The sequence below is a fragment of the Tachypleus tridentatus genome, chromosome 10 (assembly GCF_004210375.1).
Source record: "Tachypleus tridentatus isolate NWPU-2018 chromosome 10, ASM421037v1, whole genome shotgun sequence".
Taxonomy (NCBI): Eukaryota; Metazoa; Arthropoda; class Merostomata; order Xiphosura; family Limulidae; genus Tachypleus; species Tachypleus tridentatus.
In genome coordinates, this window is record NC_134834.1 from 73880266 (window position 1) to 74024444 (window position 144179).

The following is a 144179-nucleotide window of genomic DNA, read 5'->3' on the forward strand; positions in this document are numbered from 1 at the left end:
CAGTAACGTTTTATTGAAATAAATAAAAACACTCGATTTAAATCTACCGTTCTTCGATGCTCTAATCTCAGGATACTGTTCTATTAATTTAGGGTTACTGCAGATTAAATATTTAGTAAAAAACAATCCAAAGTTCAGTACATGTAACAATAATGAATTAATTTTCCTTTTGTCTGTAATGTTTATACAAGTTTCAGTGATGATGACAAAATTGTAGGCGTGTGTTCACAAATAACATTTCACTAGGAATTCATCTGTTACCACGTCTAAATTATAAAAATAAACTTGTTTGTTTAATTTCACGGCTATTCAATCGAGCAACTGAATATACGTGATAGAAAGATTTTCTGAGCTATATTTTTAATGCTTTAATTTAAATGTTTACTAGAGGACGGGCGATTTTCAGCTCAAAAAGTTTATAAAAGTAAGCTAAGTCAAGCATCTAATAAATTAGCGGAGTATCTAGAGTCGAAAATAGCTTATAAATACAATAATCACTGAAGCATTACGTCAGTTTTGCTTTCAACTGATATTGTGCTAACCATTCAATGAAGATTTAGTTTCAGTGAAGTATTTGTTTGCTCGTAATTAAGCATAAAGCTACACAGTGGGGTATCTGTGTTCTGCCTATGACTGGTATCGAAAAACCGGTTTTTAACAGTGTAAGTCTGTATACATACCGCTCTGCAACTGTGAGGTATTAACGAAGTATTTGGACCCGTGTTATTTACTGAATATATTCATTTACTTGATCGATTAGATATAGGTACGAAACAGCACAAGCAAGTTTATTTTTTGCATTAGTCAAGTACAATCAACGTTGAATATCAGTTTGAACGTTAAATCTCTCTCTTGTAAAATATGAAAAAATTAGGTCTTTTTACATGACGTTTTATTTTTATTTTTTTAAATGATCAAACAATTTGATCTATGAAAACGTATTTTAATATTATTCAACTGTATTTGAAGCATGCGAAATATTTATATACAAGACACTTACTAATTACAGTTTTTATGATATTTAGACCAATTTGGATAGAGCCCGGCATAGCCAGGTCGTAATCTGAGGGTCAAGGGTTCGAATCTCCATCACACCAGCCGTCGGAGCGTTATAATATCACAGTCAATCCCATTTTCGTTGGTTAAAAGTTGGCAGTGGGTAGTGATGACTAACTGCCTTCCTTCTAGTCTTACATTGCTAAATTAGGGACAGCTAGCACTGATATCCCTCGTGTAGCTTTGCGCGATATTCATAAAACAAATAAACCCATTGGATATTGGCAGGCTTACGGACTTACAATGCTAAAACTGGAGTTCGATTTCTTGTTGTGAACACAACATATAACTTTATTTAGCTTTGTTCTAAAAAACAAACAAACAAATCCTGACATTTAATGATTTTATTATATTTTTTAGAATGTGTATGTATCTTCTACGTGATGGGTTCTCTGTGCGTACTCACCGTGGATATCGAAACCATATTATTTGCGTTAAGCCTTCAGATCTATCGGTGGGACTTTGGGAGTTTTATTCTTTGAAATGATACGTACATATTTAAAGCATGAAGCCCCCACGGCTCAGGTTTAAGGAATTTTTCTGAAACAATATCCTGATTTCTTTTTAAAGTACTGTTATAAGAGTTCATATTGTTCCGACAGGTTCCATAGAATTATTTGACGAAAAAGAATACAATATCCAGACCATTTAATTATAACATGTAATTTTATCTCTTATTTAATTGTCAATTTCTTTGTATGTACTCCAAATTATGCCACCCAGTAAAGAGTTCTTTACATTAGCTACCCTCTGGTAGCACAATAGTATATCTGCGGTTTTACAACACTAAAAACCGGGTTTCGATACCCATGGTGGTCAAAGCACAGATAGCCTATTGTGTAGCTTTGTGCGTAATTCAAAACAACAACAACTCCAAATTATAATGTTACCTGTTTTTAAATGTTACTTTATTTGTACAAACTTCAACTTATAATTTCATCTATTATTATTGTTACTTTACTTGCATTTGTTAACCTTCAATGTGTCCGCCGCTGCGACAGCGGCAAGTCTACAGATTTACAGCGCTAAACTCAAGGTTTCGACTTCCCTCGATGGACACAGCAGATAGCCCCATGTCACTTTTGAACTAATTCAATAATCAACACCTCAGTGATTCAGTAGCAGAGCCTTCCAATGGCACAGCGGTATGTCTTTGGACATACAACGCTAGAAATTGAGTGTCTATACCCGCGGTGGTCAGAGCATTGATAGCCCATTGTGGAGCTTTGTACTTAACTTGAAACAAATCAAACTCAGTAATAGGTCTGTAGGATTACGACACTAAAACTGCGTTTTGATATCGATGGTGGACACAGCATGAATAGCTCATCGTATAGAATCATGCTTAACAATGAACAAACAGTCATCCTTTGAAACAAAACATTCTACTTCTTTAAATCCTAGCAATGCGTATAAAAATCAAAGAAAATTAATAAGTAACCCTGAAATAAGTCTCGGATTACACCTTAACATGCTAGGCCTTTTTCATATGAGCATTCAGCACATGAGTACAGTTGATATATATATATATATATACCGCATATATCATAATATATGATATAGAAAATATTCATATATATCTGTATTTTCTTTCTAATACAAAACGACACTGGAAGGTTGCTTATAATGCTGAATTTGTTAATCTCTTTCATTTATCCGTTATTGATTCTTTCATAATGCTGAACATGCGTCCAGCCATCGTGTTTGGTAATAGAAGAGAAAATAACATTCATACTAGTTTTAGTAAATTGAGGAATGAAGTATAAGTAGCAAGACGTAATGAGAGGATTTATTGACAGTATTCAAGCAACCAGTACAAAAAGACTTTGAGTTTTTCCCTTGTTATCAATCACATCAACTGGCCAGTCTGTGAGACTTCGGGCTTTTATAAATCATATCGACTGACCAGTCTGGATGACCTGGCTCTTACAAAATGTTGTTTGAGCTTCTTGACCAATCACAGATTCCGTAATCTTGGCATACTCGAAGACTGGTTCGAGAAGTCAGAATATTAGTTTTACATTTCACTCTCTGTATAACTTTATGTTTGATGAATAAGCCGCAGTTTCTTCACAGATCATACTCGCATGATCTGTTTACAGATCTGTCTATCTTGTTTCTGCTAAGATACCTTAATATTTTGCTAATCATAATGCCATTAACCGATTAACTCGCGTCACATCCGTGAGATTGATAACAAACATTTTGAGAAGTGTCTCTAGTCCCGGCATGGCCAGGTAGTTAAGGCACTCGACTCGTAATCTGAGGGTCGCGGTTTCGAATCCCCATCACATCAAACATGATCGCCCTTTCAGCCGTGAAAACGTTATAATGTCACTGTCAATCCCACTATTCGTTGGTAAAAGAGTAGCTCACAAGTTAGTGGTAGGTAGTGATGACTTAGTTACTTTCCTTCTAGTCGTACACTGCTCAGTTAGGGACGACTAGCGCATATAGGCCTTGTGTAGCATTGCGCGAAATTAAAAACAAACAAACATCTCTATTTCTACAACTAGCTCGTAGGAAAGTTGAATATTATTTTAAAAGAGAATGAACTGAGAACGATAATGTGTAATGCATAAATTCAAGCGAAAAAAAAAACATTCATTTATGGATTCTGTTAACTAAAATGGCCCGGCATGGCCAAGCGCGTAAGGCGCGCGACTCGTAATCCGAGGGTCGCGGGTTCGCGCCCGCGTCGCGCCAAACATGCTCGCCCTCCCAGCCGTGGGGGCGTTATAATGTTACGGTCAATCCCACTATTCGTTGGTAAAAGAGTAGCCCAAGAGTTGGCGGTGGGTGGTGATGACTAGCTGCCTTCCCTCTAGTCTTACACTGCTAAATTAGGGACGGCTAGCACAGATAGCCCTCGAGTAGCGTTGTGCGAAATTCCAAACAAACAAACAAACAAAAAAAGTTAACTAAAAAAAGTTTCTTGATATATGTAGGATCTTCAAAGAGAAGTGACGTGTAATATAACTGGAGTGTAACCCACTGCTCAAGTAATTAATTCACATATTGCTTCGACGACAAACATCTGGTCTCACCAAATACCTGAATGTTACACTCTGAAAATGGCAAAAATTCCTTTGAAAATTTTTATTCTTTACTACCAGAATAAAAATGATTATACAAATATTTTTTGGTGGTTAGTGGCGCTTGACTCGCAATTTGCAGGTCGTGGGTTTAAGTCCCGTTACCAAAAAGTGCTTGCATTTTCAGCTGAAAAGGTGTTATACTATTACAGTCAATTCCACTATTCGATGATAAAAGAGCAGCACAAGAGTTCGCGGTGGGTGAAGAATATGTAGCATTGATGGTACTAATTATTAATTACTAATAATAATTCACGCACGTAATCACGTTGGATTCAATGGAATCCATTTTTTGGTGATGTATTAAGATTATACTTGTATAGGTACAGCACAGCTGTTTATAGAATTAACGATTTCGACATAGTGTATATTCTTATGATGAAGCACTTTTTGGCTTTAAATCGTCGCATGCCCCTAGGCCCCCGTAACATAACACACTTTACATGCTGATTGTTTTTCGCACAATATCGTATGCTGTTGGTCTTACAAATAAGAATCCTCCCTTTTAAACATTCTACGTACGGACCTGATATTAGTATTTTCTGTTAATATGTTTAACAGTACGTGATTTGTAATTAAATAAGGTTTTCTGAAGATATTATTATTAGAAATTATTATTTAACTACAACAGTTTGGTTTGTTTTGAATTTCGCGCAAAGCTACACGAAGGCTATCTGCGCTAGCCGTCCCTCATTTAGTAGTGTAAGACTAGAGGGAAGGCAGCTAGTCATCACCAACCACCGCCGGCTCTTTGGCTAGTCTTTTACCAACGAATAGTGGGGTTAACCGTAACATATAACGTCCCCACGGCTGAAAGGGCGAGTATGTTTGGTGTGACGGAGATTCGGACCTGCGACCCTCCGATTACGAGTCGAGGTCCTTAATCACCTGATCACGCTGGCCCAAACTACAACAGACATGCCTAGAATATATACTTTCCACGTTTTCTTGAAATAACATATGCTTAAATGTAGCTTATCCAGTATATCAGATATTTTGCAACAAACTACATGCAATGTGCACGTGTACAGCGCTTTAAAGATTGCGTACGCATTTTGAATAAACTTTCTTTTTTATTGAAGTAATTCATGGAAATCGTTTTGCTATAAGAGGGGAGTCATGAAACTGATTTTTAAGGGATCGTATGATAATTTTATTGGTTAATTCAACGTCAGTATAATTTTTCGTAACGGAAAGTAGTAGGTCATAGCCCTTGTGTGTGTTGTTGGTTTGGGTTATGCGTTGTCTTGAGCTCGATCGTGGGATGTTAAGTGTTTTGAATCACTGATGACTTCATGAAAGATAAGTGGCTGGTGTTATTTAAATGTTGTTGGTCGGTCGAACTTTCCAGTTGGACTGAGTTAATATTGACCGTAGAATTTGTGCAATTTTAGCTTTTAAAGATATAACATAAAGAAACGAAACATAACAATATGGTCTTGAACACAAACAATCTAGTTCATGAATAAAACGCTAGGGTTTCAAACGTGGTACATACTATAAACTATGCTCACTCCTGTCTCCCGCCCAAACTGTTAAATAAAATAGATTTTCAAATTATATTAAAATTAATGACTGTTGTTTTTGGAATTTCGCACAAAGCTACTCGAGGGCTATCTGTGCTAGCCGTTCCTAATTCAGCAGTGTAAGACTAGAGAGAAGGCAGCTAGTCATCACCACCCACCGCCAATTCTTGGGCTACTCTTTTACCAACGAATAGTGGGATTGACCGTCACATTATAACGCCCCCACGGCTGGGAGGGCGAGCATGTTTGGCGCGACTCGGGCGCGAACCCGCGACCCTCAGATTACGCCTTAACGCGCTAAGCCATGCCGGGCCCTAAAATTAATGACATTCCATTATTTTATAAAATGCCTAAAGACAATTTTCAGACTTAGGGCTGCGTTTTACTCCTCTTAACACTACGAAAAATATTTGTAACGGAGAAATATAAAAACAAACAAAGAAAATTGAGAAGCCTACTCTTGCTTTTCGCCGTGATAAGAATATGGAAATATGTTTATTATTTTCGACTTATTATTTTCCAAGAGAGATTACATATAATTTATTACGAACATCAACCAAGCGCTTTTCCTCGAATGTGACTGAAAACGCTTTTTCATAATCTTTAATTTGCCATCATAATTCAAAGCACGTGTTACCACACATACAAAAAACTACATGTAATCAAGGTTGTATGGTAACATGAGAATCTAAGAGGTTCTTTCAGTATATGCCTCACGTTCACAACCATAGTTTGGAGAACATTCTCTATATGGTACTGTTGTGCAGAATTCTTCACATTTCATCTCGCCTTTCTCTAGTAAACGGTCCAGCTAATTGGAATTAACTAGTGTACAAAACAAAACCAAAACAGTAAATAGAATGACTTACGTAATGAATTTTACAAGAAAGATTTTAACATTAATTATTTTTGATTACAGGAGATGCGGGTAGTGAAACACAATAATATACTATAACAGGTACTTTTCTGGATGTTAGCCGTTAGTTAGTTTGTTTTTTTGACTTTCGCACAAAGCTACTTGAGGGCTATCTGTGCTAGCCGTCCCTAATTTAGCAGTGTAAGACTAGAGGGAAGGCAACTAGTCATCACCACCCACCGCCAACTCTTGGGCTACTCTTTTACCAACGAAAAGTGGGATTGACCGTAACATTATAACGCCCCCACGGCTGAAAGGGCGAGCATGTTTGGCGCGACGGGGATGCGAACCCACGACCCTCAGATTACGAGTCGCACGCCATAACACGCTTGGCCATGCCGGGCCGTTAGCCGTTAGAACGTGCAGCCATTAAACACAACAATATACTATAACAGGTTATCTTTCTGGATGTTAGCCGTTAGAACTTACAGACATCAAACAGAATACACTATAAAATATACATTTCTGAGTGTTAGCCGTTAGAATTTACAGATGTCAAACAAAATAACATTACAAAAATCAAAACAAAAAATTTTACAGTGGTATGGATTGAATCAATTTGAAAGTTAACCGTTTGTTGTTAAACATATCAAAACAGAATGTAAGATACTGTTTGGTATATTATTTATATACTTGGATTATAGAAATTATATGTATACAAATATGAGAATATAGTGTATTTAGCATAGGTCGGTTGTTAACCGGCTTGTGTTATGAATATCAAAATATAATAATGTAATGTATATAGCATCAGTTCGGATGTTAACCGTTTGCGATTAAAGATATCAAAGCATAATAACATAATAAATATAAATTCACTTTGGATGCTAACAGTTTGGAATTAAAGATGTGTGAATACAATAACGTACTGCACGTACAACATCAGTTGGATGTTGGCTGTCTGTAATCATATATATCAAAGCATAAAAATATACTATACTGGGCTTCTGTTTATCCAAACAACTCCCCAAGCAACCTTACTGCTACGTTAAATACTGACAGCATTAGATGTGTTTATTCACAAACGCTTGTTCAAGTTATTTTGCGATTACATTAAATACTTACACTCTAACAGCATTAGGTAAATGTTTTTATCCATCTAACAGCTGTTCAAGTAATCGCGCAGCTAAGTTGTATACTGAGAGCGTTGGGTGTGTTTACCTAACCAATAGTTGTTCGTGTAACCTTACAATTAAGTTGAAACTGGCAGCATTATGTACGTTTATTCCACTGACAGTTAACAAATGTAAATCCAGTGCCACCTATCTTCTTATTACTTTCTAAACAGGATTTCAGTGATTTCTAACTTTTCATTCGAACGCTTTTATTTGAATAGGTAGTTCTGTTGTTTGATTTTTATTTTCTGAATTTAAATGATTTTGCTACTATTAGGGCAAAATATTAACAAGCATATCAAATGTTGAAAAACTATGTAAAAATTAATACTGCCTACAGGCATTTAAAACCATTATTTAAAATCAGCTGTAGGTTTAGGATGAGGCCCGTCACAACAAACATGCTCGCCCTTTCAGCTGTGGGGGCGTTATATGTGACGGTCAATCCCATTATTAGTTGGTAAAAGAGTAGTCCAAGAGTTGGCGGTGGGTGGTGATGGCTGGCTGCCTTCTCTTTAGTCTTACACTGCTAAATTAGGGATGGCTAGCGCAGATAGCCTTCGTGTAGCTTTGTGCGAAATTCAAAAACAAAAAGTTTTAGGTTGTACTGATCTGCTTAATATTTTAACGAAAATTATTCTATCAAAACATTTTAAAACAAAATCCCAATGTCAAGGTACTTAACATTTAGATAATAGTAAATATTCCCCTAAAACGATTTTAAGTCTAAAAGTCTGCAAAACCTAGTTTAAACAATCTCACGATGTAAAAAAGTAAAAATCAAGCGCCTAGCATCAAGAAACGAATCGCTGGACTACTTATTAATGCGGATGTGTAAATAACGTACACATATTCTTATACGACAAGTTAGTCGACTAAGGGGCTGGTTCAGTGGTACGAAGTAGTACAAGAGAAAGATCATGCGGCTAGGTAGAGAAGAACAGAGCACGTTTACATCGACCGATTCTTTTGGGTCGTTCTCGTACCATGTCCAGGGACTACAGGAGGAAAGATTTCGTGTTGACCGACGGAAGCTTGAACAAATGTTGCAAGGTAGGGATCACGACATTTTAAGTTGCATTTCTCTTATTATTTAAAAAAATATAACTGACTTTTACTGAACAGTAAAGTGTAATTTGAAAATGAAGTGACGATGGTAAACGTCATGTTGCTATCGTGTTTATCCATTTTAATATTTTTGCCAGATAGCATTAATAACAATTTTTAAGCTATCTGGCAAAAAAACAACAACAACAACAACAAACAGTTCACAAATGGTTGGTGAAATTTATAAAATAAGTGAAGTTTAAGAGTTATAGTAATTTAATATCACTTGTAGGTGTAATGACGAAATGACTTTACTGGCCACTGGCTATATAAATATGTTGACCAATTATTTTATTCATTTTGTTTCGGGTGTTGACGCTTCATTTAATATTTGCGTACATATATATTTCAGGGTTATAACTTATAAAATGTCCATTTCTTGGTAGGGCTTCTTGTTCGACTTGTTTGTTCAACTGGTGTAGGATTACGAACTAACACCATGACCCAAACTGATATACAAAATAATTCTGTTTCTCATTCAGTGTGATTTTAATGTTTGTCTGTAATTATAAAACACTACACCACGTTCGGAACCGTGACTTCCCTCTTTAAAAACTTTGTAAAAACTGAAGTCGTTTACTTTTTAACCTCGTATAGAAAACCATAATCAGAGTAAATTATGTTGTCACCAACAACGAGCTGTTTTGTTCAACTTTTTAATCTTCCAGTAAAACTAAAAGTTAGCTTATGCTCTGGTATTGTTTACCTTGAAGTTGAAAAGATATTATTACCGTGAAATTTCACTTCAACCTATTTATGTATAGATTTTACAGAGGTTACCATGAAAGATGAATGAATAAAGACTGTCACTAAAATACGTGTTTTAAACGTTGCTAAGTTAAATTTTGCACATACACGTCACAATATTTAAAGTTAAGATGTATGCGCTTGTTCGGCGATTAATTATTAAGGGTTGATGGGTAGGTGTTAAATACGCGGGCTATTTAATAGGAAGAGAAAGTTTTTCTTTAAATTTCAGGAAGAAGCTTTGAAAGATAAATGTTTGCACGTGGAACTTTAAATTATGACGGTTTGAAGATGAGGCAACTGTTTTCAGGTAGAAATTACATGTACAACGATTGGTTGCTAAGTGAAGGAAAGCTTTCAGGTATAAGTTATATTAAATTTTACACCTATTTGCAACTTTGATAGAAACTAGATTACCCGTTTCTTTTTCTCCCCTCTCCAAGAAAATTATTGACAGAGTTGTATTTACATATGGAATTAATATTACGTAAGATAGCGAAAGTTATTTGAAAGTGAAAGAGTCGTATGAATTTATAAAATAAATAATTGGTCTTAGATAACGCTGAAAACTTTAAGATATTCAGATACAACTTTAAACTTTCATATTTAAGGAATTTCAGTTTGAGACCTGCTGCAATGGAAGAACTATGTATGGATCTATAAACATCCACGGTGAACATCTTCTCTAAAAGTGTTAAACCTTGTTTTGAACCGACCATTTACGTGATTTAGTTATTTTTTAAGAAAAACAACACAGATCATCGTAATAATCACAAACATTCTATTTCCCCCTGACCCGGCATGTCTAGATGGTTAAGGCACTCGATTCGTACTCTGAGGGTCGCGGGTTCGAATCCCCGTCACAACAAACATGCTCGCCCTTTCAGCCGTGGGAGTGTTATAATGTAACGGTCAGTCCTACTATTCAGTCCTGGTAAAAGAGTAGCCCAAGAGTTGGCGGTGGGTGGTCATGACTAGCTACCTTTCATCTAATCGTACACTGCTAAATTAGGGACGGCTAGCGCAAATACCCTCAAGTAGCTTTGCGCGAAATTCAAACCCAAACGGTCCCCCCATTAATGGGTTGGAATCTGAGACGATCAAACATCTCGTGACTCCCAGTTTTTGATATTTACCTTATGACTATTTCAAACTTTTTTTCTTTGTTTTATTCTGTGAGGAGTCCAAAACCTAAATACGGAAATTAAAGTCATTTTGCCAAATATTATTGGAAAGAATAAAAAATACAAGTAAACGTCAAACACGTGCAAAGGTAGGTATAATTGAAAAATTGTATGCAAGTGTTACAATAAATTAATCGCTACTCTGGTTGCTGTTTTTGTCTTGTTGTGTAACCCAATAAATTACACTTCCCCTCTCCGACACACACACACACTGCCCTTTACAACTGTTGGGCTTTTTTTTTTCTCAGAAAAACTCGTCTTTTAATATTTGTGAACATTAAATAAGTTTATATTTTTAACACGCCAGATTTTCGTTACAGAAAGTCTTATTATCACTGTGGTATCGAAACTAAACACTAAACTACGTGTTACTGCGATAACGGTTTTTCCGAGCGTAAAAGTATTTCGTCACATTCATGGATAGTTGTTATTTCTAATGCCCCGTAATAAACCATTAAAGTCATGTGACATGCAACTGGTTTAGTGTTTTAGGGAGAAGTTGTAAGAATTTCTGAAAGGTTGTCATTACAGGCGTTTCGTTGTAGCTTTTCTTAAGTCAGTTTACATGGCTGTTATTTGTAGATTTATCTGTATTTTCTGATTCGTAAAGTTTTCAGAAACTGAAAGTTCAGTTTACACGGCTACTCTCTTAGATCAATACTTACCATGCGTATTGTATAAACACTGAAAACACTTTTTTACCATTTTTGTATTGGTACTTATCTGTATTGTATTATTGTCACAGGACTTATATGCAAGATTATATACTCGGTTGATTTTGATAATTTTCACTGCTTTTACCCGTTGTACTGTTTACTTCTCAGAAATTTGGCACACATACTATTGGTATAGTAGTTTACTTTGGTCATTTTACACTGGTTTTTATTAATACCATCTGTATTGTTTACTTTTCAGAAACTACTCAAACATTTTTACTTATTTAGTGAGTTTACATAAGTTTTTAAACCACTTTCCATCTGTATTGTCTACTTTTCAGAAACTGCTCAAACACTTGTACTTATTTAGTGAGTTTACAAAACTTTTTAAACTTTCTATCTCTATTGTTTACTTTTCTGAAACTACCCGAAGAATTGATGTTACACTTGTTTACTTTAGTCGGTTTACTTGGTCTCTCTTTTCTTAATGGCACTTGCCATATGTCTCTCGTGCAGACGAAGCGTGATTCCCAGCTCTGTAGTTTAGGTTATATTACGTCATTACCTCGGTGACTGAGCGGTAAATCGGGGGGCTTAACAACGCTCAAATTTGGGTTTTGATACATGCGGTGGATAGAGCACAGATTGTTAATTGTATAGCTTTATGTTTAACAATAAACAAGTAAAATAAACAAATTTACTTCAGGACAAGAATTATAATAATTTTAACAAATTTCTTAGTATAAGCAGTATACTCTTTCCCAGAAAGTAGAGTATAATAGCATTGAACTATACATAAACAACTGCTCCGCCAACATCACCCACCATACTTACATAAATGATTTTGTTTTCTACAAACAGCGTTTCGACAGAGATTTCTTAATGAGAAATCGTGTACAGCTTGCTTTTATTACTAGTTCTTGTTGAAAGTACTTTCTGTATTGTCTAATAAACATATGACGGTATACGCGTTTGTTGTAGTTGGTGCTGCTATAAAACCCATCTAACATTAATTAAAGTTCTGTATATTGGTGTTTACTAAGTTCCAAATAAATAACATTCAGAACGTTTTACTCTTAAAATGTCAAAATTATAGGTTTTGCAACTTGGTAAATAGACAACGAAGGGAAGCAAAATTTCTTTTATTTAAGAGTAGTTCTTTGCTGTGGCTTTAATTTGTTTGTAGGGGGTGGACTAGCATAACAGACATTACAGCTTAGTCAATATAGGGCAAAACAGATATTTTGCCATGAGAATCATGCTTTAGAATGAAAACGAATTTTTGTTTTCAATTATAAACTGTAGTTACAAGTGTTGCATCTTAATTAGACAAGTAAGCACAGTGACTGCTACAACAGCCATTTTTTCACATGAAAATTGAAAAGTTGCGGTTATTGATTTATGGAATAACTGACTCATAGCGATGTGAAAACATGAGTTAATTTATATTTGTATATAATATTTAAACACCTGCCACACGATCCAGCCCAACATCTATTATCATTGAACCTCGGATGGTCATTCCGGAAACTGGTGGCTTAGGCTGACTTCAAAGATCTTTGTGAATGAAGCTCGTCACAATTTCTAAAACGAAAAATATGTATGAAATGTGTGACATGTTGACGTCTGTATGGATTACACAGCGGTGGTTCCATACTGAGCAATCAATCTTCTTATATGTACTCTTCATTAAAAAAATGACATTTCTAATTTGGGAAGTGTTACGTAAATCATGTTGTAATATATGAAGCATCAGCTGTAACTTGAACGCTACATCTTTGAGCTTCACTGTGTCGTTAGTTTCATAAAATACTGAAACTAATCGTTTCTTATATATGTTTCCAATCCTCCTTTATGAAGACAACAGTATTATACGAGTTTTCTACGTTTCACTCTCAATGCAGTAATCAGTTGATGAATCTCCACTCAGCTGGTGCCCTGCATGGCCAGGTGGTTAAGGCACTCGACTCGTAATTTGAGAGTCGCGGGTTCGAATCCCTGTCGCACCAAACATGCTCGCCCTTTCAGTCGTGGGGGCGTTTTAAGTGCGAACAATCCCGCTATTCGTTGGTAAAAGAGTAGTCTAAACGTTGACCCTCATTTTGGACCCTCATTAAGATGCATGGCTGGTGTTCTTTTAAAATGAACATTGTGAATTCTAGTTCTTGTGGATACCTAAACAAATTAACTTTATTATGTGTTGTTTTTGTTCCAGAAAAAGTTATGCTTCACTTAAGTAAGAGTGGGAAATGACTGTCTTATCTTTTGTAAAAAAAACAAAACAAACAAACAAAAAACTTGTGTTACACTTTCAAGTGTGTGTGTTTTAAGTAGTCATATGACACCACCCACACCCCATTTTCACCCTGACGCCACAGATACAGATAACAAGGTCATATATGGGGATTTCTGCAAGATGGTGAGAGGTTGAAATAGCTGGTGTAATGTATAACTTGTATTTAAAGACAGGAAATAGCTGGATGAAAGTGTTTTAAAAACTCGGAGAATCAAGAATTGGTTTGAAATAAATAAACAAGTAAATCTACAAAACAGATTTCTCCTCGTTTTTATTGTTATCAGTGCCAATAGGTGTACTGATTTGCTATCAGACTGATTTGTCTGTCAGTGGGTATATTGTCCCATTGTATGTTATCCATTTTGTTAATTGACTGTCATCGGTGACACTGCGCGTATTGTTTTATTTCTGGTAGTATATGTTATTAGGTATGCTGTTCCATTTCCTTATTTTGCCACTAATTATGTTTCAAACGACCGTTTTTGTTGGGGAGGGAAAAGAAATCGGGGCGTTTCTGCTTGCAAACGTGTACATTTGGACAAATTAGAACAAAAACAACTGGTTATTTTGCTAAATTCAACGACAGCGTAAAACTGGTATAGACGACTTTAGGAAAGCGTGATAGACTAGTAGTTTAATAGTAGAGATTTCATTTAGTGTAATCGTTGTTTTTTAAGGTAGCACACATATAAAAGCGGGAAGGTTAGATCTTCGGTATAACTTTCAAATTTTTCGAAACGCATCAATAACAACAAAAAAGTGGAATAGCTACCTTATTGTTGTAAGTCGTAAAATTGTTATTTTTGTCAAGAAGTATAATGTTTGATTTTGTTAACTGACTGTTATCTGTATTAGCAAAATAATGTCCTAGCTTATTTGAATATTGTTGGAGTGTAAGAATGTTTTTCTACTTTATTAATTGATTGCTGTCAGCGGTAATATTCTTCTAGATTGTTGAACTATTATTGTATATGTCAGTGTTGATATTGTAGCTTATTAACAGATTGTTGTATCTGTGTGTAATATTTTTCGGGATTGTTAATTACTGCATATGTCAGTGATGTTACTCTAGATTGAGTGTGGTGACAATGACAATCTTCTTCTAGATTAATTGTTTGTTTGTCTTTGAATTTTGCACAAAGCTACTCGAGGGCTATCTGTGCTAGTCGTCCCTAATTTAGCAGTGTAAAACTAGAGGGAAGGCAGCTAGTCATCACCACCCACCGCCAACTCTTGGGCTACTCTTTTATCAATGAATAGTGGGGTTGACCGTCACATTTTAACGCCCCCACAGCTGGGAGGACGAGCATGTTTGGCGCGACGGGGATGCGAACCCGTGACCCTCAGATTACGAGTTTCACGCCTTAATACTCTTGGCCATGCCGGGCCTCTAGATCAATAATTAATTCCTATGCGTATCTGTACTAATAACATTCGTCTATTTTGTTAATTCGTTTTTTATACGAGTAAGACTATTCTTAAGGTTATCATAAGAGTGTACTTTGTGGACAATGTTCATCCAGTTTGTTAATTAACAATCTTTAGCAGTGAGAATATTATTCCAGTTCATTACTTGATTGTCTTGATCAGTGAAAATATTTTGATCTCTTTCATTAGTTTTATCTCTCTGATAATATAATGCTAATTTAATTGTAGAGTTTGAACTACAATGTTCTTTCCAGTACTACGATTGACTTGTTTGAGTAACAATATTGTTTCTTTTCGATAACAGCTTTTTCGGTTTAACTATCGTGAATTTATATATAATTTTGCGGTAATTTTAGAGATGCAACTAACACCTAATACACATTCGTTTGATTTCCACAACGTTTAAGAGATTCGAGGACCTAGTGTGTAGAAGATTAGTTTTTAATTTCGAGCAAACCTACACGAAGGCTATCTGCGCTAGCCGTCCCTAATTTAGTATTTAAATATTAAAGTGATGGCGGGCAGTCAACACCACTTACCACCAACTCATGGGCTACTCTTTTTTATTAATGAATATTGGGATTGATAGATACATTATAACGCACCCACGGCTGAAAGGGCGAACATATTTTGGTAGAACTGAATATGCAGAATGACAAGTGTAGTGATTTGTTACAGGTTGAATGTATGAAGTGAGACAGGTGTTAAATTGGAGTAACGGTAAAACTCTATTTAAATTAACGATAACCAGAGTGAAGGATGTTGAATTACTCCGGTAAAATTTCCATCTTTAAAGTTCGTACGAATCTGATTTGGCAAAACACGCACACTGCAGTAGACCAATCAGAAAACTGAATCACAAGAATCTGGAAATATTTTTGCTACATGCGCGCACGCACACACACACACACGGTAAAGTAAGATGTTACTAGTTATCTAATAAAACAGTTGATAAGTTCATTGACAAAAAATCCTACAAAGAACACTATCTCCGTTTGACTTTAGCACATAACCTCAAGTGGAATTGGTGTTTAATGAACCAGTACTTAGAAATATTCAAGTGTTTTGATGATATAAATTAAATACTATAGAAGATTAAGGTATTTAGTATTCACATAAACACTCCTTTTCTCCCTTACCTTGCACTTGTCTTCTTCGATTCGACATGAATGTAGAGGTTACGATGCAATCCGGTGAAATTGTATTCGATCAAACTATAGGCAAACATCGTGGGACGAACATGGTAACATAATATCAAACTTTTATTTAAATTAAATGTGATTATAAAAACAAAAACTATATTACAAAATCCTGATTTATGAAAGGGTTAAAGCACGAAGAAAAAAAGTAAATCGACAGAATTTATGGATAAAAAAATTGAAACCCACAGATGGAACCAAGGCATAAGAATTCATATCATAGAATACAAAAACAACACTTGAAATCCACAGTTACAAAAAAAAGGGACAAAAGTGAATGTACCAAAATTATATGCAGAAGTTGAGTGCATTATGTTAAATCAACTTTGAAACCTCACCACATGGATGTAGTCCATAATCAAATCGTTATGTTTCTTGACAACCATGCATCTGTCATAGTTCTGCAGTATAGTCACATTTTAAATATGAAAGTTATGGAGGAGTCTTTTTGAAATCAAGATGTTGTATGGTTATGACTGTTTCCAAGCGCCATTCGCAATAGTAAAAATCCATAGACATCGGGTACCCTTTTATAGAATAGCACGAACACATGTTTCATTATCCAACTGCTTTAGATATTCGACAGCTGAATTGTGGAAGAAAAACAGGATTTATTTTTCCAGATGGAGATTCTTCTTGATTTTATTGTTTATTGTTACAGTTTGAAGTAATCTCGCAAACATAGAAAGCATACATTTTTTTTTTGGATAAATCACTGATTTTGGTCAACAAGTTCATATATATTTCTTTGTTTTCTAAATGCCATTAAGCACAGTGGACATCCTCACCTTGAAAATTCTAAATTTCCAATGTTAACACATCTTTATGATATGAATATTTTTCATCAGAAAAGGCTGCTATATACCGTTTCATAAAGAAATGATTTTGATGACACCATACTGCCTATATTGTGTCATACAATGCAAAATTATATTTTTAATACACGGCATTCCACTCCTGCTTTATATTAACTGTATGTCTTTTTCTTCAAAAGACTTGTTTTCTGTATTAAAGATAATTTTAATGTAATGTATTTAACCATATGTACATATTTACAACTAGGAGCTCTGATGATGTAACTTGACGCTGGATAGTAAGTATATCATCCAGCGCTACTGTTTATTTTGTTCATTCGCTTGCCTTCTTTTGAATAATCTTGGTGGTTCATGCTAGTTTCTGATGTGGTTCTACAAGTGCTTTAAGATTCTTGCATAATTCCTCTGTTTCCCGGAAGCCAACTTGCTCCTTCTCATTTTGCCAATATTTTTCGCGGAGGTTGAACTGCAAGGTATTAATCCACTGCGTAATATTTGCTTGGTAATGATGCTGCCATTGCAAATTCCATAGCTCTCCAGTCATATTCCGGCCTGGCATGGCCTAGCGCGTTAAGGCGTGCGCTTCGTAATCTGAGGGTCGCGGGTTCGCGCCCGAGTCGCGCCAAACATGCTCGCCCTCCCAGCCGTGGGGGCGTTATAATGTGACGATCAATCCCACTTTTCGTTGGTAAAAGAGTAGCCCAAGAGTTGGCGGTGGGTGGTGATGACTAGCTGCCTTCCCTCTAGTCTTACACTGCTAAATTAGGGACGGCTAGCACAGATAGCCCTCGAGTAGCTTTGTGCGAAATTCCAAAAAAAACAAACAAAACAAAAAACCAGTCATATTCCTCTAAGGGGACAGCAAGACTCTGGGCTTATCTGGTAATTTTTGAGATAGCCATTTTTCAGCAACCTCTTGTTCAGATACTTTTCAGTTGCACAGTAAGTGGGTCTTTTCAAGAAGTACTCATTTGTCCTTTCTTGCTGGGTAAGACTTCTTTTACATACTTCTGTGAGTCCGAGCTTATCCTCCCATTCAGTTTCTTTGCAAACTAGGTTTTTGGTCACTTCAACCCCCTTCGGTGTGGATTCCTGTACATGGTGAGGGGACCTCCCAGGGAAAGTTCTATTCTTTCAGTTTACCTCCTCTGGGATCTAAACATCAACCCACGTGTTTACTGTGCGTGGTGGTCTGTGAAGGGGATGAGAGAATCCTGGTGGTTGAGGGGTTCAACCCTAACATACCACTTTGGCCTTGAATATCTCTAGACGGACGGCCTTGGGGTAGCCCCTCCAGGGTCATTCGGCCGGTCCACTTGGGATAGGGAAAACTAAGTGCCAGTGTTGGATGTTCTCAACAGATATTGTGGACATTATATCTGACGCTAGTGTTTGGGTACAGTGTTTACGAAACCCTGGCGTTGCTTTAGTATCCTTGTTTGGCATTGTAGTGCGTCCTCTCGTAGGTTTCCAAGGTGCATGGGGTCAGTGGGTGTCAAAACATTCTTTTTTATTAAGGATTCTCCAAATAAAACCTTGAATAAAATAGTGAAAAACAGTCCATAGGTAAACGACCATGTCTTGAAAATTCTGAGCAGCAATCTTCAACATCTGTGATGCATGTACCTCATTTTCTTATATTACATTCTCTTTCAGACAAACCTTTAGGCCAAATATTCCCCTTTTTATTCAGAAAAGACTAGAGGGATTTGCTGACTCTCCAGAGTCAATCAAAAAGCTTCGTTTTGATGATATATTGGTGAAAACATCCACATTTCAGCACAGTGAACTCCTCTTACATTTAAAGGCGATTGGGGATATGCCCATTGAGGTTATGCCCCATGCTACTTTGAATTCGTCACGAGGAGTATTTGTTGAGAGGGATTCGAAGAACATCTCCGAGATCCTCGCTGGTTTCTCCACCCAAGGAGTTTCTGCAGTGAGGCATATCTCCACTTGCAAAGATGGAATTATGATACCAACCAATGTCCTCATTTTAACACATCACTGCGTTCACCTGCCACCATCAAAGCAGGTTATCTTAATTGCAAGGTACAGTTATACATTCCAAACCCTCTCAGATGTTTCCAATGTCAGCAGTTTGGTCATTCGAAGACATCAGATCGTGATTCCTTGACGTGTGCTTGTTGCAGTGGCAAGGACCACGATGTCTACGAGTGTGAAACTGACCCTCATTGCGTTAATTGTGATGGCCCTCAACCATCCTACTTTCGTTCTTGCCCTAAATGGTTGGAAGAAAGAGAGGTGCAACGTTTAAAGATGATTCAAAACATCATTTATCCCGAGGCTCAAAATTTGTTGTCTACCACTTCATCTTGGGTGTATACTGCCGCACTTCGTTCCACTACTATAGTGGGAATGCAGACGGATATCTCTGTGCCTTTAAAAGAATCTTTCTCAAACCATATGAAAAGTCTTTTGATCTCCATGATTAAAAAAGTCGATGAATCAACGTCAACACCCATCTCTGTCCCTAACATTTATTCCAGCAAACCTCAGAATCCACTTCCTTTAGTTCTGGATACAGGAATTTTCTCGGGTACATCTCCCGCCCCAAGATGCAAAACGGTCATCTGTTCACGTTCTCAGTCGCTGGGATCCGCTTCCAACGACAAAGACCTGCCCAATCGACCCAGGACAGGATCCATGGAGGTCGACAGATCTTCCTCGAATAAAGACAGTAAAGAAAAAAGACGTGGTCGAAAACAGAAGAGTTCTCCACCCAATTCGCCGACACATAAATAAAAATGCCTACCTTGATACAATGGAACTATCGAAGTTTACGTTCTAATGTGGATGACGTCAAAGCTCTGATTGCTTCCTACCATCTTATATATCTTTCCTTTCTGAAACCTGCCGATACACTCACCTTTCGGCGGTTTTCTTTATACAGAAATGACAGGCTGTGTGGTGGATGAGTGCATGGAAGAGTGGCACTGTTGGTTGATCAGCATGTGCTCACGCTGTCTTTGTCACTCGAAACACCTTTGGAGGGCTGAGCCATCCGTGTTTCCTTTGGTCATATTATCACTGTTTGTTCTCTCTTCCTGTATCCTGAAGAGACCTATGATAAATCAGACTTTGACGCTCTCGTTGAACAGTTGCTATCTCCATTTTTAATCCTGGGAGACATTAATGGACATAATTCCCTTTGGGGAGGTACTGATATTGATGGGAAGGGTCATTCTGTAGAATGTACGCTGTCAGATCACAGCCTTTCTCTTTTCAATACTACTTCTTATACTTATTTTCATGTACCTAGTCAGCCCTTTACTGCTACTGGTTTCTTAGTTTGCTCCCTTTCACTGTATTTTCACTTTTCAAGGAGGGTTGACAATAACCTTTTAGTCAGTAATCATTTTCCTATAATTTTGAGAGAGACTAGCCATGGTCGATGTCAACTGACCCACTTGCTCTGGTAGAAACTGGATCAAGCTAACTGGCCCTGTTTCACTGCTGTTGCAGAACTTGATCCTGCCAATGTCTGTGAGCCGTCAGTAGACGACTGTGTGGCAGCAGTGACTAACTGTATTAACCATGCAGCTGTTCAATGTATTTCCAAAACCTCGACACGTTTTCCACGATATCCTCGTCTGTGGTGGAATCTTGTCTGCCACATGATATAGAAGGCTCAGAAACGGACCTGGGGTACTTTTCATAGGTATCCCACACTATAAAACTGCATCACTTTCCAGCAGGCCTGTACACATGCTCGACGGGTAAGATGTCAAAGCTAGAAGGAATCTTGGATTAAGTTCACAACCAGCATATACCAGCATATCTTCTACCACCAGTTTCAAACTCATATGAGACAAGATTCGAAAGGTCAGTGGGAAATATAATTCTGTCCCCTTTTCAATATTGCTCTCTGATGGCCAGGAAATAGCTGATACTGGAGCCTCGCCGATACTCTGGGTGAAAGATTTTGCCGGGTATCTAGCACTTTTGCTTCCTCCTCCACCTTCTCAGCCATCAAGACTCTGGCAGAGCAATCGTCTCTTTCCTTTCGAGCTGATTGTTTCTATGACTATAATTGCTCCCTTCATAACTCAAACTGGCACTTCATCAGTCTGGCAGTACATCAGTTGGACCTGATGAGGTGCACTACAAGATATGCCATCTCTCTCCTGCTTCTCATGCTGTTATTCTGATTGTTTTTACCGGATATGGTAGCAGAATGTTTTACCTGATGCCTAGCACTAGGCTATTGTCCTACCTTTCTCTAAGCCTGGGAAGGGTCTCAAGATTCCTTCAAACTACCGTCTAACTGCTTTGACGAGCTGTCTCTGTAAGACCGTAGAGAGGATGCTTAATGCTCGTCTTTTCTGGTTCCTCGAATCAAACAACTTCCTCTCGTCCACCCAGTGTGGGTTCCGACAACAGCACTCCACCACGGACCACCTAATTCGACTTGAAACATCAATCAGAGAAGCCTTTCTCAAATGCCAACATCTTGTATCAATATTCTTTGACAGTGAGAAGTCTTACAGTGGAATGGGATTTTTCGAGACCTCCATTTATATTGGTTACGTGGTCATTTGCCCATTTTTATTAAAATTTTGTTAATGGACAGGAGATTTCAAATTCGTGTGGGTTTGACACTTTCACATTCTTTTCTACAGGAACTTGGAGTCTCTCAGGGCTGTGTTTTGAGTGTCACACTTTTCAGTATAAAGATTAATACCATCACAAAACATTTTCCTCTTACTGTTGCAAACGGGCTCTATGTCGATGACTTTCACGTCTCATGTCAGTCGTTGAACATGAGGTATATTGAGCAGCAGCTACAGACTGCCCTCAATCGTTTACTGAAGTGAACCACAGCAAACAGTTTTAACTTTTCTCTCTCTCAAACTGTTTGCATGCACTTTTGCTGCTAATGGGGTATTCACCCTGATCGTGAACTCCATATCAGTGAAGTTATGCTATATATGACCCCTGAGGGCTTATCTGTGACTTTATACCACACATCAAGCAGCTACGAGTCAAATGTACATGAGCACTAAACATCATCTGTGTCCTCTCTTCCACCACTTGGGGAGTAGGTTGATGTTTTATGTTAAAGATGTATTGTGCTCTTATTTGATCAAAACTAGACTATGGGTCACTGGTCTATGGCTCTACCAGGACCTTGACCTTGAAGATGTTGGAACCCATTCATCATCAGGCACTTCAGCTCTGCATTGGGGCTTTCAGCATTTCACCAGTCCAGAGCTTGTACACAGTGTCATGAATCTCCTCTACACCTCTGCCATTAGCAACTGTCTTTACTGTATGCTTTTAAACTTCGTTCCTTACCACAACATCCTACCTGGGGTTGTGTTTTCTTTCCTCAGTGGGACATACTTTTTCATAACAGATGATCTACCATTGTTCATTTTGGACTTCTTATCCAGGTGCAGTTGGATGAACTGGGCCTGTCCTTGGATAACATTGATGTTTCTACTAGTCAGCCCATCTCACCATGGCTTATTACATTTTGCAAATGTGACCCTTCTGTAAGTCATCTGAGAAAAGCAGATACTCCTGATTGGAAGTACTGTCTGTTATTTGTTGAATATCTTTCGACCATCCGTATAAATAAGAACGAAAGGATGGTTTGTTGTGGTTTAGTGGCTACACACAGAATCACCTTTACAGTTTCTGTGTTCACTACTGAACTGTATGCCATTTCTTTTGCCTTGGATCATATAGAAGCTAAGCGGTACTCAAATTGCACTATTTATACTGATTTGGTTAGTTCTCTACTGGCCCTGGAATCACTTCACATTATTTCTCACCCTATTCTTGCAGATATTCAAAACCAACTGATCCATTTCTCTTTAACATCTACTTCTATCCAATTTTTCTTGATACCAGACCACGTTGGTATTCGTGGGAACGGGCTCGTTGACACCGCAGCTAAACCTGTCTGCTCTGGCACTTTCACTGCTGTGCCTGTTCCATACATGGATTATGGTCCTGTATACAAGGCTCGGCTCCGTGCCAGTTGGCAGTCGACTATGAGTGGGCAACGTGAAAACAAGGTTTTCCAAATAAAATCTTCTGTTGGACTTTGGTCGTCTTGCTTCCGTAAGAATTGGAAAGAGGAAGTTGTTCTAGTCAGACGATGCGTTGGTCACAGTTTTTTAACTTATCGTTTTCTTTTTTCTGGGATTGATGCACCAATATGTTGTCTGTGTGACACTCATGTCACAATAAGCCACATTTTATTGTCTTGCTGTCGTTACGACTCTCAACGACGGCACATTTTAGACGTGTTTTGTCTCAAAGTTTATCCATAACATTAGACAGTGTTATTGGTGATGGTGACCCTGTCCACCTTAGAAATGTTTTTAGTTTTTTAAAGGCCATTAATCTTTTTAGTACTATTCAATTTATAAATTAGATCTTTTTTATTATGATTCCTTTTCAAGAATTAAAGTACAACTAGTCCAATTTGAAATTAGAAAATGGCCGTAACGTCAAATAACTCGAAACCAGGACTGGAAAGTACAACATCAGGTGACTAACACTGATGTTTGAATTACCCGTTAGTCATGCTGGCGAGTTATACTAATTACAATTATGCTACGGAAAGTGTTTTACAACTAGTGGTGTCTGTTAATGTCATCCTTTTGACGGACAAGTATCATACCTTTTAATTTTTTTTCGTTTTGATGTTTTTTAGCTGAAATAGCTAATTTGGACAGCATTGGATATGTGAGTGATAGAAAGACACTTGAATAGCTGAACGATGAAGCTGAAAGCATGAGCTTCTTTGTTGTAACTTTGGACAATTTGGGAAGATAGGAATTTATGTACAAAATACATACACCCTGCTAAACCTAGTGAATGTCAAAGTGTTTGAGTGTAGCTACATATATACTGCATAAATTCTTCATTCTTTTACAAAGTTTCTTGAAAAGTAAACGTTGACATCCTTCCAATCATTAATTTCTTGACTGACTAATTATGTAACTTATGGCTTATGTCACTGATACATCTTGTGTATGCAAATGTTAATCAGGTAATGGTTACATTCTTTTTTATGCTTTGTGAAAAATTAAGAGGTAGTTCAGTGTTGCTCACTTTCTCTTCTGTCAATAATCATGCTCGACGTTTCTCTCAACTCTGTCTGCAACTTCATTTTGTTCACTCTCCACTTCCTAGTTAAATCAGTATTGTAGAATCGTGTGATCATTGAATTTCTTAGTTTCGTGGATAATGTTACCACAGATCGAGGTAGTCCATTCCTATTGGATCTGAGTGTTTTCACGTGCAGTTGGATTATACTAGGCCCGCAGTTGGATTCCACATTTGAAATACAATGCTCTTCCTGTATTTTTCATATTATCTTCTGTCTCTCGGCAACCCTGGTGGTTTAGTGGTACATCTGAGGACTTATAAATGCTCAAAATTTCGTTTCCACTTTTGGGCAATTGCTCATCTGTTGGTGTGTAAATTCATGTATCAGATAGTGTGGATTATAACCACTTATTATTCTACATATTCTGACAAATCTGCACTTTGTAGATGCTGTATGGAAAATAAAAGTTTGGTCAACAGTATGCCGTAATAAGATATAGCAAGTGATCATCCCAGTCAATTTGATATAATCTCGCAAATACAGAAAGCAAACATTTTATTATGAACCACTTTATATAAGTCTTCGATACAAAATGCCTTACACTTACGACAAACAGCTCATATTGAAGTTTCGGTTTCTTGCTTGATATTTCTGGATCTCCTCTGGCACGCCAGGCATGGCGAGGTAGTTAGGACGCTCAGCTCGTGATCTGAGGGTCGCGGGTTCAAATCCCCGTCACACCAAAGATGCTCGTCCTTTCAGCCGTGGGAATATTATAATGTGATGGTAAATACCCATATTCGTTGGTAAAATAGTCCAAGAATTGGTGATGGATGTAGTTGACTAGTTTTCTCTAATCTATGACTAATCAATTATGGACAGCTAGCGCAGATAGCCTTTATGTAGCTTTACGCAAAATTTAAAAACAAACAAATTCCTATGACACTGAAATAGTATCTAGCTAATAGATAAATGAGTTGGCGACTGTTTGAATCAACATGTAAGCTAGCGAATGTGCTTCAGCCTAGATATTAATTTATTACTATTAAGATATTTTTATTAACAAGCTAAGATTTGAGAAGGATCCTGGTGATAAGTCTGCTAAATGAGTTGGAACACTGAATAGATTTTCTTTTCCTGTCTTCTAATGTTGGAATTGTTTTTGGTATTTGTAACTTTACCTATTTCTTTATTAAACCGTTTCATTAGCCTGGTCAAGTGTCCATTTTGTAATTGTTTTTGCATAATTTATTCAATTTCTTAATGGTTTACGCTCATTCGTGTTCTGCCAACACGAATGACAAAAAATGACTTTCGTATTTTATATACAAGTAATAGGTTTTTTTAAAAATGTGTATTATTAAATTCAGAATATTATTGGAAAATGTATTTTATTATGTCTTCTAATACCGCATTTGTACATCTCAGTAACCACGTGACATATGACAAAACATTCATCATTTTAACGCTCTGATCTCTTCCCTTGAGCCAAGAGTGGTCGGATAGTGCCTGATACCAGTCTCTGAGGGAAAGTGACAGTGTGTATACTTGGCGGTCTGAGAGAGCTCTAGTAGTTGAAATTGGAGAACACAAATGGCCAGGAAAGACATTGTAAACTGAATAACTTATTTTTTACATACCTATTTTTATTTTTCGATGTATTGGGACTCTTCTCCAGCTTTTGGTGTTTCAGAAATGCTCCACTGCACTCAGGGGGCACTTGCACCACTGAGTTTTACACTAGTTGAGTTGTATTGTCTTGGCCACTTGCTAGTTTAGTGCTTTTAACAGTATTCAATTTTGTGTGATTTAATTGTTTAATCTCAGTATTATACTCGTCAGCTGTATTGATTTGGTAACTTGCTCTCTTCAACAGTGTTCGAGATTTCATGATATAATGATGTCTAGCCATGATTCAATTATATATTAGCATCTGCTACAGAAAACTTGGAACATTTACGTAAAAATAAGTTTCTCGTGTCAAAATGAGAAGTGAATTACTTGGATGCTTCGGTGTAGGAAAGCTTCATTTTCAAACATTTCAACGATAAGCTGACAGTATGAAAACTTTTTGTGTTTTGATAATCAGAAGTAGTTTCTGTTCTTTTGGTGTATTTATTATAGCATTGAATAACCTAGTTAAGTGGTAACTCTGAACGTTTTTCACTGCCTAAACATAAAAGCACATAAGTATAAAAACTACGTTCAGGAAAACCTTATTATAAAGATGATCCACTACGAGAAGAGAGATTAAATAACTCTTGAAATAGGTGACTTCTGGCTTGCATCACCCTGAGTTGACTGGTTCGATTATCATAATTTTTATATTAAAACTGGAAATTGTTCAATGGCATACGTGGAAGTTGAATACATAAGACTGTTTAATTTAAGAATTATTATTTAGTTTATTTAGTGATATAATGGTTAATGATCATTAATTTTTGAAAGCGATAATGATAACAAATTTCGTTACATAATTCAGTACTAGCTGTATGCTGTGTATGCAGCTTAATTGTACTATTCTTTTGTAATGCTGATAACGTTATCTTACTCGAATGGGCAATCTCTAAAGTGAGTTTTACAGTGGTCTTATATTAACAGAGATAAAGAATAATAATTTGTCTTGTCGAAAGGTGCCCTAAAATAATTGACCTGCTTTTGTGGACTTTGAAAGGGAGACAATTATTTAAAGCTCTGGGTACAACTACGATAACCAATGATGTAACGAATCTTTGTGCATACGTTTGACTTGTTTTGGACATATTTTAAAATAAGTGGGTTGTGTACTGTCCGTTTATCGTTAAGATTTATTGCCAACGATTCACAGACACCTACTGTGAAGAATTCCAGCCATATAAAAACCTAACAATGGATTATTTTAATATTTTTCTCATTGAAAGGGGGATAAAAATTTCCTTAAATAGGACACATTTTTACTTTCTTTTAAACATTTTGCCTTAAATTTAAAATAATAAATGCTTAATCAGCTAAATGAGACAGTCTCCCCCGGGTTATCGATAATTCTGCAGGCTTATAACGATAAATATCTAGTTTCGATACTTGCGGTGGGTACAGCAAAGATAATTCATTTGTATAGTCTTGTGCATAATAACAAGCAAATATACGTCGTTAGAGACCTTGTAACAAGAGAAGGGTATATTATCTAACATTGCAATTTATACAATTTACACTTTCTCAACGGGCACCCTTCGTTAGTATAAAATTAAACCTATAGAAAGTTTGTAACTCATCACTCTGTGAATAATATTTAAGAGCCTATAACTTCTTATACTCGTTTTTATACACATTGGTCTCAAAAACGTATGGTCGAGATTCTATCCGAAGTTCTTCCCCTTAACTCCAAGACAGTTGTGTTTATGATGCCCAGAGTACATGTTAAAAAAGAAAGTAAATAATAATAAAAACGTGGACAGTTTCGAGGAATAGTAACACATTGCCAACCCTTATTTATATGAAATCAATTGTGCTAGATTTCGAAAATTAACTAGGTGCAAAAGTTAATTAATGTCTACTTTAAGCAGCAGCAGTTTAGACCAGAGAACAAAGAATGAGATCGGACGATAAAACCAAAAACGTTCTGCACTTCTTCAAGAGCTATCTGAAGCTTTACTAGTCAAACTTTTTCTTGCTGATTGCGCAGTGACTGTTATTATATGAGAAAACACTTGATTTTTTTTTTAATGAGATATTTGCATGAAACTGTAGTGTTGTATTTCGAACATGGCCAGAGCTTTTAAGGCGAGAAGGGATCAGTGACACACAGCTAGACCCCAAGGGCATCTGGTTCCTTCAGTTCTTGCGAAAAGGAAATAACACTGACATAGCAACTGAATGAATCCTTTATTAGAAACGGGAAGAAGGCTTAAGTGAACAAATGCCTTTATGAACGAGTTAAACGTATGGGGTTTCAGAAAGATGTGACTGGATAGTTTACGTTATGGTCTGAAGACAGAAATAAGTCCATGCAGCCTGACATGTTTTGTTCTATCTGATTACGTCGGCTAATCATCAGAAGAGAAATCTAAAACCACAAGGATGTTAGGCGCATTACTGCTCGAAATTTGGTTGTGTGTGTTCAAACTGTATACGAGTGTCTTTCAACGAGTGTAATAACAACAGTTCATTTATTAGATTTCTGCAACATTTTTTTTTGTATATAACACACATGCATGCCTCTGGTCATGTTTGATATTTCATTCGTGATGGGTGTATAACGTAAAAAAACAAACAAACCAAAAAACAATCATTGTATGAATTCGTCTTTTTTATCCACTTTCGAATATGAACTTTTACCAATTCGTAGGGAAAAAACGTGTTGTATAAGTTCCTTGTGATATTGTATTGAGAAGCGAGAACAGTTTTTGATTTGAAACTGTAGGTCTGTTTATCGTTATCGATTACTAAACCCATTATATTTCATGCCAGAAAAAAAAAAATGACGCTAGTTAAAACTATAAGTCTGTTTGTAGAATCTGATAGTTTTGTCTTAATGTATGCTGGATCCTTCGTTATATAATGTTTAAGTATGTTTGTATTTATATGTACGTATGTACAGTGTTATAAATACTTCAAAACAAATGTGGAAAACGGGCACAAAATATTACTTGTATCTTTCGTTTGGTGTGGTTAGAACGTTCCTTAAAAACGTCATGTTAAACAAAAAAATTTCTCATGCAGTAGGGGAGGGGATGTGTTCCTGAGCAAATATTTTCTGGACACAAAAGCTGTTAATCATGTATAACAGTATTAATTAGATATTCAAACATCAAATGAACCTGTAAGTATGATCGTGCTGATATATGTAGTCTAAGCCTACCTGTATAACCTTATACAAGGTTTCAGGAATTGTTGATGCTTCAGACTTTACACTAGTTGTTTTATACAACGTCAGTTTTTCTTTCTGAGCAATGATATAATGCGCTGTTATCACAAAGCATTAGATAAAATGTATTAAATGAAGATGATATTTTTTGATACACGAGCACAGGTTTCAATCTAAATCTCCTTCAGCATTGACCCTAAATATTTTGCTGCTTTAAACCCAGATGCATGTGTTTGTTTAGAAGGAACGAAGGTACTGTCAAGTATTTTTTCCTTGATAAAAAAAAGGCTGGTTCTGAGCTCTGAAAACGTTATGTGGTAAATAGCCTCCTTCTTCAGTAACAGCTTCCAAAGATAAACTGAGCATGTGGCAAATCTCGCTCGTGGAGAGCTGCATTTGAGAGTTCCATTTTCTATTTCAAAACCGCGCTAAATTGAAAATTGCTATCGCAACTGGCTGCGCTAATCGAAAAGTTTTTCTGCTGTGAAAACGCGCTAAATGCCGATTTCGTTTAACTTCAAGGTTGGTTATGTTTTCTAAACTTGCTGTTAAATTTCAGTTTTCAGATGTTATGTTACTGAAATAACTGTCTCGCATATCAGCATCATTATTTGAAACGTTATTTTTCGACTGAACGGAAACGAATTATTTTGATTCTGTTTTAGTGTGTTTTTAAAAGTTCCATTCAAAATTAGTTGTCATAAATTTTACTTACGTGGAAAGTGATTTGATGAAACATGACATACGTAGCTTCAATGACTAGAAGGTTAGGAGGCAGTTTAATATTTTTGTAATTGCACGTACAAACGTGTAGAAATTACGTGTACACTCCAAGTTTACCTCCAAGTACTCTCTGGCACCCATTATACTGCAAGGCAATTTGAAGTAGATGGGGTAAAGAGCCATACACAAAAGCATGTCCCTGGACAAGACTCGAACCTACAACCTTTCGACTGCTAGTCCAAAGCATAAACCACTAGAATAAAAAAAAAAAATCCGTATACGAATTAGTCAGATTTATTATTGTTTCATTCAGTTGCTTTGTTCAGTACGATAAATGAGCTTGTGTTACAAAATAAAAAAAGTTATGAACTTCCGAAGTAAGTGGACTTTGTTAAACGTAGTTTATTTGCAATGTTACCCGTTTGGTGAACTTTGGTTACCCTTACTTAAGAAATATAACTTTCAACAAATAAAGCGTTTTCATCATCATTAACTGGTTGCCCTAATAATCCACTTACTCTAGTTTTGATTTTATATTGTTCAAGCTTTTCTAAAACTTAGAAAATTCGAGGCTTCAAACCCACACATTGATCACTGATTTCAAACTTCCATCATGCTAAACAACAGTAAAAGAAAGAATAAAGCGTTAAAACAACAGACTTCAATAATATATTTTTCTGTAAATGTATTTGTATTTCTTTCTTATAGTAATAAACGTACAAAATTTTACTTTTTTCAAGGAACAGCATCTGAAGGTGGGTCAAGAACTGCAGAATACTTTTTCCAAAAAGTGAGTAAACCGATTGCAAAAGAAATATTTTGTGTTAATATTTAAATGTGTTGACATTAGAAATCAGACCAAAATGCACATCTTCTCGTACTTCCATGCACGAGCTTGCTTGTGTGGAAACTAAAAGATAATTTTTTTTGCGTTTTTTATAAAAAGCTTGAGGATTGAATGCTCGTCCGAGAAAATTATAATACGTAACATAATACGTAGTTTTAACGCTACAAAATGTTTTGAAACAAGAAAATGGAAAGTAGAAACCGAGTTACTTAAAACAACAACAACAACAACAAAATCCTACTTTAGCTCAAACTCGCATAATTATAGTGATTTGCCTAGGAAAGGATAATTTTCTTTTAATTTTAAGTAACCCAGACTTGTTTTAGTCCTTTTTTGTAGCATAAAAATATATATATATTAATATAGTTTGCTAAGTTACGTATATATTTATCCTTACTTGTCTTTATAAAATTTAATATTTTAATATACTTGTTTACCTATTTTAGCTATATTTTTTGTGAACTCGCGATACCAAGCGTGGGGCTCGCGTAGACGCGAATCTATTTCATTACTCATTAGGATTTATACTTATCAACTATCAAATCTAACGTGCTTAAATTAATGTATTGCCCATTTGATAAAAAAACTAGTGTCCTTTTCGGTACAAGAAAGAAATAATTGGGATCCTAAAAAGGAAAATACCATGAAAGATTTAAATCGATAAGGTTCGTCATTCGTCTGGAAGTGTCAGTTACTGAGATGAAAATTCGTTGAAGTAGCTACATTTTTACTCAATACACAAACATGTATATAGCGATTTAGGCGGTTCTGTAAGTACAACAAGAGCAGTCTGGGAGATTGCATGCCCTCGTCCCAATCTAAGCTGAAACTCTATCAAATATATGGCTTTCCACACTTATTGATTCCTTAAGAAGACATGATGAACCATGAAGAAACGTTGTGTAGGCAAGAAATTTAAGAAAATTGGAATTTTTTACATTTTGTAGTTTTGTGCTGTTATAAAGATAAAGGAAAATTTGCATTCGAAAATTATTCGCAAGATATAAGAAGGTAAGATCAATAGCAGTATGAGTTTGAATTGTATGTTTAAAGTGGTTTATCTGTAAGGTAGTCAATCCTGCAAAAACTTTTTCCAGAAATAAAACGTTATGTACAGGTACTCTACAAGTGGTTTTGCACATTTTAAACGATGTACTTTTTAAACAAAGAAAGATAAAAGACACAGCGATATGCGTTAATCTGGAAAATCGATGGTTTATTTCAGATTACATCTTTTTACAAAAAATTTCCCAACAAGATTCGAGACTTTGCCAACTGTAGAGGGTGTCCCGTAAGTCCCTACCCATCCATATATTTTATGTATCTAGTGTATCTGTGTGCTGTCCCTCATTCTCGCTGCATAATATTATGCGACGCCATGTTCTGTGAGACATTTTCCTTAACATCGCTTACATCGGCCATATTTCTCTGAAAAAAAAAAACAAATTTATAACACATGCGTAATTGAATATAACATAATAACATATGGATGGGTAGGCACTTACGGGCCACCCTGTAGTTACTGCTGACTGCTGGGGAAAAAGAACTGACCATTATGTTGCGTAGGAAATTACAGTTGTTATTTTTCTGGAATGACAATTCTTTCGTACGTGGACATAATCCAACAGTTTGAAGGACACACAATATTTGTGTCGAGAGTACTGTTGGATGAGCTATAAGTAACCACAAATAAATCCTTTAATTTAAGTAGTTGTGGAAAGCCTAAGGAAGGTCGTTGGTTGTGCTTGGTTTACAAAAGCTTATGGTGGCAAGTATGGAAGCTTATAATTCTAAAAGTTGGGTTTTGATACCTTTGATGACAGCGGTTATAGATAGTCCATTGTATAGCTTCGTGCCTAACATCAAACAAACAACTTGTTTGAATATGATAGTTCGTATGTAACAAACAAACAATATTGAGAAACAAATAGATGGAAAACTTGAATGGACATATTTTGCCTTCTTACGTGATAATATTGCGATATGAAAATTTTATTTAACCTTTTCTATGGAAAATAGCTAAACTTTTTCTCGTGTGTAATGATTATTGTGCATCAGTTTGTTTGGTTTGATATCTTAATAACATTAGTGTAGTGATCATATTGTATCGTTCGAAAGTTCGTTTTCTATACGGTTGTCAAAATATAATAATATTCAGTATTTTTTATTTATGATGCATTAATATACGATTAGCAAGTCTCAACTGCAAATAAATATCTAAGTACGAGTTGTTATTGTTTTTTCATAAACATATTGATACTTTGATATGGGATGATTTATGCGCATGAATTTCTCTTCATCTAGTCAATTTTTTGAGTGTGTTGTTTAGAAGTCATTTGGAGATACAAACTAGCGTGAAATCTATGAAATTATTAAACAACAGTATTATTGTAAAATTCGGGTTTCTTGGTACGTGAGAGAATACCACAAAACTAATTGGTTAACTTCTCAACGGCTGAGTCTGTTCAAGAAAAACAGTGAACTAACCATTTTACTCGTATGGCTTTTCAGAGACCCAAAGTAGTTGTGCTGCAATGACGTCAGAGCACTTGTTGAAGGCTGATTAAGGAATATTATTATCCTAAAATATACAGATCGTATGTTTTAATCTCAGGCCTAAAGATTCATGCAGAGGCACTGAAATGGCATTCTTTAATCTCATTTTACTTAATGCTAAACATTTGTGTTTTGATGGTTTCCCACTTGTTATTTTCTTTCAAATATTTTTTTTTTATTATTATATCAGATTATGGAAGAAACGAACACACAAGTCTCCTGGCCAACAAAATTGAAAATAGGGGCTAAATCTAAAAAAGGTAATTTTTAGTACGTATTTATGAACGTGTATTTTTAAATAATTATATAATTTAACATAAACGTTGCTATATACTTTTGCAGATATAAAGAGATAACAGCACCACATAACTGAATCTAAACCGTACCAGTCCGCAGTGTTTCTGCATGCTTTCTGTGTAAGTTAGCAGAATGAACGTTCGCTCTTTTTTATTTCGTCATGGTCCTTACCTTTACACTGATATAATACCAACTTGTGAACAGATTTTGAATTTATATTCCCAATTAACAGTACGTATAATTGACATATATGTAACGAAATAAAACAGTACGAAGGATCTAACTATTCAATGATTAATAAGCAAAGAGAGCAATTATTAGAAGGCTTGAAAACAAACACGTATAAAAAAAATCGAAAATGCTCATGTTAGAAACTTCTTGCCCCCCGCTAGTGCAGCGGTATGTCTCCGGATTTACAACACTAAAATCAGGGGTTCGATTCCCCTCGGTGGGCTGAGCAGATAGCCCTTTGTGGCTTTGCTATAAGAAAAACACACAACACACACAGAAACTTCTCTTTTCTTAGAAATCGCAGAATGTTTCACTACGTGGTAACGTTCTGGCTAAACACATTTTAACGTTAATAGGGATTATTCATAAATGTAATTAATGCCGTAACTAGAAGATATATGAACAAGATATGAGTATTTGTTATAACTTGGAAGACGAACATATCACCGGCTGTAAATATTTTTGCAAAAGACCGAAGTGGCTCAGCGGGTAAGTCTTAGGACTTATCACGCTAAAATGGGGTGTCAATATCTGTAGGGGACACATGCAACACAGAATGCTCAGTGTGTAATTTGGCTCTTAACAACAAAAAGCAAACTTATGAAAATACATTTGGTAACATTAGACATCCAATATTCTGTTTTTATGGCTTTATTTATTTAATTTGAAATTATGAAATAAGGTTACTTCCTTGGTAAGAGTAAAATCAAAACTTGGAAGAGGTGTTTGCGTGTTGTAGTTTATCTCAACATTTTCTCTGAGTTGCTCAGAATTGTGTCATGTTTGTAATATATATTGTGCAGTTTTTGAAGTAAAAAATATTGAAACTTTATTTGAAAAGTTAATTCCACTTTACTCAGACTCCTACATGACTTAAAGCAAACATAATCTCTTTAGACTCGTTCGTTTCTTGGATGAAATAATCTATAATCACTTGAAAAAGGGCAGTTGCCTTTTATAAGGCTAAATATTTCACTCTGTCATTACGGCGTGGAGCTCTAGTGATTTCGGAAAGCACGCGATAGAGTGTAATGCCGTGGGAATCGGGTGGGTGAAAACAACTTTGAGCTTCTGTTTTGGGGGAGTATTAACAAAGTATTTTGCTGATTAAATGAAATAACAATTTAATGGAATGTATTTCTGAAACTAAAATTGGGAGTGATACAGAATTTACAACTTGTAAGTGCACACACACACACACACGTGCGCGAGCGCACACACGAGAGAGAGAGAGGGGGGGAAAACAAATTAACAGTGAGTTGTAATGTTTTCGTATTGTATTTTAGCTTTTCATTTAAATGGGCCTTTTTGAAAATGAAGTATATATATATATATAGTCACAAGCTGATTTTTCTGTTTGAACAGCGATTTTTTAAAACTAATTATAATTAACCCAGTTAAGATGCCAAGGGTTGTGCATTCGTTGCAATGAAAGTGCAGATAGCCCTCGTGTAGCTTTGCGCAAAATTCAAAACAAACAAAGAGGTCAATGAACTTGACCCTCCATCGTCTTTAGACCTAAATCCCGATAAAAGAAAGAAAGAAAACAACAAATCCTTTACTTGCACGTAATTACAGCATTAGCCTCTGAGAATTTTAAAAATACATTGACGTGGCTGAATTAGGAGTGAAGTAAGTTAGGAAAAGAAACGTAACAGAGAGCAGAGTAAAATCAATATATTGGTTAATGTAATAGAAAGTGGTGAGCCAGAACTTGCAGTAAAATAGCTTTAGAAGGTTGATGAATGCCAGACCGATGTAGGAATCTATGGACCTGAAACGAGTTGTATGTTTCAGCTTGAACGTCCTCATCATTAAATCTGACACCGCTTTGTATCCAGTCCACATCCCAATGGAGGGGAGAATGTTCTCTAAGTACTACGTAAAAGAAGAGTCGTGTGGGGATGTTAGTTTGTTACAGATAAGATTTATGAGTGGAAGTGGTTAACCAGTAGATTGTGTTATGTTTAAATTCTTATTGGTTATGAACTATAGTTTCCGTTTTATGTCTCATTCAACACCTACACGAAGTTTGTATAGGAGTTCCCCTTGTTTAAAACAGCTTGCAAAGCCACTTCATTCATTTATAATAGTAGCTAGATTAAGTGATGGCACTCAAGTGCTACTGTATAGCATTACTTAAATTGTATAAACTTGCACCATGTTTTTAAAAGTTCTAGTTAAGCTCTGTTCTGGGAATGAAATAAAACACTAAAATGTCAAGGGGATGCAAGTGGGTTATTTATATTATTATAAATAAATTTAGTTAGTCATAGAATAATCTGGTAACGGAAGTTTAACCTGTGTGCAATTTAAAAAAAGGCAGTTCTATTAAGTTTAAATAAAACTAATAACTTTTTTTACCAAAGCTATTTTAATAATGCTATAATGGCCTAAGGGTGTGCATTGGGATTTGCAAAGTAAAATAATACACTGACACATGCGTAATCCCCACCATTAATATACAGATAAATTTTTAACAGAAAAAGGAACTGACAGATGTATAATTGCTATTATGTGCTTTATTGCATATATTCAAATCCCAACTAATCTAATAAACTCATGCCAGTCAGATTATAAAGAAGGTAATAAATTATTCAACTTGTGTTTTTTTCTTGAAAATTGAACTCTTAACTAGTTATTAACCATCAGTTATAGAAGGATTATTTTGAAGGCAAGTTAGATGACTTGATTATGTTCAATAACTTGTACATTCAGATAGGGGAATAGCAATAGGTTAATTATTAGTTGTTATTTAGGAAGACCATTGTTTATTATTGTGTCAGTATGTTATTGCATTAACAATAATAATGTTTGTTTTTATGGATGGTAGATCCTCATATTAAAATATGTGGAAGACCAGAAGGAGTTACATTAGCTCGAGAAAGAATTCTTGAAGTTTTGGATACAAAGGTAAATATCTATTTAGTATAATTAAACTATTTTAGTGTTCACTGGAAAACAAATGTCAAAAAGAAAATAATAATAATAATAACTAGGATATTTTCAAAAGTTCTTCCATTGAGAGTAATGTTTTAAATAATCATTTGTGAAAAATTCTAGTAATTTTTTCAATATTTTCATTAATATTTATTTCTTCATTGTTATGGTAAAGTTATTGAAGTTAATCAAAAACTAACAGGTATAAAATTGTTACTCAGGTAACATAACTTGTTGTTTTGTTTAAAAATAAAGCAACTGTGATACTAGCATGTTGATGGAAAATGTTCATTACGATCAGTGAGGATGTTATTGAATATAAGTATGTAATATTAGTAACTAACTTGTCACTTTAATCATTATACTTTTTAAAAAGTGTGTGACAGGTTTATGGTCATATATCTATTTTAATATTGATGTTTGTTTAAGTTAAATCTATATTTAAAAATCTACATAACTTGTACTGTTAAATCTGTATTATGAAATTTCTGCCTACCCACAAAAATAGTAGAAACTTCTATGGTGTAAAAATCAACAATATATGTATCTATGTAAACAGTGGTTATTGTCCATTGTTGTGTAAGCTGAAATTTTGAAAAAAACTCCTCATGCCCATAAATATAATCAATGTGTTGCACCAAAAAACAGTGTATTTTATTGGTTTACTCTAGATTTCAGAAGCTCTAACTGTGAATTTCAGATATTTGACCAAGAATGTTTGTAGAATTCAAACATTACAAACCATTTAACTTCAGTGGATTCACCTGGAATTAGTATTTTTTCAATATAATATATAACTTGAGTATTGGAAAACTTGGCAGATGAAGAACAAAGAACACAGAGTTAGCTGGCTAGCCCCCTGTTAAGTGAATTGTATGTACATTAACTCAAAACTAATCTGCTCATTGTGAACCCTCAATAAGATATCCAGTTCCACACCAGATAAAGACTTAATATTGTTTGTAAAATTATAAAACTTTTGTACATAGATCATTATTTGTAATAACCATTAATAATTATAAATTGTATTATTGTTTGTGTATTGAAATATATTTGTATTAAAAAAAGCATATCAGTTTCATTGACATGTATCATAAACTGGATATGTATCAACATTTATTTAACTTTTAAATCTAAATTATTATTTAGCTCAGTTTCAGGCTGTTTGTAACTATAATACATTATGTAATAAATTGGAGGCTTGTCCAGGATAAATTATAATACACTATGTAATAAATTAAGGGTTCATCTGGGGTCTGATTCAGAGACAAAATTCAACCTAAATTAAAACTCAAATCATAGATCAATTTATATTTATCAATGCCAACGAGAGCTGCTTATGTCTGATTATCAAACTTCTTGTATCATTTTCTCTCAAACAACTAAAAATATAAAAAGTGAATTGCTCAAAATTGTTGAAGTTTTAGAAAAAAAAGATTTAAAAAAAATCAGAGCAAAAATTAATTAAAGAAGCATATTATTGAAATATTAGTCTGATTTGTTGCCTGAGGGATTATGAGAGGAATATTCTAGTGTCCCTACTAACCAATCAGAATTGAGTGATAAGGTTAAATCAGAGATTCAACTAAAACTCAAAGAAATTGAACTTGAATGAGCTCATATTGAAAATGTAAGAAAAAGAGAACAAGCTTGTATCAAAATTGAAAGAGAAAATAAACATTTTGAGGCTGTAAAAGCTTGCTCTTAGGAAATTAAGCTGAAAGAATTGGAACTTAGACTCATCTTTGGTTGGCTAAGGTTAAATGACAACTTTGGACTTGTTGGTATGTTAAAGTACTATTAGTCAACGGAAATGAAGTTGATAAATATTTCTAGTATTTTGAGAAGGTTGCCCAAACCATAGAATGGCCCACTAAAAAATGGTCATTATTATTATTACAAAGTGTTTTAACTGTTAAAGTTGGAGAAGCTTATAGAAGGTTGGATGAATTTTAAGGTTAAAGAAGCTTTTCTTAAAATATTTAATTTAGTATCAGAAGCTTGTATCTAAAAGATTTGAGGTTGTTACAAGCAAGGTAATTAAACTTTGCCCACAAAAAAGAGGTTTATTTTGGCCAGTGGTGTAATTTTATGCAAGTTGGTAACAGTTTTAACAGACTAAGACAATTATGTTTAATTGAGGAATTTAAACATTGTGCACAAGACAATCAAAAACTATATTCAAATGAAAAGAAAGTCAAAACATTACAGGAAGCAGCTGCTCTTTCAGCTAATTACACTTAACGTGCAAAATCACTTTTCATAACAAAAAATTCCTGCCAAATCAGTGGAAACCTGTATCTGTTCAATCCACTAAAGTTGAGGAGCCTTCTAAAAAATCTAGCTTTTCTAGTTCAAAATCTTCTGATAATCAGGATGAAAATTCATCATAACCATTAAGTCTTGTGTGATATTTTTGTTAAAAAACAAACAAAAAAAACAACAACTGGTCATGTGATCTTCAATTGTTGGTGTTTGTAAAAGGAAAAAAAAGGGGTCAACACCTGGTGCGTTGTATCCACAGATCACCCAATGTTGTTGAGGAGTAATTTAGACCCTCTGTGTTTGTTGGTTCTCTGTCTTTTATAAATAACATTGTCAATCCTGTGCCTGTACACATTGTATGTAATATTGGTGCAACTTGGTTATTTTTGTTAGAAGGTATATTGCCTTTGGATTCAAGTTCTGGCATTGGTGAGTCTGTTATTGCTCAGAGTATAGTCCAAAACAAATGATAGACATATATTCAGAGGACAATGTCTTTCACATTTCTTGGGTTTGACAGGGATGTTATGGATGAGTGTGAGGGGTCTGGTTCACTTGGTGAACCAGAGAACCAGCACTTATGAGAACATGGAAACTGCTGGATGTGCCAGCTTCAGAGGACTATAGCTTACCAAGTGATTGTTCCAAAAACATATTGTTCTAAAATATTAAAAGTTGCCCATGAACTCCCAGTGGGAGGTTCTGTTGATGTCAACAAGACATGACAAAATTGAGACATTTCTTTTTGACAAAAGTTAAGCAATGTGTTTCTTAGTTTTGAAAAACTTGTTATACTTGTTAGTTGGTCAGAAAACATATTCAGAAAATTCCTGTTGCTCCTTTGCAACCTTATCTCAACTTTCAAAGAGCCCTTCAGTTGTGTAATTGTTGATTGTGTTGGACCTTTACCAAAATCTTGATCAGGGATTCAATAATTGACTACCACATGCATGTCCACTTGATTCTTTGAAGCTATCCCTTTGAGAAACATTTTACTCAAAAATAATATTTAAGGCTTTGATTAATATCTTCACATTTGTTGGCATTCCAAAAGAAATTCAGTCTGATCAGGGATCAAATTTAATGTCTTTGTTGTTTCAACAAGTTGCTTATCACCTTGGTGCTAAAGAGATTAAAGCTAATGAACATCATCCAGAATCACAAGGTGCTTTTGAGCAATTCCATTCTATCTTGAAAAATGTTGTGGACTTACTGTCTTGATAACAAGAAGGTTTGGGATAAATGAATTAATTTATTATTATTTCCTGTTTGTGAGTCACTTCAAGAGTCATTAAGATTTAGCCCATTGAGTTGCTGTTTGTCCATTCTTTGCAAGATCATTTGAAGTTGCTGAAGGAGCAATGGCTGGAAGATGACCTGAAAGAAATGCACTTATTGAATGTTTCCAAGTTTTAGTCCAGACTCTCATATGTTTGTGAATTGGCTGGGGAAAACATGAAGTCATCCCATCTAAAATTAAAAATGTTTATGATCACAAGGTTGAAGAGTGCAAGACCTGCCCTGGTGACATGACTTTAGTATTGTTTCTCACTATGGGAGATTCACTCACAGCTAGATATAATGGGCCAGTTGAGGTTGTTCAGAAAGTTGATGATACTGAATAAGTTGTAAAAACACCTGATTGTTTAAAAGCTATCCATCTGTGTGATGTCTGTTTTTGTCATTGAATGTTCTCTATGATATTGATGACAGTTGCTTTGACTCATGACACCCTGTAAATTGGAAAATGTTTGAAATGAATGTGGCATCAAACCAAGTAATTTTGATGTTTGGGCCAATTTTGAAAGAGAAAAATTAAGTTGTTACTTTATTGATTTAATACAAATTTATATATCTGAATGTTTTTAATCAAACCAATATTGCTGTTCATGAGGTAAGTGAAGGAGGTGCTTCTGTGAAACATCTCTATCATGGAAATCCAATTAAGGCTATTAAAATATCTTGTATGTTGGTAAATGGCATTATATAGCCCAGTAAAAGTGATTGGCTATTCTAAGAATGGAATAGGATAGGAATATTGTATTGATAAAACTGGGAAATCTAGATATATCAGATGTGACCTAATAAAGAAATACTAATCTCTTCTTTTAACTGACAAGGTAATCTAAATCTCTATTTTTGTTACTCCTGATGGATTACATCGGTACAATGTAATGCCTTTTGGGATGAAAAAATTCTCAAGCAACTTTCTGGTAAATGATGAATCAATGAATAAATCTGTCAGATGTTGGAATTTATGTTGATGATATTTTGATTTACAGTGACACCTGGGAAGCATATTTATGTCAATTATGTGATGTTTTTTGGCAGGCTAAGAAAAGCTAGTCTCGTTGTAAATTTGGCAAAAGTGACTTTTATAAGATCAAAATTGTGTATTTTAGTCATGTAGCAGGCTATGACCAAGGTTCTCCAATTCAAACCAAAGTTGATAGTATTGTGAATTATCCAGCTCTTACCAGCAAGAAATAGCTGGTTATTACAAGAAGTCTTGTAAAAGTAAATGTTGCTGACATAACTGTACTATTAGCAAATGTATTAAAAAACCAAAAGTTCAAGAGGGCTGAAACATGTCAGTCTGCTTTTGAAAACATCCAGTTTTCATTGTAAACTTACCCTGTATTGATAAGCCTTATTGCATTAACTGCTGATAATCAGTGATTTTAATGCTCTTCTATTACAGTCAAATTACTGTTTGTTGTTTTTCTAAAATGTTTGTAACTGAAACAGTTGTTTTACTGTGAAAAAAGAAACATTGACATTAGTGTTAGCTTTAAAAGTTACAATGTGTAAATATATTTATATATAAACTTTTGGCTTCCATCTCTGACATCTGGTTATTTTGATTACCATAAGTTGTTGTATGCTAACTGGAAACTATCCAACAATGTGCATGGAATACCTTGTTTTAATACTTCTTCTGAAGAAGAGGGATAAACAAATGAAATAAGGTACCTTTCCAAATTTTATAGACTTTTGGCTGTGAATTTGAAGGCACAAATTTTTAATCAATTAAATAAGTCAATTATTACCTTCTACACAACAGGGTATGCAATGAAGTCATAAATGAGGATTTAATAACAAAGAAGTAAAGGGAACATTATGTACCATTGCTTCCTTAAATGGTAACTTCAGTTAGTTACTTATTACATAACATATTACAATTTTGAATAGTCTGAAACTGAGTTAAATGATAATTTAGGTTTAGTTAAATAAATCTTTATGTATCCACTTTGACACTTGCAACAAGTTTTACACACAGTTTTTTAATGCTGTGTTATATGATGATAAAATTTACAAGAATCTTTAGTCTATGCCAATTGGCTTGTGAATATCAAAATTTCTTTGTGGAAATAGTAAGAGTTCATTTATAATTCTATATTATGAAATCTTATGAAGAAGTAAAAGTTAAAACTATACAGAATTTGCACCTGTAGATGCCAGTTTACTGAGCAAATGATTTAACCGATTAAGTTACTTCAGGTTAGTTGTTATCCATGCTTCTTGATGATAAGTTTTAGTGAGTGTATTAGTTTGAATTCTATCAGAGTATGTTTCTATTGTATGTTTCTGAAATTACTAAAATTCTTCTACATTTACAACATGATCATTCAAAGACAGATATTGGCTGTGAAAAGATAATTTCTACAAGGTAATTATTTTCCTTCTAGTGGTTTCCTGAAAGATTAATCTACTTAAAATCTTAAAACTCGTAAGAATAAGATGTTTATATTAAGAGAAACTTCATTTTTTTTTGTCTGGTAACTCTTCTGAAATGAATAGAAAAATTCATTAGAATATAATTTGGTAGTGAAAACGTACAAAAGTGAACAGTGTAATATTTTTTACTTGTACTGTGGGAATCTTTTTTTTTTTTTCCCATTAGAGAGAATTTCAATTTTTCTGAGTAATGCTTATTTTTGGTAAGGAGTGTGTTTGAATTTTTTAGCAGAAAAACAGAGTGACACTGAAGATGGATGTTTCATACACAGACCATTCTCATGTCATTGGAAAAGGAGGGAACAACATTCAGCAGGTAATGGATGAAACTGGATGCCACATTCACTTCCCAGATTCAAACCGTAATGGCCAAGCGGAGAAGAGCAATCAGGTATGTTAAAGTGTGTGTCAATTATGGCTAGTACAAAAAAAGTGTATTTTCAGACATAAGTGCTAGTCTTAAAGAAGAATATTTTCTTAGATAGTTAGGTACATTTGAAATAATTTTGAGATAGATTCTGATATGAATTAAAATCACTATCAAATTGGATTTGAAGAAGCATATGTGTGTTAGCAATAATTTTAAGATTTTGATTTTCAATCTTTAAAACAGGTATCAATAGCTGGACAAGCCACAGAAGCAGAAAAAGCTCGTTGTAGAATACGAGTAAGTTTTGATTTTCAGTTTATCAGGTGGTAAATGAAAGATTTACAGATGTGTATGTTTTTTTTTTTTTTTTACAGAATTTTGGAATTCGGTAAGAATGTCCTTGGTAATTGTTTCTTAACATTTTTGAATGTTTTCATGAAATTAGAAGATTTTACAACAAGAAAGACAAATATTTAATAGAGAAGTAATTTCAACATGAGAAAGAACTATTGTAGCTTGAAGATTTTAGAGCAGAAGTATTCTCTGACACTTTAATTTTAGTTATTTTATTATTGTTATATAAGTGTTGGTGGTGGTTTTTTTTCCAGTTTCTTAAGAGACTATGAATAATATTTTTTAACCATGACCTTTAAGTGCAGAAAGTTATCACTTTTACATTTACATCTTTTAAAATGTTCTTGAGATGAATTTTCAGAACTTGACTTAACTATTTAGGTGTCTGTAATTTTGGTCAGATTTCTTTGTTATAATGCGTACTTGAGTGACTAATTAATGACATTGGTACATGAGTAAATACATTTCATTTTATTCAGTTGTGTGTTTTGTTTTAAACTTGATATAATAAGTGAGGACTTTGGTGTATTCATGTAAAACATTTTAACTTGAATGCACTTTAGACTCAAAGTGGTATAAAACTAAATTTAAGAGGCTGTTAGACCCTGTCACATTTTTGTTTTTATTCTGTGTAATTATTACAGTCAACAACATTGGATAAATTTCAAAATATTAACCAAGCAACAGTACAAGTAATAAATTGGTATAATCTTGGTATAAATGGAAATTAAACTTTTTATTTAGAAACAAACAAACCCACTTTTATATGTATATATACTCCAATACAAATATGCATGGTAAGTCTACATACATTCATACATATGCATCATATTAGAACTGTTGTATCATTTTGCTTTCTGAGGTACTTTATAACTGATATTGGCTTTATTTTGTATAATAAAGAAAGCTTAAAGCTATTAATAAAATTTGTCCAGTACTTTGTCCATGGTTGTTGGTTTTCAACATAACATATTCATTTATCCTCTTTTACTTGGTTCTTCGTCTAAAAGTTTGAAATCCGTAGTCTTTTTGACTTCTTAGTTTTAGCTATTAATTTATTTTCAAGAAGGTATCTGTAATGGTAAAGTTGTATGAAATTGTGAGTTAATGATCTAAAAGTCTGAATTATTTTGCAGTGTGCTAATATTTCTGCACAGAATTAATATTTTCCTAATAGTATTGCTTTGATTTTTAATATAATTGAAAGTTAAATGAATTTTTTCATTATTTTTAAGTTTTAAAACACTACAGTTAAAAATTTCAAGACAGGTTGATATTTGTATGTAATTATTTTGCTTAATTTTATAGAATTTTATCAACTGCTTCATAGACTTAAAATTAAATACTAAAGATACTGATCTAATGACACAAGATAGGAAAAGGAGTTTCTACTCTAATATTTGCCTGATTAAAAATTTTTTTCCCTAAAATTATTTAAACCAGTTCTATATTTTCTTTTTTTTATTTAATTCAAGTATGTAATCTCTGTATTTCTAGGAGCTGCTTCCTCTTGTGTTTTCCTTCCAATTACCACCAGTAGGGCTCCAAGCACCACCTGATCCTGGTTCTCAAGGATTGCTTATTCTTCAGCAGAAGTATGGGTTTACAATGTCTGTTCGCCAGTGGTCTCGGAGTAACAGCATTACTATTGTACTTCGAGGTTGCCGTAAGGACTTCAATCGAATCAGACAAGGTTTTGCTGAGCTCGTGGAATATCTTGCAGGAAATAACATGGTGAGAAACTTGCTTCATTTGTCAGATATTCTTTTAAATTTCTGCTAGGAAATAAACATGAAGACTTTGTTATTTTAAAAGTACAGTTGTTATTTTTTCTTTAACTATACAAGCTTATGGCTTCTTGGCTATAAAGGATTGTATGTATCAATTGTTTCAGTTTAATCACTGTATATGATCAACTGTATGGTCTGCAATCTAGGAACTGAATGCATGTAGTTCAAAATATTAACTATGTAAAAATTACTTGTTAGTGTTATTAGTTGTAGCTAATAACACTAGGTAATAAACAATTGTAAACTTGTCCGTCACTCGAATATTTATTTTTAATTATCTGTCCCCTTCTTAAATTTCTGAGAATTTTTAAATTGCAATAAATGTGGTGTAAAGTAAAAAGCAATATAATTTTTCTTATCATTAAACTGACATAGTTTATGCTTAATGAAAAATGTTTTTGGGTTTTCTTAACCTCAGATGTGTTAGTAATAAAGTATTCTTGGAAATGTAATTCAACCTATTTTCTATATTTTTGATTTTTTAAGAAATTAATCAACTACAAGTGTGTTTCAATAAACCAAAGTTTGTGATGTATATTTTGAGACTTTATTTTTTTTATCTTAGCCTGGACTGCTGGTCACTTTCAGTCTAGAGATTTCCTCTCATCATCATAGTTTTATCATGGGACATAATGGTTGTAATGTTCACTCAATTGTCCAGTTTACTGGAGTTTCAATTACGTTTCCTGATGCTAGTTCATCTACTGGTGGAGGTGGATTAACCCCTACTCAATCCAATAAATCTACTGTAACAATTACTGGCCAACTGGATTATGTCTATGCTGCATGGCAAGAACTCATGGTAACCAAACATATGGTGACAGTAGTGTAAAATATAGTAAGATAATTGATGTATAACATTGCTCTAAAACACATAAATAACAACTTCTTCATTTCTATGCTTCTATGAAGCTTTTTTTTTGTTATTTCTGAACTTTTATAGACCACTGTAAAAAATAGTTTTTGATCTATATTTTTAATTCTTAGCATATTACAATACTCTTATTCACCTAAATTTGTTTGATCTAAATAAATATATCCAAGAAAAAACAAAACAATCATCGAATAACTGTATGATTCATGTGCAGGAAACCATCTGCTATTTTTATGTATAGATCAAGGTAAATCACATAATTATACTTGTTACAAGATGTTATGTAAGCCTATTGTATTTTCAATGGTACATTCTCAATGTAGTTTTGTAAAGATTTTCAAGAATTAGGAGATTATATGATAATTGTACTTCAAATAAACCGTATTTATCATTATTCACATATAGGTCTTATGACAAGTATAATTTATTACAATCATGCTTCATCAGCTTGTAAAAGATTCACACCACAAATAATTTATTTCTCTATATTAACTACAAATGTATCATACTTCTCTGTTGTTTAAGGGAAGTAATAGAAACAAAATAGTTAATGTTTTAGAAATTTCTTAATGTTGTAGTTTGATAGGAAGAAATTGGAAGTAAGTAATTCATAAGGAGAGATGTTGCTATTTCATATGAATTTCATCTGAGATGCTAATTGAAAGACATACAGTCAGATGTACTTTACAGCTGCATTTTCTGCTCTGTACTTTATGCAGAAATAATTATTTTTCTGCAAGAGATCTTAAACTTCAGAAGCATCCATAATCAAATAAATTGTTCCTTAATCAGATTGGACAATTGGACAATGTTTTATGTAGCCATGTAGATGGAAAACGTACAACTCTGTATCAATGACAAAATCTAGTTATGAGCTAATTGCCAAAACTGCAATATATCAATTGATTCTTGTGTTTAGTGGAAATATTAATGTAGGAGATGATGATTCATCCAATTGCCTTTGCATCCTTTTGCTTATTAAGAGATGATTAGTGATAGTGTTTTTTAACCAAATGATTAGGAAGTCACTAATGTTTGTGTGAATAGACTCTTAATTGTAGGAGGTAATAAAGTGAAAATGTTTAGTTTACTAGAACATCCAAGAACTTATTCTATTATATACCTTTCTCTGCTTTGACAGAGTTGACTCCATCATATCCTTCAAAGAATCTCTATGATTGTATGGACTTTATGAAATTTTAGCATCATCACAGTAGTGTAGTTATAACAGCTTGTTCATTGAAGGTCTAATAGCTGTTTCCATTCATGACTTGTGGATGTAGTGAGTTTTGAGAATAATGCTGTTTCATATGATGTTTTAGTATTATCTGCAGAAAGATGGTAATTGGTTAAGCTCAGTGCTGTGCTGAAGATTTAACTTTCTTTTTCATGAGCTAACACACTTAATACTCTTGTTCACAGTTCTGCAAGTGTTTCAGTTTTATCCATTATCAGTTGGAGCTAGGAATGTTTCTGTACAGGTGTGCTGACTTGCCTCTCGGAAGACAAGACATCTGAATGTTGATCAATCTCAAATGGGTTGGACATGTTGACAGAAAACATCCTATTTAACCAAATGTGTGTGGGGTTGAACTAATTGGAAAAGGAATATTGGCTGTAATTCCAAATTTCCCATGTATATTTACATGAAAGGTAGCATGCTTTGCTTTTAAAGATCTGATGTACACAAAAATTCAAATGTCTTGCAAAAGTGTTTATACACAAATATGTCTGTGAATTGCTGATGTCAGCCTGACTAAGATAATGTTCATCTTAAAATTAAAATTACCTATTTCCACCATACATTTTCCATATTGTATTTGCCTAGCCTCTAGAACCTTTGAAATGCATGTGTATAGTTTTTTTTATTTCAGTATTCCTGTATATTGTATCTGGTATTTACTCCTGTCTGTCATCTACCATGAACTCTCACCTAATCAGGAATGTAAGGTAAAATGAATACTTGATAACTGTGACATTCAAATGCATAATGCCATGTTGAACATCATTCTGTAAAAGGTTGTGAATGTACATTTTCACTTCTTCACGTGTACATATGGTTAATATTTGACATGACTAATCCCCCATATGTTTCAGTTGGTTTTCATTTTAAGTTTTCTTTTTGTATAACAGTGGCATACTTTTTGTTAATGTGTATGTGTAATGCTGGTGTTTTGTAACACCAATGGTGCATTATATTTTTTAGAAACTGTATCATAGCTGATGCCATGAAGTGAATCACCATTTTGATGGAAAAAGGAATTTTTGTTTTAAATTCTTCATGAATGCTTTCAGCAGTATTGAAAGGTTCAGGAAGTCTTATCAAGTAACTTTTGCTACAGGTATATGCTTCCAGATATGTTGAATGGTTTGCAGGTGACCATTCTATTCAAAACATGTAAAGGATTGATATATGTAGTTCTCATCAAGACTTCAAAGACAAACAGGAGCCCTCTGACCCTGTATGTTATATTTTAACAAGCATCTTATCCATTATTATAGCTGTACACATTCCAGATTCAATAAATATGTTGTGCATGCTACCATCACCTTTCAAACATTGTATTACTGTGAGAAAATAGCACCAAGTTTTGCAAAACACGTATTCTGGACTTGTTTGCTAAGAACACATAGTTGCTAACAGATGTCTTTGGATCAAAAATGGTATCTCGGTATACTTTGGTTTATACACAATTGGTATATCAGAGGTAATTGGTTTTAATAACTTGAACATATGCTGCTGCATAATATGTAATATACTTTTCCAAAATAATGAAATTTGAAATCCTATCTAAAATTGGACTGCATGATTGATGTTGGGAGAAGCTTCATAATGTGAAAGTATAGCCTTGTCATGAGGTGTCAAGTAGAGGGCAACTACAAGGTTATGTGAACTGCATTATTCTTTTTTAAAAGCATTTGGTTAATTGACAGCATTACTCTTCCTTAGTGGTTTAGATTGTCTATGAGGTTTGTCTAACATTGGTATTTGTGAAGAAATATATATTGATTTCTTTAGGAAATAGTGTTCTGTGAGATTCTACTTGTTGTCATTAAAATCAGAAATGGGGACCATAACAAGAAAGGTGATTCTTCTGTCAATGGTTTGGCAGTTCACATCAACATTGTCATCATTTTCATGCTCCATACAGACATTCCTGGTGCTTGGATTGTTACTAATATAGACACTATTGCTTGTTTTGTTTAATTCACACTAAGAAGCACTAGTCATGAAACATCTAATACCATCATAACAGACCTTTGTTTGATGGATTTGGACACTAAGGTCAAAATACAAGGATACAGTAATGTTTTTAGTATTTAAGATAACATGCTAGCCAAATAAAGTGTGACCATTGTTTAAGTTCCTGTTTCTCATCAAATTTAGACTGCTTCATGTAGCTATATGGATCACAATGCCAACCAAGCTAGGGATTGCAAATCATTTTACACTCTATCCAACTACTATTACTTTATTTGTTTATGTACTTTTGAGCATTTATTTTCTTTTGAATACTTCTTATCGCAATTCTAGAAATAACCAGTGATCACTGCTTTCCATTAAAATATTAATTTTTTCCCTGTTTATTTTTTTAACATATTTACAAAAAACTTCTTGTCTTTAAGTACCAAAGAGGCTCATTTGTCTAAAACATTGCATAATTACAGTTTTAGTCATTTATTCTCATCTTAAGATTGTGTTATTAATTCTCAGTCTTACTTGATTTATTTTTAACCTTGATTTCAATTATTTACACATTTTAAATAATTGCTGTAAACTACTCAATAGTTAAGTTATATTTTTAATGATGTGTAATTTGTTTGTCAGCTAGAAGGTGTAAAATATTTAGAAAATTTTAAGTTTTTCTCCTACATTCATATCTAGAATACAAATAAGAGATAGTTGTGAAGATTGCAGAGTTATTTTAAGGGAGAGAGCTGAATCAGTCATTGTGTATTTTGTGAGGTATTTGGATCTCTGTTTGGTATTCTGTTTTCTGAGTTACTTTGTGTAAGTTTATTTGTGTTACATTAGTTAACATTTTACAGTAGAAATTGCATAAACTGGTTTTCTAATCATGTAATGTGTCAAGAGTTAGGTTACTCTATAAAAAAAAAACAAAAAACAACAAATCTTCTAAATTTGGCATCCATTATAAGGACCACAAAACACAGAGGAAGAAGTTTTGTACTTAAGTCAATGATTTACTAACGTAAACCATTTCTCTACTAACTTAGTTACAGAAACTATTAACAAATGTTAATATCTTTACAGCTAACAGATACTTAATAAAGTCTGTAAATCCTCAACAAAACCAAAGGAACCTAATTCACTTGTACTATACCAGATATAGAAAATATTAGCATAACTCTATGAGAAAATTTAAAAACTAACACATAAATATAACCTTAACATAATGCTTAGATATTTGAATATGAAAGACATGCTAAGAAAGTTTTATAACAAACTCGCCTCACCAGGAAACCTTTACAAAATAAAGTATAAGAATTGCCCAACATTTTGTATAGATGAAACAAGTTGTAACATGAAGATCATCAAAAACCCCTTCCCAAGTCTAGGAGGATATGAACAAAAATAACCACAATTTTTCTGGACAAAATGTTGCTGTACTAAAACATGAACCTGACATTGACAAAAGAAAAATCAGAAAAGCCTTGTTAATAAAATCAAACAGTCTCATGGTTAACAAATTCTCATCACACCTGCATGCTTGCTTGTCATTTCTCTAAATATTCCTCATCTTATGTAGATATTTCACATGTTCCAAATTTTTTTAATATTCATTTTTTATTTGTTTGTGTTCAATCATGAATGAATAATCTGTCAATTCACATAGATTGGTATAGGTATGTATATACATAAATAACCACTATTAATTCTAAAATGTAAATACATTGTTAGATTGTTGAATACTATACTAAAAGTTTCTTAATCCTAAACACTTGTGCACTGGAGACTCATCTCACCAGTGATCAAAACATTGTACCTCTTTTAAAACATAATCTTCCAAACTGTAAAAGTGGTAACTTTAAATAAAATAATACTTAGTAAGAAAACTCAAAACTGTTAATTAGGTAACATCATTTATAACACAGGCCTACAACAACTTAAAGCTGTGTACAAGTGTTCAAGGTTGTAGAAAGATTAAAAGAGGAAATAAGGTAATTTGTTATCATTGTGTAAATTGGACATTGAATTATTTTCACCAGATAATTTAAAACAACGAGAATATGAAGCACTAAATTTGAATTGTTTCATAGGGTTGCCTTCCATTGGTTCTGATGTTTGACTTGAAGGATAACCCAAATATTGAACCAGGTAATTTGAGAAAGTTTAAAGTTAATATCTTAACTCTGTACTTTGTTTATTATGAAATAATTCATGTAAAGTGATTCAGAAATTAGCTTGTATTATGTTGAAAGTCATGTTAAGAGAATTTTTTACTTTGTCAAACCTAAAGTTAAGTGCTTGTTTGGCATTAAGCATTTATTTCTCTCCAGATGAAGGTGGTAATTTTTGCTCTTTGTGGTGAAAAATAAAGATAGCTAGAGTAAATAATTTATTATAACACATTATCTGTCAAAAAAATGTTAATTCTAACTAACAGTATGCAACATTATTAAGGAGGTAGGAGTTCTCTACTAAATTACAATAAAATAAACAGGTAATGTAAGTACTAAATCTCAGACACAAACATGAATTTAATGGCTTTAGTGTTTTCAGCAGCATAGGTTAATGAATGAAAGTTGCAATGTGTTTAAATAATATTGTTAGCTAATGGGCACAGTAGTTCACTGCTGTTTTAAAAACAAAACAAGAGTGTGACAAAAACTTGTTATAACCTTTTTGTATTGATATGTTTATCTTTTCAGCTGTGATTCAACAATTAATGGAGCAGCTCAAAGTTAATATCACTTTAAGACCTAAACCTAAACAAAACTGGAAGGTGAGACTATAAATTTCTCTCTCCATTTCATACAAAGTAAAGCAAAAAGTAGTATGTTGCATCAGATAGTTAGTTTCTGTTGTCAATACTTATATAAGTTGGTGCAGTTGTTATTTGCTGGGTGAATATATTTTGTAAAAAATTGAAAAGTAGTTAATATTGCCAGATATGTATGAATAGGTGGTGAAATGTATACAATCAACTTTTTGAACACCACAAAATAGAAACTGTCCCTATTTGTCTATCCTTTATTTGAAAATATCCCTATACATTGTTATCAGTAGATAGTTTAATAGCAGAGAGTTTTAACCTGGGAAAAAAAAATTGTACACGTCCTAAAAGGTTATAATTCTAATTGAAAATGAAATTGCACAAGTTACTAAACAGATCTAACTTAACAATAAAATGATACAAAGTGCCAAGACAGTTATAACACTAACACTAGTTGAGAATGAAATTGTGTAAATTACTGAAAAAGTTCTAATGCTAGCTGAAAATGAAACTGGACAAATTACTAGACTCACAGTGGTTTGGTGCTTAGGGTGCTTTACATGCTATCTGTGAGTGTTTGGATGCTCTTCCTTTCAGTCACATTGACATTATAATAAAATGGTCAATCCTGCTATTTGTTGATAAAAAAAAAAAATAAAGAGTTATTGAGGTTGACTAATGCCTCCATTTGGCTATCACTTCAAAATTAAGGATAGTTAGTTCAGATAGACTTCAAGAAAGCTTTGCACAAAATTCAACAAGCACAAAACAATTACCAAGAAAGTTCTAACTAGTTGAAAATATAAATTTTCAAATGATCTGTACTTTGAGATGTCACTTCAGGCTGAAGTTCTTCAAATAATTTTTGTTTTAAATGCATTATTAATACACTCATCAGAAAACTGTGATAAGTGCATGTAATACATCTTCAAATGTAAAGTAACAAGATTAGCTACAATAGTATGTAAATTTTGGAACTTTGTTTTAGCATTAAATATTTAAACTAAGAATAACATGATTAATATAAATGATTGTATCAGATATCAAAATTGATCTTGTTAATAAATGATTAAGAGAGAATCTTGATATTTTATCATGTACATCTATAAAACAGGTTTGCTTATTCTGTTTTTCTGATTCTAACACAGAGGAACTAATAGTAATATTGTGCCTAAGTATTTTTGTTTTTGTTGCAGTATTAGAAAACTTTTAATAACTTTAGTGCTAAAAGTTTGTTTGAATCTTAATTACAATATTGTTAACCATTAAGTTGAAAATCTACTGTTATTTTTGTATTGCAATATATTGTCTACAAATTTCTGCTGAGATAGAAGTAGGTTAATGCAAGTTGTAATTTGGCTTTTGTAGTCTGTGGTTGTTCGTGGAGCAGAGAGAGACTCTAGAGTTCTGTTTGAGGTGAGGAGACAGCTTCTAGGGCTTGACAGATCAGATGTACCATTATGCTGTGAGAAACATGCTATATCTTTATTTTTGTCATCATTATCATTAAACAGAAGAAATGTGCCTCAGGATCAGCTTGTACAGGAACTCAGTAAGATGGCATCAGGTAAATGTAGTTTAAGTTCTGGTTTAGAATGATATAAGTGGATATTTTATTTGAAGTGTTAATTGTCAGATACAAACTCTATGGCATTCCATGTATTATACCTTCTGACATGTCTTTTAGTAATATGAAACTCTGACTTCATAATAAGTTCAGTAGAAACTTCAGTACTGTGTCAGTATACTGAAATTTGTTCTGTTATTGTAGTAATGTGAAGGTTACTGAATTTTGTTTCAATTTTTTAAACTAAATTTTTCTTCTGATAACTTAGAAAATTGAAAATGGTTTTTGTATCAAGTAGTTCTTTATTACCTTCTTTTACTATAATTGAATGCTAAAAGGTTACTTGGAAAAACTTTTTTTTTATAATACAGATAAATCTATTTATGTGAAGGACTTAAACATACCAAGAAGTATAAATTTGTTAAGTGTTCATTGTAGAAGTGCTGATTACATTTTGTAGGTCAATGAACATGTGGAAGGATACTAGTAACAAACCTTCTGTTAACTAGTAAAGCATATAGCTTGTTTTATGTTAGTTATTTTTATTTGGTTTTAATGGTATTAATACATTGTAAGAAGGTTATTTTAGAAAAACTGCCTAATATGTAAGTTATTTTTGATTATTGCTGATCAAACATAAATAGATACACATACAATGTATATAATGATAAACTCAGCAGTTTTGGATTTTCATGTTTTCGGTTGAAAGGTTTAACTTTCCACAGTATTTTATTGGCTAATTATTTGTTCATGGATTTTATTTTAGGTTCTATTGGAGATGTCATGCCACCAACAAGAAACTCTGTTTTATTGTTGAATAATTCTCATCTTCCTCTTTCTTGTGCTTCATCCAGTGCTCTACCTAACACAACACCCCATTTCAATACATTATTATCCTTATTTACTCACCTGGTTCAAAACATCAGTACACCGACCTTGACATACAATCATCTTCTTCCTCCTGCTTCCCAGCCTTACCCTAACTCCACTGAGATGACCAAAAGAAGCAGCTGGTCCTTTGTAATTGATCCCAAACCACCATTCTCTACAGATACAGGTACTTGCTAGTTAAATATATCAAAATGCACTTGTTGCATTTGTGTAATATTAAATAATAAAGTAAAACAACATTATATAGTTGGGCAGCTTTAGAAACAGACTATTTTAATGGTATTCTATGCCATCATCACACTGTTCTTCTCGCAAAAGAAAAAATGATATAAAAACAAAATAACTAATTGTCCAATGGGCAAAGTAGAATGGTAAAAACGTGATCTGGCCATTAAGCAGCCTGAATTCCACAGCCTTGTGAAGTTTTAGCAGCAGCAACGTACTGACAAAAGGTAGACAGTAATTTAAAGATAGACTTGATTAAACATTTATGATTCTCATATAAATGTTGAGCCTCCAAGAAGTGTGAAAGTAATGCTTGTTTATTAATAGTGTGAATAAGCTAAGGTGATAAATAGTAATATATGGTTATTATAAATCTTTAAAATCAACCAATATTGGATATAGTATTCAGTAAAGCTTCCTCAAGTAGAACCTCAATCTAATGAAAACTGGCTTTCTGACCAAGTTGTTATAAGAACCACACACATAAGATAATTTTTGTCTGTAGTGTTTATCTGTGATGTCATTAAGTTGTTATATACATTTGATCTTTCATGCTCTGATGAAATTGTACATGGTTTTTCCAAGAAGATAATTCCTGTTGAACTAATTTTGGATGCATTTCTGTGGGAAAATGTGTTGGAATAGAACAAAACAATTAGTGGTGATCCTTAAGATGGATTGCACAGTTCATGGCTCAGAAAGCTTGTGTGTTGCATGCCCTAAAAGCATTTTCATAATGCTTCTGGTCAGATTTTGGTTTCACCAGAGCCCTAGCTTCATAAATCATAACGATTTTAATTATTAATTACAGCTAAGACCCGAGTCCATCATTATGTATCTGGTCATATTGTGATAACACTTGAAACGTGAGCTCATCAGTCATGATGTTACTAGCCATATTTTATATGCAGTTGAAGAAGGATTTTTTTAATTCCTCCTAAGAAATTTCAGCTTGCCAAGTTTCTAGCATCTTTTGGATTATTCTTGTGAAAAGTTTTTCCAGTTTGGTTTATAGAAAGTTTGTCTTTTAGTCGAGCACATAAGGAAATTTCTGGTTGAGTTTAACCCAGTTATCAAGCCTTGATTTTTATTTCTATTTTTAGTAAGTTAACTAAGGAAGGAAAAGAAGCATGTAAAAAACAAACAAAAAAAAACTTTAGTAACCAAATTTTTATCCTACAAAATTATACAAGCATTTATGAGAAATAAAGTGCTTTCACAAACAAGAATCTGTCATACCATTGTTCCTACTTCCTCTTAGTGCTATCCTTAGTCATGATGACACTGACCTCATCCATTGTTCAGGTTAAGATGAAGGCTTTGACTGGGATATTTAATATCATTCTGTTTCTTTTTCATCATAATTTCAGTTCTAATATGATCTGACTACAAATTATTTTTATTGAGGAGTATAATTATGTATCTTAAATATTTTTTTCTAGAAATTCAGATATTGCAGTGATGCATGTTTATTTCAAACGATAATGAATCTCTCAGTTAAGTATGTTAAATATTTTTTATGAGGAATTTTGTGCTATATTTTTATGCATTCGTATTGGAAGTCTGCCTGTTATTGTGTGATATATGTCAAGTATTTCTTTGATGGGAGATTCTGTAAATCATTGAGAATCAGATATTTCTCTAATGGAGAGATTTTTTTCCGTTATAGTGATGTATGATACCTTTTTATGGCAATCCTGTCAGTTGCATTCTTTCACTTTTTTAAAATATCTTACAGGTTTCTAGTAACTGTGTACTTGCTGCTTTCTTCTTGTAGAGTTTTCTGGGAGCAATAGCAGTAGGAGCAGTAGTATATCTAGTCCAAACATCAGTCCAAGACAAAGTCCAATCCACTCCATATGTTCAGAATTTTCCAACAAACTTGGGACTGCAGATGATCAGAATGTTTTAGTCTTGGATAAGGGTTAGTATAGATATGTTTTCTAATTTTAAAGTTAAAGGATTAGGGATTAAGGTGGAACTTACTTAACATTTGATTTGAAAAAGTTTACTTACTGTTACTTGAATAGGTGTACTATGAAAATTCTTGTTTTTCAAAGATGGTAATTTTTCACCAGTGAATGTGTAGCTCTTCAGTAAAACATGTATGTTAAAGAAGCATGACTAGTGTATTCATGTTAAAAGAATAAAGAAAATGGGAGGTGTTCTTATTTATTCATTTTCATGGGATTCAGGTAAAGTAGTTTTCTTCCTGTGTTATCCTCTGGAAAAAAATCTGTATTTGTGATATTTTGAATGAAGGAAAAACTTTTTACACAGGTTGAAATCTAAATAATTAAGAGCATGCTACAGACAAATACATATACTTGGAGAGAAACCTCTGTTTTCTTTGCTTTTAATGTACAGATTTTTTTATTTATTAGTTGAAACCTAAATTGATGGAACTGTAAAGGACCTTCTTACTTGAAATCTAAACTGATGGAACTAATAAGGGATGATCTTTTTATTTGCTGATTAACAACACCCAGAGGGAGGGTTGAAAGAGACTGAAGACTAAATTCATTCTTATTAAAGAAAGCATACCTACTCAGTTAAGTCCAAACAGAATGTTGTTTAAGAAAGATCAGGTTTTTCAATAAATCTTGTGTCTTTTAAGTCCTTTGTGTCAAAATTTAAACTTCACACCAGTAGAGGACTGTATGTTTTTAAAAGTGAAATAAAATTAAAACAAAAATCTTCATTTGGTAATCTCCTCGAGTAATTTTTATGCATGTTTGTGTTAAATTACTAGGCAAGCCATATAGGTGGGATAAGCAGCCATGCTTTCCAGGAGCTTCAGGTGGTCCACGGGCCATTTCAGGTAGAGGTTTATCCATTAACAAGGGAGGCAATCTTGGACTATCAATGGAAGGTGCAACAGGAGGATCACCTTTATCGAGAACAGTCTCCACATCTTTACTAGCAAAGTAACATGAATTTTTATACAATGATTAAAAACTTTTTATTATCAGGACATACTTTTAAACTTTTATGATTTTATTCTACTTGAATTAGTTTTTTGTTGAGAAGATAGATATTTTTTATCAGAAGTACTACAGCAAGAGTATGCTCCACTCACACTGTTTTCTGGAACCAAGTTTGTATTATATGTGAACTGTGAAGGTAAAAGCTGTTCAAAACCTGAAATGTTGTGTTTTGTTAAAAACCAAGTAGTCTTACTAGTTAGTGTGGTAGCTGGTACATTATTGATAGTTATTTTTAAGAATGAGAGCTCAATTATTAAATATTTAAGTTTCTGAATATATTTCACACTTGAAGTTCATAGTTTTATTGATGTAGCAATCCTTATATTTTGAAATTTCTTCTGTTTAGTGGGCCATTTGATCATTGCAGAAGTGTTTCAGACCATAAGAATGAGTGTGATCCCAAAGCTGTTGGCTTTGAGAGAATGCATAAAAACGACTTTCCATTTGGTTATGAAGAAGGGATGTTCTTAGCTACTAAGGGTAAAACATGTTATTTTTCAATAACCCAACTTCTTCAAAATCATTAAAGAATTATTTTAAATATTGAGGTTTGGAAATAAACTTGTGGATTTTAAGAACCTAGAATATTTGACTATGAATTTGAAGGGCACTGGAGTAACAAGATGCAAATTTGGAACAATTTCAAAATAAAATAAAATAAATCCAAAGCTTCATAGGTAGATTTTGTGATAATAATGAAAGCATAGTATAACTTATGTTTAAAACTCACCTGAACTATTCTACTTCAGGCCTATTCATGTACTTTACAAATAGTGGACATGTTTTGTATTGATGAAAATTATTAAAATAAAATGGACAACCATTATATTTAATTTGTTTAACATAATGCATTCTAGTAAAGGTTTTCAATATGTCATGTGGTTGTATGTATTTCTTAACTGTATGTTTGTAATTAGTTCAAGTTAAGGAAAGTAACTCAATATTTTACAGAATTCTGTGATATTTTTTTCTTTATGAATTTTAAAAGTTGTGCTAAAGATGTTAAAATTTAATGATCATTGTAATAATGAATTTAATGAAAAATAAAAATCATTGTAACCAAAATATGTGTTTGACCAATTTCTCCACATATTTTTTTTCAAATTAAATAGCAATGCAGCGTCCTGTCAGTGCAGAGGCTAGGGTTCCTACAAGTGTCTGGTCTGGACAGGGATTTTCAAAATCAACACCAGAGTATTTATTTAGAAACAAATTGCGAGAATGTCGAAAGCAAGATAATTTTGAAACACTTAAGGTAAGACTAAAGTTTATACCAGTGTGAAATACTTTCATTTCATCTCTGGATTACACCCATGAATGATTGCAAAAGGCCAGTGTTAATAAATTTATTTTGTAAGCAAACTAAATAATTTAATTTAGTCTGTTATACATCTCAAATTTACATGATCTATTAATGCCATTAGAGTTTGCTGTTGTTAATTGTTTTGATATTAAATGTCAAATTTTCATACTGGGTTCACATTTGTGAGTGATTTGTGTTACTAGCATTGTTATTTACAAATGTTTTATTTTGTTCAATGATGCAGGAGGAACAGTGTGACTTTAGTTCAGAATGGGGGTTTAATCATACAGATTTTACAAGTGCTCAAAATTTCAAGTTAATGGAGCAGAATCATCACATCCAAGATGGTAGGTATCATCTCTCTGTAATCTACGCTTAAAATAAACAATGATTACAGCAAATAAAGCACCTGAAGTATTGTATCTTTCCTCTGTGATTGTATTAGGTCATAAAAAAACATCTAATTAACATAAAATAAGACAACTGATTAAAGTAATGGAAGAAAAAATTATGGCATTATTTAACATAAAAATGGTATATTGAAATGTGTGGAATTAAAGTTACTAAAATGAAACTTGGTAGTTGATTGCATCTTTATGTGTTCTTATGAAATTTTATTTTTTAAAGTCTTTATCCTTTCAACTTCCTTCAGGTTTTGCCAGTTCATGGGCCATTGACTTACAATGAAGTTTCTAGAGGAATATCCTTAGTTTTGGCTGTGTACTTGTATTGACAAATTACATGAGAATAACTTGTATCTATATAATAGACTCCTAATAAAGCATGCTTAACATTAATGCTATTTCTATTAAATAATTTTCGAGTTACAATGTGATGAAGATGTGTAGATCTAAACAGTGGGTTTTAGTATGGATTTAGTTATTGAAGATACAAGTTGAGAAAGAGATAAACAGTTATGATGATTTACTGGTTACTAATTTACGGCTTATAGTTAGAACAACGTCATTTGTTACTGAGATATTACCTTTTTTTGTTGTTATTTACTAGAAGACAGTCTTTTCTGCAACAGTAATTACTTTGACAGTGTGTACCCAAAAGAGCCAGTATCATTGTTGGAAGAGGTGAAAGACTTGACAGAACTCTTTTGTAAGTTAGGACTGATGAAGTACACTGATTTATTTTTACAAAATGAGGTAAGTTTATATCCCAGTTAAACATATGTCTGAGCTCTGCAATTGTAATGCATAGCAATGATTTAAGCTACAATTTTAAAATATACATGTTGCCAAAAAATTTTATATTGCCTAAATTTCTATTCTAATATAAAACAAGGATCATGGGATGGTGTGATAATAAAAGTTAAGACCAAAATTTCATTAAAATTTTTTACTTTATTTAGATTGACCTAGGAACTTTCTTAAGATTGACAGACAAAGATTTGCAAAATTTAGGCATTCCTTACAGTCCAAAGCTGAAAATGCTTAAAGCTATATCAGGTAAACAACATTTTACTGTATGTTAAATGTTCTTAATGGATTTTTTTTTTATCTTCAAAGAAAATTCAAAACTTGAAAGGTTATATAACTTACATTCAATTCAGTATTGTCTTTGTCTACTTTTTCTTCTCTCTAATAGGAAGGAGAAAATTTAGCTTGATGGTTGTTCTTCATTGCTTGTCACTCTTGTGTTTAGTTTTTTATAACATTCAAGCTAATACATCTTCTCAGTCTTTTCTAAAGAACTTTTTCCTCCTTAAAAAAACTGAGTTTTGCCTTTAACAAAAAATTAGGTTTCTGCTACTTCACTGTCTCTCTGAGTTTTCTTGCTTTTTTGTAAAGGAGGTCACTTTCTCTACTACAAAGATGCACATCATATGATTCATGAGCCACATTTGGTCTACCAGCTTATTTTGTGTCACAAAATTATAGTGCACAAAGTTAAATTTCTATTTTTAATTTGATGAAAATATTTTTTAACTCTCAAAGCATTACCCATTCCATTGATTAGGTTTGTTTGAGCACTACAGCTTTATAGAATACTGTTGTATGTGATAATAAATTTAATGTAATTTGTTTGTTTACATCTTGCACTGTAGTCAGTGTTGTGTACATTTTACTATTATTTACAGAACTGTTAATGACACCAATTTTTGTCTGTTAGTAAAAGTTTCTGCATCAAAATTTAATAGAAATGTGTTTTTAATCCTTTTTAGAGTTGTTAAGAAGTTCTTGAAGAAATAAATAATTACAGCTTGCTTTGGCTCAATTGCATTCCACATTGGCCCTGACCAAAAAATGAGTTGTGAACCACTATTCTACTGCTTTGTAGAGTGGTTATACTCATTTGTCAAAGTTAGGTTTTTTGTATTTTTTTAAATAGCAAGTTCTTTTCCTCCACAAGAAATATGGTCATGTTCTAAGGTTTATTTTTTGTTGATCATCCTTTCCTTGTTCTTTTTCTTTGCTTAATTTTTCCTTCATCAAGGCGCACAGGTTTTTCTCCCATTTTATGTTGATTCATCTTTCATTAAAATATAGAATGTACCCTGTCTTTAACAAGGTTTAAGTTTCCTTATTGCTTTGTTTGAGGCCTTTTCAACAAGAGAAAAAATCTCTGCTGCTCTGTGTAGAGGAGTGTTCTTGAAATTTTTTGTCCCACAATCCAGTTCAAGAAAATGGCATCCCCCTAAAAAAAAGCAAAAAAGTTGTCTAACAAGAATGTTTCTGAAATTATATTAATAGGGAGCCTCATTTCAATCCTTTAACTTCATGTAAACATTAGACATTACTTAAAATGAACTTACTCCAGTAACAGGAAAGCCTAGTTGTCACTCAGTATTTCACTTGTTTTCTTGTTCAACTGTCAGTTTTAAGTCTTACAATAAATTTTTAGTTTTCAAAAGAATCTTTCATGCAATGCTTTTCTTTCAAAACTTTGCAATTCTCTTGAGAAACATTAACTAAAATTGTCGGACAAAGCAGCAATATTTTGTTCAGCTTTTCTTCCTTGACAGTATTCTTTTGAAGGTGTTGCATGTGATCACCTTGAAATCTGGCTTGTGACAATGTTATTGATATTTGAAATATTTGGATTTTTTCATAATGTAATGTAGAAGTGAAAAGATTTCAAATATCACAACTTCATTATCCAATTGTAATTACAAAAACCAATCTGCTAAATAGTACTTCTTTTCAAGTAGAAAAATGTGAATCTCTTCTCTTATGTTGTTCATCCTTGTAAGAACCCTGAACTTCAGTGTAATACAGAAATTGAGAACAATGGGATCCCAGTTCTGAGCACAACACTTCAAAGAATCGACTGTCAATTGAACTTCCCTTAATCATAGTAACCACTTTCCCTGCTTCTTATAGAACTACACCTAGATTATATTTTAAATACACTTGACAGCCAAGGTTTACAGTGAATTGAACAGTGATTCCAAGTAACATTATTAGCAGTAATATTTGCTGCACCCTCACTTGCTTTGCAATTATCCATTCCAGTTTGTATTTTTCAAATATGCAGTCATGCATTAAATATGTTTGATCTGGTTGTGTTTTTGCTAAGGATAGACACCACAATGAAATAATCTTTCCATACATATCTCCCTTGAACTATTAATGTCAATAATCTCATCAAGTTAGATTACAATATCCATAGCAGAGTGCAGGTGTGTAAAGAGCTTGGTTTCTAAATGCTCTGTAATGGTAAATATTCTCAGATATTGCAATAGCAGTGAGAGGTATAGATTTCAATTTTTCAGCAAACTTGTCATCAAAAATTGTATGCACTATATTCAGAGAGGCTGTGAGAATAAATTTTTCTGCAGCTGTGTAATTAAATATGACACCAGCCGTGCTTTATCATTCAGAATGGTTGACTTGTGCTGATACATTTAATTCATAATTTTACCTTTTGGAAGTATTCAAGGAGCTTATTACTGAGAACCTCTTTACAAATAATGGACTGTGGCTTAAAATCTTTGTTCCATACTTCAAAAGAGCATCACTATACTCCCATGTTTTTGTTTTTGGTAGGAGGTTTAGAATCAAATGAGTATGGCATGGAGTTAAATATTACTGACTGCAGCTGATTCTGTACTTAAGCACACATTTTTCAAGCTCTTGTATTTAATTGCTGTCATAATACCATAGCTGTGTTCCCAAAATGTAAATTTATTAAAAGTTAAGTAAATTATTATACTACTTGTAGAAATGGTGAATCGGACTACAACCACAGAAAAGCAGAGAAGTTTTAGCATTACTCAAGGAGTAGAACTGAATTCTCTTCTCTCGAGACTAAACCGACAGCGACCTTCCCCAAAAGTGGGTGACTAGCATCAGTGAAGCAGGTTAATTAGGTTTTATCTGAAATAATGTAATATGGTGTTTTGTGGAACACATGATCCTGGTTTCAAGTTAAAGCATTTTTCATGTAGTTTGTTTAGCCAAAATGTGTATATTCATTTATTCAATTAGGTAAGGAAAAATACTTTACAAATACAAGATCTTCAAACAACCTTCTATTAACAGTTTAAGAGATTTAAATTTGAACATGACCTATTTCTGCTTGCAGTGGATAAATGGTCTTTAAGACTAGTTTCTGCAGCTAAAATTATTGGAGTTTACTAAGTAAATGTGTGATAATATAATGACTAGGGCTGTTGTTTTCTGTGTTGGAACAAAAGTTTAAACCCCATAACTGGTATGGGGAATCTTTAATAGATTTTCTGTATATTGAAGTGACTTTAGTCTATAACCTAAGCTGTTTCTGTGGAGTTCTACATTGCTCTTACTTAGGGTTAATATAAAACTGGGTTGGGTTATATAAATCCCAAACTTACAATGATTTGACCACTATATTTTTGTATATAGACATATCTATCACTCCCTTATCCAAATCTCAGTGACAGGAATGCCAAGTTTCATGATGAAAATGACAGTAATGGAGTAATGCTATTTATAACTTTCTCTGTAATACACATCAAAGTGATGTAAAATGTTTAACATTTTTCTTTTAATACTAGAGTTGTACATACTACACTGTCCTTTACCCAAAATGTTTACCCATCAACCAATGATTTTAACACTTACTAAACTTGTGATATAAGTGTACTGGTGTAATTCATCACTTTCCATCATCCTCATAGTAGAAGTAACACTTATTTTCACCATTTTAGATGTGCAGATGTAGTAGAGAGTGTATTGTAAAACAAAAGATTGTTTCATATGAAACAAGTAAACATAAAAGATTATAACGTTTTCATCACTAATACTCCCCCATTCAGTATTAGGAAGAAAGCTACTATTTTTTTGTTTCCCATTGTTGAATTTCAGTACTTCCAATTGTGCCATAAAACTACAACATTTATGTACTAGTCTAGTAACAGAATAAGATACTCCAAAACTTTTAAAACTCTATATTTTCATATTTTTTATACAAGAAATAAATAAATGGATTTTATTTTGCTGTAGTGTAAGGCATTTATTATTTAGTTACTAATTTATACATGACTGTTAAAACTATTACTTATAACAATGAAACTGAGTTTTATTAACCACCAAGTAATTTCTAAACACTGAGATGATAAAAAAAATTTGTCCACTCAGCCGATGGTGTTAATTTTTAAAAATGGTGATTTTTTCTTTCATTCAACAAACTAAAATGAGGTAAATTCTTTATTAGATGCATAACCTCTAATTACTCAAGACAATCAAGTTTATCTTTTATAAAATGTTTCTCTAACCTCTATATTTCTAAATAACTTAGCAAGTTATCACAAAACAGTTCTAGAATAACATTTGATTCAGTCTACAGGAATTGAGTGTAGGGCTGCTAGCGAGTGAACTTTTGAGTATTTCATTTTCTCTAGGGCACAATTAAAATCTTCCATGCTGATTGGTCGAAGAGCATCATAGTAATTTTCTTCATCTTTACTATATAAATTTAAAGATATAGTTTTAAAATCATTATGTACTTTGTTTTTTAAATCATTTTACACATTAAAAGTGATACTAAAGACCAAAGAAAACCAATATTATACAAAGTTCCTGAATTATCTTGCCCTTTAACAACAATAGCAGTATTACTGGTCTGGGTGCATACAAAGCTGGGAAAAGGTTTGTTTTTTGGTCTCCATTCATAGGTTAAAGAAATAAATATAATTTCAGTGGAATCTGCATGTGCATGAAACAAGCCACAAACGAAATAGTACCTTGATTCATTACAATAGGTAACAAAATTGTTACTTTTTTTGTTCCTGGGAAGAAAGTGCTATTTCCTAATTGAAAATGCCTAAAGTAAATGGAAAAGATGTATTTCTCTCTTCAAACTTTGCTTTTGGGGGCTGATATGTGAAAGTGATTTACATTACAGTCTCATATCTCAAAACTACTCCCTTCTAAACATTTTTGTGTAACTTTAGTATAAATACATGTAAATCTTGATTCATATGTTGTTTTATTCAGACCTTATGCAAATGAAAATGAAAATGTACAAATTTGCCCGTTTTTACATAGAAAATAGGTTAATTGTAAATTTCATTATCCAGATCACAAAAGCAAACTTTGAAGGAAGGCCATTTTTTTTCTTTACTTTTACAACATAAGCAATTAAGAAATAACACATACTATCTAGGAACAAAATTTGTGTTACACATTTTTTAATTCAAAAAACTTTCCACTACCTAATGTTGTCAATTAGGAAGAAAAAAGTGACCTATAAGCTCTGCTTTCAAAATGGCATTATCCTAATCTTTGCTAATGATATTCTGTAAGGCAAATCTATGCATTATTTGGATTACATAAATTTATCAGAATATTTTTCCCATCCTTTACCTGAGAGTAAGTTAACATGAGAAAATGTTAGTCTTTCAATCTTTCCATTATAGTTTTGTTCATCCTTACAGAGCTCAAGCTAGACAATATGTCAGTCATAAAGTGCTGCTTTAAACCACTTGATCTATAGCTTTTTTTTAAACAGTTTGAGTTGTTGATGACTCATATTATAACATTATAAAAGGGTGGCAAAGAAGAGCTGTATCACTAAAACAGTTGACACAGAAGGAAAAAACATTTCATTTTACTTTATAAATTAAGAGTGACAATCAGTGCAAGCTATCAATTCTAATATTTTTATTAAAATAGGAATGTACTTTCCACATTTGACTGGTTCTTGTTCTGCCAGACATGGGATAAAAATAGTATTTCTACAATGGCTGGATAGGCCTGTGAAAGTTGAGCTCATAAAATTTCTCAACCCTTTTTCTGGAGGTGATGTTACAATTAATAATCTCTTTTATAACAGAGTCCTTCAAATAGGCTACAGCATATGACTTTCAACATATACATAACAACCCACTCATCTGTCAATTTAAGAAATATCAGGTAATAGAAGCTCTAAAGACATTTAAGTTTAACTAGTGTTAGGTATGTAGCATTAGTCCAGCAACTACAAGATATCCAAATTACAAAGCTAATGACACAATGAACAATATGCAACTATGTTTCCTGTATTGCATAGCATTGTGGAGTGAGTTGACTTACACCACCAGAGCAAGAATGACTGTGTTTATATATCACATGATCTCCTAGAACTGGAGTAAGGAATCAATCTATTATGTTGTTAAATGTATTTTATGAAAAAGATACTGAAAGTCTCAGTTTCAATTATAATCACCCCTAGTACACACTGCAAGATATCTAATTATACTCGTAAAGGATTGACTCAGTTTCAATTATAATCACCCCTAGTGCACATTGCAAGATATCTAATTATACTCATAAAGGATTGACTCTGCAGGACTTTTAGGATACATCATAGCAACCATTAAGCTTCTATAGCATTTAAATTTCATGATATCCAGATTATTTCATGTTGAGTCCTGAAGCAGTAAAAAGAGCTAGAAATTGAATATAAGAACAATATTTTACACCTGTAACAGTATGAAAGTAATAGCACCAATAAACCTTACATGGTATTTGGTAAAAATATCATAATACATTATGTTTATTTTCTGCATTACCTTAATTAGCTCATTATGGATTTGAGGTAAAGATTTGTGTGGGCAGTGACTTATGGTAAACAAAATATAGATATGAAAGAAGACTTTGGGAGTAATAATGGCAGCTTTACAGAACTTTTATCATAACGTACACTCACCATTCTTTTTGTTTTGCTTCATCCTTAACGTAATCCCTCACCCTATACAAAGCAGCAATGCGGCATAACTCTCGAAGATCGCTTCCTGAGAAACCTCCTGTCATTTTTGCTACATCTGACACGCTTACATCTTCACAAACCTATTTATTAAGAGAAACAAACTCATCTAATGTGAAGTAAAATTTCGTGTACTGAAAGGAAAAAAAACTACGGAGGGTGCATGTGTATCTAGGGAAGACACCAACTGAAACTTCTTAAACCCCTTAATGTTTTTTTGCACGTTCTAATAATTATCAACGTACCTTATAGAATTTGTCTATTTATAAAAGATTGATAAAAATATGGTTCAGATTAGTTTTCAGGTAAAAACAAATGTCACAATCTAATGGGGTAATCAGGATTTCCAGCTGAACACTTTGTGTTTGCTTGTGTTTAAGGAGATAGTTTTAGCAAAATAAAAAGAAAAAAATTCAGAAAAAAAAGTAAAAAATCATTTGAAACAGCTTTTGTTGTTGTTGTCAAATTGAATACCTTGCCAACCTTAATATATCAATACTGGTACTGCACAGTGTTTCTAGTGAAATCTTTCAAACCATAAATTGTGAAAATAATTGTCATAGAACATAATTTTGTATTTATTCAAGCACATTTTTGGTTATTACTTAATTATTTCACCAACCAATACCTTTTGACTCTATTAATATTCTTTTTAAAAGATTTCTAACTTAGGATGGGGTGAAAGTATATGGAACCTAACTTATACATGCAGATACCGATCATTTACTTGTAGTAAAGATAATGGTCAATGGAGAAACATGCTATATTTTTTAAGAGTTTAATGATAGCCACCAGAGGTTCTCAGTATACTCTTTCATTTTGAATATTAGAAACATTGGTTCATTTTCTTGTTATACAGTTTACAAATATTATGCCCTTAAGATCTCAAGAAGTTAGTTGAAATTGTAGAGTAGCTTATTTCCATGTCATGCATTAAAACAACATATTTAACAAACTCTCCAAGCTTTGAGTTCATTGCATGTGCTTTACTCCCAACAAATGTAATTTCAAATTCTTTCTCCAACCAGCCAAAAATGAATTTGGTTTTACCCAAACTGTACACTTCTTTAGCCCTCACTTCATCATGTGGTTTAATAATTTTATCAATTTTGTTTAAATCAAACTAAAATGCAACCTTCAACAACTTTTATGTAAAAACAATTCCATTTTTGTAAGACCACAACAAGGTGATTGATCAAAAAATTCTAGTACTGATATATAGAATATAAAGGTTGAGAATACTTTGTTAAAACTTTATACAATGCAAAAAAAAAAAATTTAGTAAACAATAACTTACCATTTCATTTATAAGAATCAAGTTCAGGATCCCTTCTCTTTGGGGAAGATTCTGCAGAAATAAATCAGATTAACAATATATACATAGTGAAAGACTTGACAGTTTGTAATAAAAACATACACCTCAATCCTGTCAGGGCTTTTTAATAATATTTATACTGGTCAAACATCTGAACATTTTCTATAGTTTCTTGTGTTGTCTGAATGGAATGAAATGTGTCTCCCTATGTGAAATCATAGTTCCCTGAGAAGGTTATTCTGTAATTATATTATCTTCAACCACTGGTACAGAATTTAAGAAGTTTTAAGAAGTGGCAATCTTCACATTATCCAAACAGCTATTGATAAACTACTATTAATCAAGAATTGACCATCTATTGTACAATAACATATAAAAGAGAAGTAATAACAAAACTATCAACAAGTCAGAACATTATGAAAATTTGCTATGCATAAAAATGAACTTGTATTGTAGTTAAATCAAAACTTGACAGATACTTAAAACATCTGGTACAATATAGTAGCAGGACAATAAATAAAAAATACATGGTAGAACTAAATAAACTTTAAGTAACACAGAAGATGTGTAACTGTAAACATGGCACAGTAAAGACTTTGAACAACATAGTTCATCTGGTACTACGTTGTGGGATTACATAACATTTTATTAAATAACAAAATTACAAACAAAACATAAGAACATCTGGTATAGTTTGAGACAACAAATGTAAGGTATCAAGTATAGGAACAAAAAGATGGTTTATGCTAAAAACTTCTAGTTCAATAGAGAGCCATTAAAATAACTTGTACAATAGTCTATAATCAACACACAATATCGAGTACACCAAATAAACTGTAAACAACTTATGAGAGATTTGATCCTAACAGAGACAGAAAACAATAAAGAATGCATGATTAAACAGGAAACAATTCCAAATATTTTATGCTACTTACAGTATTATTTCTGGTTAGGAAAATAATGGTACTTAAGAAGTGGTTCAAAGACTTGGCTGGATGGAATATTAATGTAAGAACAAGTAGAGGAGAGAAGAAACAAAGAAGTTTAAACACAAGTATGGTTTATTCCACATGTATTTCCCAAGTTCAAGAGATGACAAAAATTAAACAATATAAAATTTGAGTAAAGTTACTTTATGTGGTAAGCAGAATGGTTGAGTAAAAAATTAACACACAGGCAACACTTTTTACAGCAAGTATTGTTACAAAACATCTCTCTACAAAGGTCAGACTGAAGCCATCCTGAAATGTATCAAAAATGTAATCACAATTTCCTTTGTGGTCAACCAGATTGGGCAACGTTACCAAGAAGAGCTACAGTTCATTAGGTATATGACAAAGGACACAGTGCAATTATCCCATGAAAAAACAAGTTATTTGTTTGGGGAAGTATATGTACACAAACATTTAACTAGTTGATAAATATGGAAAAAGGAACATCATTATATAGAGGACTGGGTAATTAAACCTGATTAATCCATTATCTTTAAGCATTGTTTAGCATTACTTAATATAATTGATTCATATTGCAATTGTACTAACAATCCAGTAATTAAAATTAGTTTCCAATTATTGCTGTTTTACAATTAATTCAAGTTATTTGTTCAGCTAATCAAGTGTCACAAGACAATCAAATATTCAATTTATCAAACTTGGGGTTTCCAATTATCACTATTATCTCTTTCTCTCTCTCTCTCTATCTATATATATATATATTGCAGACAATTTTCGTACATCCCTATAAATGGACTATCTGCCCTACCTACCGTGGGTATAATAGTTGTAGCAATATTATAGTTTTTTTCCATTCAACTTGTGAGAATATGTATAAGCCTGATAGTTAATCAGTTAGCAAATTCCACTAAAACTAAGCTGTGTTTACTAAACAAAGGTTTAAATGAAAAGATAGAGAAGTAAATAATTAAAAAAATAACACTGATGCGAGATGAGAAAATCCAAAATGGTATCATGGGAACACTACATGTGACTCTACAAAGTGATGCAAAAACGGAAATTGTACTGCTACAGGAGAAGCCTTACTAAAACAAACATACTGCATTTGAAGTATAGTATAATCTATACTGTTACCCATCTTGTTGGTGAGTACAAGAGTTGTCAACTTCTCTCTTGACTTCAAAGGCCATGTGGCAGTGACAAGAACTTTAGTTGACTTTGCTTTCTCACCTGTATATGTGTATAACTAAATGGAAAAGACAAAGTTTAGACTAAGCTAAACTCTTTGTATTTTTTTTTCCCATAAAGAATGAGAAAAAAATCAACTTTATGTTTGAAAACACATTTTTTTCAATTTTACACTGCAATTGTCAAAGTGCACTCTTAAGCTGGATAGACAGCCACAAAAAAACAAAACAAACAACAACAAAGCTTCTCTCTCTCTCTCTATACATATATACACACACACACACACCACTCTATACTTTGTTAGTATTTCTTTCTTCCCAGGTTCTATCTCCTCTTAGACAGAGGTGTTTCCCTTATCTTGGAAGTGTCTGAAAGTGATATAACTTTGCAGATGTTATATATCAGAAAGGATGTATGTGCACATATGCATACAACATTTTTTGGTTAGTAGAGAATTCACACAGCATGTAAATAATTACAATACTAAGTGCTTTCACTACCCGATTTGAAAATGCAAGTTGTTTACTATATCACCATTTCTGAGCATGTTTACTACACACTACTAATACAAAATAAAAGCAAATAATTCACCATGCTAGAAACTTAAAGTATAAGTGGTTCATGAAGTAAACATGGAAGTCATGAGCACTGTTCTGTAGCTTTATATCTCTGTGCTGTATAGATACAAATAAATGCAACTATGAGGAATTAGTATTCACTTCAAAACATTTGTAAATAGGTAAAAAAAGATAGAACTGAAAGTTCTCCATGAAATAACATCTAGCTGTATGTTGAACTTCTATTTTTCAGAAATCCAAAATAATTAGAGACAAAAATTACGAACAGAGTGTTCTGAGTATACCTGAGATTACTGATAGCCTGTAAGATAACAAAATTCTAGGTTTTCCAGCTATTTCTGTGCAATGTTTCTAGGAAATTAAAACAAACACTTCATTGTAAAAATTACCATAACAGCTCAGAAAGTAAGGTTTGCATTTTTGTTTAAGTCTTTTAACATTTTTAAAATTATTGTAATCATCTCCTGTTGTAACAACTGTTGGCATTCTAGTCATTAAATACAGTAACATAAGCTGTCCTAACTGTTAAAACCTTGTGAATTTAAACAAATGCAAGTATAGACTAGGGAAGAGAAAAATATCACATCTAATGTTAAATTTGAGATAAAATGGATAATCTGATAGCATTTCCATTTATATGTTTTTAGTACCCAATATTACACCAGCATGATACTGCTTGTACATGAATCATGCACAGCACTGATAATTTCTAATAGATTCTAAATGTTGCATTTTCTCAATTATTAGAGTGCAAATAACATATACTAGATAAATTAAACAAACATCAATAAAAATCATTATCATCCTAAGCCACAGGTGGTCATGCATGTGGCAGCAACAGGAATAGCAAGCACACCGTCACATAGCTGCTTTCTGAAATCTCTAAAAGAACATGCAACAACTGCTCATGCATGTGGAACTATACATTCCAGTGTTTAAGATTATTAAATGCTCAAAAACAAAGAAGTTAGTTTGATACTGTACTATAATATGTGATAGCTCATGCCTGTGGTGCATTTTCAGTATATATTGCCAAATCTGCTATCTGATTCAAAAGTATCTAAATCCAATCTGATAGTAGGGCACAAATATTCAATGGGCAACCCAAATTTCATTTAAAATCTCCCATTGTTATGTACTATAATATAACTCGGATAAGACTGATTTTTCATGTTACGTATGTTACATATTAAAACTTCAAACAGCCGGAAATTTAAATGTTAAATGAATGTTGACATGTATCAAATTCATGATATTTGCCAACAAGATTGATACACACAATTTCCTTTTTTTAACACAAATATATTTCAATATACAAATAATAATACAACTAATAATATCGGTTTATATACAAGAATTTTACAAACTAACAAATACTCAGTCTTCTATCTGGTTTAGAATTGAATATTTTACCAATGGTCCAGGTTTACAAAGAGCAAATTAATTTTTAGCTGATGTTGTTACACTTTGCTTAAACTAGTGAGCTGTGTATTCTCGGCTGGCATCACACTGCTTATGGGCTGACTTTTTACAGACAGAGATATTTAATGTCCTCGTACAAATACTTATGTCCAAAGTTAATGCATTGAGGTTAAATGGGTTGTAATATTTGAAATCTATAAATTTTACTGGTCAAGTGTTTGTAGTTTTCCAAATAATAAGTTTTTATCACAATTATTCAAGGATTATAGTATACTGACTCTAGCAATCAATCAGTATTATATTCCCTCACCATGTATTGCAATGACTAGCTTTTATACTCATTAGGTGAGATTCTAAAAAATTCATTTGGCAACAATATTTGAAGATACAATAGTACTTTCATGAAACATATGTTGTTGATTCTTACCCTCAAGAATCTTCTACAAATTTAGAGAACAGGTGGGACTTGTGCAATATACATTTAAAAATAGAAGTTACATGCATTGAACTAAAACAAACATAGATATTAAAAGAAATGTATAACAGTAAATCATTAAATAATAAAAATGTATATATTCTGCAGACATTTTGTCTTTTCACTGAGTAGTTTGAAAAGAATGTGTCACAAAACTCTTTGCTCAAACTACTGAATAATCTACTGTTCTAATTCTTGATCCAGTCAATTCCAGTTTGACTCAGGCAGTATTTGAAGTGCTAGTTAGAGTGATTCAGGACCTTCTGGGTATTCAAATGAAAATTTTATAAGTATTGCCACTTTACACAATGAAGAACAAATGTCTTGTACTTATGTAAGAGTCCCTAGTCTGCAGTAACAGTATAGCTACTGACAACTGCTCCTCTCAACAGCTTAGATTATGTAACATGTGTATACCATGTTACCACACTATCTGTACATTTAGCATCTATTGACCCTCTGTTTGTATCATGATAGTAAGGCTGGTCAAATGACTAGTATTTGCATACAAATTACATTCTCTTGTCAAATTACTTCTTTCCAATTGACCGGAGGAGTCTTGGGTTCATCATCAACACAGATAACACTGAGAACGACAAATGTGACCAGGTGATGAGATTTTCAGGGCCTGATAAGAGGCTGAAGAACACACTGTGTGCAAAGGAGAAGTTTTCTTGGTGGTAGTTTCCAAACCCAATTTACGTTGGATTTTTGTCTGCTTTCTCACTTGCTTGTTTCAACAGATCCTTGTCCACAACCATAACAGAGATATTGAAGGACTAGGTATAAAATAAAACTGCAGAACTCACCTGTTACTTCCCATTTCATTTTAAACCAGAATAAATACCACATAATCCATAGCTAAGCATACTTCTATATTACAGGATATATGATAATGTATATCCAGACATACTATATCCTTCTTCCATATAGAGCACAACACATAGATAGGCATATGAAAATATTACACTGTATGATATATAAAAATGTAAATTCCAGACATACTAAATCCTTATTTCACACACAACACAATATAACTCATGATTAACCATACTACAATATTATACTCTAGGATATATGACACAATGTACTTCCCAGACTTACTAAATCTTTATTGCATATACAATGCAACACATTTCAACATACTAGAACCTTGCAGCATGTACAGAACAACATACACATTTAGACTTACTGTAGTATATATGACAGGAAAAGCATATTCAGACAATGCAATATCCTTACAATATGCACAGTACAATATATATGTAAACATTAATAAAACCCTTCAATCATACAGAAAAACAGATATTTAGACACACTAAAACCTTATAGCACTACATCTAAACATACTAAAACTTTGTAGCATGCACTGCACAACATATCTCTATGTACTACACAAATTAGATATACAGAAACCCTGTAGCACATGCAACACATATTTAAACATGCCAAAATTCTTATAACATGCAGAGTATAACACACATCCAGATATACTGAAATATACTAGCATTACACATATCTAGACATTCTAAGCCTTTGTAGCACATAGTTATTAAAATAATTCCTAGCAAGTACAAACATTAGAACACACACACAATTTGACATTTAAAATCCTTGTAGAACAAATAGAAATTTAAATTCAGCATCTTACCGGAAGTCCCACATTAAACATTGCCGGCATTCGACGAAGGATAGCCCTGTCAACATCTTGTGGTCGATTGGTAGCCCCCATGATGATCACGTGACATTTTGGATCAGTAATTAATCCATCCCATAAACTCATGAACTGCGCTTTCATCATAGCTGTTGCTTCATGGTCATGAGTATCTCGGGAACGTAAAAAGGAGTCTAAGACAGAAAAAAGTAAACAAATAATCTCTTAAAACTATGGGATATGTTGTTTGCAATAATTTGCAAATTTCTTATTGAAATCTACATTTACACAGACAAATTATATTACAATTTACAAACTGTTTTAAAAATAACTTACAAGCTTTTTGGTAGTAATCAACCTCTATATTTAGACACTGTAAACCTTTGAATGCAAGAAATAATCAGTATTTTTTTCAAAATAAAATGATGATTTTGAGACTTAACTCTTTCTGTATGGTGTCAGTTAATGTGATTGGCCTTGTAACCATAAAACAACCATCAGTTTTCATACTATAGCTTTTAACAAGTTTTGTGTATCTTCATGAAACTTGGCCAACTTTCAGTAACTATTAGAAGCCTTTTGTACACAAAAAAAAAATAAGATTTTTTAATGAAGTATTTTCACTAAAGATTTATTTGTTAATATATAGAGTCAGTGTTGGCTGCAAAGTGATTTTTATGTAATGACTGAAAACACTTTTCTGCATCTGAAAATTTTGAAATTTCATTTGCATAACCTCTGACACCCTCTACAAATCAAACATTTTGTCCAGTAAAACTTTAATTTTATTTTCTCAACCCTAACTCTATGTGAACTCAGTCAATTTGACTAATCTTACAATCACCTTAAAACAAGAAATCTAAATTATCCTTTCTTTCCTTCTAGAATGAATGCAGACTGTAAAGTACAGTTGTTTCTCCATATAACTACGTCCATAACATTATAAGTCTGTTTATATTTAAAATTTTTTTAATAATTGCCCTTTGAGCCATGTCTAACTAATACTTCCACTATACTAGTTGTAAATCCCTTGGAGAAAACATAGCTCATGCTTCTTCACTGAATGACATAAGTGAAGAACTATGTTTTCATTATCTTATTTAATATAACCTAACAAGTTTCTAATTTTGACACTTTACTTTTATAACAATAAATGAAAAATACACATGAAAAAGTACTTATCTTTGACCTTTTGTTTTTGTTTTGCTGTCAACTGCCAATAAAAGTTTACAACTTTATAATTTATTTGTTTTTGCAAAGCCCCTTCAGAAATAAAGAAATTATAGGATGTGAAAAAAATTAGAATCAACAAAAGACAAGTCTGAAAGAATTTTCAAAATGAGATGTACATTAACAAAATACAGCCTAGAACTTTTATATACCATAAGAAACACAAAGAATTTAAATTTTTCAAAAGACAAGAGAAACTGGAAGAATGAAAAAGACAATAAACTATAGACTGATGAACTAAATACTGGGCTCTTTAGAAATTCTGAGCTTCTGATTAAAGACATAACCACAAGAAGTTTAAGTGTGTTTAAACAAAACAGTGAAACATGAGTTTATGATGGTATGGATATGCTACTCTACAATAAGAATGGAAGTTATTCATAAAACTGACCATATCATGAAATAGGAACACCATTACAATGTTCAAAAGTTAAGAATAGAGGATCTATTAAAAATTTCTTATTAATTTTATGTTCTAAAATGAGCTATTTATGTCCAATAGCATAATAACGAGCATAGATACATGTTAACCAAAACAACGTTTTTTTCTATCTTCTTTTGAAAAACTTGAATACTAATACTTTGAACTAAAACTTATGACTGGTATTGTATGTGTATATATGTGTTTAAAAGGGGGAGTTCTAATTGGCAGGATCAAAAGCCAATACCTGTTATGCAAAACATGCTAATACTAAAGGTATCTGTTATTTCATGCCAAAAAAGCTAATGCTTCATCAGATGAATGTAAACTATGTAGAAATTGTTAAATACCATAAGCAGCTGTGATATAAGTATATAAGCATAATTTTTTTATATCACAAAAACAGGAGGTTCAGTAAAACCTCCTCAAACTCTCCATGAATACATGGCATATGTATGAACATATACACATGTATATAAATAAGTAATTTTGTCTTGGTCTGGTATAAAGAGCTAACTCACACAGTACTTTTACTTACCAATTTCATCAACAAATATTATGCAAGGTTGTATCTTAACAGCCTGAAAAAAGGATAAAAATTCTAATTAGAATTACATAATAAAAACAGATTATTTCATTTCATGGATTCATGATAGCTCAACTTAGATTAAAAATTAATTACTTTATGACATCTTAATGTACACACAAGTTTCAGTGTTTTCAAAGATTTTAATAACGAGATCTAGACAATGCTGTACTATTGTGTCCACTATTACAGTATTTTACTCTATTAAACAAATTAAAATTTAAGCTATAAGTTATTTCTTTACATTGAATTTTTTAAAAAACTTATTAATAGTATTTACTTGATGCATTTAATTCAGGAAATTAACAAAATGAATAACCACCACAAAAAATGTTAGTTTATAGTTAAAACTTTTCACATGTAAACATAGCCATTAACTTCAACACAAAAAAGTCAGTATAAAACTAATCCATTTGTTTTACAAAATTCAGCCCAACAACTTTTGCTACTTCAGGACACAAAAACAGCTTTCAGTTTCAAGACATGTTCATAAGCAATGCAGATCAAGATAGAAAAAAAATTAAAGAAATTGATGTGATAAATATTTTAATAAGTAGTAAAAATGAATAGTAACAAGTTTAAGTAATTTACATATTAAAGCAATAAACAAATGCATAAGAATAATATTCATGACTTCCTAGAAATATTTTAGCACATCAAATTTTTAATCCTAGAATTCCAACATGGGATCACAATGACCCAAGTTAAACCTGTATACTAAACTAAACATGGTGGTTTGCTAGGCTTACACTGAAGGTTCTTCAAAGGAGTAATGTACCTTGAGGTAGCATTTTAAATTCATGCTAAAATTTTTAAATGCATTGCTTCTATGCAAAATGTGTGTAGCACAGTTTGCAATAAGCTGTGCTGTTGCTGTTTTCAAAAATTCCAAAATGTGCTCTTTTACAGCAAGTGTCAATCACGTATTAATTTACACATTATAGCAAATACATTTTTTTGTTAACTGTTTATACATTACAACATTCTACACAGCAACAAGCAAAAATGTCAGTGTCCATTACTGTCTACAACAAAATAGCCTGTAGTTAATAACTTGATTTTTTCTTTATATCAGTACCAGGCTGATATCCTACTGATATATTACTGCACTTCTAGTTAAAACTTCTAAATCAGACTAACATTTAACATTTGGACAAAAAAATCATTTTTTTAACTGCTTACACAAAACAAACAACAAAATCTAGGTTCAAAAGAAAATAATTAAGATTCTACATTAAAAAATTCTCTTTCATCACTTCAAATCTGAAATAATCTAAAAGTTCATATTCATAATTTACAGTGGAAAAAAAGTTGCACCAAAGCACTTAATATAGCACAGTCATATGGAGAAGTTAGCATAGAGTTTTAGAACTACTTTAGAGACATATACTTTTTCCTAAATTTAAATGAGAATGGAGTACAGATAAAAAATGCTAGGTATCACATAAATAACATGGAGCAAATATAGCAATTTACAAACCGTTTAATGAATTTGTATTTTATTTATAGCAAAAATACAAAGGCTGTCTGCCACTATCTCAATTTTTAGCTGCTCATCAGAGGGAAGGAAAAATCAGAAGTACCCTACAATGCACTATACATACTAAGGAATTAATGATCCTTCTTATAATGCACCCAGAGTTTAAGGTGTGGGGAATGTTTTGTGGTATTGCATCAGCTTCAAAATCCAAACTAACCATAGAGCCAACCTGTGCTTCTGCTACCCAAGTTTAAGTTTATATTACATACAAAAAATGGGGCACAACTAGCAACTGACACAAATTTAATATGTTTGGTACCAATAGGGCACAACTGATAATCTACCCAAGACTTAAATATTTCAAGTATAACTAGCAACTAACACACAATTGTGTGTGTGTAAAAGAGGGTCAAAGGGTGCATGTCACAACCTTTTTAGATTTGCCTTCAAACTTAGTTAAACAACTTTATTATCAATGTACGTCAATAATCTTTGCACCAAAACATAGTTTCTAATTCAAAAGTTTACATTACCTGAGTTTTTAATTTCTTAGTTTCAAAAGCAAAATTATTTAAATAATTCCAAATCTTCATTCCACTGTACCATGTGAGGTCTGTGCTTCAAATTGCCTACTTTAGATTTTCATTCTACCCTTCTGAATGTCCCTCCAATTATATGCTTATACTGGTAAGCCAGAATATAAATTTCTGGCCTCCAAGCTTCTTTCTTTACTGAAATATAACAAGTCAAACCCATATACCACACCCCACTATAATTCAATAATTCTTTCAGAGATTTGCTATAAGATTTTAATAAAAATAAACAGAAAGAGTAAACTTATTTACAAGATTTGTCAGAAAGTTTGCTTATTATTTTGTTGCTCTTAATTAGATATTTGACCCATTTCATTTTTTTTACTAATTTAGAAAGCCAGTCATAGTTATTTAGGATATATTGCCCAATATGTTTTATGTTCTAAAATGTACACCTGAAAACTCCGTGACATTTTATTTGAGGAACTAATTTAGTGAGAAAAAAGGCAAGACCTAACTCAGTCATGTTTTAAACCCGTAAAAATCATATATGTCACATATCTGGGTTTGAAGGGTTTACAACCCATGACTAATTACTTCCAGTTATACACATTGCTTGTGAAGTGATAATTATTGCTCAAGTAAGTTGTATTTACAATAAAACAATGAATTTACAGAAAATAGATATGAAAAGGTTAACAGTTGAAACTTTGAAGATAAAACTATATAAAACAGGAAAATTATGTATCACAGGAAAAACAAATGGTATTTTTCATTTTTTTAATACTTCTCAACTTTCATTTCACTGTTCATTGGTCATGATTGATGATTTCACTACAATTAGTGTTAGAGATAGACATTATGACAATAAAATATAATGTTTTATGAAAAAACTGAGATTAATTTAGAAGTTCTATAGGTTATGCAAACGTAATATGAAAACTTTAAGATGCAAAAACGTATTTTCATTCTTAGCATGAAAATCACTTTGAACTTAGACTAGTCAGATTGGTTCAGTAAAATCACAGGTAAATCTTCTGTAAAAATATTTCATTAAAACCTGATATTTTGTGTACAACAGACTTATTGCACTTATTAAAAGCTTGCCAAACCCAGAATTATATTAAACATTAATTCTCCAATACAGGAGAGGCCCAGTAAACTTACCATGTTCACATAAAGTTAGCATATTACATAAACTTGCTGGATTATAATTAGCAACCTGTTTAAGACTAAAATATTTAGGAAAAATGTTTGTTTTTTTGGAAGAGGAACAGTAGTTACTAATAACAGAAAATTAAAAACATTTTTCAAATGCACCTAATTTCAATCTTTTTAAGTCAAGTGAGAAATTGTCTTCCTGTTGAATTTTTAACTTACCAGTGAGAATACTGCTGCTGCTAACTTTTGAGACTCTCCATACCATTTATCAGTGAGTGAGGATACTTCTAGATTTATGAACCGAGCTCCTAAAAAAATATGCATGGATCAGTAAAGCAGTAAGAGGCAAAGTAAATGAAATTTTTAAATCACCAACTTAAAACACAAAAAAGTTGCCTTTTCTTAACCAGCAAGTCATAAGTTAACCACATTGAAATTACCTCCATACACTAAACCACATGTTACCTCTATCAGTTTTTAATACCACCCACCTGCTTCTTTTGCTGTAGCTTTGGCTATCATTGTCTTCCCACATCCTGGTGGTCCATGAAGAAGAACACCTTTATAATAAAACAAGAATGCAAAATATTCTTAAATTTTTTTTGTTAAGAGATTTAAGAACAAGATGACACAAAAGATGGAAAACAGTTAATTACAGTTAAGTAGAGTTTGGGGAAATAACTTGAAAAATGATCAAGTTACTCATTCAATAATTGAAGGTTTAGAAAAATTCTGAATCTGGTAAATTCAAGAATACATTAAGTACAATCTAACGTTCATTATTTCATAAATTATAGATCTTATGACATCCCTTTACATAAACTACATCTTTACACATTCTTTCAGCAATAAAAACCAAATAAAAGTTTAAAATATTCACTTATTTTCTTTTAAAACAATCAGTACTACAAATGTTTAAATGTAAACTTCCTGTGGACATTGTTAAGTCACTACTGGTTAAAAAAAATACAGAATTACCTCAAAAAAACTAAACTATCTTTACATGTAACAAGAATGTTCATCATTAATAATAAAAGGCTTATTCCCTTTCTTACTTTGTCAAGAAAGCTTTCTTTCTCTTTTTATGGTAATACTCAACAATGTTCATAATTGTTTAGCAACAAAAGTATCACCTGACTGTTCCTAGGCCAGCTGTTGTGCATATGTTGAATGTTCAAAATTAGTGTTGATTTATTAGAAAGATGTTTTTATTCTTTATTTTTGATAATTTTGTTTATATAACAGCAAAATAGTTTCATTCTGAAGTTCTATAATACTGAGATCTAGCCAAAAGAAAAAAAAAAAAAATACCAGTCTTCAGTTAATCCTTACATTACATTTATGCATTGGGTTTAATTCTTAAATCAGACTACTAATGTCATAGAGTTAGTGTTTAAAAAGCTTTAAATGGTGCAAGAGTGTTAATTAATAATTAATCTTTTGGCATTTTAACACACATATTACCTACTTGCTGTAATATATAAAGAAAAATAAATGTTTATTACTACCAAATATCTTTTATCCTTTGTACAGACAGAAAATTTGAAAACTTGAATTGGAACATCTGCACTATGTTTTGTAATTCCTGACCTAGAATACAGTAAAAAGGCTCAAGAGTGCTATTTTCTCTCTTTCAGAATGCACATATTTTTTTCATGATAGTATTTCATTTTTCTGCACAGATTTATTAAAAATGTGTTAATTAAATAATTAATTTGAGACTGATGAAATAAATGAAGAGTACATGCATTTTGGAGGTAGACAAATTTGTTTTAGTTAAATTCTATAATTTTCATTGAACATTCAAACAGTGGTTTCCCATCGTATTTGATGAGCTTTTATACTAGTACTTGGTAAAAGAGTAAACATTTGATTTCAGTAACAGTTTAACAGAACTTAAATGGAAAAATCTAAATGAGAATTTTTTTTATGGCTTGTATTTTGATAGCTCCACAAAACTTGCACTCTTGCAGCCTATGATAAAATTTAGTGCTTATACTATTTAGTAACCATCAAAATAGATAACAGTTTTTATATAGTATATATTTTTTCACATGAAAAAGGGTATAAAATAATTTACCCAACAATAGTCTAATTTCTTTGCTTTAGTGCTAAGTTTCACAGTAAGCTATGTATGTTCTGTCACCATGGGAACTCACACTAACATTATAATCCATAACCTTACTGCTGACCTACCAGTGGATGAATACAATTAGAAATTAGTTGTGTTAGAGCACTTAAACATTGGTGATGTACCACTTGAGATTTTTACCAGAACCAATTGTAAAGTTAATAAGACTCTTACTCCAATTTTAGAAGAGCTGATTTCCAGAAACTGAAAAGTACTTTGTAAGAAAAATACTACATGTTCAAGCTTAATAGGCAATATTAAATATTTAAAACATTTCTGTAAATTCAATAAAATTACCTAAGAAGGAATGTACTCCTTCCATAATTTAACCAAAAGCCCAATATTAATAGATATATGAAATATTAAATACACAACATTCCACTAATATGAATGCAAAATTACTGTAAAGTGAATTATGATACAGTTCACAACAAAACAAAACAAAAAACAAGAATCCATTAAGTAGAGCAGATTATGAAAGTTTCTTAACTCAAAACATCAAATGGACTTTAAATATTTTTGTTTACACTAATTGCTAAAAAAAAAAAGTCAAGCATAATATTCACCTTTCAAATATTTTTAAAAGGAACTTAAATAAGAAGAGGGAATGACTAAAGTATTAAATAATTTTTATTAGTAAGAAAAAATTTAAATTGACTGGCATCTTTAAAAATGAAACTTGTTTCTAATTCTCCTTGTGAACTGTCTTTAGAATTTTCTACAGACTAAAGTTTCTAGCCCTAAAAATCTGTAGCTTCAAATCTTGAAAAGTATAACAAGGAATAAATTGATGATTTATAAAAAAACACAAAAAAACCTGATGATCTATATTTATTCAAATAAAATGATAGGAAAAAAATTGGAGGGCTACAGATCTGTTAATTAGGTTTCTGTTTTAAGCAGTATGATAGAATATACTGCCAAAATCATTTTCAAAGTTAGGATTTAGGTTATGATTCTCAGCATGGTTTTAGAAGTTTTATTTTTACCTTACCCCAATCGAAGTTATGCATCTTGAATTTTTGAAAATTCTTTATAAAATGTTACATAATAGATTATATGAAATAGATCATTAAATTATATATTTAGAATGTCACTCTAGAGCTAAAAAAATGAACAGAAAAGTTTCTTGTAAGTGAAATGCAATGGTGATAAGTGGGTATTTTTTCATTTGACAAAAAGTTACAAGCAAGATGCACTAAAAGTCTGTCACAAGAATTTTGTTCATTTTCTACTGAAATCACTTCCTTGAGTATTAGGCAGTACATGAAAATTAGTTTTAATAATGATAAATGCAAAGGTACTGGGCAAATTGAGGATTGTAGATAAAGTCTTCAGCTAAGTATTTAGCCATGGTGAAAAGAGTAAACACAGTCCTTGGTTTTATTAATGTAAGGACAGTGGTGATGTAGCATTTAGTTATGGTATCATTATTACAGGAAAAATATAAATACTTCAGAGTTTTTAAAAAAAGTAATTAAATGGTACTAAACAAGACATTAGTTTTTTAACTTGTTTTTGTCAAAGCATAACAGAATTAGATTTAATTTGACCAAGACAGTTAAATCTTAATAGTCTGATTAATCTTCTGTTGTCTCTGAGAAGTGAAATGAATAAAAATCCTGGCAATATAACCTTGAAAATTAGAGATATTAGGTTTAACTTCTGAAAGCTTAGATACAGAACTTTTCTTCAACAATTTGTTTGCTTAGAGTTACAAATATATAAGTTATGTAATAATAACTTCAAATGCATCAATCTGCCACAATCAAACATAGCATTCCTTGATCTCACTAATCTTTTCTGTTCAATGGCATACATACTAATATACCAAGGTCTCCAAGCTCAAAGCATATACTTTACCTAAATGTTCATGAAATCCTATTTCCATATTTAAATTACTTTAATAATTGCCATAATTCAGTTTTACCCACTGCAAAACACAACCTCTATATCTCACCTTACTTCTGTTTATTGAGGTGCTAATGTGTAAAAATCAAGAATATGTAAAAAACCTGACTAATTAAATTGGAACTCATATTGATGTCTTGAGACTAGGGGTGTACACCTATCAAGCTCAAAGCATAGAAGTTTCTCCTTAATTCATTATAACATGATGTATAAACTATCTTTTTGCTTTTTTTGGATAGGTTTATGTGTTTCAGGAGCAAAAATTAATTTGGCTTTGATGTTTTGGTGTCTGATATGCAAATGCATTTTGTTCTCCCTTAAAATAATGCAACTCATTACTTAAATATTACTTTATATTTAGAGCAAATATTCAGATATATCTGAAAAGTACATACATTTTCAATGAGAAAAACATAGCTGTTGTGGAAACTGAAAATTACTGATAAATTTGCAGCTGAGTTATTGGTTCTGTTTATCAAAATTTTGAATTTAAGAATACTATTATTATGGTTTCCTTGTATAAACGTAATGTCTATTTCAGATGGTCATTGAAAGAAACACAAATCATTAAGTCAAGAAATACCAGTGAATACTGAAACAGATTTTTATTATTTAGCTTCATATCATCCAATAATTATCAGTTAACAAGAGAATTACATAATACATCCAGAAGATGTACTAGTATTAGCTGTTTTGTACAAGTTGTATTATATTAATGCACACAATTTAGAACAGTATGTGTGATGCTGTAAGCCTTAGAGTAAAAAAGTGTTAACATCTGCCCTACATGAAAAATGTGTTTCTGACAGATAACTTCAAATACAAAATAACTGATTCCTTCCTTCATGCATTTCTCTGTGAGATTTTCATGCCACTAGTCTTGGGCTCCCTCACACCTATAAACCTTATGATTAACATGAACTCTGAAAGAATAGGTTGACATCATTGTGTGACAATAGTCCTCCTTCAATAGGAAGGAAATACAACCTCCTTGTGTCCCACATGAATAAGGGCATAGGATACACACTGACAAGTTACAGAGAAGTGCCGAGGTCCTCATCAGATGTATGTCAGAAAGGTCTTTTACTGTAGACAGTACAATAGGTAGTACAAAACCATATTTTTTAAGCTGGCATGTATAACCAAAGAAGTAGTCAGTCACATCCACGATGCCAGCTTTTTTCATAACAGTCTATGGAAGATATGGTATAGATGAAGCAACAAGTTTAATGCCATAAGATTAAGTATGGTGATTTTAAAGACAACATTTAAATAATAAAGACTGATAGTGCAAGGGCAAATGGGTTAAGCACTTTCCATTATCTCTGGCTTGACACAGATTTTGGGAAATAAGCATATCCTTGGAAGCAGCACTAGCCATTTAATAGGATCTTAGAACATTGAAGAAAAAAGATGTACTTACCTTCTCAAAGAAGGTCTGTAGGTTAAAGAACACTGACTAGAAGGAAATGAAATCCCATAGAAGATGAAACAGCCAAATGATGAAGATAATGGAGATTAAGTAACATGCAGCTTAGATTTGTCAACATACCAGTCTGAAGGATCTCATCCAAGATGAAATACTGTTAGATAGACGAATTTGACGTGACAAAAAGTGAGAGAACCTGCAAATTTCAATGTCCAGTCACAGGAGTTGGCAGACTCATTCTCTAAAAGAAATACAAGAGGTCCATGAACAAAAACAAAATCCCAAGGTAGAAACAAATAATGATGGGGACACCGGAAAAAAGTTGATGTACATGCCAAGGAACACCAAACAAATCAGAACCGAATGAGGATAGAGATTCAAAATTAAAGTGGGAGGCAGGAAGGAGAGAAAGGTTGTCCACCTTCCTGAGCAGCTAAAGTCTCAAAAAGAAAGATCCGGTCTAGGTAGAGATGCAAGTAAGTACAAGAAAAGTGTGTGGGAAACATCAATAGCATATACATCCAAATTACAATGACCACAGGCCAGAAGAATATGTCTTCAAAAAAAGATGATGTAAGAAACATGAAACAAACAACTTGAATTGAGTGTGTGTAAATGTGCACAGAACCACAATAACCCTTAATGAGAGTTATTTTCAAAATTTAATTAAAAAGATTTATTCACAATGAATTTTTATGAAATTAGCATTTTATTTAGGTTATGTAATGTGCATACTGTTGAAATACAATGTGGCATTGCTTATATATTAATATAACTCTATGTACCTCTACAACAGTCTAGTGAAAGTTCTATGCATACAAGGTCAAATTTCACACATTAGTTTGATTTTTTCAACTGCTAACATTCTTAGAAAATAATTTTATTTCTTTCCCAACTTCCAGATGCCAGGATCACATACTGAAGTAATCCACTGTTAAGAAAGCTTTCTTTTTCTTCTGTTCCTGAATGAGATTATAATAACAGAACAGAACTCACAGTTAGTCTCTCCTACATAAATGAGACATAAGATTATTTTTCAAATGCCAAGCATATTTAACTTAGCATCCGTTGTGGATAGTAGTGTCCCTAGTACCGGCTATTGCTTCACACCTTATACATATTAGTTTAATAGACAGTTAAATGGCAAATATATTCTATTTCTACATTTCAGTAAATTATGCATTACTTGTGTTTTAAAATTCAGAGTTGAAAGTTTTAATGATTTTTTACAGGTTTACTAATTCATCTCAATTTCACTGGATTTAAACATACAATGTGTGCAAACCATTATACCTTCAAGAACACTTGGAGAAGACCCACAGGCAGGATTGTGTTTCAGCACAAAAAGGAAATTTATATTATTTATATTATAAATATGATATTATTAAATCATATTTAATCACATTATATGATATTATTTATATCATTTCAGTGATATTTTGTCCAGCTAAAAGAGATGACCTGCCACCAAGTTCATATTCCTTGGAATTAGAAGAATCCGATGAGAATGAGCCCAAAATATAGGTCCAATGCACAGAAGCCAAGTCTTGTAATGAGTACCTCCACTGACAGTTGATATAAGAAATGACCACGGAATTGTAAGTGTGGTTCAAGACTAGTTGATCCACAAGAAGAAAATCTGAAAATGCCTGATGAAATATAAGAAGTCTGAATATGTGAGATGGAGTTAATCTTCTTCTGGAGCCAACATATCCAAAGTCATGTCACCATTCAGAGATGTGCACCAGCCTAGCAGAGAAGCATGTGTGAAAAGACAAAATTTACTTGGGAGATGACATGGGAATGCCTAACTTGTGGAGCTGACATAATTGAGTAGCCAACACAAGTTTTAGAAAAGAGGAGTGAAGAAGTAATGGTATCTTTTTAGAGGAAGCACACATGCATACAGACTAAAGGAATGGGTAATTCAAAGGAAGCCAAAGTCCCTAGAAGTTAAAAATCTTCATACATATAACTGATAAGCACAAATCTTAGTATCTAGATATTCTATCACTTATAGGTGAATTGGTGAAAGCTGATTCAGACTGAGATGAAAGTTGAAGAACATGCTCAGATGAACCAAATACTGGATAAGTGTGAAAAAAAAAGACTTGGAATGTTTGGCAAGCTAGCATAGCTAAACAGCCTCCTGCAAAAGAATGCAAGTTTAAGGGAAGGAATTCTCCTGAGAAGGGGCAAGGAGAATTGAATCAGCCATGCAAGTCTCAGCCCCAATTTGTGAGCATAGTAGATAAATACTCCATGACTAAACTAAAAGTGTAAGACACAGACACAATGCCAAAAGGAAGAATACATCTGGAGGGTGGGGAAACAATAATGTACAAAAGACTACATAATACATCAAATTTCATCAGCCACAGACTAAAAGAAATGTGTCACAAGAGGAAAACAAACAAAGCTCCAAATGGAACCACTGGTTGATGGTTGACAAAAAACAAAACTAGATGAGAGATGATGAGTCAATAACTGGATGCCAGTCTTTTATTTAGGACTACAAAGAGATGAAATTAATAACCCACATTAGGATTAAATATTCTCTTGATGCCATTCTTGGCAAGGAGATTGAAGACTTCACCCTTGAGATGTTGAAGATATATGGAACTGAAGAAAGGAGAAAAGAAAATACAATGGAGGAACAAAAGAGAAGTGGGAAGATAGACTGAAAATGGAAACCAAAAGTTGGCAGAGCACCATAGATTGGTTCCCACTGGGCCAGACTTGATAGGCTAGTCACTGAGGAAATGAGTGATAACTGTGACATCATGAAATTGGAACTGTTTTCCAAAGAAGAGATCAGGAAGTCAAAAAGAGAAGGTGAGATGTGGATTTCGTAGTTCTATGAACAGGAACAAAAAGGTGAATTTGAGAAAGTTAAGGAATCAAAGCAGACAATGAGGACTAATACAGAGCCACTTCAGCCTGTGTCTTCATTGAGTCAGAAACATGCCAAAGACCTCAGAGTAAAGAAAAGAGGTCCCAATAAAAATCTCAGAGATACGATGAAAGTAGGCAAACATTAGTTAGAAGGCCATCCTACTGCAAAAAATCCCAACAGAAGAAGAATCAAGTAAGGAGAAATAGAACAGAAATAGTATCATGGACTAAAGTGGTGAAAATAAAATTAAAGAAAATCTCTCTAGAAAATCCTTCTGAAGCATGATGAAGCACTAGAAATAAGGTGAAGCAATAAAAGATAATTCAGGAAGGTAGTAAGAAACAGATAAAGTTGGAACAATTTGGCATTAGAAATAAAAATTAAGAAATTGAAAGATACTTGTAAAAAGAGAATGAAAAGAGCATACCTACAAAATCACATCAAAGAGGTTAGAAAGATGAAGATTTTCCACTAGAGATAAAGTAGTGCCTATGGAAGCACACAGTTGAAATAATTGTCAGTAATGGGAAAGAAGATTAGTCAAGTGAATAGAAAGAGGAGGCCCAATGTACAGAAAACCCCACAAAACACTGAGCAATGGCTGTCACATCCTACACAGGCAAAAAGCCTCCAGTAGTCACAGGTCTTGCATTAGTAACATCATAACCATCATGGGGCAATGTGGAAGTCAACTGTACTTTTGAATTGAAAATTCATGTCATGTAAGCAAAAAAAATTTTTTTTTAGTGAAATTAAATAAAGCAGTTAAACTTTAACAAAGTTTAATTAACAAAAGTTATTGAAAATCTTACAAACACTAATACTTTGAAAGATACGTCTGTTTGAGACAATGCTGAGGAAGAGAATATTATTTTAAGTGCATGTGCTTAGGGGATTCACTGTACAAGGAAGGTGTATTGCTCTCCTACTGATGAAGGGCTATTGTAGTATGATGTCATCATCATGAAATCTTTCAGTTAATGTTAAAAATATTTTTAGGGGGGTGGTATAGCTCAAGGCTAGCAGCTTGCAAATCTCATAGCCAAATGTGTGAGGGAATCATGCTATTTTGTGTGTGTGGGGGTGAGGTATTGTTTGAGAAGTTTGAGTTTAGATAAACTATTCATTTGCTGAAGTTGTATTATTCATTATATCAAGGTCTATTTTTCAGCCCTCAAGTGTCTTCTATAAATTCTAAAAATTGAAATAAAAATAAACCTACTTTAAAAGTTAAAAATACAGAAAATGTTAATAAAACTGTAAGCAAAACACTTACATTTCAACAAAATGTCCCTTTACCTTTTGGTGGTTGTATCAATGATGATCCTTGAAAAAGCTCTCTCTTCTGAATTGGTAATATGACAGTCTCTCTGATCTCTTGGATGATATCATCCAATCCTGCAATGTCACTCCAAGAGATTCCTATACTTTCAGGATCCACTAATTGGGCAGCAATGGACAATTCATATTCTGTCAACTGAAGCACAAAACATTCAAGAACAAATACCTATTTTCTTGAAAGAAAAACCAAGCATTAAGCAATAGTAATTAATGACTTGTAGTCTGTTAAGACTTGTAATAAGATTATAATATAAAATGTGAATGGTATTATTACAATATACTTATAGAGTATTAAAAAAATAGAAACAAGTTTTTCAAAAGTAGTTCAAAATGCCAGCAAGTTCTTGCTTTTTGCAACAAAATAAGATACAAGTTAATATCAACAGCAAAAAACTAAATTGTAAACCAGGTAGAGAAATGTTAAATTATCTACATCAAATACTGGTATTCTTAAAGTTATATATTTTTACTTAGTTACTATTACAGCCTAAGCATTATTATATATTTTGTTAAAACATGTGTACATTAACTTTATATTTCTCTTGAAATAAAGACAGTATTAATAGATCTTAAGACAGAATTACATGTTAAAAAGCATATCAGAATTTTGTAACATTAAGCAATGTTTTCTGAATTTTTAGATTCCTTAGCAAGCCAAGGCAATGAACTAGAAAAGCACAAGCTGATGTTTTCAATAAAGGCAAACTCATTCAAGCTCACTTGTATACCCAGAACACACTTCTCCACATTCAAATGTAATATCAAGATACATTCATCTGTATATAATCTCACCTGAGCACTCAAGAAACACTTGTGCACATTCATTCATGTACTCATGATATGCCTGTTCATGCTCAATTGTGTAATCAGAATATTTGACCACATGTTTTCATGAGACACATTTATGCTCAGTTGTGAACCTCAGGATAAACTTAAATAAACTCACCTGTGTACTCAGGATATACTGTCCAGAAACACATACACACAAACATTTATGAACAGAGCAGTGTATTGCAGTGTAATTTGTCTTTGCAAACTCTTGTATTTCCTAATTATGCCATTTTAGCCAATTTAGGTAAGAAATAATTTAACAGCCATATTATAAAGAAACTACACTTTTTTGTATCTAATAAATTTACCACAAATTAATTTATCTCTTTTCTGAAAAAATAACATCACTGATTGATTTCCTAAACTTATGCAAGTAACATACTCAATAATTTTAAAACACATAATTTAAAGTGAAGTAGCTGCATAGTGTGGTATGTTTATGCTTTGAGATTATACAGTATGAACACCAACTACACAAGTGATATCTGATACTGTTCTGCGATCATTTTTTGAGATTTTATGTTCTACGGTAATACCTGTGCAATGAAGCCATTTTTCTCTACCACATACAAATTTTTTGCAAAACATCATAAATCCTTTTACATAAGTGAATCATCTTCATTGAAATCAAGTCATATTTTATTATGCTTAAAATGTGGACAACTACAGGCTTTAGGTTTCTCTAGCCCAATCACAACACGAAAGTCATTTCACTAGTTCTAGAACTCATACTAACAAACATAATAATAAAAACAAATATTCATTGTGGTAAACAAAATTACAACTTGAGTAAAGAGTTATTTTTCAATTTGCAAAACATTCTTACATGTTAGAATAAAATTATTATTTTTGAAAAATAACATAGCCAGACTTAAAGGAAAATCCACTATTAAAACCAAAACTATTATAAAATTTAAAATGAAAATCCACTACAAAACCAAAACAACTATTATAAGTTTAAATTTGCAGGTTGTGTAATTAAGTAGAAAGTTGACATTTTTGTGCAATGAAAATGCATTTCCAATAGATATTTACCTCTACTCACACAGCAATTATTGCCTTCTATATACACTGATCTTTGCTCACCACTGGTCTTGAGCTCCCACCTATATCCACGTTTGCACGTGTTACAGTTGTGTTGTAGCATTACAAATGAACATGTGAGAACCCTCAACCAACAAGAGTTTAACTCCACTGAGTACAACCAAAGATGAGAAGGTTAGGCCCAACTAAGTGAGGAACTGATGAAAACCCTGAAAAAAATGAGGTATTGGGTTTGGGCAAGAAAAGGCTTCTTTAGCAAAAAAAAAAATAAACTAATCCACACATGTAGTTCCCAAAATTTAGTGCAAATTGCCTGATGAAACAGAGTCAAAGCAGATAGTTATTCACATGATGAAAAAAACTGCTGATCTTGTGAACATAAAAGATGGGCAAAGGTTAGAACAACCACACTGAAACAGACAAAGCCAAAGCTATCACTAATAGTAAGAATGAAAAGACAATATACCACTAAGAATAAGAACGAAGGCAATGCCAGGATACAGGGGAAGATAGGTATGCAGAGGGAACACCCGGAATTAAAACTCTCTGAAAGGTGAAAAAATAAATCCATAGCAGAATGAGGAATGTTGGAGGATAATTATAGGCATCAACTCTGTTGTAAAAATGGGAATAGAACCTCAGGTAATGGAAATTAATTGGTAAGACAGCATTCCAGCTGAGCAGAACCCCTAACAATTCTGATAGATATTGGTGAGAAAAAAAAAAAAAAAAAGGATCCCAAAGAAGAAATAAGGAAGAGGTCTATGAGGAATGAAGAATGGGAAAGGGAGACTCTTGTCCACACATAAAGCACCAAAGTACCTACAGTACATTCATGTACAGAATATCGCTCACCCCCAAACCGTGAAAGGAGGCATTGAGAAAAAAAAAAGTACAACTGCAATAACACAGTAATGCTGTAACAGGGTTGGAAATGGCAATAAACAAGAAAGAAAAATTGATAAGAAGGTAGCATGTTGGACTCTGATGAGGTAGGAATGCTCTCAAATTCTTACAGTCGCTAAGTATGACACAGAATGAAGGGCAAGGACAAACTGTAGGAGTAAAATGCATGAGTAAACAGTGCACCCTCCAAAAGTATCAACAGAGAAACCAAGTACATAGGTACAAAGGGAAATGAAGAAAGGTTGAAAAAAAAAGGTATCTGAAAAAAAACCCACAAAGACTCAGTGGATGGTTTCAGTGATAAGAACTGTGTAGGAAAAAGTAACAATGAAAGTAGGGAAGGGGTAAATGAAAATGAGAAGACTAGGCTGTGGAAAAGTACATTACATTGTCAGGGAGTGATCTTCATGCTGGAATAAAAGATTTGAATGTTTGAGCATCAGAAAAAAATGCAGAGCTCAGAATGCAACTGGGTTATGAACTAAACTGCATGGATCTTAAAAATCTGTATAGGAAGGGTAAACTAATTTACAGACAAAAGGTATCATAACTGGAATATTATTTCAAGGATTGGTTAATAAAAAACATGGGAACATTCACAGGCATAGCCTTTGACTGCATAGCAAAAGACAGTTGTGGTAAAAGGCTGTTCAAATAATCATCATACAAATAAGACACATCAGGGAGTGGTATATCTGGCCCTGGTACAAGAGCCATACCAGACTGCATGAGAGAATTCAGTATGTGGCAAAAGAAGGCTGAAACAATCTCACTGAAATACTAAAGCCTGAATCCACACAAAATAATAATTGTTGTACAATGGCAAGTGTTACAAAAGAGGCAGTAGTTGTAACAATATTCTGAGAATTCAAAGAAAAGAAACTCGAGTGGATAAAACAAATTCAATCCACAAATTATCCTATAATAATACAGAATTTAAAAACACAAAAGTTGTTTGTTGAACAACTTAGGAAAAATATTACAAAATGAAGTAATAACAAGCAAAATTAAAACACATCTGCACTCAAATATGCTGAAGTGACAAGTGAAAATTGGATTCTACAGTATAGAGAGTCAGCTATGCAAGGGTGGCATGTTGCACTCCTATCACATGCAAATATATGGATGTAGGTAGGAGCACAAGGTTAGAGGCTAGAGAAAATTTGTGCATATGGAAGGCAGTAGTTGCCAAGAAAAACTTATACAAGAAGATGTACATTATATAATCAGAATGGTCATCACAGTTTTTTTCACAGAATTCAATTAATGGGAACATCATACAATCACTAAACACTATATTCACCTTTATAAAGACCAGTCAATATTTTAGAATTACTATGAAATGTTATGTGCTAGAATTATAAAACTTGAAACTGATCATTGTTGACTCGCATAACATTGAGGGATATTTATCAGATTACTTTATAAGAATAATCAGTAGCAAACACTAATTACAAATTGGAAATAAAATTTCCCATTTTTCTTCAAAGATTTTTCAAAACTTGTCACAGATTCTCAACCAATTAGCTGCACGAAACAAAAAGAATGTAAAAAACCATAACTACACATAAAAATAACATACTTTTCAAAAATGCATACATGTTGACAATAAAACATGTATCATTATATACAGATACACAAGAAAATACCCTTCAATACACTTGTCTGCAAAGCATGTTATGCTGAATATTTATATAAAAATTTAAATTAATCATAAGCACATACTGATGAAAGTTTCAGTACAATAAAATACTTTAACATGTAATTACCTGCACAGTTGTGGGCATATCTGAAGTTATCTGCCCAAAGACAAGTTTCAGAAAAGGCAAGAAGTGGCTAAATTTATTTCCTCAATGCTAAGCTTGTTTATTTTCATATGGGATTTTGCATAAATTATTTTAACATTTCTTAAAATATTTCTGGAAATTCTTAAAGGTATGTTCTATCTGGCTAACTACTTGCATTTTATGTTTAAAAGGTTAATATCTTCTGGCAGAGTAAGTTCCTTTGTAAAGATGCAAAGCTGTGTTAAACATTCTATGAATGATAATAATGCTATGTAACACACATTTTGTTCCTGAATAGTGTGTGTGATTTCTTAATTGCTTATGTTGTAAAAGTACAAAAAAATGACAAATATTCTCTTCAAACTTTGCTTTTGTGACCTGGATAATGAAATTTAGAAATTAACCTATTTTCTAAAAAAACAGGCAAATTTGCACATTTTCATTTACATAAGGTCTGAATAAAACGACATATGAATCAAGATTTACATGTATTTATACTAAAATTATATAAAAATGAGCAAAAATATTTAGAAGTGAGTAGTTTTTCAAGATTTGCAACTGTAATGTAAATGACTTTTGTGTACAAGGCCCCAAATCTAGTCTCCCATCATATTTTCATTATATTGATAGCAGCATTCAAAGTCCAGTATATCTTGGTGGAAGTGCTTACTTTGCTCCCTTCTGTACACTCCCATGTTCTTGAATTTATCAAGATGAGCATCAAGGATATGGACTTTCAGGGACATCCTGAACCCCATTTTGCTGTAGTTCTTCACCAGAGCCTCAACCAGTTCTACATAATTTTCAGCCTTGTGATTGCCCAAGAAGCCCTGAACAGCTGCGACAAAGCTGCCCCAAGCTTATATTCCCTTCCTATTGAGCTTCTTTGGGAATTCTGTGCACTCTGGGATCTTCTTTATTTGTAGTCCAACAAAGACACTAGCTTTGACCTATACCTCAGACAGCTTAGGGAAGAAATCTCAAAGATACTTGAAGGCTGCAGACTCCTTATCAAGGGCTGTGACAAATTGTTTCATAAGACCCAATTTTACGTGCAATGGTGGGAACAACACCTTCTGGAGGTCCACTAGTGGCTCACATTTGACATTGTGCCTTCCCACAGAGAACTTGGTGCTTCCTCTTGTAGTGTGCTGCAGTGTCCTTGCCATCCCAAAGGCAACTATGACAGAGTAAAGCCTCCTTGGAGACCCATCCAAAATACTACCATTTTGAAGTCTCTGATAACCTCCCAGCCATACTCATCATACTTCAAGGCTTCTAGCAAGGTCTTGATGCTGTTGTATTCCTCTTTGAGGTGCACCAAAAGATATTTAAATTTTAAAAGGTCTAACATTTCTATAATATAAAATCTTACTATTCAAGCAAGCAAAAATTGTCCGTCTTCTTACCTTCAAGACTTTTCTTGCAGTGCTTGCAGGTAAAATGAAGTGCTCAGGGTTTATCTTGATCCCTGACAGACATGCTAAAATATGCCTTGTATGCTTCAAACATTTTAGCAGTGCTGTCACAGAGTACTTTTTTGTTCTTGTCTTGATAAATTGGCCATATATATAGCAGAATGCATCTAGAGAATGCTTGCAGTTTCTTGATGCCATCTCTGATAAAATCACATAGGTCTGTGTGTTCAATTATGCAGCTAGAACTAAACTGAATGGTGAGTGGTAACCCCCTGTATACATATTACTATGGAAAGTTCTTATAAATTCTCATAAGTTTGACAACATTCTAGAAAGTTCTTGAAAATTCTTGTAAGTTTGAAAAATTCTCTATCAACTACTCAGCACTGAATCTATCTGGATTGTTCTGGAAAATGAGTAAATTTGAAAATTTCATTACAAAAAGCACAAAGTTTGAAGAGAAAAATAGGTCTTTTCCATTTACTTTTGGCATAAGCAATTAGGAAATAACACTTTCTGCCCAGGAACGAGAAAAAGTAAAAATTCTGTTACATAGTGTAATTAGACCACATATTGTTTTGTAGAGGAACAACTAAATACAAAGTATTAGGACTTAAGTGGCTGCAGATGTTGGCAGTTGAACCTGTGAAAGATTAGGCAGAAAAATAGATGAAGATATCCTCTCCATCAGTGTGAATTCATTCAGTGAAAGACCTAGCTCACGATACATATCTATGTAGATCTGCAGTTCACATAAATCTCGTTGCCTTGCTTAGTAATAAACAGGCACAATGGCCTGCAAGGCAACATTTTCATATAAACTATTCTTCCCAGTGATTAATGTTCCCTATTAGGTTATTTTTTTGTGTTTTCAGCTCCATTAATTTTGTGCTTTATATCATATTCACAACACTTTTTATGGTTATTACCAATACTTTCTTAAACAAAACAACAGTAAGTAAATTGAAATTATCTGTACAATGAAACTTAACCCTTAAACTTAGGCCATCATCAACTGATGCTGCTACCTATAACATTCCCACTGTTTAAGGGTCAATACTTTAATACTATTGCCTTTAATATGCAATTTAGTAATTTTTATTATAAAATATACCCATCACTTTTAATACTTTATATTTGTAACATTCATGTTTTAAAAATTAACAATTTTATTATGCTTTGCAATATGCATGAAGTATTAAAAGTGATAGGCTCACACTTATTAATGGCATAGTGAAAAATAAATATTTCATACAGTGATGTACTTACTTCACTGTCTAATGAAATATTTGATATTTATAATTTGACAAATCCTTTACCTTTGTGGTGAAATGGATAGATCAATCTCACATGGATTAGAATAACCTGTAATCTACGAGTCACAGATTCAAATCTGTATCATCAAACACGCTTGCCCTATAGGGTTGCTGTCAGAGCCAGCTGCCCCGAGTGTAAATATTACATAAGCAGCCACTGCCAAAAGCAGAAGTATAGTATTGGCAATTACGTATCAAATCATGAGCTAAATTAAATACAAGTGAAATGTTTAAATAGAATGGATGTGAAACTTGTAATAACAGTAGCAGAAGAAGTAAATTACTTAGAACTTGTTATATTATCCTAGCATGGCTGGAAATAAAAATTCTTATGTTATGGTCTAATTATTAGTAAAATATTCTATTGTTATGACATGCAACTTCTTTCAGAGGGGTTAGACACACAGTCCTACACAGTCTGGGGTTTTGTTGAATGATAGTCTAAATATTTCATTAGATTGTGGGGAAGATGCCCTAGAATCAAAGATTTAAAACAAATGCAAAAGAAAATATCGCTATCTTATCACACTTGCTAACAGAATACTCACAATATCAACAAATTATATTATTCTATGTATGCATACATATTCTTGAAAACAAAAGTTATCTATGAAAGAAAAATAATTCATTGTAATTAGATCTTACAATAAATTTTTCACAGTCACTCCTAAAATGATTTTACTTTAATAACCATTAATTACAATTATTTATTGTACTTCATGCCACTACACAACATCTGTTCACTTATCACTCATAAAAACTCACCTTTATATTGCTTACTCCTATTCTACTTAGTATTCGCTCTGCCTGTGAAGAAAAAGAAAACTTATAAATATTCCTGGAGTTTCTATAGAAATGATGTTACAAATATGAAGCACAAGGAGCAAATATGAATTCTGTACACAATTTCAGACAGTAAAATCATTATAACATTAATGACCATTGAATAACTTCACAGCAAATTAAATAGGTTACACATTAACCCTTTTGCAACAGGTCACGAGTCAAAAGCTATGTTATCTTGTTTGTTTACTTGTATTCAAAATTTTGTTCAACTACTATTTTATGAATTTATGTCAGTAAGTTTGGAACCAAACTGCAGATTACAATTCAAACTAATATTAAATATCAAAAGAACATCCAAATATAAATCTTAGTGAGTCATGTGATAGGTTGAGTGCAGCACTGTTTAAAATTAGGTGTTTGTGATGTCAAAATACTAAGTCTGTAGTTTCATACAAATTAGGAACTCAAATTACTAAGATTATTAAGCTAGAATAGAAAATAACCAATCAACAGCTTAGAATGTCCCAAAAGCGGTTTTCACAGCCATTTTGATCTTTGAAAAGGCTACCACTTTCATTTGATCCAAGATTTCAATAAGGTAGGTTGTGTCTTTAGTCTGCTCGAAGTTTCATATTTTTGGTTTTTAGAACCTAAATATATCTTAGTTACTAAACTTACTAAATTATAGTAAAATTCTATGGTATCAGTGTAGTTATTTATGACTTTCTGGTTATTCAGCTGTATGTATAAAACCTTAAAAAAAAAATTGTTTGGTATCCTCCACATGCAAAATTTTAAAAGGCTTAGCCATAGCAAGAAGAAATAACTGTTTGCTATACTTCATGATTTACTGTTCTATATTTTAAGAAAAATAAGTTTAATAATTTATTTCTAAATAGTAATAACATATATACATATGTGTAATGTATAATAATTAAAATGTGACTATATTACAAAATAATAGTCTACTAAAACACAGTCAAGACGGGGAAAACTAAAGGTCAGTTTTATATTAGTGGATATGTGACATGGTGCACAGCATAAATGTAATGTTAGCTAGGCATGACTGGAAGGTCAATATAATAAGAAATTATACAGTGTTATGAACTCATATAGTTTTTGTATAGTCTTACTAAAAGCAAACATCTGAAATATATTTAGGAGGTTTCAAAGATTACGCAAATATTATTTGAGATTTTTGGGATGATGGGTAATTTTTTTAATCATAACATGAAATCACTTTGCACTCAGACTAGTAATCAAACAGACTATTTTCTCAACAAATTTTTAGTAAATAATATGTCTTTAAAAACCTTTTTTTTGTTTACAATGTACTTGTAACCTTTACTAAAAGTCTACCAAATTTGATGAAAATACACAAGCTGTATTAAAAGTTATAGAGCAAATACTTAACGTGTCCAACTGTCTAGATGAACTTGTGTGTATTATACTGAACCCACAGCAAAAAAGTTAATATCAAAATTATAACCATTTAGCTATTCTGTCATAGCTAAAATAAAAGTTGAAAAACAGACATACAAGTATTATTAAAATGAATTCACCTTTCACTTTTGTTTACTTGTATCTAAGTATGAATTTTTTAGTATTTTTGAATACTAAGATAATGTGTCTTTAAAAAGATTAAATTCTAAACATTTCAGTGCCTCTAAATAATAACATACTGTCACTTTATAATGTCTTCACACTTTGTCCACTTTTCCTTACCTTAGCACCAATTAAGATAATATAATTACAATAAAGTTAAGTAAGACTGACATGTTGCAATCTACATTTACACTGTACAGACTATAACAAATTACCACTTTAAAAAAACGTTTCTGGAAATTTCTTGGTTAAGCCAACATGATGGTGGATAATTTAAGAATATATGATCATAATAAGGAAAACAATCATATGGAAACCAGCAATTTATTTGATAAATTCATGCTCAAATGACAAGTTCTACATCTGTTAGCAATTAATTATATGAAAACTTTAAATTTATAAAATCTCAGATTCTTCACAAAAGGCTGAATATTTTCTGATATTATAAAAGAATTTTCTATACTGAAATTTTACAGAACACACTTTGCATAATGTTATTTTATATATTTTTCTTGCTCCACTAGGAAACATGATTAGAAATATTGTTCCAGAGCATTAATACCATTTAACTATTATGTTTAATATCATTATGGAAAATGAAAGTAAAATTTCTGCCCATACATACATAAATTTATTATGATTATGATAAAAATGGAATAACTAAGGTGTAGAATATTCATATCAAAGGTTAACTTTATATACATGCATGTAAAATAGCAGTTGTTTGTGTTGATACACTGCATATTATTTACTTAAACAGGCAGAATAATTTAGTTCTAATTCTAAACTTTAATTTACTTTGTCAAATTATAATGATTAATTTTGGAGATTATAATTTTTACTATTAAATTATACAGAAGGGTTATATAATTGTTTTATTACTGCACTATTTATTTCATCATTGTTTGGTGGTCAAATGTATCTTATAATTTAGAATACAAGAGAGTAGATAAGATACATACATGTTTTTCTGTTTTTCAGTGATGTAGCATTACTATTACTGCAGGGTTCAAGTACCCACACCTTACCTCTTATTATTACTATATATGTAAAAATGGCTGGTATAGGTTGAGAAAATTCTAGGTATGGGAGCAAACAATGTTTCCACCTTCTTTGGTCATCATCAGGTTCACAAAGAAAGAAAGAGGTAACTGACTGATAGCTGACCACATGTTTGAAGGGGGTTGTGTAATTGAGTGCAAGGATGTACAGGGCATGCTTATATGTTGGATTATATTTATTAATATAGGTATAAACAATTAAAGAAGCCTTACTTATACAACAACTCAAGCCCAAAATAAACTAATACAAAGGAACACCTTTATACCTATATTAATAAATATAATAAAACATCTAAGCATGCCCTCTACATTCCTACACTCAGTTACCCAACCCCCTTCAAACATCTGGTCAGCTATTGGTCAGTTACATCTTTCTTTCATTGTGAACCTGATAATAACCAAAGAAGGTTGAAATGTAGTTCACTCCTCTACATAGAATTTTCTCAACCCATACCAGCCATTTTTACATACATATTTTTCTCTACAAGTGGGTTTTCTCATCATCATGAATTCTTATTATCATTGTTTTTTAGTAGCCTACTTAACAGTTGCTTACAAATATTCTAGAAGTTAACTTAGAAGAGTACCATCCCCAACTCAATTTGGATATTACTGCCACACTTAATTTCTTTCAAGATTACATTTTTCACAGCTATACTGTAACGAGTCAAATGTTTCAGTTTTTATCCTCAATTATCTTAAAATAAGTCAAAAATAACAGTGCACCATTCACTCCATCAAGTGCACCCCTAAACATTTGTCTTAGAAAATGAAATATTTAGACCCACCCTTTATTTTTCAGAAAATCAAGCTTTAAAGTGCCATCTACTGATGACAGCAACTCATTCCATAATCTAAATACTTTGTTAGAAAATTTTTTAACTTGGAACCAAATCTCCTAGCACAACTTTTTCAAGTATTCAATTTGTGTCCATTTTTCTTTTGACTTCAGAAAACAGCCACAAGAAATCTGATACTTTTATTCTGTAAAGTGATTAATATCATGAATAATTATCTATTAAAATTAGTGTTTTTGACTACTAATATTTCTAATCACTTCAGCTATGCTATTCTCATGATAACAATTGATTACTGAATATAACTGATAATTAAATGATTAGCATGTTCCACTAATCATCCAGCTCCACTAAGTTAACAAATATTTGTACAACTTACCAATGGATCCAAGTCATTCAAAAGCATCTCAACACCTTAACTAAACACTACAATTTCCCTACAGTTTAATAATATCAGCACATGTTACTAATTATACCCTATCAGTATCAATAATACCATTAAAAACAAAAGGCCAATTACTGGTCTTCCATTTAATAATTTTCTTTTTTTTTGCTTTTTGCTTTCTCTTACCATCATTGTATGGTAAAGTTAATATTTCCTCAAATTCAACCAATGTAATTTTTGATGGCTAATCATCTGCATGAAAATAATATTTATTATAAGTTTTTTCATCACTTGTTTGCATTGATTATATTTTGCTCACTTGCAGATCATTGTAATACAATATTTTTAAGTTAACTTGTGTGTGTGTTTAATGCAGTTCAGAACAGTTCAGGAAAACATATTGACTGGCAAAAAATGAATATGAGAACATGGTTGTTAAGATTAGTAACACATTCAAATTTCACTGCATTTCCTCCTGATGTTTATTGTGAATTGTTTGTTTGTTTTGAATTTTGCGCAAAGCTACTCAAGGACTATCCACACTAGCCGTCCCTAATTTAGTAGTGTAAGACTAGAGGGAAGGCAGCTAGTCATCAACACATACTGCCAACTCTTCGGTTATTCTTTCACCAATGAATAGTGGGATTCGCCATCACATTATAATGCCCCCATAGTTGAAAGGACAGGCATGTTTGGTGTGATGAGGATTCAAACCTGCGACCCTCAGATTATGAGTCAAGTGCCATGCCATGCTTTATGTTGAAAGGAAAGCTGAAAACCCAATACATGTATTTTTAGTGATATAGAAATCAAATTAAAATTTTAATAATAAGGCAGAAAATCCTAGAGTGCAAAAATTCCTGGTTTAGTGAGAAAAGTTCTGTAATCACAAAAACTCAGCACAAATATTTTAATTGTTAATTTCAAACTTCGGTAAATAGTGGATAAAATGTTGTAACTTGAAATATTACCACTTCTATTTATATTTATATAAAAATATAGTGCAAGGAATATATGGTAAGTTGAATGCTTAATGGTTTGGCTTTTGTTTTGATAAAGTAAAATAATCTAGTATTAATGAGTAGCATGCTTTTTGGAAAAAGAAATTTCTAGTCTTGTTAAATGTCTTTTTTTTTAAATCAATATTCTGTTTTATTTAATTAGTTAATCATCGTATAGATATATATCATCTTGACTTTTACTCATATTTAAGGAGTTTACAAATTACATGTACATGAAAGATTAACTTTTAATTTAAGCAACTTCTTATTACTGTATTAATTTGTTTCAAAACAGTTTATAACTATTACAGTATAAGCTTTCGTAGTTAAAATATTTAAAATAATAAATACTTATTACCAAATGCCTAAATAGTTGGTTTCTAAACACAGTGTACATTGTTTATTCTACCTTTTTATTCTACCTCAACGACCTGCGTTAACAATTTTGACTCTTACTGATGAAATTAAGACTTAATCACCCAAATGTTTTTTAAAGTTGATTATTATTAATTACCTTTAAAATAAATTAACATTAGTTATATCACTACACATACGGTTGGACAATAATGGTGACGACATTCTATACATTCAATTAAAAATACTAGTTTTTACGACTCTCATACTCGATATATTTGTATTGATCGAAACACGTTTATTTAAATCTTATTCAGTTTTCAGCTTACCCGTTTCTGAGCTTCAACTTTTTGCTTCCTTGTAGGATCTATTGCATTAACCATCCATTTAACACCAAAATAAGTCAAAGCACCAAATAATGTAAGTCGAAAAACAAGTCCTATAATTTCGTTCCTAGTTAACTGAGAAGTAAAATGCACTTTTCCTCCAGCCATTTCTTTAACTAAGTTATAGTTACGTAATTTAAAATTATCCACGCAAAACCATTCATTTTCTTGCACAGAGGGCGATAAAATCGCATTTCAGAGAAAAATTAACTCAAAAGGCCGACGTGTTATCAAGTCCTACTTTTCCAAATCCTACCCATTGATCCTAACACGCATGCGTTTGATGCAAGTGAGGTTTAAACATTTCGTGTTGTAAGATAATAATATAAACTTATAAAAATTGAAATAGAAACTCTTATAACCCGAGGGCTTTCAAAAGGTGGATCTTTCTTCTTCAGGTGCAATCTGGGAATTCTCAGTGGATTGAACGAGTGATATATAAAGATTTAGTTTAGGAATATCATAGAGGTCATCGGACTTTCCGGGAGTTGTCTATTTCTCTGTGTATTGTTGCAAGAGTCTTATTTCCGGTGTAATGTGGCCGATAGCGATAATGTTTGTGAAAAGGTGTTGGTGGTATTTTAACTTTGGGATGGATAAAATATGCGTGTGTTTTTAAGAATTGTGCTCACGTGTTTAAGTAAAAATAACACGTGGAGAGTAATTGAGAAAGATATGTTATATAAATCAATTTAAAAACAGGAAAAAGAGAATTCACCTTTGATATTTCTTGAAAAAGTAAGTGAAGAATAAAGTTATTTTTCTTACAGAGATGAAACTAATGGCCAGAGATCACTGATTCCTGGATCTAGATTAATTCCGAAAGGTTGAAGAGTGTTTAGCTTGGCAATCCAATATAGTTCTTTTGTTTCTCTGTCTACTTTAGTTTTGAATCCTGTTTCAGTGCCAGTGAGAATAATGGAATGATCGTGTTGGTTGAAGTGTTGAGCGGAAGGGAGATTTTTTTCGGTGTTAATAGAGGATTTGTGATTGTTAAAATGTTCTCTGATAGTTATTTGTGTATGCCCTATATACTGATAACTGTATTTTTTACATGGTATAAGATAAATGGTGTTATTTGTTTTACAAGTAATTTCTTTAGATATTTTAATTTCGTTGAATATTCTTGTCGGAAAATGAATTAGTGGGTTTTATAAAGTTACAGGTTTGAAAACGGGCTTTATTGCATGGATGACAACCACTTTGGAGTGCGGTGTAATTTATTTTTTGTGTGAACAAAGATATCTTTTAGAGTTCAGAATTCGTGAAACATTTCTGAGTTTAAAATGATAGGTAATAATGAGAGGAATTATATTTTATAGTTTACTATTACTGTGGTTTAGGATGTTTTTTTCCGCTGAATGTTGTTAGTCTTCTCAATTTGTTTGTCGATTTCGATTTCTTTATATCCTCTCTGTAACACGGTTAGTTTTAGATCATTTGTGTGTTTTCTGTAATTTGTTTCATCTGAGCATATTTTATTTATTTTAAGAGCTTGATTGTAGATAATGTTTTGTTTAGTGTGAGAGGGGTGACAGCTTTTATAGTGAAGATACTGTGGTCTGTCTGTAGGCTTTTTTACAAGTCTGTTTTTAGAGAAACTGTTACGTCAAAGCAGTTAATCTGTGTAAGTGAATAATCGCAAGTAAACTTGATTGTTTCGTGAAAGGAGTTTGCAAGTGTGATAAATTATTTAAGTGATTGAAGGTCAGCTGTCCAAATGAAAAATATGTTGTTTATGTAACGTCGCCATGTATAAGGTTTTACAAGGCTGAGTTGTAAAAGCTAGTTTTTAATATGACCCCTAAAGATATTAGCATAATTGGGAACCTTTTTGGTACCCATTGCAGTGCCGTTAACTTGTATGTAGTGCTCGTTATAAATTCGAAATTATTCAGAATTAAAACTAGGCTGGCAAGATCGGTTATTGTTTGAGATTCTGATGGGTGAGAGATGTTTAATGCGGACTTTTAGAGTTTTAGCCCTTCATCATATGGGATGTTGGTGTAAAGGGAAGAAATATCCATCGTGCAAAGAAGGCTATTTTGTGGTAACTGCTTGTCAATGTTAATATCTTCTATTATGTTGAGAAAGTGGGTAGTATCCTTTATGTAGAGGGTATGGTACCGGGTGTACTTTTAATCTGTTGGTCAACAAAAACGGGCAGCTTTCCAGCAGCCATGTTTATATTAGAAATTATGGGTCGAACAGGATTGTTTGTTTGTGTATTTTGGGTAAAAGATAAAATTTACCTGGGGAAGCTTGTCTGGGTATCAAATACTGAAAGGTTTCTTTGTTGATTTTATTGTCTATTAGGAGTTCTTTAAGTTTATCAGTTGTGGTTTTAATAAACTGAGTTGTAGGATCATGTGAGTTTTTTTTTATAGAAATTAATGTCCTTTGGTTGCTGGTTAGCTTCCGTGATATAGTTGATATAGTCATTTTTATGAAAGTTATCAATGGCTCCACCCTTGAGATTCTTATGAAATGCCGCAAATTTAAGCCACATGTCAGCCAGACACGTTCCTTTGCTGAGTCCAAACCGATCTTCCTCTGTTTGCGGGTAAGATCAAAGAAGGGATTTTGTCTCGCATAAAAGGACCATTTGCTCATTCTTGTTAACTTTTCTTCTACAACAAAGTTTTATGAATTTTATTCCAAATGTGTTAAATTTGCTTACTCTGTTAATGGAAAATGATAGGCGTGTGGAACCTGAGTCTTACATCTGGTGGCGCCAGGTGACAGCAGACAAGTTGCTGGTGCGAAAGCGTCAGTTTGTTCTGAGAAAAGAGAGAATTGTTTGTAATTTAGTTTGTACTAATTAAATTTTTCGAGTTCATTTTTAGGAAATCCCTCTCCAATATGGATAGATGACTGAAGAAACATGCATCACAAGAAAACCTCAAGTGAGGTGCAAATGCAGCCTAGTTCTAATGAAACTGAAGTTAGTGAAAATAATCTGTTTAATTATAAACGTTTAAATGATATGTAGCTTGGTCGCAAAGAAAAGAAAACAAAGACCTATTAGACTCGACAGTATTGTGACGAATATTTGAAGTATGGCTTTATAAGAGGTGGTAACAATATTGACTTGCCAATGTGTTCTTTGTTGTTCAACATTATGAAATGAGAGCATGAAACTATCGAGACTGAAATGCCACTTGGATATCAGGATCCAGAATGCTCAATTAAGTCAATACCTATTTTTTTCATAAATAATAAAAATGAAATATTTTTTCAAACAAATAATTTCATGCACTTTTTCCATGAAATCTTCTAATAAAGACCTGGTTATGGCCTCATATGAAATTTCAAAACTAATAGCGAAGACAAATTATCCACATACTATTGTTAAAACGTTAATACTTCCTGCAGTAAAAATAATTACATCTCTTATTTATAAAAAAAAAACAACAAGAAAATTAGTTGAATTTACTGTCCCTATCTAATAATACAGTGAAGATAGAATTGTGGATATGGTAAAATATTGAAGAAGCTCTTATACATCAGTTCACTGTAGTCAATTTTTCATAACAAATGGATGAAAGCACAAGATAGCAGATAATGCCAAGTTAATGTGCTTTGTAAAATATTATTATAAGGATACAATTCATGAAGGTTTATTGTTTTGTACACCATTTCCAACAAGAACTGCTGATGAACCTTTTAATTTAATCAACAATTTTATAATTTAGAATAGTATTCAATGGAAAAAAATGCGTTGGATTGAGTACCGATGGTGCTCGCTCAATGTCAGGTTTCAAAATAGAAGTTTTCCAGAGGATGTGTGCAGTAGCAAAAAACTATGAAGGGGTGGATTGTAGTATTCACAGAGGCGTTAGCTGTGAAGTAAATACCCTTACTTTTGAATTAAACTGTACAAGAATGTGTTAAATACATAAACTATATAAAATCTAGTTTCTTGAATTCCAGAATCTTTGTTTTGTGCAAATAATTAGGAAGTGAACACATACCAGAAAAAGCAGAGAGATTTCTTATGCCTTTTGTCACGAATTATAAATGCAAATCAGGCTTCTCAACGTTGGTTTTCTTTAAAAAACACGTACAGGAACAGATTAGATGTCAAGCCAGCTTTGAGGATCAAATTAACTTTTCCTCCTAATTTGAAGTTGCTGTATGATGAAAACAGATCATCCTTCCCATGCCATACATCTAAAATCTCGAATATTCTAGTTATATTTTGTATAAAACACTATAGCGATATTTTTAACGAGTCATACAGTGAGTCAGTTAGTGTATTAGTCACTTAGTAAATAGATCTGGTCTGTACATTCTTGGGTTAGCACTGTACATGTGAGAGAAAATTTAAGTAGTGGGTGTTTAGTTGTTTTTGTCAGCTAGGCTTATCAACAAACCTAGTCTGTATAACTTTTATCTTAAAGTTGAAGAAATAAAAACTTATTCAAATAAGTATTTTTCAAAATTTATTTGCATACAGAGGATTTACACATCTTGATAAGTAAGAAACAACGGCCTTTACGCTCTCAATAAAAAAATTTATTTTTATTTAAACCAAGATTTCACTCTTGCGGCTTCTTCAAGTTTAATATACAGAAATAGTTAAGTAAGATCCAGAACAATATCGTACTGGACACTTTCTTACCTCCAAGATTACTGACTCTCGCTTTAAATGAAAATGACTTGATGTTGCATTTCAATTCACAAATACAGAATTTGGCGAAAAATTGGTACTTCGTTGCAAAATTGTTTTATTGAAACAAAACCATTTTTTTCTAATGAGATGCCAATTTTATGCAACAATGTGCAATTTCTCATCTTAAAAAATACAAGCTATTATTACTAAAGTACACATCTAATAAGATTCTCACATTGAAACAAACAAACCTAAAATTGCAAACAAACACACTTAAGATATTTTTCAAAAAGTAATAACAGAGTAAATAAAAAGGTAGACTATGTAAAAAGTATTTGGGTTAAATACTGTCCTGTTTTTTTTCAAAACGTGGTGAGTTTGATTTTGTTTCTTTTTCATTTTGCGCAAAGCTACTTAAGGGCTATCCTTCGCTCGACTCCAAATCTGAGGATCGCGGGTTCGCATCCCGGCCGCACCAAACATGCTCGCCCTTTCAGCAGTGGGGGCGTTATAATGTGATTGTCAATCCTACTATTCGTTGGTAAAAGAGTAGCCAAAGAGTTGGCGGTAGGTGGTGATGACTAACTACCATCCCTCTAGTCTTACACTGCTAAATTAGGGACAGCTAACAGATAGCTCTCGTGTAGCTTTGCGCGAAATTCAAAACAAACAAATGCTCATCAGGAAGCCTGAGGGCTTCTAACTTTAAAAACTGTTTCGTTGCCCATGATCAGCACAGCACAGATACCTCATTGTCGAGCCTTGCGATTAACAAGAAACAGACAAACAAAGAGACAACGCGAGGACGTGTAGTTACCATCACATAGAATATTGTATCCAAATGCCAGACACTTCCTGCACCAGTGTCTGGCATGCACTTAACAGATGACCTTCAAGGCTTCAGTAGAGGCACAATCGCCGCATTCCAGAATAGTTTATCGTAACCCGGAAGCCGTGGATGGTCACAAAGTTGGGAACCGGCTTCTATATCGATGCACACACTCCCGGACGCGTCTAGTATGCTTCATGTTCGATTTTCCTAACTGTCCCATACGCCAAGAATTCGCCCTTAACGGCGTCATGGGACAGCTCATAAGGAGCAGACCGGAGGGTCATCCACTTAATGTTCTGACTGGCAGGCTCCACAGACACACGCTGATTGTCAAATAAGGTTCGGGCATGTACTGACGACGCCAGCGTCGCAACGTTTGCCCATTACCGAACTATTGACAGCGCAATATAACAGCCGAGGGTGGTGATGGACCGCGGCCGAATGGAATAAGGCCGGATGGCTGTAGCCATACCGACCCGCTGGAAGATGGAAACTAGACGAAGGACAACGTTGAAACGACATTCGGGCAAAATTCAGGGACTCGATATCACACATGATGAAACACAGGCACAACCCCATGAAGAGGCACTGGCATGAAGAAACAAAGAGCCCCCGCACAACCCGTTCCACTGCAGGCGATGGTATACATCCACGGGGAGTTACAGACACAAGTAGAAATACATTACTAAGAACACAACTCGTTCGAGATATAACACTAATAGATAAATACTAATAGATAAATAATAACGCAACATTATACTCAGTATAATTAGTATAAATATAAAGGTGTTCATTTATATTGGCTTAATTTTGGTTTTACTTGCTATATAAGTAGGGCTTCTTTGATTTTGCATTTGTTTATATTTGTTTCCCAACTTAGTGCCTGTATGTTTTGCATGGTTATGTTGTGTTTATTTTTTGCATGGTTATGTTGTGTTTATTTGATTTGTAGTGTTCAAAAACGCGTGAAGGTATTTTATTTGTGCTCTTTGAATCTAGTTTCCATTTTTCCGCTTGTTTTTCTAATATAGAAGTCATGGCAATTGTTGCGTTGTATTTTATAAATTATGTCGGTGGTTTGTTTGTCAGTGTAGTTTTTACATAGTATGGACTTTTGTTTTGAAACTGGTTTTTGAATAAATTTGGTATTTACTGGAATGTGTTTTGCTATAAGTTTTTTCCAAATGTTGGTTATTTTTTCGCTGATGTCGGGAACGTATAGTATGCAGCAGTATAAGGTTTTGTAGTTTGTTGTATCTTGGGATTTGTTGTTAGTCTCGGTGTATGTGTATAATTTTTTCCACAGTTTTTTGAGGAAATTTGTTGATGTTGATGAAGTGTTTTATTTTGTTGATTTCATCGTTAATTTTATCAGGTGAACATACTTTTGTGGCTGTGTTTATTTGGTTTCTTAATATGTTGAGTTTTGTTTTGTTTCATGTGCTGAATCCCAGGGAATGTATAATCCAGTATGGGTGATTTTTCTGTGGATTTCTGTTTTGAATTGTGCGTCAGTTCTAGTGATTTTGAGGTTAAGAAATACTATTTGGTTAGTTTTGACCTGTTTACAGGCGACCTTTATGCTAAGGTGTATCGAGTTAACGTTATTGGAAAAAAACTAAATGTATATTCGGCAGATGTGAATCCAGCAATTGTATTATCAACATACCTGTACCAGTATAGTGGTGGGTATAAGGCTGAATTGATCGATTGAGATTCAATGTATCAAAAATGTTGACTAGATGACACGGGATTTCCCATACTTAGGCCATTTATTTGCAGGTAGTTTCGGGTATTGAACATAAAGTTAGTTTTGGTGGTAGTGAATTCCATAAGGGTTGCTAATTGGTTGCTGGGGATGCGTATCATTGGGTTCACTATATTGACAAACAACACCAACGTAATTTATAAAATGCGATGCAACAACTGCCACGACTTCTATATTGAAGAATCAAGCAGAAAAATGGAAACTAGATTTAAAGAACAAAAAACACCTTCACACGTTTTTGAACACTGCAAGTCACAAACACAACCATAGAAAAAAACCCAGATATTAAGTAGAGAAACAAATACAAACAAACACAAAATCAAAGTAGCCCTACTTATACAGCAATTAAAAGAAAAATGAACCAATATAAACGAACACCTTTATACTTATACCAATTAATAGCCTGACATCCAACTCTCTGCAAAATTCAAAACAAACAATCCAACTGCAACGCCCCTACAATCCCGTACCCGTTTATACTCTCGTCCCTAAAGACATACGTCTTGCAACGGTCACTTTCAAAACTTTCTTAACTTGAAGATGACCTGGGAAGGTTTAAAGGTTCGCTCCTTACCAATAGAAGTGATAGTAGCCATACTAGCCGTTCTGAGATACATTTTTATTTCAAGTGGGTTTCTCGTCATCAAGAATGACTTTTACAATTTTAGTGAATAGGCGAGAAATTCACAATACAAAATTAACAGTATAAAATATGTATATTTCTAAATATACATTTAATTTAATTATTAAACATCAATATTAAGATGGATATATAACGGTAAATCCGTCACACAGCACCAAAACATAACAGCAGCTTCACCTGCGCTTGTTGGCCCTAAATCGAAATTATAGGCTTAAAGGAAAGCATTTATTCAACTCCGTCTACTCCAACTGAGACTACTTTTTAACAATAGTTGGAGTGGCCGCTACAATATAACTCATCCACAACGAAAAGGGCGAGCATGTTCGGTGTTAAATATTCTAATCCGCGACCTTCAAATTGTCTGCGGTATTCAGTTAAGTTGATTTCCGTTAGACAGACGTCAGAATTTTCAACGTAGCGTGGTCTGGAAATAGTACGTAACAATTTCGAACGTGAACAGCAAAGAAAAATGAAGTAGCTAAACTCGAGAGATGCAATAAACGACACATTGTTATTAACACAAATCAAATGGGAAATCACTAGGGTTTTACCAACACTTGTTTGCTTTGACAATTAAGAATTTTTTCGCTGCTGGAACTAAAAGATTAAAAAAATCATTTTGTATACATTTCGCACAAAGCTACTCAAGGGCTATCTGTGCTAGCCGTCCCTAATTTAGCAGTGTAAGACTACAGGAAAGGCAGCTAGTCATCACCACCCACCGCCAACTCTTGGACTACTCTTGCCAACGAATAGTGGGATTGACCGTCACATTATAACGCCCCCACGGCTGAAAGGGCGGGCATGTTTGGCGCGACGTGGATGCGAACCCGCGACCCTCAGATTACGAGTCGCACGCCTTAACACGCTTGGCCATGCCGGGCCTTTACAAAATTAGAAATGTAAATACACTTTCAAGTCAGGCCAAAGTACAACAGTACTCGCATAATAACAGGCTAATCATGAAATTATCACCCAATTATGTATATTTCAAGCAGATAAACCTCCAATTCATACTAACTTACAGAATTATTTTTACCACCCGTGTAAACGAGTACGACCTCACTCCAAGAAGGTGTGACAAACTGGGAAAAGCACTTACAAAGATTACAAAATAATTATGCATTCACACAAAATCTAACTAAAACGTAACTTAGTTTAATAAAACTACTCGTGAGGTAAATTATGATTTATAGTAATAATATCTACACTACTGTACAGATTATTAAACAGTTATGATCACTCAGTACACGAGACGGTTGAAACAAAGAAACTCATAGTAAAGAAAAACTAACTAAAACGTATTTATAGTAGTCTATGAAACGAACCAAAGCTATATTATTGCAAAGTTGTAATGCAGACAAACCCAGAAGAATATGTAGAAACGCTTGAATATTTGTTCACAAAATATTAAACAGTTCTGAATAAAATGTACATGCATATTTTAAACTTCAGTCGAGAAAATCTGTAGAAATTGGATTTAGAGAAATTTTCTTTAAAACTGTACACATTGTATTTGTGTGAAATACTTTACAAATAAAAAAACTAAAAGATCAAGTCGAAGCCACTCATCATGGGGATGATAATAGCATTGTCTCATCCTATAGCATACTCATTAAAAAGTTAACAGAAAACAGGCAAGGTAATTTTGAAATAAAAAGAACCATACGAAGTTAGACTTCACAGATAAAAGGTCTTTAACGATAGGGCATTTGTAACGTTTAATCAAGAAGTTTGTAAGAAAAGTTCCAGACAAACGAAATCTTATTTATATACACGCACATGCCTATAGAAATGACATTTAATACGTGACAGTTTTAATGTCCGATATTTAAAGTGAAGATGTTCCAACTGTTCAGTTACAGATAACGCAATACTACTGACTGGCATATCAGAAATCGACTCTCACTTTAACTTAATACACCAAAATATTATATTACGTTGCTTTTTATCATTAATTTTGATTACCCCAAAGAGATGACACTCCCTACTACAATGGAACAAATGGTATTTGGTTGTATCTTTGAAAAGTTTCCAGAAGCATCTAAGATTGAGTTACTAAATCGACAGTGGCTGAAAAGGATATTGCAAGACAGTTTTGTGAGAAGAAAAATCTAGAATTAACTCTTAACGTCTTGCACCTTCCAAAGTCAGTGCCATGATACAAAATACTTGAGTGGATATCAATTAGTTTATTTTGCGAATGAATAACTTTACGATTGTTTAATTTTATTATAAGACCAGACGATTATTGGAAGTTGTGTTTGTGACTCATTGATACGAAGAATGAAGTAATAACCTTACAAATTGCGAGAGATGAACTGGAAAAAGACAGACAGGAGTATTAAACCAAGCCTATAAAAAGATTTACTGGGAAAGTGAAACCCAAAGATAGTTTATTTTTATGAAAGTGTTTGACTAAGACATATGTCAAGGTTTTAGTTTTGTTACTTAAAGACAGCCACCCGACAGTGAAGACGACCTTCCACAGTACAGGAAGTAGTCAATAGGATGTACTATAAAGCCAAACGGATGACTAAGGTTTACCAGCCCATTTGTTGAAGAGGTACTTTTAAAAGGAACAAGACCTTATGATTGCAGTAATTGACGTACAAATGGATATGGCAAATGTTGCTTTCACAGAAGCAGAATCTGAAGACAAACTTCGTTATAAGAAATTTGGACCTACTAGGCATGAGAGCACTGAGGGGAGACGAGATGTATAAGGACCTCAACATGAGTGTCAAACTGACCAATAGGAAAAAAAAATAATCATCCATCATGCAGATTATGAAATACTTTAGGCAACCCAACGTGAAAGATCCCGTTATAGGAAAGCCGTAATGGAGACCCTACCTAGAGTGATGGACAACGGAACTGCGAATGTTGTAAAATATGAAAAGACTTAATAGGTGAAGTCATGAACTGCGAATGTTGTAGAATATGAAAAGACTTAATAGGTGAAGTCATGAACTGCGAATGTTGTAGAATATGAAAAGACTTAATAGGTGAAGTCATGAACTGCGAATGCTGTAGAATATGAAAAGACTTAATAGGTGAAGTCATTGTTTAAAGAAAAACCTATACCTTAAAGAGGGATTCTTGTCATGATAAGAGATTGTTTAGTGTAGATATTTTGTGAAGGAATAACTTGATTTTAGTTTTATTAATAGTAAAAAGCAGATGATTATCGGAAGTTACGTTTGCAATTCATTGATGTTGAGAATTTAGTGTACAAGTGATTAAGTAATAAGCATATAAATAGAAGGATAAAAGAACAGTAGTGTGTGTTTTCGTATAGCAAAGCCACAAAGGGCTATCTGCTCAAAAAGAACAGTGGAAGAGTGAAGTTAAACTGCGGTAGAAGTAATAGGCCTAATAATAAACGTTAGAGGAAAATTAAGTTTAAAAAAAGGAGAAGAAAATCTTTCAAATATAGTTCTAAAGTAATTGAACCTGCTGAACCTGCCTATATGGACTTTTACAGTATACATTTACTGGAAGTTAGCTTAAATACGAAAGCCAATTTTAGAAGTATAGGATACAACCACGGTAACTCACGCCATTACTGTAAATTAATCTTATACAGAATAAAACGATATTAATAGGGAAGAGGTTGGCTTGTCAACTAAAATTTTGAAGTAATTAAATACGCATAAGTAGACATTTGACAATAAGAAAAACACTGAATAATTTGTTGTACATACGTTTAACTTACTCCGAATTTAATATTTTAATAAACAAGTGAAGTGAGTGCTGTTTATTATTGATTTTATATGGAACAAGCTACTGTAAGTTCACTACAGGGGACTGTTTCATTAGTTTCTCATTTTTTAATTAACATGACAAAAACTGCATCAAGTATCCAAATACATTATTTATTGATTTTGAAAAAACACTTGAGCTCCACACCGCTATATAAAATTCATAATTGTTTGGATCTATGAGCTCTCATTGGGAGGTAAAATAATGAAAACTGAAATAAAAGGCACAAGATATTAAAAAAGGAATTCAATCAAGTGAAATGCATTGAAATTTTATAAAAAGATACATCTCATTTCAAGTTCTTAACTTTTGTTCTTTCCTATAGATATTTCAAACCTTGAGACTTAACTTCAGTTAGTTTTAACACACAAAACAAAATTTAGCCACTAATGGAAGTATTAAATGAAATATTTAATTTTGCTTTTTTTTTCTCGGTATCCAGTTTAAGATAAAAGATGTTTTGTTAGCGATGGTTTTCCAACTTGCTGCACTGCATGCAAGAGAAACTTGTCAATTAAATGTGTTAATTTCTTACCAATAATGAAGAGAATCAAATTCACACTAAAAGCCAATAAATGTGCTGATGATTGTTGTATAAACAATGTTGTGATTAAGATGTGGATCAGTTAGTGAAATAGAATTATGTTATCTAGTAGAAACAAACAAATATTCTCTACTCAGATTCAGAAACAGATTTAAAATTTATGGATTACACTCGTAACCAATCATAAGCCTTATTCATAAAAATAAGCAGTCATCAGGAACACTCAAATAATCGAGGCAACAGTAAACTAAAGTAAACTAAAGCTACTAGATAAAAACAAAGTTCATAAAACTAGAAAAGAATACCTACAAAAGTGTATCAAAATTTAGTTTGTAACAATCTTTCCAATAGGTTGTTCATTAAATACATTTTACCAAGAGAACTGTTTGATCATACAATGGCTTTTGTGGATAATTATAAAACTTAATTCTCAATTTGCATTTCATCCAGCACATTATTTAATATAAAATGTATGATACTTCTTGCATGTGATGTCAACTAAAAAGCATTCTTGGTTTTTTGGAAAGTTGTACATCCATGCTAAGGTTAAGTAAACACTTCTAGTAAACTAATATCAATATCTAAATGCAGTAGTAAGATTTAACGTTAGTATCAACCTTTTATAAAAGGTTGGTATAAAAAGAAATAAAACTGGAAAAGTTAGTGATTACCCACCCAAAGTGACGTAAATTACCAATGTGATCCTGTTCCTTTCATTGGGTGAACAAGTTAGAGCAAGTGTGAGGTATGATTCTTATAGCTAAATATGTTCTACTAAATTTAAATTTTAAAACTTCAATTAAGTTGCATCAGTATACTTGTATAGTCACATTTTAGTAAAGTGAAAATAAAAATCTTAAGGAATATATAGGATCACCTTTAATAAAATCTCAAACTGGAAATCTAATAACCCAAAATATTTTCATGTTAGGTTCATCTGAAAAGGTCTCAATAATCATAATACACTGACATTCATAACTTATCTTACAAGTATTTTTGTACTTTAATTCTATAAAGACAACTTAAGAAAATATACTAAGTTTGCCAATATCTTAAACTAAAACACTACAGTCAACTAAATGTCTACAAATTCAATGATTGGGTGGATAAGTCTATGAACAAAAAGTGAAAAGGAACTTTGAAATCCTATTATGGAATGGAAACTTCACTCATGTTAATCTCCTTTTCTATTTATTTATATACTATACGATATAAAATTAGTGAACTAAATCTATTTTATAATGTATAATAATGACCAAACAGATGAACACAATTATACAATCTTTAACAGAGGAGGAGATTATCATGGATATATAATCTTGTGTTTTGATAAATAATCACTATGTAACTTAAACTTCTATTACAAATCTGACGATAAAGTTAGAAATATGACAAATTTTCCACTCAGATTCAGGAACAGATTTACAATTTATGGATTACACTTAAAAAGTAATCCATCACAAGCCTTGTTCATAAAAATAAGCAGTCATCAGGAACCACCCACTCAAATAATCTAGGCAACAGTAAACTAAAGCTACTAGATAAAAACAAAGTTCATAAAACTAGAAAAGAGTACCTACAAAGGTGTATCAAAACTTAGTTTGTAACAATCAAAGTGTAATACATTTATCAAAAGAGGATATTTGACAGTTTACATGTCATTTTTAAATCTTGCACAAAGCTACAGAAGGGCTACCTGTATTAACTGTCCCTAATTTAGCAGTGTAAGGGTAGGGGAAGGCAGTTCATCACCACCCACCACCAACTCTTTGGCTACTCTAACCAAAAGTGGGATTGACCATCACTTTATCACTCATTTCAGAAGCCAAGCATGTTTGGTGTGATAAGGGATTTGAACCCACAATCCTTAGATGAGTCAAGCACCTTAACCATGTGGCCATATACAAGGTACTAATAGCTGATTTTATAAAAAGTTGCAAATTTATCATCCACGTTAAGAAACGCAAAATTGGAAGTCCACAAGTTTATCCAAAATATTGCCATATTTGTGGTATAAGATGGAAAGTGCTTCATCCCTATATAACAGCACACAGTATAGGAGGATATTAATGAAAAGAAACATGGCAATATTACCTAACAAATGGGATAATTTGTCCTGTTTATTTTTGCCTGTGCCATTATATAGGGTTGATGCAACCAAGTTACCCATACTATCTTGTTTTTGAGGGATTGGTATTATACACATCCATGCATTTACTTTTTTGAAGTACTTTGCCACTTTTTAATGGAGCAGAGGAAGGTTGTACAACTAATTTGTAAATACAAGGTTCCAAATGCAATATTGTTTACCAGCAAGTGGTTGGTAATTTGCATTTCACCTTGTACTTAAAATTTATTTAGAGTAACAAATTTCCATAAGAAAGTTAACTTCAAGCAGTAATGACATTTTTATACCAGAATTAAGATTTTAATCACTACTAGTTAATACTTGTGTACTGTTTGACACTGTCACTACAGCAACATTTGCTGACACTTGTTTTGGTGCGAGTTATTATACAAAGGAAAAACTTACAAGATCTTTTAATCTTATGATATTTAGAGATTCTGTGAACTTGACTCACTCATTACATAGATGTTACAAAAGAAAAGATTGCACAGTATTGTAAAGCTGTTGAGAAACTTTAAAATACTAATGACAAAAGTCATCCCTGAATAGGCAGTGGTGCCACCTGCCTAATATGATCGTTTTCTTAGAGGATTGTGTAAAACTTGACTTATGTACAAATTGTAGCAGCTTCAAATTATTTCTTATAACTACAGTTTTAAGTTTTAAAAATTCAAAATCTTTACAAGTTTTATTATTCTAATGCTGCTTCATTGAATTAGAGACAAAGATAAATGAACATTAGCCATTAGTTTACAGGTAATAACTAAAACAAAATGCCCTTAAAACCTGAATCCAGAGTCAAATGTCAGTATACTCCAAAAGGAGAGATACTATGTGGGTTTCAGAAATACAAGCTAAAAATAATCTTTTAAAAACCTATTGACAAAATGAATTCAGGTAGTTTAATGTTACTTAAATGACCTTTTTTTGAAAAATTAAGAAAATAGCTAGACATTTGGTATGAATCCAAGAATAGGTTTTTCTACTTAAACTATTTTTCTACTGTAGTTCCAAGGTAACTATTTGGACACTGAGCAGTTGTGCAATATTCATGTGAAGCCTCAAGAATAGCTTGAGACTTAACATCTTTAAAAATGAAGGATGATAAAGTCCAAAAAATGTTGGTGGATAGGTTTAATGTGCAACTGCAATTGCCCTAGACTGCAGGAAGTTGCAACCTTTGTTTGAAGTTTAACAAAACATTTACATGTAGATTTTTCCAAGTGATTGGAACTATTCAACATAGTTTAACATACAAAATAATGTGATAATAGTATATTTAGGATTTTCTGTATAAATATAGACAACCATAACTTTCTAGGGTTAGAAAATTATTTTCATTGACAGCACCTATTACATTAAATATATTAGTTTGTATTGCTAGCTTAGTATATTGATTTATGATGAATTTAATGTCTCACAAGATGGCCAAATCTCATGAGATTAACAAGGGTGCCCAAATCTTAACCTAAAAAGTAACAAAATATTGCTTTTAGTTCTACTCTAAGAGTTTAAAAAGTATACAAGGCAGATTGCTCAGATAAGTACTTGATTTAATTTTCAAAAAAGATATGCAACAGTCAAAGCAGTGAACGTTGGACCAACCACAATAATTATCCTAAACCTTCACTGCCAACTACCTTAAGCATGATACATGCAACTTGTATGCATGCATAAAGATGAATAAATTACATAAAAGTAGAGTTAGACATTACAAAAAAGATACTGTGAAATAACTTAATGATAGCCAGAGTTCTGCTTGAGTTAATATTCATTTGTTTTTCCCTTCTTTGATGACAATCTTTCCTTAAATTGCTTTTGTAACACTGCACATACATAGAAATAGCATTTTCATACTTATTAAAACAAGTTAAGTATAAATCTTTATTTGCAATGATAATAAAGGAACCATTGCATTTCAGAATTTTTTTTTTTGCTCCTGGTTAGTTTCACTTTGGTCCAATGCTCCACCCTCACTTTCAGGTCTGGCTACAGGATTGTTCTATGTGACAATAACTGCAACATAGTAACAAGATTGCCAAAAACATTCTACATTGAATGGTTTCTGCTGTCCCAGAAGGAGTTAAGTCCAAACTTCGTTTAAAAAGAAAAAGTAATTTCTACCAGTACAGCAAGATAAAAGATTCATAAAAATTTTGCACTAATAAAAGATACTATAAAAAAAAAGAATAAAACTTGTTAATATATTGTAGTTCTCAAAACTTAAGCTAATAAACATTAAGATGCATTTCCTCAAATAGATAAATTTCTTCAAAACCACCGTTCTCTAAATATAAAAAAATAAACTTCATAATCGTTCAGTACACAGCAATCTTCCAGCTTAAAACCTCCTGGTTATATTAAAAAAATACTCTTCCATGTCATTGAGGATCTGAGGTTTCTCTTCAGGTTAGTTTTCTTTGAAAGAAACTTCTTGTGGAAACTGACAACCTGACTGTTTGATAATTTCTGTGGCTGCATATATACCACACTTCACACAGACATCAATAGATTTTCCTTGAATATACTGTGCCAAAAAGCCTAAATACAAAAACATTTGTAATTAGGAGAAAATATCTTCAGTGAAACTTTTCCATACAAACAATAAATTTGTACATTTTCACAGAAAACAGTTTTTTCTCTTAACCTTTTTATTGTTGTGATGAAGATCTTAGATTTTTCCATGTATTTATCATAAGCCTCAATTCTAAGGGTGATAAGGATAGAAAAGTTATGTATGTCAACCTATGGATCCAAGGATGGGCAGAGTTTATTTTTTGGTTAAGAACAGTCAGCCTAGGAGTTGAATGCAAATTAAAGTTTTTCTTTCTAGAAAGACTGCAAATTGTGCAGGAAAACATTTTATCTACCCTATCCATATGGGTTATAGGTCAAAGACCATGTCACTGCATTTGTTGATTTACATTCAAAGTTACTGAACTATTTTATATATGTAGCCATCAAGTCTGTTATTAAATTGTAGTTACAATCCAAATTTTCATATACATTTTGTAATTTAAAAGTAGGTATTTAAAAACAACTAAATGCCAATTTGACACTGCTGAATGCAGCACTGCTTGAAATTAGATATTTGGGGGTGTGAAAATACTAAGTCTGGAGTTTTATACAAATTAGGAACTCAAATTACTGGTATTGAAAACCTAGAGTACAAAAACGAGAACTTGTAATTTTCCAAGACCACTCATGCACTGAATTAAACAGTGGCCCTACTCACCTTTAAGTTTTTGGAAATGTTCCCTTATATACACTTATGTCAATTAACCTGTGAATAACCACTTGAAAACTCAGAATGTACCAAGTGGTTTGTTTCAGCTATTTTCAAAAATTATATTGTCTTTTCGTTTTGAGATAAACCTTCATGCTCACAAGTTGAGTCTTAGTCTGTTTAAATTTCATTTTGAAATCTAAATATAGCTTAGTTACTAAACTTCGTAAATAATGAAAGTCTAAGGTGTCAGTATTGCAGTTTATAAATTGTGAAAAAGTAAATGTTTTAACACTTTACCTGCAAAATTAAAATTGTAAAGCAATTATCTTTATGTTAAGAAAAATAAGTTTAAAAATTCGTTTGTAAATAGTAATAGTGAATTAATTTTGTTTAATGTAATACTATAGACTAGACACTTATGTTCAAAGTATAATTTGTGATCAATCTAGAAAGAAATATGCATAATATTTTATAAATGGCTACAAGATTGGTCATTTACTAAACAGCTTCTGATTCAATAACAAATTAACAGATGAAGTTTTTACAAAAGTTATCTAGAGGTTAAAGATTTCACTAACGTTCAAAAATTTTTAATGCACGTGTTTTTAATCCTAAAACTAAAATTACTGCATATTGGGTAGTCAATCTGAAGGAAAAATCTTAAAATCTTTAAAACACCTTAACACTTGATTTGTAAATGTAATGTGCACAAGTTTTAACATTTAATAATAATCTGGAAACTTTTGTAAACATGTGCAAAGATTACATTATTTAACAAAATATTTACTTTTTCTTTTCCTGAGTGGAAAGTGTTATTTTGCAATTGCTTGTGCCTAAAGTAAATGGAAAAAGACTTATTTTGCTCTTCAAACTTTGCTTTTGTGACCTGGGAACGTATAATGAAAACTTGGAAGACTTTGGGGCCGATACATGAAATTTATGTACATTACAGTTGCAAATCTTGAAAAATGACACTTCTAAACATTTTTGTTCATATAACTTTAGTATAAATACATGTAAATCTTGATTAATATGTTGTTTTATTCAGACTAATTGAAAATGTACAAATTTGCCCATTTTTACATAGAAAATAGGTTAATTTCTAAATTATTATCCAGGTCATAAAAGTAAAGTTTGAAGGGAATAATGGCCATTTTCTGTACTTTTACAGCATAAGCAATTAAGAAATGACATGTACTTAACAAAATGATTTTATTTTAATGTTAATGTCAAAGTCCTGTACATTAGTAGCTGTGTGTATGCACATAAGTTATTTTAATAACAATCTTTCCATTTAAATATTTCTTCATTATTAAAAGAAGCATGTCTCATTTACACATTTATATTTTAAGTGATTTATGATTTAAAGGAAAAAATCTCTACATTAAGGATTAATATTCAATTACTCTAAGAGCAGTAACAATATTAAAGATGAAATCAAATTATAGATTTCTGTTACACTAACATTTTTATAGCAAAGATTTTCCTTAATACCAGAATGAATCTCCAGTATGTAGATTGAAATTACATTTTCTTAGAAATTAGTGATTTTAGTAAGTGGACAAACACTGATGATAATGGTGTCATTTGATTGTAAAACTTTTTTAGAAAATGAAATTTGGATACAACTTCAACTTACCACCAACAAATGCATCTCCAGCACCATTTGTGTCAATTATTTCTTCATTTTTGAGGTTTATTACAGGATATTTTGTTATTTTACCATCTGCAACAAAAAAGAAAAATGCAATTATACTTGATTTAAAAACCAAGGTTCAGGCTATAAATAAGCATAATAAAAGCTACAGGTGAAAATACTGATTTACAATCAATTTGTCATGCTTCAACATCTTACAATAGTCAATTCTTTAGAAAGTTTGACTTCCACTTTTTTTTTTAATGTATGTAAAGACCTAAAATATACAGGATTATTGTAATCTGAGGTTTGCACAAGTACATAATTTACATTTTATTCTTTACACTAAAATTGATCATGAAATTAGTCACTCACCACAAGCAACAATTACTGGACTTGAACCTTGAGTTATTATAGTCATTCGTGACCTACTCTTGTTTTCTTTGGGAAGCTCACAAATCTTTAAAGCAATCTCTTGAACAGAAGTTAACTGAAATTGTAAAAATTATTTTAATTACCATCTAAAACTACTGACTTCTAGTTTTATTGGGCTTCATGACAGTAATTAATTATTTGTTTAATCTCTATAAAGTACTCAAAATAATTTCCAAAATGGTGAGGTAAAATTGTATTAAAGGCAACCAATATAGGAATGCCTCTTTCCTTGTGGAGTAATAGTTGGTTTTAATAACAGATGTTCCATAATTCAACTGTGGAGACTAAGAATAACTACCAAAAGGTTTTTAAAAATTAGGAAGGAACAATACACTTATGAAATTTCATTTATGACAAATAAAAATACAAACTGTAGAAAAGGGAAGAACAATGATGTTACAAATATGTACTCATTCATCCTGATTTTTGTGAAGTCAGTCTTTCAATCTCTAAATTGTTGTAGCCTTATGAATGTCTGAAGCATTGTTTCAATGACAAGTAATCAGCTCTCATGATAATGTTATCTTCCTTCATTCCTTTCCATTTTCCCAGATATCTTGAACCTTTCTTCATAATTTGGATCTTTACCGTTTCCCTAAAGTTAACATCTTTAAAAGCAATCCATGCTTTTTTTCAATTTCCTCATCCTTTTGAAGAGGTCATACTAAGTCAATTACTGAATCTGAGACCCAACAATTGTTTACCACAAATATAAAATACATTAGATCCTTTGCTTAAGCACCAAATATTGAAAAAGATACTGAAGTGCATGCATAAATAAATACCATCTAAAAATGATACATTATAGAGCCAATTTACTATTTTACATACTAACAGTGTATCTTATGGGTTATAGAAGAATTAATACAACTTGCATTAAGACTGGTCAAGAGAAATCTCCAGCTAGAGGTTGTCAACATTTTAAACAAAGCATGATTTCATTTAACTAGAAATCCTTCATATATTTAAGAGAACATATGGCATTGTGACATCTGTACATGAAAAAAACAAAAAAGGATATTTTTAGATTTAGCATACAGAAATTACTGTAGCAAGTAAAAACTGACAACCATTAGGTTTGTAATAGTTCAATACTCATTTAAAAACCAATGCTAATTAACAGTCTTGCATCTGATTACACATCAAGACTAACAAGCTATTTTCTAAAGATCTAAATACTGAAATCCCAAGTAAATTACAAGTTGTTTACAACTACTGCAAATGTTTCATGAGTATTTCTATTCCATTATCACATGTTATGTATTAACACCTGTATTAGACAATGAGTAGCAGTTTTATAGAATATACCAAGGTAGAATAATCTATGTAAAACTTCACATATGTGAAACTTAAACTGGGTAAACCATAAATGGTTCAAAATTTTACTAAAACAAATAAAAGGCTTCACCAGTATCTACAAATAAGAAAAAGATACTCACCCCAAAATTCTGTTCCTTAGAAAAGGTTGTAGCTTCCTGCATTTAAAATAGTTGCATTTATTCACTGATGAAAATACTGTTACCCTGCCATCAAAACCATCACTTAGTGTAAAACAGAATTCTTACAACAGTAAGATTTTAAATATACAAATATTTTATGTAACATTACAAATAACATGCTACCTGATGCTGTTTTTCTTCCTCACGTAGTTAGCGAGGAAGTTCTTTAATAGATTTTAACATTGGTTCTTGCCAAGATCTTAAAATAATTAGGATGAACAGCTACAGATACTTATGACATATTCAAGTACTCTTGAATTTAGATTTTCTTTCAGAGGATTCAGTAGTCTTACAGACAGCAGGGACAAATGTTTGTTTGCAAACTTATGCAGAAAGTCCTTGAAATTCAAACAATTTTAAGCTTAAAACAATCTCATCTGTATTTAAGGATACACCCTACAAAGTACATTTCTTAATGAACTTAATTTACTCGCATATAAATTTCAAACATTGTTTACCAAAACTGCCAATTCAGATAATTATCAAGTGTACTATCAACACAATAACATGTAAAAATGGTTTTCCTAAGAATTTTGACATTGAATTTTTTTTATGCACACATTTGTAAGAGAATAGATAATGAAACAAACCATCTTCAAATAAATGTGATGTAAAATTGCAAAATTAGAGTATAGTACAGTATTTGTTTATTCATGGTATACTATTAAGTGCCAACAAATAAAATTGTGATATTGTTAACATTTCACAGGAATTTTAGTTATATTTACTATTCAAGTACAAGAAAGTAAGAACATTATCTTTAAGAACTTTGATCAAAGATGTTACAAACATACATAAGGCATTAAAGCAAGTTAAATAATTGTGGTAAGTTTCATACCAAATGCCTTTCAAAAAGCTTGTTTGAAAGTTGTTTCATTGTGCATCTAAAACATTAGTACTTATGAAACTTTGCATAAAGAATACAGTAACAAAGAATTTTATATAAAGAAAACTACTTTTCCCTTCTATGTTAGAGGAAATAGTTTATATTTATCTGAATAAAAGAACTTTTAGGAAATAACTTAAATTTGAATTTACAAAATACACTAATGTTATCTTACCATACATGGATAGAGAGTCATGGATTACTAAAAATTTGTTAATAAATGTACTTTGAAGTACTCTCAAATACAGCCAAGTTTTTTTTTTTTTTTTTTAAACCTCATTTTCACCTACAATTGAGATAAAAGCTACACATTCCTCCATCACCCAAATATATGTACAAATTTCCTTGTCCCTGCTGTCAAAATAACTATTGGGTTTGCAAACAAAGTCATTATTTTATAGGGAAAACAAACTTAATATGCTGTAGTAAGTTGAGTGCAGCTGAACATGTCCTGAGCAAATTTCCTCCAGTAATCCATTCTAATTATTCTAAAATCTTAGAGCCAGTGAAAAGAGACTGCTCCTTAAAAGAGACAAATTGAGTACAGAAATTAAACAGGTGGGATCAACCAATAAGTTAAATCTAACTTTATAGTATATTACACTCAAAATTAAATTAAAAATTCCCTTAAAAGTTTGCCAGAATAAGTGAAAAATAACTAGAAGCAATTTACTCCAAAATGAATTGGAACATAAGTTAAATATTCTACAGCAAAACCAGAAGAAACAAAATTTGAATAATTTTGTTTCTTAAGTAAATTCAATCTATTTTTGTACACTTTATTGATACAGAATAAACTGATAATATAAATTGCTTTTATCTTTAGGAACTCATAACTTAAGTTTAATTCCATTAGTAGTTTATCTGAAACCTAAACCAATAATTTGTTTTTAATATATATACAAGTGATTTTAAGCAATTCTATCAATCTACATAAGAAACGGTATAAGTTATCAGGATTGATTAAAAATCCAATACTAAGACTGTTTGGACATACCAATTCATGAAGTTTAAAATAAAAACTGTACATTATTTTCCACCAAGTAGTCTCAGTTGATTAGAATCTTTAGATGCTTACTTCAAAAATGGTTTGATTTTGAATTTTGCATAAAGTTACACAAGGGATATCTGCATTAGCTGCCCCTAATTTAGAAGTGTAAGACTAGATGGAAGGCAGCTAGTAATCATCACCCACTGCCAACCCTGGGGCTACTCTTACCAAGAAGAGGGGTTGACTAACATTATAATGCCTCATGGCTGAAAGAGTGGGCATGTTTGGACCAGCATGCCCTCAAATTACAAGTCAGGCCTTTAAGAATGGAAGCAAAGTTTATCACTTACATTTCTTTTACAGAATTTCTATATTAAAAATGGGAAGGAGATATTAGTATGAAATTAGAAATCAAAGACCTACAACGAATTAGAAGCAATGGAGAAAAATGAAACGTTTGAAAGTTAATGATATTGCATATATTAAACACAAGTATAAGTAACCTATTAGTGTTTTGTTCTTGTGTATTCAATTTTTTTTAATCACCTTTGCCAATGCTACTGCACAAAAGTTAATGCTAACTGATATGAAAAAAAACGAAGTTTTTCAATCAAAATTTAAATTCAATAGAAATTACGTGGTTTGGTTTCTAATACATGCATAAAAATTTAGTATTTTGTGGGCAGGCCTGAAATTACTCCCAGATTTTGCACATTTTCCAGATATAGCCAGTTATGTCTAATTTCTTTTATGAACAGAAAAAACATTTTTGCAAAGGTGCTTAAAAATTTAATGCAAGGCAATATTTTCTGTGTATACATACCGATTCATTTCCAAACAAAATATCAACATAAGGCATTGCCTGCATCATTGGTTCTTTAAAAAACTGACTGAGGAATGGTGCACTGAGATTCATCATGAAAACTTTATTGGCTTCACAAGCATATTTTCCTACTTCTAGGATTGATTCTGGGCTGACAGTTAGAAAAAAGCCCTTGACAAAAATAAAAACTAAGAATTAAAAACCTGTTTTGATAAAAAATATGAAATATTAAAAGTAATACATTGTACTTTATTTTCCAACTTAAAATCACTGTTTTACACTTTTCAGTTTACCTGCAAAGAATGTAAAAAAAAACTACAAAAACAAAAATGACCTTAATCCCAAGTATAAGAGTTGCTGTTCTCAAACCTGCAAGATATCTAATGCCAACATTAAATTGAGTGTATCATCTCTGGTGTAACATGAAAGAAGTGCACATTACAATTACAGTGAAAAAACACTAAACTGGACTAGAAGAACATTATGCAGGAAGAGTTCTCAATGCATGAATAATTTTTTAATCAGCATTAATGTTTACTAAAAAGTTCAACACATTAGAATTTGTTGAAAACACTGCCTCACTAACAAAAATCTACACATTTTTCTAGGTCACAAATCTAAAATTATCAGGAAGGAAAATTGTTTAAATCTAGTAAGACTGAGTAAAATCAAGAAATCTTTGGTAAATAAGTATCCATGGTAGTAGATATATTGGGTTTTTGAGACTTGATAAAATTGTTACGACTTAGTTGAGCTAAAACAAATCAAGAAATCAGACTAAAAACCCATCAGCTCTTGAGATGAAGTCCAGTCCATAGAATACTATCAGTTATGAATGAAGATGATTGTTGACCATAGAAATAATATACATAATTCAGTTAAATACAAGTCATTATATAACTCACTGAAATGTAAAAGAAGTCTGCACTTTTGATCAATGTCCTATTCTCTGGTTTTTCTATATGATCTTTACTGAAACAATTAGCTGCAGCCAGGTTAGCACATAAAGACCTACAAAAGAATAAAAAGATTAAATAACTTGTGTAAATAGACAAAACCCTAATAACTAATAGTTTACAGATTTCCCACAAGTGAAGAAATTAACCCAGTGTAATATTAGGTTATCACAGCAAGCATGTTACTGTCTTTCCTTACAAGTACCTTCAAAACTTAAACTATTATTAGTGTATGCTAATCAGGTTGTCAAAGTAGTTTGAATTTGAAGTCATTTTATAGTGAAAAAGGTAGACTTAACTCTTTGGTCAAACTGAATGGAATTGGTATGGTTATAGCAGAGAAAAAGTTTTCCTGAAAAAGCTTGATATTTAATTGGGAATTTAGAGATTATGTGGATGAAATTTCACAATTTGTAAATAAAGTTAACACTTGCCACAAGCCATTCCAGCATCTTTTAGCATTGAGCCAAGGGTGACCAATGAGAATTCCAGAAACTGATGATTTAGTTAATTTGATAAATTAACTAAATGAATTTCAGTACAACTTTCAAAATGAAAATATATTATACATGACATGGCCTGTATACAAGTAATACTAGTGGTACCATACTCAGCACTTTATATTTACTCCATTGCAGAAGTTAGATTTTAAATTAAGAATTGGAAAAAATAATCTTGTTATGTATGGCGCATCAGTTTCAACACTGCAATTTTGGTCTTTACTGTGCCACAAATTGAAACTACTGATTTCTTTATACAGTTCTAATCCTCATTTCTGAAGATAGCATTACTACTGGTTTTGTCTACTGCAATTTACATGGTCAGAATTATTCTTATGAAAAATATAGTAAAACTAAAATCAATATTACTTGATAACAATAAAATCAAGCATGCAGTACAAGTAATTGTTGTGAATCAAGAAAATGTTGAATAAGCATCTTTAACAACCAAGTATTTGCTCTCCAAAACAAGTATTGAAAGCCTATATACCCTAAACCTAGGAAGGACAAATTTGAGAATATGCCACTGACTACCCAAGAATGAAACAGCACAAGAAATTCTTAATATGGTGCAGGGTTACATTCAGGAGAAATTCAAGGATAAATTAGTGGGATTTTGCACTGATAAAACACCTTGTAAGGTTGGATGCAAAACACGTTTGTGAGCCATGGTCATAGCAGCTACTACTGTAACAGGAATATACAATCTTATTCATAGATAAAAGAAACTGAACAAAGAACTGACAAGTGTTGCAAACTTTCATTTCAACTGAATTGTATTAAGACTCAACCACTTCACACTCAACTTTTTGCCCAATAGAGTGAGAAAATGGGATCTTAACATGTTCTACTGTTCCAAATTGAGGTTCAGAGGATCTTGTAAGGAAAAGGTTTTAAAAGTTTTGAATTTAGAAAAGGGGTGCATACACATGCAATTAAGAAACTGCAATTTCTCTGCAAACTTTGTAATTATGTAACACTTGTAATAAGATGTTTGCTAGCATGAGCTCAATGATGCTTTTATAAATATTAAAAATTTAAATGTCAGTATGCAAGTCAAAAATTCATTTTCATGATCAACTAACTGATCAATGGATTTATGAAAAAAATTGCTTTCCAGGAACAAACCTTCAGATAGATGAACTACAAGTTATTCCTTCAGTTATCCATCTTCCTTACAGAGAACAATGGAGTTGAGCCTTCTATGCAAGTAATGACTTCCACTTTACATCAACAATGATTTGAAAAACAGTTTGGGATGTTCTTTATAAACATTTACAACATCTTGACTGGATACATACCATCAAATGAAGATGGGCAGCTCATTAAACTATTGTCCAATTTGACTCCAAGCTTTGTTTTTCCAATTAATTACTTCTGGTTTAGTGGGAAAACAGACATGCTCTGTCAACACATGCACTTAAGGTACTAGTGCTTTTTGTCACAAGTTGTGACAAGCAGGATTCAATGCCCAAATTTCCATGAAAACTGTACAGTGCTCTGTACATTAGAGTTGCAGTATGCCACCCCTACAATAAACCTACTAACAAGTAGTCTTGAAATATTTGGGCTCAGGTGCCACATTAATTCAGGTAAACTAAATATTTGTTTTTAAATGCGAGTATGACAATTTGTGTATAAGCCATGTTTATCTACTAAAATAATTCCTACACTAGGTGATTTCCATTTGACAAATACTGAAAGTCAATATATGTGATGAAATAAATTAAAAATTCCCTAGTTTAAAAGACCTTAAGACTTTCCAGTTCTATTCATAATATGAACAAAATCTCCATCTGTTCAGTTTGAGTTTTTATGTCTAAATGTCTGTAGTGACAAACTGATCCACTGATTTAACAGTTTTCATAAGGTTAGGAACAAAATCAAAATAACTAGGGGTGTAGAAAGTCCTAGCTTGATGCCTAGAACACATTTTACTTGCCATAGAAGGGTAAAGCTAAACCTAACCAGCTTTCTAAATACAGTTTCCACCTACTTGGTTTCCAATTGGAGGAACTAGCTTTAGATTAATTTCATTACTGCACTTTGAAAATTAACTGTTTTCACCAACTTGTATACCTCGAAGGTTGTAATTATCTATTTAGAAGGAAGAAACCGAGTGGTTTTCACTTATTGACAAGCACAAGTGACCATACTTTGTTAGCATCACCATGTCTGAGCAATCAGGAAGAGAAGTGGAACTCAATGCTAAATAGTAAACAAAAATTAACAGTTTGAAACTAGTACAAATACACTAAACTTTTAATGGAGAGGGGTTGTTTCAGTGGGCAATTTACTGTGAAATGTATAACATGCTACAAGAGATGTAGATCCAGCAGATGGTTAAATTCCATGCTTTGAGAAGCTTTACAAGCAAGATGTTTTAAGTAAGACTGATATGTAGCCAAATTTAAATTGGTTTGCTCTCAATATTTTAAGTAAAGTGTGTTGTAAACATTGTAGCAAAGACAGTGGTTATATCTCTGTTGTGTACTTAAATAGATGCACATTTTTTCTTTAACATGTTTACACAGTAGCAACTGAATGTATGGTTGCTGTAACAGGTACACGTTAATTGTTCAGCAATTATGAATCAAAGCCACAACTGTTAGTCCTAATACTTAAATATTGCCAAGGTAAAATAAAAGCAGTTCTTATACGGTTGCAATATCTACATCCAAAGATTTAAGTCAACCAATTATCTTTAAAAACTAGTGCTCATGATTCAATGGAGTAACAAACTTAAGCTTAACATATCTAAAACTAAGTTCATTTTAACATTATCTAAATGGAATTGGCTGAGCAAAGTACAACCCCCAGTAAAACTTCACAAAAATACATAACTCACTCATATGTACACAAGCTAACACTGATGAAAAGTTTACCTTTCAAATAACATGAGAATCACATTAAATGAACCTCCAAAATACTAGAAATCAAATATATTTATGACATGTAGATACACCATGGTACATCTACAAGCTTTACATTCATATTAAGCTATAACAGCTTGTATTTTAAAAAGCTTATTTCCACAAACACTTCAGTTTTAACACAGAAAAGCAAATGCACATTTTAAACTAGTAAAGCACATTAAGTTACAAAACCCAATAGAGAATACAAACTTATTCAGCCACAAATAGAGAAAAACAAAGTCCTAAACAAACTTAAAGTATTTCTCCAGATCATATGATCAAAGAAATGAGCTCCAAATATCTCCAAACATTAATACAGTTACAGTACTTCTGTACAAATTGTTAGTTTCCACAAAAGCAAAGTTTCTATGGTCCATCATCATACAAGATCATTTATCAAAAGTTAAGTAATGTTGCTAATTCAAGTGAATTTATAAACTTTATCTAGGCTATATGGCTAGATCAAGCTTGCCAGTTAAAGTGAATGTTTTTTCAATATTCCAGTTTTACAAGTACTCAGTAGATAAAACAAGTCAATTTCACTACATAATTAAGGAATTGACCATCTGCAGAAAAAGTGATTTTCAATTTCAGGATTCATTACTGGAGCAGATGGAAGATAAGGTATTCTTCATTCTCATTTCTATGTAATTTATACATTTTTAAAAACGAACTTTTGGTCCAACTTTGGTAAGAAAACTCTGGAAATAATGACCAATGATATCTAATTTGGAAACACTAACAGGATTTCTATATCATCTCAACTCCATACAACAGTAAGAAAACAGAACTACCCTTTACAGACAGTTGTTCAAGATGTTTTCCTGTAAATACAGCTACTAAGATGACAATAAAAATCACAAACAGCTAATTATTCCCATGCCATCAAAAAAAAGACTTGTCTGGTTTAAAAGAATCAAAAATCTACAATAAGTACCATTTACAAAACATAACTTAAACACATCAAGACAATCTTCAGATCCAATCAGTACCCTTACAGCATCAATGAACAAACTTGCAAGTCCACAAGAATTGTGGATGCACAATAATCATTACTTTCATCTCATCTCAGTTATATAGAAAAAATAAACTTTTATACACATTCTTTAGGTTTTTCACTACAAAGGAAGTCAATGCAACTAACTTTTAATATGGTATGTATTTATAAAATTTAGCAAGCTCTTAATAAACAAGTATTTTTGTAGACACAAAATAAATTTTTTAATTAAGTACTTTACTAAAGACTTAATGAATTTATGGAGCCAGTTTTAATTGTTCCAAGTGCAAAATGATTCTCATGTTAAGATTAAAAACAACTTTCTTCATTTGAAAAGTTACTTGAATAACTTTTCAAACAATCTATAGTTTTTTTCAGTAAAAACATTCTTTACCATAACCACTGATTGTCAATGGGTGATCAACTCATGTGATCACAAAAAGAAAAGCAACTAATCCTTTTTTCTCTACAATGACTGTTAAAAGCCTAAAGCTATTTAATGTAAAGAAACATTGTTTCCACTACATTTTATTTTACTACCCTCTAAGCCATACCAACCTAATAATCCTGCCACTGAAATTGTAACTCACTTCAAACAAGTATTGAACAATGCAAGGCACAAGTTGTTGCTAAGTATACAACTTATTTACTTACAGTGCACCTTAAAACCCAGAATAACAAGCATAAAATAATGTCCAGTAACTAATTCAAATGGCTTTCTAAGACAAGAGAGGCTTAAAGTAGTTTCATTAGCTGCTTGACCTCAACATTGAGAAAAGCTTTCAAAACCTAAAGATGATTGGCATTGACAATAATCTGGACTGAAAACAATGTAGTATTCACAAGTCATTCAATAAAACTTTCTGTAGATTGTAAACGATACATAAAGAAAGGGTTATTCACAATTTGTGAAACATGATGAGACAGGTAAAAAGCAAGTTGTCTGATTTTCTAGTTTGAGTAAACAACAATACTTGAGATCAAATATTACTGGGTTAGTAATATCTACACTAGAATGAACTATGTTAAACTGGACTTCATAGATGGATGGTAACTATATCAATGAAGGGAAAACTTAAGATCAAATGTCAATTCTCTTACCAAGAAAAATTAATTTAAATATATTTCCTTATAAAAACATATATTATCATCAATTTGATTATTAACTGTTATAATGCCAACTTTATAAATCAAATAATTTTATTCAGAATGGAATTCTGGAAAAGGTCATGACATGCATCTTTTGATCTACCCATAGTGCAAGGGTAAAATGTATCAAACCTTTAATAATAGTTTTCTATACAACATCTGAATCCTTTGATTTCAGAAAGCTTTGGAAAAAAAAAAAAAAAAAATCAGATATTGGAAAACTAGCAGTTTTAGGACAATGCCTTAAAGTTTTCTTTATGAATTTAAACTGACTTTGCTGAACACAACACCAATACTTGTCAAACTTAATGGAATAGGTGTAAAATATTAAAAGGCAAGATGAACAAAGTTTTACACAAAAAAAAGCCAGCTCCAAGATACTTGAGTTTGATGAACTACTCAAAATGTAGTTCATTAGACTGGCATTTTCAAGCCTATGATCCAGTCAAATTTAAAGATAAAATCAATTAGGAATACATACTTCAAAGCCTTCTTAGCCCCCTATTGCTGTTCTATACATAATGCACTCACAAATATGAATATTCTTAACGTTCTAAGTGTTTTGAAACAGCCATTTACCCACGCCTCTCCACAAGGTTGGCAGCAAGTTCCATGCTGATGCTGCCTTAATTATGTTTATTTCTACAGTTTGAAATTGAAAGAAAAAAAACTTCAATATCAGTAACTTTACACTGTACTAAAGCTAGAAAATATTTATTCAAGGTATTCTGTAAATTAAGAAAAATTTAAATCCAAAACTACAATAAGAATAGTCAGTTTGGTATATAGCCTTGAAATAGTTCCTTCAAAACTTTCTTCAACATTGAAAAAGTGCTGGAAGTTAAGGATTAGTAACATCTTGTTTCAAATGTTTACTTCCTTCAACAAAATTTCTCACAACACAAATTTAATAAAATTTAATCCAATTCATTCATGAACAGTTAAAATGTTTATGTTTTAGTCCTAGCTGGTGATATTTTATATCCACAATGTGAAGAGCAAACTTTGAAGCCAACTGGAACTATACATCAAGTCACTAAAGGTTAAAGATTGAAAGACAAAATCCCAACTATTATGAATATTCATAATGAAACTTATGGTTAACTCCAATTTGTTTTTAAATTTATTCAAATTGACTTAAGTAATAAATATTTTCCTAAGCATTTGAAAGGCAATAACAAAGCTCTTTTTACTTATGGGTTTTTTTCATCTTTATATGAAGTTTTCTAAATAAAGTGAAACACTTAAACTATTGGTAATAGTTCATTAAAAAAAAAAAATTGTACTATATAAACTAATACCAGCATTAAAAACCTTTTATTACCTATTAGCTCCACCCCCAGTAATAACAACTCCACAAGTTCCAGTGGCCTCAGTTTTATGGATCTGATATTGCACATTTACACCAGCATCTCTGGCTTTTTCTGCAAGGATTTTACCAAACTTGTCATCTCCAACACACCCCATGAAAGTGGTAACATTTGGTTTTCCTATAATCCACTGATGTAAAGTAAAAATTTTCCTACTGCTTATTAACACCAAAAATGCAAGAATAATAGTTTTGGGTTATTAAAATCAGTTACAATTCATAAGTGTTAACAGGAGAAGGTAAAAAAAATCAAGAAAATATATGATAGAAAAACTCAATACAGGATCTTGCACAAATAAAACATCAATATACTAACTAATGATAGGAATCCAACATTAGTACCATCACCATAAAATCTCAATTGTAATTTACCACTAATATGGATTAGTACCTTTAAAAAAAGGTAAACAGTTGGACTTCTAGAATGCATAAATAAAACAAGTGATGACTTCCATCCAGATGATATTTAATACAGGAAATCACAATTAGTAACAGAAAACAAGTATTCAGCTTGAAATAATGAAGTTAAAAATACTGAATCAAAATGAAATTCTGGGTAAAGCTTAAATGGATGACTAATAACAGGTATTCATAAGAAAACTAAAGTTTTACATCTTTAAGACCATTTCACTAACATTAAACTATAAAAACCACTTGTTACAAGTTATAGCAGTTCACATACAATCATTTAAATATTACACCATTTGAAGTTTAAATATTACACCATTTGAAGTTTAAATATTACACCATTTGAAGTTTAAATATTACACCATTTGAAGTTTAAATATTACACCATTTGAAGTTTAAATATTACACCATTTGAAGTTTAAATATTACACCATTTGAAGTTTAAATATTACACCATTTGAAGTTTAAATATTACACCATTTGAAGTTTAAATATTACACCATTTGAAGTTTAAATATTACACCATTTGAAGTTTAAATATTACACCATTTGAAGTTTAAATATTACACCATTTGAAGTTTAAATATTACACCATTTGAAGTTTAAATATTACACCATTTGAAGTTTAAATATTACACCATTTGAAGTTTAAATATTACACCATTTGAAGTTTAAATATTACACCATTTGAAGTTTAAATATTACACCATTTGAAGTTTAAATATTACACCATTTGAAGTTTAAAATTATTTCTTTCACTACTACATTCAGTGCAAAACAGTACTGATGGCAGAATTAACTTAAATCATGTTAATAATCCCCTAGTGGTAATAAGATTAAAAACAAAGCACCAGTATCAAATGTCCCTCCTATCAGAATTTTAATGGAGGTCAGTGATCACATGTGTGGTCACCTAATTTTCATAGGCCAATTCAGTATTGGATAGGTGGTTATGTAATTATTTAAGGATAATAAGATGTGCCATGGAAATTAGAAGTCAATTAATCTGTAGTGGGAAAAAACAGTCTACAAAACAAAGACTGAAGATCATTTACTAAGTTACAATGACACTAGAATTTAAATAAAAAAAAGTCAAACCTAAGTACATTTTCATACTAAGTACAACTTAAGTTTAATTAAATTTTGAATTGATATAAAAATGTCTGATGTGCCCACTGACACCAGTATCAACCCATGTGTATGATTAAGTTAATAGGGGTAATTATCAGCAAGTTATGGTGATGATGCTACACTAGAATATTACTATATGAATCTAAAACGTTTAGTTATGACAATGACTTGCATTAATTGCTAAGTTGGTTAAATAGTGAGTGCTCTTTAATTGTAATAACAAAAAAAGAACATTTAGGTTAACAATTTGAATCTTACCATTAATAGATGGTAAGACACTTTGTATGATTATAATAAAAAAAGTTTTCAAAACACTAATTAGGTTTTACTGAAAGTATTCTGTAGGATACTAACATATCAGAAAGAATTTAAAAAGCTACAAGAAAAATCCTGGGACTAAAGAAGGAATACCTATGGATGGTAACTACAGCTCACAGGGAATTATTTATTGAACTTTAAATTTTAATTTACAGTAAGTGCTAGTAACAAAGAATAGAGCTTTGCTAAATAGTTGTATTTTAGTTATACGAGTTTTTGCTAATTCAACAAGGTTTTATTTATACTGTCAAACATTAATCTATCAACTCTGAAGGGAAAACCAAGACCTCATTACAAAACAAAGCACATTACGTGTATATAGATTAGCATTGTTAATTATGTCTTAAGTTTATAACTTTAATGAAGGAATAATTTTAGTTAAAACTTTCCATATTTGAATACAACTACCCCAAATAAGCCATGTTAATGTTTAAAACTTGTACTTTAATAGTTATGATGGGGTTCCACGATGTGGAAGAAAGTTGTATTCAGGTGATTTGAATTAGTAATATGTAGCCCAGTCCATATACTGATAAAGTTTGCTTTATTTCTTCAATAATGTTTGCTACATTCATTTTCACTACATTCATTTTCAATGAATGTTTATGCCATGTTCTCACACACACACACACACACACACATAAACTGCATTTACTGCAGGGCTAAGACTTCTTGCATTGATAAAAAAATTGACTAATGTAATTATAAATATTAATTCTACTGAATACAGTTACTCTATCAATCTTCTCTAAATCAACTGTTTAGCACTGACATACTATGTAACCTACTTGTAATCCAAAACTTCACTTTACTATTACCTATACTTTCTGATTTATCCATGCTTCAACGTTAGACGTTACTAGGTGCTTAATGTCAATGGTAACTTTCCAAGAATAGTTTTATGAATTTGATGTTATGCACTTTCTAGCCAATATAGAAATTAAAACATTGAAAATAGTTAAGAAATTAATACGTTAATATTCCTATTATAACTTAGCAATGTAGTACATTTTCACTGTGCATTGAATTATATCAAACTATCTTAAAGTGTCTAGTTTCATCACAAACTTAGACGAAAGTATTGTTAAAACCTACTTGTGCAACTCTCATAGAATTCTGTGTAGCTCCTCCTGCTATGTATTGTACATTGAGGGTCTCAATCATTTCATGATACCTGTGTTGAGAAGAGAAACCCAAGTATATTAAAGTTTAATCTTTAAATAATTCTCTAAAGGTATAAACATTAGAAAAATCTAAATAGATCAAATTGAGTATTCTAAATAAATATTAATATGTCTAAGGAAATTCAAAGTCTTAAACTGTTCAAAGTATGTAAAGGTGAAACTAAGATACATGTATAAAGATAACTACTTTACAGGACATTGTTAACAAACTATTGGTGACAAATGTTATTGAGAATGTGCATATATTCCAGTTACAAACAACGAATAGCCTATTACATGCAGGAAACATGACCATATTTAATGAGGAAGTCACCTACAGTTATCTAAAACATGTACAACAATTGATGCCAGGAAGCAACAAGATTAAACAAAGAAAGGAGTTTGAGAATATTATATAAAAATGTTCCTTTCTAATTCCTACATTACATCAAAAATAATTCATATTTCTGTAAAATTAACTAGAAAACTTAGACAAATATTCCAAATAAGCTTTAAGTTCTACAACCCATTTCCAGTAAAAAAGAGACTAACTTACATTGGACGATGTTTTTCTTCTGCAAGTATGGCATCATTTGGTTTTAAGTCATACCTGTATGTTATAATGTAAACCACAGAAGATGGAATAAACAAAATCTAACAAAATGTAGTTTTTTTAAATCAACAATAAAAACTACAATCACTGACTGATGACAGTTCAATATAAACTTGAAGTTTCAAATTGTTTCACTAATTTATATTAAAAAATAAAGTAGAAATCAAACTGTTAAGGAAAGAGTTATTCATTTTCGGGTAACATAATTACAAATTTTACTAAATTTTATATCTTAACTGTAAATAGCAAATTCTATTCAAACAAACTCTTAGTATACTACCAAAACCAGAGCAAAATCTATTTAAATTGAGCACTTCTCTTTTCAGGTATAAAAATATCCTGCAATTAAATACTCAGATAAAATACAACAGATCTAAAAGTAACAAAAATGTACCTTTTAAGAAACTTCTCATCTGCATGTGCCAGAATATCCAATAGTGGATTTCCCATTCCAAACAGAAGTCCTTCTCTACAAAATATAGAATATTTAAATTAATCATTAGTGATTACATATAATATTGCCATTATGGATGTCTAATTATGGACAAAAATGCAAGTAGAATGATGTACAAATATAATGCCAAAAGTATCCAGACACTTATTTCTAAGTTATTGACTACTGGTAATCCAGACACTACATTATACTGAGTAATTATTCTTAGCCTGTTGCAAAGCTTAGGCTAAGGAACTAAGAACAAAATTAAAATAGTTTTCAAGGATACATACAAGAAAATTGTGCTTTTGACAACACTTAGTTTAAGCTTATATCAAACAAAGTTTTCAGCATTCAATGCTTTGTGTGAAATGTTTGGATAAATTATACAAAGTGTTTTTGATCAGTTTTTAGCAAAACAATCAATTCAGTGTACATGTAAATCACTCAAACACTAATCAAGGTATTGTACAAGACACTGCTTAATTTATTTCTACACAGTGATCAGTGTATTTACAAGTGTGCTACATCATTATTTCACATCCTTTCCGAATATATTACTTTGTGGACATTTATACATAATATGTCAGTACTAGTTCAAGCCAGATTTAGGTAGAACAATTAGGAAGTTCTTTGGAAAGAAACAGGGAAAATATCCAAGCCTTGCTACAAGAGTGCCAGCATATAGTGGTACTAACAAAAGCTGTATTGGTATTTAAAGAAAAATGTAATGAAGATAGTGATTTAATATTTATTTAAAGTTAAATTTTATTTAAACATTTCCAAATAGTGGCTGAGAAACTTATTTTGTAGTTTAATAAATTTTAGTTAAACTAATCGAGTATAATTTGTCAGTTATTTCACTCATTCTAAGAAAGATAGTTAAGTACTTAAGATCTTGTATTTTCCTTCTAATCATACAGTATTTCATTTAAGTAACTGCTTAGACAGTTTAGGTTAACGGAATCTCATCTACGAGAACCCTATCAAATTTATAACAGATGTGCACACGTGTTGCAGATAAGCCATCTTACAAACTTTTTACTATCCTGTGTAATGATAGTTTTATCAATGTAACAAGAGAAATGAATGTTGATTACAACTTCTCAATCCATTTAAACATTCTACAATTTATTTTATGTTTAATTCCAACCATAGCATCCAAAACTAGTTTTCTTTTCACCAACATAAACTGTATTTACACTGGTGTTGAAATCACAAACACACATTGTACTGTTGTTACAAACTTCAGTTAAAACACCGAGTAAGGTTATAATCAGAATAACAACTTCTAGCTACAACAGGTTCAAGAATACTAAAGTTAAATAATTACTCAGCAATTAGACAGTTTATGAAAGGATGTACAATGAGAAAAAAGTTAAACAAAGCCCACTGCAAATCAAATAAATGAAACAACCATATAAAAACACCCAAATACTAAATAAAGAAAACAAACAAACTAAAAATTAAAGAAGCCTTACTTATACAACAACTCAAGACCAAAATAAACCAATATAAGGGAACACCTTTATACCTATATTAATAAATATAATCAAACATCTAATCATGCCCTCTACATTCCTACACTCAGTTGCACAAACCCTTCAAACATGTGGTCAGCTAGCAGTCAGTTACCTCTTTTTTTCGTGAACCTGATGATGACCAAAGAAGGTTGAAACATTGTTCCCTCTACATAATTTTCTAAACCCAAACCAGCCTTTTTAACATATAAAGTCCAGCCTACTTAATAAAATGGAAAATTCTGTATAAATATTTTCTACTACAATTTTACAAAGTTACCAGAAGTATTTCAAACTAGATTTGAGTAGAACTTTGAGATGATTCCTTGAGTTAGATAGGGATTCTCACATCACAAATAAATTTAAACAATTTAATTGATAAATTTTCTCTTGTGGACATGCAGATTAAACACTTGTTGACTTAGTGACTGGTTGACAACTCTAACAGACTTACTATGTAATTCAAATACTCCCTAATGCTTTTATATAATTCACATACAAACAAGGCTAGACAGTTTGAGATGTCAAAACTATACAGTCAGGTAATTTATAGGCATCATACAGCAAATAGTACATCTTGGTTAATATGTTAGAAACAGCCTCAAACAATACCACTCAGCAATCCAGATTTTCTAAGGAGTGATAACATTGGAATCCTTTCCAACTAATACACAAAAGGTGTAACAACCAAAAACTATGAACAAACACAACTGTGAATAGTGTTTGTACAAGACAAATATTTTATATGGTCAAAATACAGATAATCTAAAACAATATTAAAAGATTGAAAATATTAAAAAGTTTCACAGATACATAAGTACAATGAGACACTTTGAATCTTGAACATATTTAATGTTTAAAATAAAAATAATGAAAATGAAAGTACAATAAAAAAATTCAGAGAACAAAGTACCCAACATATTAACTGGTACACTTAAGAGCAACTAACACTAAACATTACACAATGCTTTCTGGAGTATAGTACCTATAATTATAAATAAGTTAGAGGACAGAAAACCCCAGAAAATTTTTTTAACTTTTGTTGTTTGGTAAATGCTTGAACTTTACACCATTATGAGGGTAATATATATTCTGTTATACACTAAACTGTATACAGTTCATTAGTTGTGGCAACTCTAAGGAAAAACAATATTTGGCTGGCTACAACAGCCTTGAAATTTTCTTTATCCTAAAATTCGTGCTAAAAATAAACTAATTTTAGTTACTACAAGGAAAGCCCATCCACTAATATCATATCTATTATTACCTCTCCAGTCCTCTAAATATATTTTCCGTAGACTTTTTTTTTTCTGTGTCTGTTCACTTATTTTTTGGATTATAAAACAAGTAAAAATTGCACTCCCAGGTTCATCTCTACCTGGCACACACCCTGGATTAATGCATGGGCTTACCGGGCTGAAACTCAGGGCTTCACACTAATTAAAGGATTTCAAGCTACAACTATGAATGTATAGCACGTATAGGTTCTGCATTGATGAAGAGTTAACTTGAAAAACATAAGACCAATAAAACTCTTAAAGCGGCCTTGCTACTACCCAATTTCCTCATCGTGGAATCGTCACTACTTATTACTAATTTAATTCTTCGATAAAAGTATAAAATCGAAACGATGGTTAAGAATAAAAATTTCGAATGATTTCCTGGGGTCTACGGCCGCTTAATTTATTCGTAATTCAGTCACTAATATTCCTACTACAGTATCAGACCTGATACTACGAATATATACACAATCAGCATATTCACCTCAACGTAACGCTCATATTCCTCTTTACTCCTACTTACACAGTACCTTAAAAAGAGACAAAATAACTTCTCGCAGTGTGTTTTATATACATTATCAATCTAAGCACGTGATTCCTTAGAAAGGTCCACTTTGATTCGAAGTGGAAACCGTACATCACAGCCATCTAGTGGAAATTTTTAAAGCTTTAAAGTAAAAACGACTTATCTTTCAGGGGGCCCGGCATGGCCAAGCGCGTAAGGCGTGCGACTCGTAATCCGAGGGTCGCGGGTTCGCGCGCGCCCTCCCAGCCGTGGGGGTGTATAATGTGACGGTCAATCCCACTATTCGTTGGTAAAAGAGTAGCCCAAGAGTTGGCGGTGGGTGGTGATGACTAGCTGCCTTCCCTCTAGTCTTACACTGCTAAATTAGGAAAAAAGTATTTTTCAAAATTTGTATTTTCTTTCATTTCCGTTGCAGACATACTGCTGTGCCACTGGAGGGCACCTCTCTTGGTTCAATTGGAACTTAAAGATTGTTTGTTTTTTGAATTTCGCGCAAAGCTATACGAGGGCTATCTGCGCTAGTCGTCCTTAATTTAGCAGTGTAAGACTAGAGGGAAGGTAGATAGTTACCACCACCTACCGCCAACTCTTGGGCTACTACTTTACCAAGGAATAGTGGGATTGACAGCCACATTATAAAGCCCCATGGCGAGCATGTTTGGGGCAACGTACATTCGAACCTGCGACACTCGGATTGCGAGTCGAGCGCTCTAACCACCTGGCCATGCCGGGCCAAACTGTTTGGACAACTGCTGCCCACCACGGATAACCCTTTATGTAGCTTTGCACATAATAACAAACAACAAAAGACAATAGAATTGTTCAAGCAAACAACACGACTTCTTACTCTGGATACAAACGGAACTTCTTTCGTTAATTTATCATAACGCGGGTTCTTCTGCTGGGAAGATTGTTAGTACTTCATTGTGATGTCTGAGATAAACAGCTGTCTTTTGTGTCGGTGAGTTGAATAATTGTCCGGGGCCTTAATACCCTTACTCTTAATATCCTATGGCTCTAGGTCAAGTTCACGAGGACCATGGTGTGACCAATCTTGCTCTGTTATTGTGTTTTGTATTTAAGGCCAGGCCATTCCGTGTCATCCGATTTAACAACAAAAGGGTTGGATGGTTGATTTGGTATTTTATGGCACAAAGCAGCTAGGCTATCTGTGCCATTTTCTAATTTTAAATCGAACAAGATGAATTGTGATTCTTAAAAGAGAATCACAGTAAAAAAGTATAAAGGGCATTAAAAAGATGATGACCTTTAACAAACTAAAAACATTTCCAAGGTGGACAGTGTCACCATCACCAAAAGCACTGTTTAACATTATGGATAAACTTTGGGAAGGAATATCTTTAAAATGGTACCATCGTTGTGACTCTCAACGACGGCAAGACAGTAAAATGTAGCTTATTGTGACTGGAGTGTTATACAGCCAATACATTGGTGCATCAGCGCCGGATATAAGAAAACGATGAGATAAAAAACTGTGACCAATGCGTAGTCTAGTTAGAACAACTTCCTTTTTCCGATCCTTACGGAAGCAAGACG

At 32.3% G+C, this 144179-nt stretch overlaps 3 protein-coding genes across 12 annotated transcripts; 1 reads left to right on the plus strand and 2 right to left on the minus strand.

Annotated features, from left to right (window-relative positions):
• The first annotated feature begins 8576 nt into the window (after positions 1 to 8576).
• LOC143229582 (protein bicaudal C homolog 1-B-like) lies at positions 8577 to 64421 on the plus strand. 5 transcript variants are annotated; one of them, XM_076462136.1, is made up of 20 exons: positions 8577 to 8761; positions 30537 to 30586; positions 33390 to 33459; positions 36561 to 36640; positions 42900 to 43061; positions 43284 to 43337; positions 44892 to 45128; positions 45750 to 45986; positions 51342 to 51399; positions 51954 to 52027; positions 53387 to 53585; positions 54352 to 54642; positions 56479 to 56625; positions 57454 to 57628; positions 58035 to 58168; positions 58801 to 58943; positions 59236 to 59338; positions 60003 to 60145; positions 60352 to 60448; positions 63165 to 64421. In XM_076462136.1, the coding sequence occupies exons 1-20, from the start codon at positions 8629 to 8631 to the stop codon at positions 63287 to 63289; spliced, it is 2712 nt and encodes a 903-aa protein (XP_076318251.1). In that variant the 5' UTR covers positions 8577 to 8628; the 3' UTR covers positions 63290 to 64421. The 5 variants fall into 5 exon arrangements, with proteins under 5 accessions (XP_076318251.1, XP_076318252.1, XP_076318253.1 ...); XM_076462137.1 differs by having other exon boundaries at positions 30543 to 30586; positions 60000 to 60145; XM_076462138.1 differs by having other exon boundaries at positions 30543 to 30586; positions 42903 to 43061; positions 60000 to 60145.
• nmd (no mitochondrial derivative) lies at positions 60324 to 103788 on the minus strand. Of its 5 annotated transcripts, none has more exons than XR_013015949.1 (11): positions 103494 to 103788; positions 97941 to 97982; positions 89832 to 90039; positions 80657 to 80725; positions 80385 to 80473; positions 76944 to 76986; positions 74752 to 74948; positions 70572 to 70683; positions 68467 to 68517; positions 67113 to 67252; positions 60324 to 61637 (listed from the first exon to the last, which is right to left on the minus strand). XR_013015949.1 is itself a non-coding variant. In XM_076462142.1 (10 exons), the coding sequence occupies exons 1-10, from the start codon at positions 103656 to 103658 to the stop codon at positions 61619 to 61621; spliced, it is 1023 nt and encodes a 340-aa protein (XP_076318257.1). In that variant the 5' UTR covers positions 103659 to 103782; the 3' UTR covers positions 61491 to 61618. The 5 variants fall into 5 exon arrangements, 3 of the variants coding, with proteins under 3 accessions (XP_076318257.1, XP_076318254.1, XP_076318256.1); XR_013015948.1 differs by lacking the exon at positions 60324 to 61637 and adding an exon at positions 64357 to 64888; XM_076462142.1 differs by lacking the exon at positions 70572 to 70683 and having other exon boundaries at positions 61491 to 61637; positions 103494 to 103782.
• An 11482-nt stretch (positions 103789 to 115270) lies between these two features.
• Positions 115271 to 142731, minus strand: LOC143229585 (uncharacterized). 2 transcript variants are annotated; one of them, XM_076462143.1, is made up of 11 exons: positions 142581 to 142731; positions 139258 to 139332; positions 138807 to 138860; positions 138183 to 138261; positions 135186 to 135361; positions 128250 to 128355; positions 127345 to 127515; positions 124585 to 124620; positions 123086 to 123200; positions 122714 to 122800; positions 115271 to 120386 (listed from the first exon to the last, which is right to left on the minus strand). In XM_076462143.1, the coding sequence occupies exons 1-11, from the start codon at positions 142595 to 142597 to the stop codon at positions 120256 to 120258; spliced, it is 1047 nt and encodes a 348-aa protein (XP_076318258.1). In that variant the 5' UTR covers positions 142598 to 142731; the 3' UTR covers positions 115271 to 120255. The 2 variants fall into 2 exon arrangements, with proteins under 2 accessions (XP_076318258.1, XP_076318259.1); XM_076462144.1 differs by lacking the exon at positions 142581 to 142731 and adding an exon at positions 142084 to 142208.
• Between the last annotated feature and the right edge of the window lie 1448 nt (positions 142732 to 144179).

What these genes read in the sequence shown, in the direction of transcription:
- LOC143229582 (XM_076462134.1), top strand. Translation starts at nt 8,629, where the DNA reads ATGCGGCTAGGTAGAGAAGAACAGAGCACGTTTACATCGACCGATTCT. An exon ending in AAGCGGAGAAGAGCAATCAG is followed by an intron (nt 43,062 to 43,283) that starts GTATGTTAAAGT and finishes TCTTTAAAACAG; the next exon opens with GTATCAATAGCTGGACAAGC. An exon ending in TCCACATCTTTACTAGCAAA is followed by an intron (nt 57,629 to 58,034) that starts GTAACATGAATT and finishes TCTTCTGTTTAG; the next exon opens with TGGGCCATTTGATCATTGCA.
- LOC143229585 (XM_076462143.1), bottom strand. An exon ending in GAAGAAAAACATCGTCCAAT is followed by an intron (nt 138,262 to 138,806) that starts GTAAGTTAGTCT and finishes TTCTCAACACAG; the next exon opens with GTATCATGAAATGATTGAGA. An exon ending in ATTCTATGAGAGTTGCACAA is followed by an intron (nt 135,362 to 138,182) that starts GTAGGTTTTAAC and finishes ACTTTACATCAG; the next exon opens with TGGATTATAGGAAAACCAAA.
- nmd (XM_076462139.1), bottom strand. Translation starts at nt 103,658, where the DNA reads ATGGCTGGAGGAAAAGTGCATTTTACTTCTCAGTTAACTAGGAACGAA. An exon ending in AAGTTGAAGCTCAGAAACGG is followed by an intron (nt 97,983 to 103,493) that starts GTAAGCTGAAAA and finishes TTTTCTTCACAG; the next exon opens with GCAGAGCGAATACTAAGTAG. An exon ending in TGATTCTTATAAATGAAATG is followed by an intron (nt 67,253 to 68,466) that starts GTAAGTTATTGT and finishes CTTAATAAATAG; the next exon opens with GTTTGTGAAGATGTAAGCGT.